At 40.4% G+C, this 144,179-nt stretch overlaps 7 protein-coding genes across 7 annotated transcripts; 5 read left to right on the top strand and 2 right to left on the bottom strand.

The window, feature by feature from the left end:
• Positions 1 to 24,024: 24,024 nt before the first annotated feature.
• LOC139467076 (uncharacterized) lies at positions 24,025 to 35,643 on the bottom strand. The gene is made up of 7 exons (XM_071248795.1): positions 35,594 to 35,643; positions 34,749 to 34,854; positions 34,191 to 34,294; positions 32,564 to 32,639; positions 32,239 to 32,357; positions 29,698 to 29,733; positions 24,025 to 24,104 (listed from the first exon to the last, which is right to left on the bottom strand). Exons 1-7 carry the CDS (start codon positions 35,625 to 35,627, stop codon positions 24,025 to 24,027), a joined length of 555 nt encoding a protein of 184 aa, XP_071104896.1. The 5' UTR covers positions 35,628 to 35,643.
• A 23,194-nt stretch (positions 35,644 to 58,837) lies between these two features.
• Positions 58,838 to 72,642, top strand: LOC139466917 (uncharacterized). Its single transcript, XM_071248641.1, has 12 exons — positions 58,838 to 58,914; positions 59,400 to 59,576; positions 59,761 to 60,081; positions 60,429 to 60,532; positions 61,172 to 61,334; positions 63,705 to 63,828; positions 66,521 to 66,539; positions 67,333 to 67,551; positions 69,536 to 69,713; positions 70,726 to 70,829; positions 71,260 to 71,422; positions 71,939 to 72,642. The coding sequence occupies exons 2-12, from the start codon at positions 59,414 to 59,416 to the stop codon at positions 72,064 to 72,066; spliced, it is 1,686 nt and encodes a 561-aa protein (XP_071104742.1). The 5' UTR covers positions 58,838 to 58,914; positions 59,400 to 59,413; the 3' UTR covers positions 72,067 to 72,642.
• A 7,169-nt stretch (positions 72,643 to 79,811) lies between these two features.
• Positions 79,812 to 83,334, top strand: LOC139466730 (sulfotransferase 1B1-like). The gene is made up of 5 exons (XM_071248386.1): positions 79,812 to 79,974; positions 80,142 to 80,462; positions 80,702 to 80,805; positions 81,776 to 81,938; positions 83,207 to 83,334. The coding sequence occupies exons 1-5, from the start codon at positions 79,812 to 79,814 to the stop codon at positions 83,332 to 83,334; spliced, it is 879 nt and encodes a 292-aa protein (XP_071104487.1).
• A 3,130-nt stretch (positions 83,335 to 86,464) lies between these two features.
• Positions 86,465 to 91,462, top strand: LOC139466729 (sulfotransferase 1C2-like). The gene is made up of 5 exons (XM_071248385.1): positions 86,465 to 86,684; positions 87,572 to 87,892; positions 88,733 to 88,836; positions 90,012 to 90,174; positions 91,280 to 91,462. Exons 1-5 carry the CDS (start codon positions 86,465 to 86,467, stop codon positions 91,393 to 91,395), a joined length of 924 nt encoding a protein of 307 aa, XP_071104486.1. The 3' UTR covers positions 91,396 to 91,462.
• A 1,706-nt stretch (positions 91,463 to 93,168) lies between these two features.
• On the top strand, positions 93,169 to 101,012 carry LOC139467075 (sulfotransferase 1C4-like). The gene is made up of 6 exons (XM_071248794.1): positions 93,169 to 93,238; positions 94,450 to 94,629; positions 95,753 to 96,073; positions 97,065 to 97,168; positions 97,599 to 97,761; positions 100,746 to 101,012. The coding sequence occupies exons 2-6, from the start codon at positions 94,467 to 94,469 to the stop codon at positions 100,871 to 100,873; spliced, it is 879 nt and encodes a 292-aa protein (XP_071104895.1). The 5' UTR covers positions 93,169 to 93,238; positions 94,450 to 94,466; the 3' UTR covers positions 100,874 to 101,012.
• Positions 101,013 to 104,249: 3,237 nt separating this feature from the next.
• On the top strand, positions 104,250 to 112,640 carry LOC139466602 (uncharacterized). The gene is made up of 6 exons (XM_071248192.1): positions 104,250 to 104,320; positions 106,890 to 106,970; positions 107,623 to 107,654; positions 108,108 to 108,296; positions 111,653 to 111,841; positions 112,300 to 112,640. The coding sequence occupies exons 1-6, from the start codon at positions 104,250 to 104,252 to the stop codon at positions 112,638 to 112,640; spliced, it is 903 nt and encodes a 300-aa protein (XP_071104293.1).
• Positions 112,641 to 113,140: 500 nt separating this feature from the next.
• On the bottom strand, positions 113,141 to 120,010 carry LOC139466762 (sulfotransferase 6B1-like). The gene is made up of 5 exons (XM_071248427.1): positions 119,848 to 120,010; positions 118,744 to 119,067; positions 118,155 to 118,255; positions 116,386 to 116,548; positions 113,141 to 113,250 (listed from the first exon to the last, which is right to left on the bottom strand). The coding sequence occupies exons 1-5, from the start codon at positions 120,008 to 120,010 to the stop codon at positions 113,141 to 113,143; spliced, it is 861 nt and encodes a 286-aa protein (XP_071104528.1).
• Positions 120,011 to 144,179: the final 24,169 nt, after the last annotated feature.

Here is a 144,179-nt window from a genome sequence, read left to right as displayed (position 1 = left end):
ATCGATGATCTGATGTCGTTCAATAACCATCCGATAGCCAATTCCCTTCCACTGATGTACCCACTTGAACAAGATATAAAGGAGACCAGTGAGACCACCTCATCTGTTTTATATTTTGATCTATGCATAAAGATTAGGGCATTAAAAAACACTCTCCACAAGACTTATGACAACAGGGATGACTTAAATCTTGCAATAGTATATGTCAATGCCTCAGTAAAGCATGTTGAGGACATTGCCACATGATGTCCGATGCAATTCCCTATTTTGACTTCAGGTGAATAAGTGACTTGCCTTTGCATGTGTTTGTGACACTTGTCATCGATGAGGCAGGATACGCTCACCTTTTCGTAAACACCTTGTACCTTGACTATTTGACAGTGATTCATAAACAACATGTCATTATATAGTCGGAATCGTACAGTCGACTCTGTTCATGACAGAGTTTTCTTATGAGTATGGAAAGGGTTTTGTCGCTTTATTTAGCAGATGCATTCTTTTATTAATTTACATTTTGTACAAATGATGATCATTGTTTCTTGTTCGACTTGTCAAGGTATTAGGTCTATGATCCCAAACACATACAATCTTTGGTTGAGATTTCACTGTTTCAAAGATGAAATAGATCTGGTTAAACCAGAGAAGTTTCAATAGAATTAAATAAGTGTCTTTCGGAAATTTGTATCCCCATTTAGCACGCAAAAAAATGATTTCAACCATCAATCTGGATCAAAAAGCTTTTTTGGAAATGCAGAATCATATTGGATAATAAAGAAAACCTCTCCCGTTTTCATATCAACGACTACATTTGTCGATTACATTTTCTTTGTATTTTGCAAAAAGCTACACTGCACGTGTGCAACCGATACTTACTGCACTTGGATTTCGACCTCCCCTGCGCTTTGGTAAGAAGTTCAGAGGCTGTTTTGCCAGTTGCACATGTTGGTTTAATTCCGGCTATTTTGAGACAGCCGATGTAGGTCTTCAGAGCCCTGAAACAACGTGATGGCTGTAAACACAGTAATGTATAACAGTCTGCATTTCTTTCGTTTATTCTTATCCTGACGTCACAAAATAAGACATACATAAACTATTATACACATATCATTTTCATGTAAATATAGATTGAATAAATAATTTTTACATTGCTTGAACTTAAGTCCAAGAATGAAACCCCTCTTATCATCTGGAGCTTACGCGCATTCCTTGTCGCCAGTTCGATCGCTTCCCCAGAAGTCTTTTTGGCATGCGCAGGGTGGAGCCAAAACTGGCTCTGAAATACAATTGGAATCCACTGTATATCTGTCTGCTACAACATTCTCAGATTACTTATCGATTACAGAAAGAACAAATTCTGAAAATTCTGAGCCTGTGGGGTACACAATTTTATTTTGAAATCTAGGACAGGGATACCTAGTTTCAATGACTACATTTGTCACAGTGCCATATCCGAAACTATTCCCGGGTCATATGAAGGTACCGATTGGCCCCTGTATTGTTTTCGACACAATACGTCCATATGAATTCCTTTAATTCGGTGCATTTTTAGCCAGTCGGACTGTCACATATCTTTTGCGATCTTCACCATGTGAAAACAAATTACAAATTTCGAACAAACAGTGGAAAGGGGGAACTGAATGAATAAAAGGGACAATGTCATCAGCATGTGTTTCTGAAGTGAAATCGTACAATGAACCCTGGTTTGTAGTAGCAGAGATTTCTTGTGAAAAGGTTAGGAAAGGGTTTGTCACTTTTATGTATTTGGACTTCGTTGTGTAAACTCGCCAGGGATAAGGTTGATGTATGACCATAAGTTTCTTTTGAAGTCCGAAATATGGCACATGCTTCAATATGGACGATCGAAAACACCAGATTGAGTGCTTTTGAGGTACCCTTGAAACAGGAACCGTCTTTTGTATGCCAATATTCAATCAGCTGAACTCAGCAATAGTCAAGCTATATGACGGTGGTCTATAAAAAATCAAGACTTTAACAGACAATCCAGTGATTGACATCATTGGGAAACAGGGATACGATGACATACATCAACCAAGTCTACGAGCCTGACCACTCAGTCCCTTTAATCACCATTTACCACGACAATAGATTGCCAAAGACCAATTCTAACCAGGATCTTTTCGGGGCCAATCGGCGTTTTTAGATGCGATCAATGTAGTGAACATCTGGCAAGGCATTATTTGCTCAAATGAAATAAGAAATGTAGCTCACTGCCACTTCATCGCTGCTAGGACAAAGGAACTCCAAAATACCTTGTCAAGGTAGAAGGGCGTAAAACACATTCTATTTTGTATGTTAGTTGTGTCACCTGAAGATTAGACATCACTTCTATTTTATTTGGAACGGAAATGCTTTGAAATTCGTTTCCGTTGTATCAAAATGTTTTACAACTTATTATCAAACTTTGTGGCACTTGGATCGCACTAACGCGTGACAGACCGTTATCTTTACTATGATATATTTCCTGAATAGGAATTTAACTACAATAAAAACTTAAAATTGTCATGAATACATCTCTAAATAGCTTAATTCGTCATGTCAGTATATGTAATCCTCAAATACTAATTCGCAAACTAAACTGAACAAATAAAGGGGCCATTGCAAGTGAATAATTAACGTATTACGAACGATAGGTAACTTTGGCTTACTGCAAGTAGCAGCGGTTTTGACTTTGTTGGCATCTACTGTTGAAAGTGTACACCCATCTGTAGTTCCCCCAGCATCTTCGAGACAATTAAGGTACGTTATCAATTTTCTGCAAAGAACCGGTTATACATGTTTAAGTCATATGCATCTCAAATAAACCCCTGTTGTATCATTTGACGTCTTTTACACAATATCAGCAAATGATTGTAAGCATAAATATTGTGTGTAAACGTTCTGAAACGTGAGAATGATATAAGACGTATTTAGAGGTGCCATAAAAACAGTATTCCCGCCAGATCGCTGCCTATCCCGACCAGACAAACCCGTGTGCACAAGTAACAGCCCGCTCTGTTTGGGCTGTTGGGGCTATAAGCCAAGGCACCGAGTCTGATCATACTCACTATAGCCTTTCAAGCCCTGCATGGGGTACAGAACACACAACTCATTTTTGTTGTTCCATAGTTACTCAAAAACATTATCATTTATGTTGAAGGCAGATATAGACGGGGATAGGCCCAAATCGTTTAGTTTTCTGTTTATATATCTCATTTGCCATATCACTTAATGAGTTTTGAGTATGGAGATGAAATTTACCTACGTACAATTTGCATCTCCAGTTCAAGTCCTGCGTGGTGTACAGAAGACACAACTCATTTTTGTTGTTCCATAGTTACTCAAAAACATTATCATTTATGTTGAAGGCAGATATAGACGGGGGTAGGCCCAAATCGTTTAGTTTTCTGTTTATATATCTCATTTGCCATATCACTTAATGAGTTTTGAGTATGGAGATGAAATTTACCTACGTACAATTTGCATCTCCAGTTCAAGTCCTGCGTGGTGTACAGAAGACACAACTCATTTTTGTTGTTCCATAGTTACTTAAAAACATAATCATTTATGTTGAAGGCAGATATAGACGGGGGTAGGCCCAAATCGTTTAGTTTTCTGTTTATATATCTCATTTGTCATATCACTTAATGAGTTTAGAGTATTGAGATGGAATTTACTTACGCACAGTCCTCATCTGAACCTGAGTCGTAATTGCATAACGCACAGGCAGCAGCATCAGCAGCAACCTGAACCCTGATTTGTGTTGTGAAGATGCCTGAAAGAAAATATGCACGCAAAATATAATCGTGAATACATTTCATGCTGTTTCACATATTACTATCTTTATTCTTGAAAACAAAAGGTACCATAAACTTTTACGATTTACAGCAATATTTAACTTTAAACCTTAGGACTTGCTATTTTAGGCTGAGACTGGACGGGAACTGGAAGTGGTTTCCAGAGATAACGTCTCTAAACAGACTGATGTGACCCCATCCAGAGAACATTCAGAAACAACGTATAAAATGTTATGTATGTCAAGCTAAAGTGCTAAGTATTTAGAGGAACGGGTCCTATAAGTCCTCAAAGTATATGTTGTTTCCATACTTAATGATTGAACAAGGTTAGTGACGTGGCAAGTTTATGGGAGTCCGACAACTTCAACACATTCTCGGGATGGTGGGGTAGCATAGCGGTTAAAGCATCACTCGTCAGGCCGGAGACCTGGGCTCGATTCCCGACATAGGTACAATGTGTGAAGCCCATTTCTGGTGTCCCCCTCCGTGATATTGCTCGAATATTGCTAAAAGCGGCGTAAGACTTCACTCACTCACTTCAACACATTCTCAAATACAAAACGATTTCTGGTTTATAAAAGTATTGCTTCTGACAGATAAGGTGACTTAGTTCCGTTACATTATAATACCAACTTAGAGTATGTGTAATCTTACAAAAATGATATTGCATGTTTGAATGGCAAACGAGCTGTTATAACTTGAATCAATACAATGTGCAATAGCAAATTTAAATCTCAATCTCCAACCAGATGCATAGACGAAGCGTTATTAAGTATGTTTTAAATACTGTGCTTGAGCAAACGCAAAACAGATAAAAACATTATTCACATAGAAAAGCCAGAAAAGGGAACACGTTGCATTGAAAGCATAAAGACGTTGATTCCCATTTATGTTAAGATCAGATAATACACATGTAACTTACACATGAGGAACGATAATGTCATCATTTTCCACATCTTGATGAACCTTGGTTTCTCTACCCGTGTCTTGGCTAGCTCCTCGGACTCCCACACTTCAAAGCTGGGCGTCTTGCTGCTTTTATAGGGTGTGTTCCCATGGTGTCTTCTGTTGACAGCAACGCAAGTATGGGGCGGGACCTACGTGAATACACTTGACAGCATGATCCACGTACATTTACAACCTTTCGAACGAACACAAGACTTTTTATGCTTTCACGAATTTGTTTATCCATGCTATTTTGTAGCACATACTCAACAGCCCATTTTTCAAAGTCATGCAGGACCGAGGATTGCGTGTACTACCATGTCGACAGAACCATATGCTGATTCTCAACTATCCAATGCATAACTTAGATAAAAAATATCCGATTTGAAGATTTTGAATACATTTGAAAATGTATGAATCTTGAGAGTTATTTTATTGCGCCAGAAATATTTATCTGCGTTTGCAGATTATAGCATAAAGAAAATACTTCTAATCTTCGTATGTCTATTTTCTTGTGACCTCGTTGTATGTACATTTTTGTCATGTTGTATACTGATATATATAAATACACAAGGGGCGGTCCGGTAGCCCTGTGGTTAAAGCGTTCGCTCGTCACGCCGAAGACCTGGTTTCGATTCTCGACATGGACACAATGTGTGAAGGCCATTTCTTGTGTCCCCCGCCGTGATATTGCTGGAATATTACTAAAAGCGGCGTAAAACTATAGTCGCTCACTCACTCACTATATATATACAAGTTGTTATTATACAGTTGGTAATAAGTTAGAACAGGTCTTCAGTAACCCATACTTGCCGAAAAAGGCGACTTTTCCTGTTGTGAGAGGCGACTAACGAGATCGGGTGGTCAGGCTCGCTGACTTGGTTGATACATGTCATCGTATCCCAATTGTGTGCTTCGATGCTCATGATGTCAGTCACAGGATTGTCTGGTCCAGACCGCCGTGATATTGCTGGAATATTACTAAAGTCGACGTTAAACTATACTCGCTCACTCACTCACTATAAATATACAAGTTGTTTTTATACAGTTGGTAATAAGTTAGAACAGGTCTTCAGCAACCCATGCCTGCCAAAAAAGGCGACTATTCTTGTTGTAAGAGGCGACTAACGAGATCGGGGGGTCAGGCTCGCTGACTTGGTTGATACATGTCATCGTATCCCAATTGCGTGCTTCGATGCTCACGATGTCAGTCACTGGGTTGTCTGGTCCAGACCGCCCTGATATTGCTGGAATATTGCTGAGTGCGGCGTTAAGCAGCAAACAAACAAAACAGTATGATTTGTTTTTTGAGACAAATGTCTATAATGTACTACCATTTAAAGTAGCACCTGTGATGACTCAAAGTACTGAATTGTAGGACACATTTTATAAGGGACATGATGATATGGGTAAATCTCTTATTTCAAAGTATGATGACTGGCATTCATGTTGCAACTGAGAAACTGATTGCTTGATAGATGCACGGTAGATTTTCATTTGGCATATTTCTAAAAAATGTCTGAATTTCTTCTGTTTTGCTGAAACGCAGCACATTATTGATATGTTAACTTGATCACTATAACTCTTGTGGCTACTTCAGGTACTTTGCTTTATGTAATTATTCAAATATTTAAGAGTCAATCTCTGTTCAATGAGTTCCTTGTTGCGTTTTGTCATCCCCCACCAAACTCAGTTTCACTCGAGATAAACCGGACTCTGATCACTTAAAGCCATCTTCCCGGGGCAAAAGTATTCACTAGCATATATCAAGGATTAGTTTCCACCTTAGCCATTTCAGCCTACTTTTGTTTGGCTCGATCGTGGCGTCACCCCGTGTAGAACACTATGTGATGAAAACGCGATATCCAGTCAGATTGCTCTTGTTAAACATGTTTGCTTCTAAAAATAACTTTGTATTTATGACGCAAATGTATATAATAACTGACGGCCAAAAGATGTAATGAACCCAAAGGTAGCACCAGTTCCAGAGCGTTACAATCGTAGTTCGTTATAAGCATATATACATCATATATACAGAAAAAGGCCGAGACCCAAAACACACTTCGTTATAAGCCTGTTCGTTATAAACGTAGTTTACTGTAGTTTAAAAACCACAAAAGATAGATGCAAGAAGTAGAATGTATTGAAAAGATCAAAATCTCAACGAAATCAATATTTAGAATTACAGTCATACAGCATCCGGTATGGGCATGACAATTGCCCGAATTGAGCTGGGGTTGCAAAAAACAAGCTTTCAACGTTATGTACAAAGGGTACACAAATCTGAAATCTCTCAAGTTTAATGCCAGACGCACGGCGCACGGAAAAAGTCATTCGTCTTATGACGTCACGTGGGATACGTCGCCATTCTTCTTGAAAGGCGTTCTATTGGGGACATGGCTTACTTTGTGTGCTGGAGATTAGATGCCTCACTCTGAGAGTGTGTGTGTGTGTGACTCAACCCTAGAGTGTACCAGAATTTGTACTTCACTAATTAGAAAATGTGAACCCAAATAAAACGTTTGTTAGAAAAACTATAAGCCGTGCCGGGGCAGGTGTGTCCATGTGTTGAGAGGGGTTTACATCCAGTTTCATTTCACTGTTGCTTTAAATATCTCTTCACCATGTCTCTCCTGTGACCAGGCCTTTATACGTGGCAGGCGTTATAATCCCCTGCCACGTAGTGGGGAGGGGGATATTGGAACGAAGTTCGTCCATCCGTCCGTCCGTCTGAATCTTCTGTTTATCTCGCGCCCTGCTACTGTCAAATATGATAAATATATTTTTATGATGTCTTAAACTTTATCTAATTTCAAATCCCGTCAAAAGATATGACCCTTTATCTTGTATGAAATTTAAATCAACAAACAAACACACAGACGTCTACAAATCTCTCTCTCTCTCTCTCTCTCACACACACACACAGTCACTCACACACTAAAAAAATAAACACACACTCACACAGACACACACGCACTCACACATATGCACACAATCACTCACACACACACTCACATACACACTCACTCACACACACTCACACACACACATTCGCACTCACACATACACTAAAAAACCCAACACAAACACACACGTACTTACACACACACACACTCACACACACATACACACACACACTCGCGCACACACACTCGCACACTCTCTCACACACACGCACACACACTCTCACTCATACACACGCAATCACACACTCACACACACACAAACATTCACTCACTCGCACACACACACTCACACACACATTCGCACACACACACACGCACACAGTGACTTGTTCCTGAAGTTATATATAGATATATATTTATATATATATATTTGTATTATGTATACTCACACAAATAAAGAAACGCAAATGGTTTTAAGCAAGTAGGCAACAAACACGGAACCATAAATTGATACGAGTTTTAGCATGTAGAGAAGCCTGATGGTGTTATCAATATTTTTTGTTGCATTTTGGAAGCCCCGAGCAAAAACTCAACGTAAAAAACGAATCGCCAAAACGCACCATTTCAATGAATATGTGGGTATCATGCACCCATTTCTCGCGAAATCGAAAATGCACGAACTGTCACGAACTGTAGTGGGTATAAAACTGTGGCCGACTCTTGGACCTACCACTCCTTGGTCAACAATGCCATGCCTAACTCCAATTCAGAGAAACCAGGCTATCGGACGTTTGGAAGCTGGAGAGTCAGTCCAAGATGATGCCCATCATTTCAACGTTAACATAACCACGATTTACCGTCTCCTGCATCGATACAATGCTAGACAGACCACAGATGACCTTCCTCGGAGCGGTTGTCCTAGGGTCACCACACTTCGACAAGATCGGCAGATTACCCGTCAACACCAGCGACATCCGTTCCTAACTGCAAGTGAAAGTGCTCGACAGACCATAGGAACACATAATCGACACATTAGCCGGGACACTGTGATCCGACGTCTCCGTTCCAACAACTTCAGATGTCGCCGACCAGCACGTCGTCCTGTCCTCCAACCACTGCATCGACAAGCACGACTTCAGTGGGCACAGGGTCATCACAGTTGGCGTCATCGTGAGTGGAGGCGTGTCATCTTCTCTGATGAAAGTCGCTTTTGTGTCTCCGATGCAGACGGAAGAGTCAGAATTTGGCGGCGTCGAGGTGATCGCTTCGCTGACAGAAACGTTGTGGAAAGGGGTCCATGGGGTGGTCCTAGCGTCATGATATGGGCAGGGATTGGATTTAATCCGAGACTTGGACCCATGTGCTTTCTAAATGTTGGTCAAGGTCGGGGACAGGGCGTCACTGCTCAGCGGTATATCGACCAAGTGATCAGACCCCAAGTTGTTCCATTTTTCAACAACACATTTTCCAGCAGGACAACGCTCGTCCCCATGTTGCCAGAGCCACAATGGCCTTTCTGCAACAACACAACATCCGTGTTCTACCGTGGCCAGCCCTCAGACCTGATCTGCACCCCATCGAACACTTGTGGGATGAGGTTCAAAGGCGTCTGCACAATGTGAGCCCAGTCCCTACAACTACCGATGAACTACGCACAGCTGCTCTGGATGTGTGCAGGAGGATCCCTAGGGCCTTGACAAATCGTCTGATCCACTCAATGTACAGGAGATGTGTGGCAGTGATCAATGCTAATGGTGGTCACACCATTAGTATTTCTTGTCTTTACTTTTGAAAATATGGGTACAATGTGTGAAGCCCATTTCTGGTGTCCCCCGCCGTGATATTGCTGGAATATTACTAAAAGCGGCGTAAAACCATACTCACTCACTCACTCACTCACTTTTGAAAATAAACAACATGTATACTACATACTCGACATGCATTTCTTTTGCGTGTGAGTATATATATATATATAATTATGATTAGTAGATCTTATCTCACGCTTCCATACATATATACATATGTCTACAGTGTAACAGTTATGTGTTGATGAACTCCGTGATAGAAAGCGAAATTTTACTGGTACTGTTTATCCACCAAGCAATTATATTCTTAAATTTACAAAAAACAACATAATTTTATGTAGTACCAACACTGCCTGTTGGATGTTATATTTAATCCTGGATTGAATTTATTTATTTTCTATGTACCTTCAGCTATACCTTTAACATATAACAAGTTTCTGTTTCTAAACGAACGTTCAAGTAGATCTTTGATCAAAGCATGAAATGGGTGACGAATGAGCGAGTTTAGTTTAACGCTGCTTTGAATAATATATCAGGTACAAGTCTGGCTATTTGTTCCTCGTGAAATTATGAGCAAAGGCTGGGAACATCCAACATTAATTCAGTCTAGAGGGATCACCCTTATTCCTTTACAGATGGTAGTGTATTCTCTATGTACATTATAGTTAAATAAAGTATTTACTTTGAATGTCACAGGGGTGCAGTATGATATAAAACCTGTATGAACTGCCACATGCTTTTTCGAGCCTACGTGCACTATGTGTAGTCCCTATAAAAAAACTTGTATAAAGAGAACCTGGTAATCTATTGAACATGTATTTGTGTCGCACCTGCTAAGATCCAAGGATTACAATGTGTAATTCCCTAAGACGGTTGTGCATAACACTGTCAGGCTTTTATCGCGAACGTGAAACAAATTCTTATGGTGTCAAGTATTGCTTGTAAGAGAGTCAACCAAGATTATAGATTGTGCCTCCCAACTAACGTTACCTTGTAAGTGTCAGTTATAAATAGAAAGTGCAAATAGTGGTTTTAGAGATTATATATTGAGGTTGCTATCGTTGAGTTCATACCAACAGTTGTCAATAAGCGCTTAAGCATGAACTATCTATGAATAGGTATTGTGACTGGACCTGACCTTTATCCATGATCTGTAAGCCCAAAGTCGAGCTCGTGGATTTCACGGAATTGATAAATCGTTACGACGGGCGTCACTATAGGCTTTCCTTCGAAACGGCGTTAAACCCAAATCACCCCCAGGAAAAACAAAAAAATAATTTAAACTTATTCAAAGTGCAAAATTGTGACAGATGTAATCCCAAGATCCAGACAGTAAAAACTAATGATGTTTTCATATTGAATGTGTCACGTTACGCAAACACAACTTTACACCAGGTGGGGTCAATTGTTTTTGACTCCTTCACATGCATGTAATTAGCAGCCCCGACACGAAACCAGAACAGGGCTCCAGTATTTCAATACTCAAGAATCTATACCTGACCAAGACCGCTATGGAGGGAGCTCAATCATGATTTGGGGTGGGATCAGTAGGGCTTGAAGAACCGATCTCAATGACCTACAGCGGGGCACGGTGACATTTGGGCGCTACATGGATGTCATTCTGGATATGTACGCACCCCACCCTTATGGACCTCATCGTGCCAGAGCCGTTGATGCCTACTGAAAGTAGAAGACCATTTGTCCGCATGGAGTGGCCAGCCCGGCAACCATAAAACCCTATCGAACAAATGTAGAATGAGCTGCAGACTGGCATTTCACGACGCCATGTCCTTCAGGCAACTCTACATGTACAGGAACTCGGCAATGCTCTCATTGACGAGTGGAACAATCTTCCTTGGGCAACAATCCAGACTCTTACTGTGAACATGAGACGACGGTGCCAGGCTGTGATCGTATGACATGGGTCACAAACGCGCTACTGAAAGTTGTTTTCTAAGGACAATGAATATGTTTTTAGGATTTTTTTACGTTTACGTTTTGGTCAGATACTCTCATTTTACTCTCATGTACCTTCTGCAAAATGTTAAATGGCGATAAGTGTTGCAATACAATATGTTAAAACTGAGCTCCAAGATGGGGCCCTGCTTTGAAAGCTAATGGTCAATTTTCTCAAATTTCATTGCTATATCATTGTTAGAGACATGCTTTTACATCTACAGGCAGGGATTTTTATATTTATATGTTTCTTACCATATCAAACGTCAATTGCATTTTTATCAATCTCCAGATTGGTCAAGGCGTTACCAAACTGAAATGTTCATTTCAAAATATCGTGACTGCAATCGGTGACACTGATACAATAAGAGAGAGGTGCAATTTTTGGCATTATTTTGTATGTGGGTATCATAAAAAGAAAACAAAAACATTGTATATTATATGTGCGTATGTGTTAATTTCTAGTATTATTGACATGGATATTTTGTATTTAATATTCAGTCATATGACAGAATCACATTAGTCGTCAGTACTGCATGAATGAAAAATGGAAACATGTCGGACTTTGACAAATTTATGGGCCATTACATGAAACAAGTACAGCCCTGGAAGGATTTAGAACATATCCGTATCCCGTGGAGGCATAGCTTTACTGGGTCGTCAGTTAGGTGCTAATGCTTGGAATTGATATCGCGTGACTTAAAATCGTCTTTAACCAAGGCCTAAAACACATCAATTTAACAGATATACCAAATGTTCTTTGACCATTTGTTTACATGAAAGACTAATCAGAACAGGTTGGATTAAAGCTGAAAACGCTTTCCTTTGAAGTAACTGTTCAGACTTGATGGTGTACCGTCCACGGTCGTACAAAATAAGTAGGGTTTCAAATTCATTTTGATAGAATGTAAAAACAACTGAGTTCCTGTAAGGTGGATTTAGGTTTAAGTCAGAAGATTATAATGCAAAGTTTATTCAATCATAATGGGAACATTTGTTTTGAACAGAAATAGAAAACTGAAGGAATTTGAAGCATACTAGCGACGGGAATAAGTTTGTACTTTCTTTGTTTTATTCCAGGGGCATTAAAAAACGACAAAGCCCTTTCCTTAAGAAAAGAATCTCTGCTTAAAGCAAAGTCCATTGAACGATTCCGACCAAATCATAAGCTTACGAGTGTTTATAAACCAAATGAAGTGCTGATCATACCAGGTGGTCTTATTCCTTTTTAGCCATTAACTGTTAAACCAGTGATTAATATTGTGACAAACTGGAGTACGGTGGCACGCTATCAGTCACCGACTGTGACCACTCGGTCCACAAAGTCCGCCTCGCAAGACAAGTGTAGGTTGCTGGCGACCAATTCTAGACCGGAATTCCCATGGAGTCCAGCCAGTTGGAACTGACATAGTAGTGGCTGTACAACTTAAAATGAGGTTGATTTTATAATTTGATATATCATCAATATATTCTGCTTAGGTTAGAGGCGAACACCAACACAGGGTTATCAGTGGGTCTGTAGCCTCCATCAATCCAAGGTATACAATTAAATAAATACAATGGAGGTATCCAGTAACTGTTGTTGCACTCCACTTACGTCACCTTAACCTAACCTGAACGAATTTAGATAAGGTTTGCCAGTCTACATGTACATCAATTTGATTGTTATGCAATGTACAGAAGCAGATATCCCTTAAACAGTCCGTAAATATATTTCAAATTTAAAAAGCAGTTGAGACGCGTGAGCCTCTTATCAACCGGAAATAAATAATGAATCTTGTAATAATAAGCAAGCCTCGGAGTTATGCCACTTTTATCAGCTCGTGTTGATATACTTGAGATCAAATGACACTGAGTTGAGAGTCTCCAGTGTCTACTGCACGTATTACAAAACGACAGTGGATGGTAAGGAAGACATGACTCGTGAAAAGAACACGATTCTATCATTGAATATACTGTCACATCGCTTTATCACAAACTCATTGTATATGTACATACATTCTATCATTGAATATGCTGTCACATGGCTTTATCACAACCACGGTGTATATGTACAAAATTCTAACATTGAATATACTGTCACAATGCTTTATCACAACCTCGGTGTATATGTAAAAATTATATATGTGAATAACATGTCACATTGTTTTATCAAAACCCCGGTGTATATGTCAACATTCTATCGAGTAATCGACAATGGTTATTCTCTGGCGCATATGTATATAAGGATGCTAGTCAACCAAAGGCTAGGCTTGTCGTAAGAGGCGACTGACGGCATCGGGTGGTCAAGTTCGCTGACTTGTTTAATGCATGTCATCGTATCCCACTTGCATGGATGGATGCTCATGATGTCAGTCAGTGGATTGTCTGGTCCAGACACGATAATTTATACACCGCCGTCATAATGCTTGATTATTGCTGAGTGCGGCGTTAAACAACAAACAAACAAGCAAATCATAGCGAGCAGTGATTCGATCCTCTGGCCGCATCATACGAAAGGCCGCTTGGCGCTTGGCATCTAGGAGCTAAAACAAGAATTGATCAGCTTAACCCAGTATACTGTGTCTGAGCGGGGTATCCATGTTCAACTGCGAAATGTTATCTCATTGTACTATAGCTAGCACCATACCACATAACTAAAGCTTTCTAATGGTTAAAATATAAAATATTTGGCTTCTCATCTAATACGTGTCTGCAATATTTATGCGTGTGTGAGGTCTAATACCAGTAGATGTTGATACATGATTTCATATTGGATCATGCTTTTGACTTTTATATAATTACCGACAAAGGGAGGACTCTCTACGTCATGAATAGTAAAATAAAAAAATAAAAACACAGTCTGTTCAACATATCCTAAGTAGAGGGGAAAAAGAACCTTGCAAATGTGATTTAACGTCCTACCTTGGTGGTGGCGTAACCTAGTAGTTAAATGTTCAAACGTCACTCCGAACAAGCGGGTTCTGATACAATCTTAGGTATTATGTGTGAAGCACACACGTAGAGTCCCCGCGTTGACCTGGACGGAAAATTAGACAAACCTCTTCTAATTCACTAACATTCTACCTTACATAAGCCTAAATTGTTTCCTCCGTGCTACAATTTATGACCAAAGTTGTTTAGATAAACAAAATGAATCCGTAATTCGAGTCTCACCTGGCGTCCTGATCTCTTCTGCTGTTATGAACTCAATAAATAATTCAGCTACTGTAAGGTGTTCCGTTTTTATGGGGTAGTTAATCATTTCCATGTCGTTGCATGGGCACTTTGTTTGATCCAACTCCGTTTGGGAAACCGAATATGTTGAACATTGCTGCGTAACACTTCATAAAATAAGTTACCTTTCCTGCTGGGATTTTCTACCACTTGTTGTGCGCTGAGATTCAATTAATTCATTTCCCTTACTTTGACATGCTTAGGCTGTCGAATTATGTTTCTGTTCCCATGCGTAATTCCTGTATCGACGAGTTCTCCATATACTGGTGACTCTCTAGTCCATCTCGTCTTCACGTTAAACAACATATATTAGGTTTGTTTTATTATGAAAAATTATAGATTTGTAATATAACCATGACTAAGGAATGTCATATAGCGAACGCATCACGACGCATCTGACCAACGATGTTGAAGTGCTTTCAATCGTTAGAAAGATGTCCACACATTTCAATTGTATATTAACACGAAACTAGCTTACCATCATGATCTAAGTATACTAAAGTTGACCTATGTTGACCATTTATTTGAGTATGTCTTGTGATGTACAAACCATGAATGTTCAACAACATCCTGTCATCAACCTAACGACGAGCTATACAATACAAGGCCATTATTAATACACTAGATCGCGTCAGAGTGTAGTGGTAATAGGTCAGGGGTTTCTTGACGTCTTTGATTTTGTCTAAGTGGTATAAGTAGCTGTCAAGTGCAAACAGGTCCGGGGTGTCCAGACGTCTTTGATTTAGCCTAAGATTTACTTGAAATTGAACCATATCGTGTTCATCTTCGTTTGTTACTTGAGTAGTTATAAATAAGATATATACAGACGAGCCTTCACAGTGGTATTTTACCTGACATGGTTAGCATGATACTGTTAAACGAGGGGTAACTTAATATGCAACATTCTATTTCGGATTTGTTTTCGGCCTTTCTGTGGTCGAGTTATCATGCGGGGTGATGGATTTATGGGATTCTGCTCATCATGTCAACCACTCGTTTGTCTGGTGCAGAGTTGTTTATCCGTGATAGTGCTTGAATATTACTGACCGTCGTGTTAAACAACAAACCAACACAATAGACTGCAAGCAATGTGATGACAGCCAACAAAAAGAGAGGAGCTTAATCTAGAGACGCTGTTCCAGCAGGCTATCAACGAATCCAAACCTCACTTGAACGCGACTGTTATTGCAGTGCAAGTGTATATTGAGCTGTTCATATGGTATGTGCATAATATGGTTATAAGGCAGCTTACTGAAGGACATAAGACGTCTTGTGATAGATGTGGTGGTGTGTGGAGTTTTGTTTACAAAAGATTGATATTCGTCTTGCTGCATCATATTACGACGCGTAATAATATCTAATAATACAGACTGAAATCGAATGTGAAAAAATAAAAAAACATATGCTGGACATATTTTTACATATAAGCTTAGCAACCAAATCAAACAGAATGGTTTACCCTCCAAACACATAGGTGAAATCGAAAATAACAGATAATCAGAGAAATACAAAGAAATATCGTGTGATGGGTATGGATGGACAAGAAAAAGAAAGGACTAGGTGTAACATGACAATCAACAGAACATGTTGGTGGTGTCTTGTCAGGGAGAAAACAACCACGAAAGGTGAAAAGCAATGCGTGGTAAAAATAAAAATGTTGGACATGACTCGATTACGAATGGGCCATGTCTCCACGGCTGGTAAAAATATAGTCAGTACGGCCTGGCCCACTTCGGCTGACGTAGCGGGTGGCCTTTGACGTCGGCATACACGTCTTCAGATTATGTCTCACGTGTGCTCTTTGGGGAAAATGTCAGGACCGTCGCTGGCCATCGCATTCTGGGTATGTTTTGCTGCTGGAGGTAGTCTGTTACGACACGTGCAAAGTGGGCAAAAGCGTTATCGTCTTGAAAGATAAGACGTGGATCAGCATGGAGCTCAAACGGCATATTTATTTGCGCGATTGTTGTCGCGCCAATACCATCCAGTGACCTTTCCATGGACAATATGCAGTGGCGTTCTGACAGTCATGATCCAGCCCAATATCATAACAGACCTATTCCTAAATTTGTCATGTTACCTTGTGAATCTAGAATCATCTTTGATTCCTCCAGTTTCTACGCTCTGAACACCACTGGCGTCTGCCTATGTGTCGATTTGTTAACGGCTGCACAACACGTGGTCGCCGAGCATGCAAATTAGCTGCATGAAGATTTCTAATCGTCTGGTCAGCAATTTGAAGACCAGTGGCATGGCGGATCTGAACAGTGATTTGTTTGAGCTCGATTTCCCATAGCCTCGTTCCTGATTCCTGGTCTTGTCTTGTTGACGTTGCATTGGGCACCATGTGTGAGGCTGATCATTAACATTCTGTGTCGGCAGGAACATGTTCCAAAATCTGCCAATCACATTATATACTAGTACATCGGCTGCCTCAGACTGAGTTCTACCCGTTTGAAGCATTCCAATAGTCCATATTAGGCATTAATCACATTGTAGACGACGCCAAATTGATCACAAATACTGCATACTGTTACTGTGGATAATGAAAATCATCACTGATGGCTCAGGTGAGGTGAAATGGGGTTTAGCGTCGCGTCCAAGATTACTGCACTTATATAGCGACGTGCATGTACGTGAGTGTATTTGTGTGACTGCTTGTACTAGTCCGGACTGATGCCGATTTATAGTGCTAGCTCACGGAGATACCATGACGCAGTTTATCATGGATACCCCACTCAGACACAGTATACTGACTCCGAGCCGACCAGTCCTTGTTTCAGCCCCTTAATGCCGAGCGCCAGACAGGGTAACAACAAGTACCATCTTTAAACGTCTTTTGGTATGACGCGGTCGGGGATCGAACCCCGGGCCTTCTGCTCTCCGGCGGACGCTCTACCACTAGACCTAGGAGGCGGTCCTGATGGCTCAGAGTGATTTGACGACCTTTTATTGAAATGTCAAATTCAAGAATGACCCTCGACCCACGTGCACGGATCGGAGGAACTGCATTTCCCACATGCAATATTGATGGTGTGTGAGGTTTTGGTCACTGAACTCGTTCAACTCTGGCAGTCCGTTTTCAAACCTGATATTATTCTTACGACCGATTATAACATTTATATTTCATGATCCCCTGCTTTTTTGGAGAGTGTATTATATGATTTGATATGACATATATTCTCACGGAACGTTCTTGAAGATCTATTTTGTTTAATAGCTGTCTTATAATCATGCATGTTACCATTAAAGCGTCAATATGGTTGCAATTATTATGTTACTCGTCTCATTTTAGAATCAAGTGAATGGAAATACAACAACGACATAGACCAGATACTCATGGCACACAGGCTAGATGATGCTATGGAAGTATATTGTTATAAGGTGAATGGAGTAAAATAGTTGATATAGGTTAAATCCCTCTATAACTCACTTGTACTGATATAATATATTAGGATGCCAGGATTTCCAGCCAATGTCGCGGTTAAAAAAAAGGTTAAAAATGTTCGATCGTCAAGTCAAGGCCCGGAATATTGCTAAACGCGGAATAGAACGATACCAACTCTCTCACTTACAAAATATGAGCAACTTTCGTAAGGACGAGTCCGGGAGACTATCTGCAACCCCTATCCGTGATTATCAAGAATTCCTTCCCGGATCTATGTATGACCCCTGGGCCTGAAGGGACGATGTAAATCCTGCTGTGGTCCATGCAGGTACCCCACGGTCCCTAGTATGGTGATCTACATTCATTTGCTGGTGAACGCTTTAACCACTTGGCTACCCGACCGCCCCAATTGGAGCAGGTGTGGACCATTAGTCTGAGCCAAGGAATTTACTGCGAGTAGGTGTCCTTGCCATTACCGGTATCTCCTTATGGTTTGTTCGAACCTCAAATTCATGATAAGGAACCGTGGTTTGTAAACCAATGTGTGGGTTTCGCCAAGCTGCAACTGTTTAGCTGAAATTCCCAGATACAACTGAAATACTGTTCAGAGCGGCGAGATACCTAGTTCACTCACTTAGTCCCTCATATCGTCCCTAACGAGGCAGTCATACCGGATGAGACTTTGTTTCGGTCTTATGATGTTATAAACAGTTAGTGGATACAATTCCAGTCAATTGGAAATTCCTCTTTGTTATTCTCGTTTAGCTGACATACTGCCATACAACTGAGATGTTGTTCAGAGCAGCGTAAAACGAACTCACTCGGTCAGTCCCTCTTATCACCCTCAACGAAGCAGTCATACAGGGTGACATGCTATTTCAGACTCATTTTATATTCAACTTGATGGAGAATTTCTCTTTGTTACTTCACAAACCTAGCAGCATGTACATGTGATTTCTTGTCATTTTTTACCATAACCTAAGACCGGACGCGTACAAGCGGATACAACTCGTCATTTGTCCAGTTTTCCGGTGTATTATCTGAGGTTCTAAAATTGGACAATCAATTATTCGATTTTTGATCAATTTCTGAGTTAAAGCGACAACCCTTTCCATAGACACAAAAAATCGCACCTAAAAGTAGAGTCGATTGTAGGATTGTGTCATGAGCATGTGTTTATGAATCACGATCAAATAGTGATGATACCAGGTATTTTCGATAAGGTGAGAGAAAAGAAACGCGGTTCGGTGATAATTTATGAACGTTTCATTAGGTAAGTTAGATAAACGGATTTTACGTCTCAACATTGCAATATCAAGATAGCATTATGGAGTCTGGACTGGGCAAAACAATGATAGCATGAGCAAAGATGTACATTAATGAGGTACAATGACACACATGAAGCCGAGTCGACTGTGTTAATGATCCACCTTTCAAAACTGCCCTTGCTCAATTTCGTCCAAGAAGAGCAGGTTCTATTTTATTGGAGGAAAGCCTGAAGGATGCAAACAAAGAGTCGTTATCAGCGCGATCTTGGACTGGAACCCACGTTCTTTGGATTCTGGAAGAGACGCATCAAGGCACAATATGCGGAGGGGAGGTGAAACGGGGTTTAACGTCGGGCTTAAGATAATTGTACTGATATGGCGACGTGCATGCACGCGTCTGTGGTATATTGCCAGCCCACGGAGATACCATGCCATAGCTTAACATGAATAGCCCACTCAGACACAATATACTGACTCCAAACCGACCAGTCACCTCAATGCCGTGTAAATGTAAATTGACACTTATACAATATTACTATGTTCTTTTTCTTAAGTTTGCATTGGGCATGAATGGCCCAGTTATCTAAGGCGCAGCAATTCGCAGAAACCTATGGTTGTGGTTTCGAATACCGGTTCGTTTATGTTTCTTGTCTTGTTAACACGTGCTCCTGTGTTTCAGCAAAGTCGTCGACGTGTGCGACCTGCATCACTTCGGGCTTTACTCCCACATTTCCCTCGTAAGTTTTCTGCTGCTGCCGCCATTTTTTAAACATGCAGAAGAACAAGGGTTGTTACTTTCAATATTTGCTATTATTGACATTGCTGGTGTCCCCCGTTATATTGCTGGAATATTGCTAAAACCATGCTCACTCACTCACTGTTTCACCAGGTCTTGGCCAAATCAGACTGCATTATACCGTGCCACGCGTTTTATGCAATATGATACTGGACAGAGCTACTATAGTTTTCTCTCATATTATCATCGCCAGAATTCCTCACAGTCATAGCACGTACATATGTCTCTGGGGGATTGAAATGATAAATCTGACAGTTCATATCTTCACATGCGCTCTTTTATGTAAATAAGACCACCCTGAGTCAAAGTTGTTCTCGGGAAACGTCATAGTATGGTGAGTGAATAAGCAAATTGTGGATGTTGTTTGCAACAGTAAGCAATGCTCCACCTCTATCCCAGCAGCCACGCTAGCAGGCTGAAAGTATGAGCAACCATTCTCGGTCCCATTATTGGTGATTGTACCTCACATGTGAAGTACTGGGGATCTATACCAACCCGTAACAGAATTGAAAGCATTGCAGTTGACCTAAATCAAAATTTTAATCAACGTATTTAACAATGTGACTTACAACAAACATCAGACGACATCGATCTACAAATAATCAATAATCCATGTGCTTAAATACACACTTGTCAGTTAACCTTAGTTATGATCAGAGTGCTGCCGTGTGCGCACGTAAATGTCCGTAAGTTGAGTGTAACCGAATAAACGACATTGACGCAAGACATTGTGCCATCACTGTATTAATCCGATCTAAAAATTGTCTTGGGTACTGCTTGATTCGTTAAGTGCATCCAGCTAAAGGACTGAACAGCAAATCAGACACAGTAATATGTTGGTCGTCCAGGCTATAGTTAGTTCGCTGTATGTGTAATGTACAAGTGAAACACTAGTGACATGTACCCACTGCCTCGGAGACGAGTGAATGAATGTTGTTTAATGCCTCTGTTAGCAATAGTCCAGCTGAATCACGGCCATCTTCAAATCGAGTTTCAGATACGTCGGATACGGATACCTGGTGGGAAGTGGACTTGTTTAACTCCGGATACCCTTGATGTGTTATTTTGTGCGGGGTGCCCATATGGACAGGTGTATGTCTTCCCCATTGCCGACTTGTATATCTCCTTTCATAGTGTTGATCAGTCTAGTCTCAGCAATCATATCCTGTTACCTAAAGGAGAATTTAGTGCAATGTATTCTCTGTCTGAGACCACGAACTGATTATGTGTGGAAAGTTTATGTCTGTGAATCGAAACCACGACTGGCATATAAAGTCTATTAAGGGGAACAACTCTGCTTACCGTCTTCCAGCGTCTTAGAATTGAGCAGTCCCAGCTGTTGTTTGTTGTTTAACTCCGCACTCAGCAATATTCAAGCTTTATGACGGAGGTCTGAAAAATAATCGAGTCTGGACCAGAGAATCCAGTGATTAACATCATGAGCATCGATCCACGCAATTGGGATACGACGACGTGCATCAAACCAAGTCAGCGAGCCTGACCACCCGATCCCGTTAATCGCCTCTTACGACAAGCATAGTCACATTTTACGGCAAGTATGGGTTGCTGAAGATCTATTCTACCCCGGATGTCCACGGGTCAGTTCTAGCTGTATTGCCATTTAATATCAGATTGTAGTATCTGCCCTGCATATATGTTTTGCTTGTGTTCAATGTTAAAGTTAATGTGTCAATACATAACGAGATCTCCCGAGTGCGAGACTTGATTCAAGATGGCGGCGTCCAGCAAGTGATAACGTTCTATGTCGCCAGGGTAACTTGTTTACTGGTAAGTAATCTTCTGTTTGTTGTATATGTTACATATGTGATGTAGATTGCTTTAGGAAGGACCGTTACACTTTTGTCTTGAAGTGCTACTGTGTGCGCACGTAAATGTCTTCAAATTGAGTGTAACCGAATAAACGACATCGACTAAAGACATTCTGCCATCACTGAATTATTCCGGTCTCACACTTGTTTAGGGTACAACCTTACTCGTTAAATGCATCCAACTAAGGCAGACACACTAATATGTTTGTAGTTCATGCGGTTTGTCGCTGCTTTTGTAATGTGCAAGAGAAGCACTGGTAAAATTATTACCGACCATCCGTAATAATCAGGTTAAGTTAGTCAATGTTGCTTTGTGGTGCAGAAACCAATATTCCGGTTGTATCACAGCGGCATCTTGCAACTGATTCCTGGCCTGGAAAACCAGTGTTTGATAGCACAGGCTAGCATCTATCATCTATGCTATCAGGTACCTCACAGATTGTAACAATCTGAACCCATGTGTATTTGGTCCTTTCGGCGTGGCAAAAATATGTACCCACTGTCTCATTGTTCCTAGGGCGAATAGATTGAGGACAAAGTGATGACAGCTTCCGAGTAAGGATATTACTTGGACAAAGATACAGGAGACTGTTGTATGATTGTTGTTTAACGGCACAGTCAGCTCTTTTGTCATGTGATATGTTTGGTATTGGACACGTTTTACACCATATATCATTTAGATGTTATTGTGAGTGAGCGAGTTTGGTTTTACGCCGCTTTTAGCAATATCGCAGCAATATCACGGCGGGTTTATATTACTGAATGCGGGTGCATATATGAACATGTTTTTGTCAGTCTCTCCATTGCTGTCGTGTATGTCTTCTTTATGTTGTGTCTCAGCAATAATATCACCGCGGTCTTCAGTGATTAATTCCTGTCCAGACAAACCAGTGTTTATGTAACTGTAACCATCCGAACCCGAAATTCACATTTACACACACTGTTATATAGCAGTGCATTTTATTGTTTAACAGTGATTGTAGCTGTGTTACATTGTTTCTGTTGGGGTTCGGTAGACACTCATTGCATTGTGTTTGGACAGTGATCAGTCGTCAGGAAGTTGTTATATTTATATTTATGGTGTTTAAATGTCCGGTCCTGTATACCGCGGGCGGTGATAGGATGTTATGGAAACTACTTTAATGTTCAAGTACCGATGGACTTGTGAGGGCACTGGGTGGAACTTTCCAGTAGCTATAGGTAGGTAGGTTGTACATAAGGAGACAAGAGCGAGTTTAGGCATCTCTCACGCATTTCATCACATCTGAACCAGCTTTTTTGTGATGATCGCTTATCATCCCTGATTCCCTGCCTAGACCATCTCGGAAGCTTAACCACTGTCACCGCAAGGTGAATATATGTTATTATCACCGACTTTTGCTGTTATTGACTATCGTGACTGTCATTGTAATTGCTATGTACTTTGTATTGATTTGGAAACCTAGTTAATTTTGTAATACATTTGTTGATTGTATACCAATTGTTGTTTGTTTGTTGATTTCACAAAACACGCGCGCGCACACACGAACACACTATATAAGTGCAATCATCATTTAACGCACTATCAAAACCACAAAAATAGAAAATAGAACATGGCTATTGCAAAAAACTTTTATTTGAGGGTTATTCTTCAATCACATAGGTAAATTCATAATCCAACAAAACTTATACCATGCACAAATTGACTGATCTGCTGCCAAAGTGTCTAAAGGGTTGATGACATTTTCTATTCGTCAGTGTTCCTCTTGGGGAGGCTCATGTCATCAGCTGGGCCTAAAGGTACGTTGGAGATTTTCCCCCGTTAGTCAGTTTGCAGCAGCTTCATTTCTTAATTCAAAATTTGTACATATCACACCCAATAAGTTAACAGTTATGTACATATACCTGCTCTTTCACTGCACACAATATTAAGAGACTTGAAAATGTCATCACTAAAAATACATCTATATTCTTGCAATGACGATTAGAACAAAACCGCAAACATTTTTAATAATTTTACTTTTTCATATATCTGGAGTCTTAAGCATGATGATCATACAGATTAATTAATTTGACAGTTAATAAGCGACGACACTCGATAGACGTTTGGAAAGCAGGCGTTTTATGCGATTCCTGGGTCGGTCAAAGTCGAAATGCAGTAAGGACGAAGGGAAGAAAGGCAGCTATGGTACTGTACATTCTCAGTGGAGAAGCTCCGGAACCTATACAGAATGGACACAAAACATTATATAGGGAATAACTATTTACACAGGACACATTGTGTTGATGATGGCGCATATGCAGTGTAAAACGCGTTATTTAAAAAAAAGTATTTTAATGTCCTCAGACAACGATGTAATATATACCATAATTGACATATTTTTTGAATAAATACAAAGACATTTATTATATCCAGTGATGTTACATAGATGTATTTTCGTCGATCATTGATGCACGTGTACCCGCAGTCGCTTTTTTGCCTCAGAGAACAGGGTGATCAAAATACCCGTATATTCATTACCTATACTTAGTGTTAACATGGTGATAATCTGTAATTGACAGTTATGGAAATGTCGACATGATGCTGCCTGGAGGAATCTAAATTCAGAACCACAAGGCCAATGAATAACCTGTATCGACAAAATAGAATGATGGAAATTATATAACTGGATCTCTAAAATCAGTAAGCATAAACTGTACCTGTAGTACCCACCACATTGTGTATAGAAAGAGTAAGTGGGTTTACCCTGACGCGACAGACAGCAATATTCTTGACAAACTACGGCGGCCTGTAAAACAATGGAGTCTGGACCAGTGAATCCAGTGATCAGCACCATGATCATTCATCCACGCTGTCAACCAAGTCACCAATCCATTAAATAAGTGCCAGTGAGTCCAATGTGACCACCTTTCCGTTTCCACAACACAAAACAACAAAAGCACCCTCAGCTGAATAGATCAGGAGTGAAAGGAAACACCCTTATCTCAGCAACACGTGTCTGCTTATACGTGTGTCTCATAACATGAATATAAATCTATACGCTGATAACTAGAAGCTCCCAGGTGCGAATTGCTTATCGTAATTACCGACTGCAATAGGATCAGGTGGTTACAAGTTGTGACTTGCTCAGATTCGAGTATTCACACGCCACCGTGATAGTGCTGTAGTAATACGGATTGCGGAAGAAAACAAAATTCACTCACTCACTTCGCATAAGGTGAGTGAGTTAAAATTAAACGTCGCAACGGCATTATTTAGGCCACATAGCGACGAGACCAAGTTAATATATTTACAATTAATTTTTTTATGCAAAGTTTTATTTAAAAAACAAGTTATGAAACATTGGGCATACTAAACTGACGTCCAAAAGAAACTTTACCAGAGTTTGAAATCACTCTTGTTCAATAACAACAAAACATACATGCATGAAGTAAAGTGTATTGAGAAGATCAATGTACCAACATAATCAACACTGAAAATGACAATCATACCGCGACTGAGAATGACATCAGAGCCCCACAAAGTTGGGTGTGGTACAAAACTCGAGCTTTCAGAATCATGGACAATAGGCAGAGTACATAAACAATCGCTCACGTTCAATAACAAGTCACTAGTAGCTTGTGTGACCACCAAATGCCTCAATACACGCAAAAACTCACAGAAAAAGTCAGTCGTCTGATGAGGTCACGTGGGATTTGACGCCATTCTTCTTGGAGGGCAAAGATCAGTTCTTGCCGGTTGGCTAGAGAGTGTGGTCGTTGTCGAACACGACGATCCATCAAGTCTTAGAGGTGTTCTATGGGGGACATGTCGGGTGAGTGTGCAGGCCACGGCAGGACGTTGACGTTGTTGGCTGCGAGGAAGTTAGTGACAATTCTGGCTGTATGGGCTCTAGCGTTGTCATGCTGATAAATGACACCACGTGGCTGCTGTTGGAGAAATAGTATGACAACTGGACGAAGAATGTTAACCATGTAACGCTGAGCTGTCAAGTTTCCGCCAACGATGATCAGCGGTGTCCTCTCCTGCCCACAGATCCCTCCCCACACCATAACACTCCCTCCACCATATGGTACGACCTCCTGCACGTAACATGCCGCCGTTCGTTCACCCCTTCGGCGGTAAACACGTTGTCTTCCATCAGCCCTAAACATACAGAATCGACTTTCGTCAGTGAACACAACCCTCTGCCAACGTCGTACAGTCCGGGCCCATCCCAATCGCAGACGACCTGTCCTCTGGATGGTCTAAAAGCCCTGATTCCATGAGCCCTGAGTCTACCCAAGGCTCGTTCACGTTGTTCGACTGTGAGTCGTGGCATCTTTTTATAACCTTACCCGCACGTGCATTTGCAGTTGTCCGTGGTGCACTTGTTTTTCACTTTTTTAACAGACGATTTACATTTTCTGCATACACTATTGTTGTATTTAGGTTATGTGTTTTAGATAGACTTCATCGATTTTTTTTATAATTTGTCTGAAATTTATATTTTCAGTTGGTAAAGTTTCATTTGGACGTCAGTTGATATTTAGACACAATTTATGAAACATATTTGAGCATAACAATATTATACATACAGTTTTAAAACCAAAGCTAGGCCACCTCGCTGGGGATCATCGAGACCTACAGTACCTCTGCTTCCTACACAATATCCCAGCAGGATTAGCGTCATCACTTTAGCTACTGGTAGTTGTACACAATAGGAGCCAATATTAAAAAATCCTGAGCAATGGGTTGGCTTAAAAACACTGGTTGATGATAGTTACATCGATTATGATAGGATTACGTGTCACACAGGGTATCATTATTATGTATATATATATATATCTTAATATTCAAAAGGATGCTGGTAAACCAAATGGCCCGTGGAGATCCGGAGTTGAATAGGTCTTTAGGAACCCATGCTTGCCGTAAAACGCGACTATGTTTGTCGTAAGAGGCGACTAACGGGATCGGATGGTCAGGTTCTCTGACTTGGTTGAGGCATGTCATCGTATCCCATTGCGTGGATCGATGCTCAATATATCAATCACAGGGTTGTCTGGTTCAGACACGATTATTTACTGACCGCCGCCGAATAGTTGGAATAATGCTGAATGCGGCGTTAAACAACAAACAAACATGGTGAACCAAAACACACGTCTTGGAAGCAAAAGTCACCCCCGTTACCCATCCATATAACCAGTTGGCATGAGAAGGACAAGACAATCTTGGCACAATGTAGGTTTGGAAGTATCTAACATAGATTACTAATCAACAGACCCGTGAAGATCCGGGTTAGAATAGGTCTTCAGGGACCCATGATTGTGGTAAAAGGCGACTTGAGGCTAGCAACGGGATAGGGTGTTAATTACGTGTATCGATGCTCATGATGTCAATCACTGGATTGACGGGTCTAGGCTCGATTATTTTACAGACCGCCGTCATATAGCAGGAATACTGCTGAGTGCGGCGTTAAACAACAAAGAAACAAACAAACTACTCAGTACTTTTGAACTTTTTGAACGAACTTTTTGCTGGTGTTGGTGTCGTGAGTGACACCCCTTGTTGTTTTCTAAACTAGTGTCAAAAGAAACGATACCAACTTATTTTCAAAATTGTTTTTTACTAAGTGGATTGTCTAATATGAAAACATGCCAATTCGTATTGCACATCCCAAACACAGCATAGTCGATAAAAAATACTGGGAACACGTGATCACTTCCGGGAAAAAACGTAAATTTCGTGAAAGTGACATTTCCCTCTCTAGCATGTTCTGCACGTGCATAGAAACTGTATAAAACGGCTGATCAGACACGTTGATATCACAGTAACAAAAAGAACACAAGATATGCCACGTTTGACAGCCATCGAGAGAGAGAGAGCCATTGGAATGGTCCAACAAGGAGCGTCACACGTCGACGTCGCCAGAAGGTTGGGCTGCGCACGCATCACTATCACCAGGTTGATGCAGCGATTACGTCAGACAGGTCAGACGTCAGACAGGCCCAGGAGTGGAAGACCACGAGTAACCACGCCCCGTGAAGATCGTTACATCCGGGTATTACACCTGAGGAACCGCACCGTAACAGCGACGTCCACGGCGGCTACAGCACTGGGACACAGGATCAGTCGACAGACCGTCTACAGGAGACTACGGCAGTATGGTATCCGGCCACGTCATCCCTACCGCGGACCGCTCCTGACGCCTCGACACCGGAACAACAGACTGATCTGGGCCAGGCGAGTACGACGTTGGCAACGGCGGGACTGGGCACGTGTTATGTTCTCTGATGAGAGCAGATTCCTCATCTTCAGAAACGATGGACGGCAGCTTGTATACCGACGTATTGGTGAACGTTTGGCGCCTAACTGTATCCAACAGGTCCGGCCGTTTGGAGGTGGAGGGTTAATGGTTTGGGGTGGCATATGTGGTGACGTCAAAACGATGCTTGTCGTAATTCGTGGAAACCTGAATGCACAGCGTTATCTTGATGACATCCTACGGCCTGTTGTGGTGCCCTTTATTCAGCAACAGCCTTGTGGACTCCTTTTCCAACATGACAATGCAAGGCCACACACAGCAAGATTGACACAGAACTTCCTTGCCAACGCCAACGTACAGGTTTTGCCATGGCCCGCATGTTCACCGGACATGAATCCCATTGAGCACTTATGGGACCACCTCGATCGGCAAATCCGACGTCGCCGTGTGCCTCCAGTCAACGTCCAGGACTTGGAACGATGTCTCCTCGAGGAATGGCAACGCATGTATTGTTGCTCACGGTGGACATACCCGCTACTGACTTGACTTTGAGACGTGTGGTGTGACATTTCCCGTTGTTTCTGTGATCAGTGCTCTAACGAAATGTTCATTTTTCGACCCCACCCATCTTTAAAGGCTTTTCATATTGGTTGTACAGATTTTATTGAAATGAAATTTTTGTACAGATGTTGTGAAAGGATTTCTCAAAAGCATAACACCAATCCTAAACTTCTGCATTGTTTAGTTTTTCTTTTATGTCGTTGCAAACAGGTGGTATCGTTTCTTTTGGACACTAGTTTAGAAGGGTCAGTGATGTTAATGTCTATAAAGTACTAAAGAAAACTGACGTTTCGTATTGTTTTCTGATATAAAAGCAAGTTTTCTAAAATAAAGCCCATACATTATGGTGAGGTTTTGAACTCGATATTTTCACCTTTGTTGCCTGTTGTTGTTGCTGATGATGTTGTCGGAGTGGTACCTGTTGTTGTTTTGTAAGAGTAATTGATGTTAGTAATGTATTTATCAATTACCAAAGTAAACTAACGTTTTGTACAGATACTATGTATATATACAGTACACTACGTTAATAACGAACACTCTAATAACGAACTTACCGATATAACGAACTTTGTTTTAGTCCCGGCCATTTGTTGAATATATGCTCTATATATGCTTATAACGAACTGTGGTTATTACGAACTAAAATTAGTGGTCCCTTTGAGTTCGTTATAACCGTAGTTTACTGTAATGAGTATTCCCTTTTGGCATTTACATGGGTCTCTTTGGGGCTTTGTTACATCCAGCAGTATATACTACACTCGAAATACGTGGATATAATTAATGGATATAATACTTTATCACTATTATACCAAGACAGTTATCCAATCTTACCATCATGTCTTAATGACAAAGTTTGTTTGTTGTTTAACGTCGCACTCGGCAATAGTCCAGTTATATGACAACGGTTTATAATAATCGAGTCTGAAGACATGTTTCTAATAAAATAATTATGGTATATAGGCCCATACATTATGGAGAGCTTTTGAACTGATAATTTTACCTGTGTTACCTTTTGTTGTTGTGGTGGTGCTGGTGGTGGTGGTACCTGTTGTTGTTTTGTAAAAGAGTTATGATTCTATTAATTAACAAAGAAAACTAACTTTTTGTGTAGGTTATATGTATATATATATAATGATTAATCTCTGTTGGCATATCTGTGTGCGGCTCTGTTATATGCACCAATGTGTACTACACCCCAAATACGTGAATATAATAAGTTGATAGAATACGCTCTCTCTCTTATACCCAGACAATTATGTAATCTTACCATCATGTCTAAATTACAAAATATATCATTTAGTTCATAGCATTGCGTGATAACCCCTACGAATCTAGTCCATAGACAGTATATGTATATAAAGCATTGCGATGGCATAAATACCAGTACCAATTAGTATATATAGTAACAATTAAATAAGTGCAATAAGATTGAACACAATTTTAATGGGCTTGCGCTTTCAACTCGTATCACGTATGAGTCTCTAACTAAATTCATAACTGATGAGACCACCTCTAATACCATTTCCGAATACATGCTTCAATGAGGCGAGGCATGCTGCCTGTCATATTTGTGTTTGTTTGTTTGTTGTTAAACGCCGCACTCAGCAATATTCCAGCTATATGACGGCGGTCTGTAAACAATCGAGTCTGGACCAGACAATCCAGTGATTGACATTATAAGCATCGATCCGCGCAATTGGGATACGATGCCATGCATCAACCAAGTCAGCTAGCCTGACCACACGATCCCGTTAGTCGCCTCTTATGACAAGCATAGTCCCTTTTTACGGCAAGTATGGGTTGCTGAAGACCTATTCTACCCCGGATCTTCACTTATTTGAATATATATATACATATATATATATATATATATATATATATATATATATATATATATATATATATATATATATATATATATAATATTCATGACTTTTGTGAAGTGAGGGACTGAATTTTTCAAAAAGAAAGAAGCTTTCAAACAGTTTTATGGTAGACATGTGAAATGACTTGCCTTTGCATGTGTTTTTGACACTTGTCATCGATGACGCAGAATACGCTCACCTTTTCGTAAACACCTTGTACCTTGACTATTTGACAGTGATTCATAAACACATGTCATTATATAGTCGGAATCGTACACTTGACTCTGTTTATGACAGAGTTTTCTTATGAGTATGGGAAGGGTTTTGTCGCTTTTATTTAGCAGATGAATTCTTTTATTAATTCACATTTTGTAAAAATGATGACCATTGTTTCTCGTTCGACTTGTTTTGGTATTTAAGTCTATGATCCCAAAGAAATACAATCTTTGGTTGAGATTTCACTGTTTCAAATATGAAATAGATCTGTTTAAACCAGAGAAGTTTCAATAGAATTAGATAGGTGTCTTTCGGAAGTTTGTATCCCCATTTAGTCACACTAAAAGAGTATTTCAACTATCAGTCCCATATGTCCTGTAGTAAATCTGGGGGAAGTGATCATGAAGAATGCAACCAAAATATTTGATCTATTTTTCTAATGGAAACAAGTAAACCTGGTAGTTTTCCTCTGTCTGAGTAATGCGAGGAATGTGCTTTGGATAACGTCTTTCTATCTTTAGCATGCCATGTAGCTCACAGCTAGATAAAATATTAGGTTTAAGGTCCAAATGTATTTGTACGTTGCAATAAGTAGGCATTCCCATTTATGTTGAGCAACAATCCTGCAGCTCCAGTGCTTGGTGACTACATTTCACAACTTTTGAGGTAAAATGGAGCATGCTCTCTGTTTGAAAGAACGATGTAAGACTCCCGCCAAGAATTGGTGTGATCAAGGTTACAACATTCAAGGCCTCAGTTAAGCTTTCAAAAAGTTTTATGCTAGATATTTCCATATTTGTCGCATCAGTGACAAAAATAATGTCCGCTGCAATTCCCTATTTTGACCAGGCGAATGCGTGATTTGCCTTTGTATGTGTTTGTGACACTTGCCATCGATGAGGCAGAATACGCTCACCTTTTCGTAACACCTTGAGCCTTGACTATTTGACGGTGCTTCATAAACACATGTCACTATATAGTCGGAATAGCACAGTCGACTCTGTTTATGCCAAAGTTTTCTTATGAATATGGAAATGTTTTTATCTTTTATATTTAGCAGATGAATTCTTTTATTAATGTACATTTTGTAAAAATGATGAACATTGTTTCTCGTTCACAGATTTAATATATCCGGTTAAACCAGAATAATTTCAATAGTACTAACAAGTGACTCTGAAAAGTTTGTACCCCCATTCAGTACGAAAAAAAAAATTGATTTCGACCATCAATCTCGATCAAAACGCTTTTTGAAAATGCAGAATCATATTGGATAATAAAGAAAGCCTCTCCCTTTTTCATATCAACGAGTCGATTACAGTTGTAAAATGCCGATACTTTTTGAAAGGCGTGTGTTAATTATTTTTGAGTGTTAGATTATAATATGAGAATACAGTACGAAACGGGGCTCCATATGGACCATTAATTCTGGAGATGTATGAATACACTGAACGTGTGCAACTGATACTTACTGCACTTGGAATCCGACCTCCCCTGCGGTTTGGTAACTAGTGTAGAGGCTAAGGTTTTACCATCACATGTAACTTTAGTTGCGTCTTTGTTGAGACAGGCGATGTAGGTCTTCAGAGCCCTAAAACAACGTGATGGCTGTAAACACAGTAATGTATAATAGTCCGCATTTCTTTTGTTTATTCTTATCCTGGCGTCACAAAATAAGACATACATAAACTATTATACACATACCATTTTCTTGTAAATATAGATTGAATATATTGATTTTTACATTGCTTGAACTTAAGTCCAAGAATGAAATCCCCCTTATCATCTGGAGCTTACGCGCATTCCTTGTCGTCAGTTAGATCGCTTCCCCAGAACTCTTTTTGGCATTGGCAGGGTGGATCCAAACCTGACGCTGAAATGGAATTGGAATCCACTGTATATCTGTGTGCTACAACATTCTCAGACTACTTATCGATTAAAGAAAGAACACATTCTGAAAATTCTTATCCTGTGGGGTACATAATTTTTTATTTTGAAATTTAGGACATCTCTATTAGTACAGGGTTAGCTTGATTCAGTGTCTACATCTGTTTCAGTGCCATATCTCAAACTAATCCCGGGTCATATGAAGGTACCGATTGGACCCTGTATTGTTTGGACACAATGCGTCCATAAGAAATCCTTTACTTTCGTGCTTTTTAGCCAGTCGGACTGTCACATATCTTTTGCGATCTTCACCATGGGAATACGTATTACAATTTTTTAACAAACAGTGGAAAGGGAGAACTGAATGAATAAAAGCGACAATGTCATCAGCATGTGTTTCTGAAGTCAATTCGTACAATGGACATTGGTTTGTAGCAGCAGAGATGTCTTGTGATTATGGAAATAGTTTGTCGCTTTTATGTAGTTGAAGTTTGTTGTGTAAACTCGCCAGGGATAAGGTTGATGCATGCCCATAAGTTTCTTTTGTAGTCCAAAATATGTCCATATGCTCCAATATGGACGATTGAAAACGCCAGATTGAGTGCTTTTGAGGTACCCGTGAAACAGGAACCGTCTTTTGTATGCCAATATTCAATCAGCTGCACTCAGCAATAGTCAAGCTTTATGACGGCGGTCTATAAATAATCAAGACTTTAACAGACAATCTAGTGATTGACATCATGAACATCTATCTACGAAACAGGCACGCGATGACATACGTCTGCGAGCCTGACCATTCAGTCCCTTTAGTCGCCATTTACCACAAGCATAGATTGCCGAAGGCCAGTTCTAACCCGGATATTTGAGGGGCCAATCGGCGCTTTTAGATCGATGCAGTGAACATCTAGTAAGGCATTATCTCCTCAATTGAAATAAGAAATATACTCATAACTAAATGTTGCACACTGCCACTTCATCTAAAAAGAGACTCCCAAATACTTTGTCAAGGGGAAAGGGCGTAAAACACATTGTATTTGGTATGTGAGCTGTGTCACCTGCACATTAGACATCACTTTGAAATATCTATTGATTATATATCTGTTTATAATTTTACGAGTTACTTTGCCTCTAAGTATGTTATATAAGCAGTATTTTACGTAATGTGTATGTTGTTCATATAACCATTGAGTTTGATTAATTGATGTGATATAATTTCACTATAGATTAGGACAAAAGAAAGCAAATGCTTTGAAAAACGTTTCCATTGTATCAAAATGTATTACATCTAATTATACATCATATGTTGTGGAACTTGAATGGCACCAATGCGAATAATGCCGTTGTCTTTACAATAAATATTTCCTAAATAGGAATGTTACTACAATAAAAACTTAAATTGACATGAGTAATCTTTAACCAGCCATTCGTCATGTCAGTACGTATAATCCTCAAGAACTAATTCGCAAAGTAAATTATAAAATAAAGGGGCAAATGCAGGCGAAAAACGTAATACGAACGATAGGGAACTTCAGCTTACTGCATTTAGCGTCTGTGATTATCTGGGCATCTGCTGTTGAAAGTGTGCATCCTTCTGTGGTTCCCGCAGCAGTTTCGAGACATCCAAGGTACGTTTTCAAATTTCTGCAAAGTACATCTAGATAACACCGCAGTATCTGTTGTATCATTGATGTCTTATACACTATATCAGCATACAATTATATAAATATTTTTTTGTAAACGTTCCGAAATATATGAATGATATGATAATTTTTTAGGGCCACCATCAGAACTATTCCTGCCATATCGTGTGCACGAACAACAACGAACGCTGTCGGGGCATGATGATACCCAATGAGCCAAGTCACCCAATCTGATCATAATTACCATAGCCTTTCAAGTCGACTCTTATGATAAGACGTGCATGGTATATATCACACTCATCTTTGGTAATCCATTGTTACTCAAAAACATTTCACATTTATATTTAACGGCAGATACAGACGGGGGTTGTCCACAATCGTTTAGTTTTCTGTTTATATATCTCATTTGTCATATCACTTACTGAGTTTTGATTATTGAGATGGAATTTACTTACGGACATTCCGTATCTCCAGATGATTTATATGCAGCGGTGCAGGCAGCACAGGCAACAGCAGCATCAGCAGCAACCTGAACCCTGATAAGTGTTGCTGTGAAGATGCCTGAAAGAACATATGCCTCTAAAATATCCTCATGATCAAATTTCAAGCCCAATCACATATTATCTTTACTCGTGAAAACTTCGTGACCATAAACATTTACGATTTACAGCAATATTCAACTTTAACATTAGGACTGCTATTTTAGGCAGGGACTGGACCGGAACTGGAAGTGGTTTCTATAGATAACGTCTGTAAACAGTCTGATGTAACCACATGCAGCGGACATTTAGAAACAACATATAACATGTTATGTATGTCAAGCTAAAGTGTTAGAGAAACGGGTCCTTTTATGCATTGAAGTATGTGATTTTCATACTTCATGATTGAGCAAGGTTGGTTACGTGTCAAGTTCAACACATATTCATAAATACAAAAAAACTTCTGGTTTATGAAAGAATTGCTTCTGACACATAAGGTGGCTTAGTTCTGTTACATTATAATACCTACTTCGAGTATGTGTAATGATACAAAACTGATATTGCATGTTTGAATTGCACACGAGCTGTTATTCTGACTTGAATCAATACAATGTACAATAGGAAATTTAAATCTCAATCTACAGCCAGATGCATAGACACAGCGTTATTAAGTATGTTATAAATATTGTGCTTGACCAAACGCAAGACTGACAAAGACATTATTCACATAGAAAAGCCAGAAAAGGGAACACGTTGCATTGAAAGCATAAAGACGTTGAATCCCATTTATGTTAATATCAGATAAAACACATGTAACTTACACATGAGGAACGATAATGTCATCATTTTCCACATCTTGATGAACCTTGGTTTCTCTACCCGTGTCTTGGCTAGCTCCTTGGCCTTTTATAGGGTGTGTTCCCATGGTGTCTTCTGTTGTCAACAACGCAGGTATGGGGCGGGGCCAACGTGAAAACACTTGACAGCATGATCCACGTATATTTACAACCTTTCAAACGAACACAAGACTTTTTATGCTTTCACGAATTTGTATATCCACACAATTTTGTAGCACATACTCAACAGCCCTTTTTCAAAGTCATTTACGACAGAAATGTTTATCTGCTTTTGCAGATTATAGCATAAAGAAAATACTTCTTGTGTCTTGTGTCTTGTGACCTCGTTGTATACACATTTTTTAATTGCTGTATACTAATTTTTATAAATACATCAATGTTCAAATACAGATGCCGCAGAAGGCGTCTAACGAGATCGGATGGTCAGGCTCGCTGACTTGGTTGGTACATGTCATCGTATCCCAATTGCATGGATCGATGCTCACGATGTCAATCACTGGATTGTCTGATCCAGACCGCCGTCATATAGCTGGAATATTGCTGAATGCGTCGTTAAACAGCAAACAAACAGTATGGTTTGTTTTTTGTTGGGACAAATCTCTTTTATGTACTACCATTTAAAGTAGCACCTGTGATGACTCAAGGTACTTAATCGTGGGACGCATTTTATAAGGGGCAGGATAAAATGGGTAAATCTCTTATTTCAAAGTATGATGACTGGCATTCATATTACAACTGAGAAACTTATTGCTTGATAGATGCATGGTAAATTTTCATTTGGCATATTTCTAAAACATAATGTCAGAATTTGGTCGGTTTTACTGAAACGCAGCACATTATTGATATATTAAACTGATCACTATAACTCTTGTGGCTACTTCAGGTACCTGGCTTTATGTAATTATTCAAATATTTAAGAGTCAGAAACCAAACTACATCTCGTACACAATCTCTGTTCAATTTCCATGTTGCGTTTTGTCATTCCCCACCAAACTCGGTTTCACTGGAGATAAACCGGACTCTGATCACTTAAAGCATTCTTCCCGGGGCATATATCAAGGATTAGTTTCCACCTTAGCCATTTCAAGCCTATTTTTGTTTGGCTCGATTGTGGCGCCAACCCGTGTAGAACACGAAATCTGTCCCTTGTGATGAAAACGCGATATCCAATCAGATTGCTGTTGTTAAATATGTTTGCTTCCAAAAATAACTTTGTATTAATGATGCAAATAAAAGAAACGTCACCATAGTTTTAAATCACGGTTGTTACGAACTCAAAGGGAGCACTAATTCCAGAGCGTTATAACCGTAGTTCGTTACAAACATATATACCTCATATCTACAACAAATAGCTGGGACCAAAACGAAGTTCGTTATAAGCGTGTTCGTTATAAACGTAGTTAACAGTAGGATAGATGCAAGAAGTAAAATTGTTGAAAAGATCAAAATCTCAACGAAATCAATATTTAAAATTACAGTCATACAGCATCCGATATTGGCATGACAATTGCCCGAATTGAGCTTTGGTAGCAAAAACATGCTTCCAACGTAATGGACAAAGGGTAAACAAATCTGAAATCGCTCAAGTTTTATGACATGCCACACGCACGGCGCACGGAAAAAGTCATTTGTCTGATGACGTCACGTGGTATACGTCGCCATTCTTTAAATGTGTTCTATTGGGGACATGGCTGACTTTGTGTGCTGGCGATTAGATGCCTCACTCTGAGGGTGTGGGTTCGAATCCCGGATATGACTCAACCCCAAAGAGTACCAGAATTTGTACTTCACTAAATAAAAAATGTGAACCAAAATAAAACGTTTGTCAGAAAAACTATAAGCAGTGCCGGGGCAGGTGTATCCATGTGTTGAGAGGGGTTTGCATCCAGTTTAATTTCACTGTTGTTTTAAATATCTCTTCACTATGTCCCTCCTATGACCAGGCCTTCATACGCGGCAGGCGTTTATTATCCCCTGCCAAGTAGTGGGGAGGGGGATATTGGAACGAAATTCGTCGATCTGTCCGTCCGTCCTTTCCTCCGTACGCTTCTCAATGTGGACAAATTTCCTCAAAAACTATTCAAGTTAGAGAAACGAAATTTTACACACTGATGTTACTGGTCACGATCTCCAGAGATTTTTACATTTACTCAAGTAATCAACTGTAAATCTGACGCCACCCCTTGGTGAAATTACAAAATAAAGGAAAAATAAAAATTGGAACACCGAAGTCGAGCCCAAATATGATGTGTATATTTTGTTATTGTCTTTCCGTCAAATGATAAGACCCTTTATCATGCATGAAATATAATTCACACACACACACACACACACACACACACACACACACACACACACACACACACACACACACACACACACACACACACACACAGTTGTGTAATTATTTTGTGAATTTCTTAACATATGTGCTATTGTACACCAGTGCATCGCACCACTATATATATTTAATTATGATTAGTAGACATTTTCTCATGCTTCCATACATATATACATGAGTCTATAGTGTAACAGTTATGTGTTGATGAACTCCGTGATAGAAAGCGAAATTTTACTGGTACTGTTTATCCACCAAGCAATTATATTCATAAAATTTACGAAAAATCCATATTTTTATGTAGTACCAACACTGCGTTCAAGTAGATCTTTGATCAAGGCGTGTAGTGGGTGACGAATGAGTTAGTTTAGTTTAACGCTGCTAAAAGAAATTTGAATAATATATCAGGTACAAGACTGGCTATTGTTCTCGTGAAATTATGAGCAAAGGCCAGTGTCAAGGCTGGGGACATCCAAAATTAATTCAGTCGAGAGAGATCACCCTTAATTCTTTAGAGATGGTAGTGTATTCTCTATGTACATAATAGTTAACTAATGTATTTACTTGGAATGTCACAGGGGTGCAGTATGCATATTCAACCTCTTTAAACTGCTACGTGCTTTGTCGAGTCCCTTTTAGTTGCTTTGACAAACTTGTGTTTGTGTCGCACATGCTAAGATCCAATGATTGTAATGTGTAATTCCTTAATACGGTTGTGCATAAGGCTGCCACGAACGTGAAACAAATTATTATTGTTGTCAAGTATTGCTTGTTAGAGAGTCAACATAGATTATATATGGTGCCTCCCAACTAACGTTACATTGTAACTGTCAGTTATAAATAAAAGTGAAAATAGTGGTTTTAGAGATAATATATTGAGGTTGTTATCGTTGTGTTCATACCAACAGGTGTCCCTAATTCGTGCGCTTAAGCATGAACTAATTATAGGCTTTTTCTTTCGCATTACAGTAAACTACGGTTATAACGAACTCAAAGGGACTACTTATTTTAGTTCGTTATAACCGTAGTTCGAAATCAGCACATATACAGCATAACTACATCAAGTCGTCGGGACCAAAAAGGTAAGTTTGTTATATCCGTCGGTTCGTTATAAGCGTGTTCGTTATAACCGTAGTTTACTGTACGTCCATCCGGCGTTAAAACCCCAAACACCCCCAGAAAAAAAAAATTGTGACAGATGTAATCCCAAAGTTCCAGACAGTCAAAATTAATGATGTTCGTGTATTGAATGTGTCACGTTACGCAAACACAACCTTACACAATGTGGGATAAATTGACTTTGGGCAGCTTCACATGTTATTGGCAGCCCCGACACGAGACCAGTGCAGGGCTCTTTTCACTGATGAATCGAGGTACTATCTAGACTTCACAGATCGTCGTGCATGATCGTGGCATGGACAAGGAGAAAGCTTTCAGGATTCCATGGTAGCCAAACATGCCCGCTATGGTTGGGGCTCAATCATGATTTGGGGTAGGATCAGTTAAGCTGGAAGAACCGATCTCTATGACCTACAGTGAGGCACGGTGACAGCTGGTCTCTACAGGGATGACATTCTGGATATGTACGTCGGACCGGACTTCATCCTTATGAATCGTAACGCACGACCTCATCGTTCCAGGGCCGTTGATGCTAGTGAAAGTTGAAGACCATTTGTCCACATGGAGTGGCCAGCCCGGTAACCATTTAAGCCTATCGAACAAAGGTGGCATGAGCTGCAGTTTAGCCTGTCATGTCCTTCAGGCAACTTAACTTGTACGGGAACTCGGCAATGCTCATATTGAATAGAGGAACATTCTTCCTTAGGCAACAATCTATACACTTATTGGGAGCATGAGCCGACGGTGCCAGGCTGTGGTCGCATCACATGGAACGTTTTGGTCAGATACACTCATTCTGACTGAACTGACTGGTTATTAGTCAAATGTTGCTCGTTGTTATTGTGTGGCACATGGCAAAGGACTTTTGTTAATTGAAACATGTCTTCATGCAATATTGTCTTTGGCTAGTTCAACACCTGCACGCAGCTTGACGTATTGAATTTTATAATCGGCGATCCTTAACAAACTTTGAGTAGTATACCTTCTCCAAAATGGCAACAAGGGTTGCAATTGTGCCCAATCCCGTTGTTTTTAACTGTACAATGGGTTAAACTAAACTCCAAGATGGTACTTTGCTTTGGAAGCTAATGGCCAATTTCAGTTTTTGAGATACATCTACAGGCATATTTATATGTTTCCTATCACATCAAACGTCAGTTGAATTAATATCGAAGGTGCAGATGATCAAAGCGTTAACAAGCTAAACTGTTCATGACAAAATATCCGAATGCAATCGGTGACTCTGATCCACTAAAAGAGAGGGTGCAATTGTGTTGTATGTGGGTATTATAAACAGAAAACAAAAACATTCTCATCACAAAGTTATATGTGCATATATGCTAACTAGAGTTGTGCTTACCGTGGGGAATAATTATATTATAGAAAATATATATTATTATAGTACACAGCCACAATTGAAAATATCATCTTCAGCAGGTCACAAGATTACTATTGACAAGATTGTACAAATTATATTTATATTATATTTTTTTAGTTATCTTCTTTGTGCTTTAAACCATGGTGTCAATGAGGCAGACTCATCCGATTTTAACAAAAAGTTGTTTCACTTTCAGAAAATCATAGTATTTCATTACTAAATACACATTATTAAGCTAAAACCTTTCAACGCCAATATCGAATGTTGAAGGAAGAGGGAAATCTGTGTGTTCAGATAATGTCTAACGCTGTGTCATTAAATAAATACATCTGTTGTGATAACTTAGGGTAGACTGTTTGAATTTTGTACATCAAATGAAGTGATGTCTTCAAGAATATTCTAAAATAGCATGATAAGTTAGTCTAAACCTTATCTATTTCTGAAATAATATACTGACAAAAAATCTAATTTGCCTGGTAAGAAATACTTTGAGAGAATATGCATAAGCATAATTTAATAAATAATAGAAGTGGAAATACCATTACGATATGTCCGTTCTTCATGGACAAATTCGAAGATGTGTGCTGTGTAAGAAAGTGGAAACATCTCAGGAGTGTTCTGCTGATAGTGACACAATGTGTCCCCTACAACATTACACTGCAAAAGCACTGAATGTGGTTAAAACTCATTCATTCATCCCCTCACTCACCCGACACATGGCTGGTATTTATCAGAATGTAGAATCATCTTTATCAGTCACCTTGACGTTTTACCATTTGTTTACAAGCAAGAAAAAATATTTTCTTCTGAAATTGTATCAGGTGCCCATGACATCTGGCCCAAGGACATGTCATGTTCAGTTATAAAAAGTAGTAATAATTGAAGAGATTGATACTAAAGCTCATAGTATTGAAAATAAAACAAGCGTTCTGTAATGTCAATTATTGTAGATAGCTGTAATGTCATATTTATATAAAATTCAACTTTCATGATTGTAATTAAACTGTAATTATAAATTTATAGTCAAAAAGGTTTAAAACTTAATGAAAAGAATATTTTCGATTTAAGTCATGTGTATTATCAAATGATATGTTTCTGCATTAATGACGTCATTATTTGGATACACCTACCGGTACACTAAAGTCTTATGGTTCTCTCACTCATTACTATTTCATGTTCCACAATATTTGTTTTTTTATACTTAGTAGATTTATGTATGAATAGTTTGGTAGTTGTTGTCTTTAGGACCAGTGCCAAGAAAGAATAAACAGAAGTATGTCAGCCATATATATGCTAATGTCACTCTAGACTGAAGTGTAACAAAACCTTCCTACAGACCAAGATCTGTCTATGGACAGGGGTTTTATCGACAAATAATTTTAAATAAATAATTAATTGATGTTTTGCTACTACTACTACTACTACTACTACTACTACTACTACTACTACTACTACTACTACTACTACCATAAATATTCTATTGACATAATAAATACATGTACATCTTTTATATTGGTTTGCTTACCCACCAAAGTTGATCCTTTTCTTCTATATTTTTTATGTATATCTGATGAAGATATTTTCATACAATTCAAGATAATTTGATCGGTGCCATCCTTTTTGTTATTATATATCATCACATGCTCAGATGAGGGTGTTCAAGAAATTCTTATTTGGTATCAGTTCTAATATTACCTTCTATTTCCTGTGATATATTATATTGAGTTATCACCCGTTCTAGGTCTCTTTTTTTCACACGAGTTATTGTACTATTTTGTATTCATTCATATCGTTATATGCTTTGTTAAAAAGCATATCAGAAAGAAAGACTCATGTCTAGTGCACTCATAACAAAACGACGGTGCGTCGTGAGGAAGACATGACTCGTGAAATGAACATGAAGATCTCCATTTCGCCCAGCAGCAAGCCACTCGATAGGATGAGTACATGGAAGTGTTTCATGATATGCAGGTGCTTTATGGGGCATAATTCTATTATTGAATATACTGTCACATGACTTCATCACAACCTCAGTGTATATGTACATACATTTTATCATTGAATACACTTTCACATTGTTTTATCACAACCTCGGTGTATATGTACATGAATTCTATCAATGAATAAACTGTCACATTGCTTTATCACAACCTTGGTGTATATGTACATAAATTCTGTCACTGAATATACCGTCTCGTTGCTTTACCACAACCTCGGTTTATATGTACATACATTTTATCATTGAATACACTGTCACATTGTTTTATCACAACCTCGGTGTATATGTATATAAATTCTATCATTGAATATACTGTCAAAAGTCTTTATCACAACCTCGGTGTATATGTACATGAATTCTATCAATGAATAAACTGTCACATTGCTTTATCACAACCTTGGTGTATATGTACATAAATTCTGTCACTGAATATACCGTCTCGTTGCTTTACCACAACCTCGGTTTATATGTACATAAATTGCATCATTGAATATACTGTCACATGGCATTATCACAACCTGGGTGTATATGTACATAAACTCTATCAATGAATATACTGTTACACTGCTTTATGACAAGCTCGGTGTATATATACATCAACTCTATCAATGACTTTACTGTCACATGGCTTAAGCACAACCTCGGTGTATATGTACATTAATTGTATCATTGAATATACTGTCACACTGCTTTATCACAACCTGAGTGTATATCTATACATAACTTCTATCAATGAATATACCATCACATGGTGTTGTCACAACCTCGGTGTATATGTACATTACTTGTATCAATGAATGTACTGTTACATTGCTTTATCACAAGCTCGGTGTTTATGTACATAAACTCTATCAATGAATATTTCGTCACATGGTTTTATCACAACCTGGGTGTATATGCACATTAATTGTATCATTGAATATACTGTCACATTGCTTTATCACAACCTTGGTGTATATGTACATAAATTCTATCATTAAATATAGTGTCGCATTGCTTTATCACAACCTAGGTGTATATGTACATCAATTCAATCATTGAATATACTGTTACATTGTTTTTTTCACAACCTCGGTGTATATGTACATTAATTCTATCATTGGATATACTGTTACACTGCTTTATCACAAGCATGGATCGTCACGATAGGCTAAAATACAGCCGATGTGACGTTCAATATTAACTCACTCACTCACTCACAAGCTCGGTGTATATGTACATTAATTCTATGATTCAACAAATTGTCGCGTTGCTTTACCAAAACCTCGGTGTATATGTACATAAACTCTATCATTGAAAATACCTCATGCCTCATGCAGTAGCCACGTATAGGGTGCCTTTTCGAATTTTGACAGTTTCAAGTAAGGTCGATTAATCTCTGGACCATTATGTCTGTCTGTCTTATTGATTCTGGCTATCAGGCAGTTGTGATTTACTTGATTTCATTCAACTAGCGAGGCAGCCTCTGCAACGCGCGCAGTGTCTAAGAGCTATTGGCATGCTTGAAACCGACTGAAGTCAGCCTGCAGTGGCAAATACGTTCAATGTTTCACAGTTTTTGATCAGCAGACCATTGAACAGGTACCAACATACCCAAAATACTGACGATGGGCAGGGGGTCTCGGGTCAACGAAAAGAGTAAGTCTGATCCCAAACCAGGCTCTTCCAAATCGAGCCCAAACAGCGAATCAAATGGCTGCAAACTTTCATCAGGCTTCTGGAGTTTCGAGTCAGACGATTAGAAACGTCTACATGCATCTCATTTCCATGCTCGACGGCCACGTGTTGTGCTGCATCAAAGAAATCGTCATATTGCCAACAGACGTCAATGGTGTACACAGCGTCGAAACTGGGGTTATTGTTGTTGATCACGTGTCATGTTTTCAGATGAGTCCCAATTCACTTTGTACTTCCTTAATAGACGTGGTCGTACCTGGCGAGGTCAAAATGAACGTCCAGCCAATGTCAACCTGACACCTCATGACAGATTTGACGGTTATCGTTTGGGGTTGCATCACAATGACTGACTGAACGCCACTCCATAATGTGCAAGGAAGGTTGGTTGGTTGGTTGGTTTGTTGTTTAACGCTGCACTCAGCAATATTCCAGCTATTACTAATGGGATCGGGTTGTAAGACTCACTGACTTGGTTAATGCATGTCATCGTATCCCAGTTGCGTGGATCGATGTTTATGATATCAATCACTTGTTTGTCTGGTCCAGACTCGATTATTTACAGACCGCCGTCATATAGCTGGAATATTTCTGATTGCGGCGTTAAGCAACAAACAAACAAACAAATTATAGCAAGCGGAGGGTCAGTGATTCGATCCTCTGGCCGCGTCATACGAAAAGACTGCTTGGCGCTCGGCATCAAGGGGCTTAAACAAGGGTTGGTCTGCTTGACTCAGTATACGGTGTATCTGGGCGGGGTATCTGTGTTCAACTGCGGTTAAAAATGATTAAAATGCAAATTGTTGGCTCCACATCTAATACGTGTCTGCATGATCATGTGTCAGGTCTAATGCTAGTATACTAGTACTGGATCGTGATTTTGACTTTTTTATAATAACCGCTAAAGGGAGGACTGTCTACGTCATGAATAGTAAAGGAAAGACATGAAAACACAGTCTGTTTAACATATCCTAAGTAGTCGGGGAAAAGAACATTGCAAATGTGATATAAAATCCTACCTGAGTGGTGGCGTAACCTAGTAGTTAAATGTTCACGCGTTACTCCGAACAAGCGGGTTCTGATACAATCTTAGGTATTATGTGTGAAGCACACACGTACATTCCTCGCCATGACCTTGACATAATATTACACAAACCACTTCTAGTTCACTAACATTCTACCTTACATAAGCCTAAATTGTTTCCTCCGTGCAATAATTTATGACCAAAGTTGTAAAGATAACCGAATTGTGCCCTAATTCCAGTCTCACCTGGCGTCCTGATCTCTTCTGCTGTTATGAACTCAATAAATATTTCAGCTTCTGTAAGGTGATCCGCTTTTATGGGGTAGTTAATCATTTCCATGACGTTGCATGGGCTCTTTGTTTGATCCAACTCCGTTTGGGAAACCGAAAATGTTGAACATTGCTGCACAATACTTCATAAATCAGTTACCTTTCTCGCTGGGCTTCTCTACCACTTGATGTGCACCGTGATTCAGTTAATTTATTTCCCTTACATTGACATGTATCCGCTGTTGAATTATTATGTTTCTGTTCCCGTGCGTTATTTCAATATCGAGGAGTTCTATCTTTCTCGGTGACTCTAGATCTCTAGTCTATCTCGTCTTCACGTTCAACATAGGTTGGTTTTATTATTATTAATGTTAATTTTGTAATATAACCATGACTAAGGAATATCATATAATGATAACGCATGGCTATCGATGTTGAAGTCCTTTAATCGTTGGAAAGATGTACACGCATTTGAATGGTATATTGACGCGACCTATACAATATGAGACCATTGTTTACACACTAGATCGCGTCAGAGTGTAATGGTAATAGGTCCGGGGTTACCAGACGTCTTTGGTTTTGTCTAAGTGGTATAAGTCGCTGTCAAGTGCAAACAAATCCGGGGTTTCCAGATGTCTTTGATTTTGTCAAAGATGTACTTGAAATTGAACCATATGGTGTTCATCTTCGTTTGTTAATTGAGTAGTTATAAATAAAATATATACGGACGCGCCTTAACAGTGGTGTTTCACCTGACATGGCTTGCATGATATTGTTACACGAGAGGTAGCTTAATATGCCATATTCTATTTCGGATTTGTTTTCGGCCTGTCTGTGGTCGAGTTATCATGTGGGATGGATCATGGGATTCTGCTCATTATATCGACCACTCGTTTGTCTGGTCCAGAGTTGCTTATCCACAGGCTTGAATATTACTGACCGTCGTGTTAAACAACAAACCAAACGATGGATGATAAGCAATGTGATGACAGTCAACAAAAAGACGAGCTTAGTCTCGAAACGATGCCCCAGCAGTCTTTCAACGAATCCAAACCTTACTTGAACGCGACTTCAAATAGCTGTTATTGAAGTGCCGGTATATATTTAGAAATTCGTCATAGTATGTGCATAACATAGTTTGTGATAAGGCGTCTTTTTTTTATGTGCAGTTTTTTTACAAAAGATTGATATTCGTCATGCTGCATAACACTACAAAGTGTATCAAGATTATTGTACAGACTGAAAACGAATGTGAAAGAAGAAAAATATATGCTGGACGTATTTTTATATACTAGCTTAGCAACCAAAATCAAACAGAATGTTTTACTCTCCAAACATATAGGTGATAATAGAAAATAACAGATGATCAGAGAAATACAAAGAAGTATCTTGTGATGGATATGGATGGAGAAGGAAAAGAAAGGACTAGGTGTAACATGACAATCAACAGAACATGTTGGCGGTGTTTTGTCAGGGTGAAAACAACCAAGAAAGGCGACAGGGTACGTGTGGTAAAAATATGAATGTTTGCGATCACATGACTACTAGTGGGCCATGCCCACACGACTGGTTAAAATTAGTCTGAACGGCGTGGCATGATCCGAATAAGTCTCCCAAAGACAACCCCAATCTCTTGGCCACTGTTCTCGAAACGCCCAGTTCAGCTGACGTAGGAGGTGGCCTTTGAGGTCGGGACACACGTCTCCTGATCATGTCCCAGGTGTGCTCTGTGGGGAAAATGTCAGGATCCGTCGCTGGACATTGCATGCTGGGATGTTTTGCTGCTGGGGGCAGTGAGTTAGGACACGGGCAAGTTAGGCACAAGCGTTATCATCTTGAATTGCGCTCAAACGGCATATTTATTTGAGCCATTGTTGTCCCGGTAACACCATCCAGTGACCTTTCCATGGACAAAATGCAGTGGCGTTCTGACAGTCATGATCCCGCCCCATATCATAACAGACCCACTCCTAAATGCGTCATGTTGCCTTGTGAATCTAGACTCATCTGTGATTCCTCCAGTTTCTACTTGTTAACGGTTGTACAACACGTGGTCTCAGAGCATGCAAATTAGCTGCATAAAGATTTCTTATATTCTGGTTTACTTGTTCATAGTGCAAAATTGTAACAGATATAATCCAAACGGAAGATCATGTTAACTGATGATGTATGCATATTGAATGTTTCACGTTTCGCAAACACTACCTCACACCAGGAGGGGTAAATTACCTTTGAAGTGTCACATACGTACGTATCTAGGATCTTCTTAAATAAAGAACACGTGAATGGGAATGCGCGCACAGCAAACTGCAGAGTCGAATTTGGAGGTTTTCCCCTTGACGAAAGAAAATGAGCTATTTGAAACAAAATATATTTTTCCTTTAAAACGTCTATACTTGAAAATTCAGCTTTTGACACATATATTGAACCACTTTACTTCTGTAAGCTTGATTACCGTTTGAAATACTATATGTGTCTTGTATTGTCTTTTGGAGATGTTTCAGACAAAGAGAAAACAATTTTATAGGCCCTTAGCAAAAACGTTTCATAAGTTCACGTAGCGCAATATGTGGTCACAAGATCACAAGGCCCACCACTTCAGACCCTACCACTCCGTCTCCGTACATTTGCCTTAGAGTATACACCTTCGATCAAGAAAAATTTACCATGTTACAGAGCAAGTAAACTGAGACCAGTGAAGATACGGGTTAGAATAGGTCTTCAGCAACCCATGCCTGCCGTAAAAGGCGACTATGCTCGTCGTAAGCGGCGATTAGGGGGATCGGGTGGTCTGACTCGCTCACTTGGTTGATGGATGTCATCATATCCCAATGGTGTGGATCAATGCTCATGAAGTCAATCACTGGATGGTCTTGTCCAGACTCGATTATTTACAGACCGCTGGAATATTCATATAGCTGGAGTGCGGCGTTAAACAACAAACAAACTCCCCTCTTCATATCTAGACTCGCTGAATGAAACATATTTTGCCTCCAGCTACTGCACACTGTTTGTACGAAATAAAGAATAGCTTTGGTAATAAACACTGTACATAAACAACAGACAATAAACAGTCTCTATTACCTGCGGAAACCAGTTCCATTACATGTAGTTGTGATAAAAATAATATGAATGGAAGGAGTTCTAAAAAAGATAATTCAATCGTGAGTTCACTGAGATCAGATACATCCTCATGACATCAATTTCCTTGAAGGGCTAAACCACCCTTGACGTGTCGTTCTTATAACCAACAGTCCCCTGAGACCGTTTTAATGGCAACGGCAATGTGATATTCTACTTCATTGTTCAACACTCAAATGAACAGGTTGCCAAGTGAGCCATTCAAATGATCACGTAATTCTACACAACAGGAATATTGATTCTTCTGCTACAATAATATTACCGATATGTCGTTTTGTATTTGAAACAGAATACTATTGTAATACTTCTAATGAAGCATCCATCGATCTACGCCATGATCAATTTTAACATGCTCAATGATAAAGTTAAGCTTTTCCAATGACTGTTACCTCCAGTGGTGTTTATTTGTCTACCAGTCGTTGATGCGTGACGTGTAAACATTTAATTAAGCACAAGGGAATATATTGTATACAAATGAAAATCAATCCTAGTAACACATTCATCGTCCTTTTTCAGAATGTTTCCAAACTTGAGTCGTGTCTGTGTTGATTAAATGAGCGGCGCATGCACATAGGATGTTCAGTGTCAGTTTATGCCCCGCCACAATCGTGATATTTCGCGATTACGAGACTATGCTTGAAGTAAGAGGCGACTCCGGTGATTGGGTGGTCAGACTGGCTGACTTGTTTGATGCATGTCATTGTATCCCAATTGCGTGGATCGATGCTCATGATGTCAATGACTGGATTTTCTGGTCCAGACTCGGTTATTTACAGACCGCCGTCATACAGCTGAATATTGCGGAGTGCGGCGTTAAACATTAAATAGAAACAAAACATAACAAACACTCACCTCAGCGATATATATACTGCTACTAAAGCTGGCCAAGGACCCAATATATAATGTAAACCTTATTCAGTTTGGAAAACCATCCGTAACGTAAAGTCTCTTTTAATTGTCTTTGTTTTTTCTTGAAGCATTTATTGAATTAGATCAATTAATTATTAATACGATATGAACTGATTTAAAGTATATTTATTTTATAATTGTTAATTGTGTAACATGTTGTTGGTTGGTTTCAAACTAATTTTTTTTCCGTACAGATTTCTGGGTTAACTTATCGAACCAAAGTCGACATGCAACACTATATATTCACAGAAAGTATTCGAGACAAAAATAATTAATACGATGTTGATTCTCATAAACGAAAAAGATTGGCTTCATATTTTTCAATTATAATCATGTCTAAACATTTGATATTTTAAAATAATAATCCATCGAATGTCATCTGAAGTTTATTAAGGTACTATGTGAAATGCTTCGTTACTGATAACATCTACGTGAAATTTGGGGACGGGACATTTAGGCAAGAACTAGGTATCTCCATGACCGCCAGTTGTACTGTGCTCCCCTCCTTGCTCCTTTGTCTCTCCAAGTTTAAAACGTTTCATGGTAAACATGTGGTTTTTCAGGTAAACAACTGACGTGCCGTTGCATGTGTTTGTGACGGGCGCCACCGATGGGACGGGATACGATCTCTTTTTCGCGAAAATAATTAAAAAAACACATGCTCATGATATAGTCAGAATTGAACAATAGACTTATGATTATCGAAATGGTTTTCACACTTTTATTTATTAAAGTTTTTAGAACTAAAGTAAATTATCTGGGATTGCTGAGTGTGGCTTAAAACAACAAACACATTTTCCTTTCCTTTTTGGAAAAAACAGAAAGTAATTTCAAATCTATACGATTTACAGTTCAACGCCTGTAGATCAACGCCGAACTCTATTGTAAAAATATTGTAACTATTTGACGGCGATGTAAAAATGGAATCTGTAAGAAGAAAAAGAGTGAATACTATAAGCAACCTCACACAGAGTCAAGGTACGATGATACGCAAACAATCGAGTCATAAAAAAACTTACAACCAGATTAATTTAGTCGACATAATTGAATGAGTAAGGGAGTTAAGGTTCATAGTCACATCGGCAATAATTCAGCCACAGCGTGACTAAACCAAGTTACATATTAATGTTACATAAATTTAGACTATAAAACCTGTCGACAAAGGACAGTAAAAGAACTAGATTATCACAGACGTAGCTTTAAAACAAGCATGTAACCATAAAAATTGGACCATACATGACAATACAAATACAAATGGGCTAGAAATCCCAAGCAGTCACCCCACCATACTTGGGACCATATGGGAACGCACTTTACCTCTTCTTCCAACATGGTACCCCAACAGGATTTACACCATCCTTCTGGCTACTTGCGATTGTTTCTCACGTTGCTGGGAGAAGATGTAACCCGGAATCTCCTGGATTACACCAAGCAGGATTAAATCCTTTAATTTTATGTTGGCTAAAAGCAGAGTAAGAGGATGGTGGTGAGGTGAAATTGGGTTTTAATACAACTACACTGAATGATAAAGAGAATTGATGACTGGGAGAAAAACTTTAATGTGCATTAGCAAAATACACAAATGATAAAGACCAAATTTTAGAATATGCAAAAAGACATAAATTGTAAATAATCTCCAAGCGTTGAATGAAATACAACTAACCGTCACTGGCCAGTAGGCCTTCTGTGAGGGAGGATGTGGTAGCGCGATTCATTGAGCTGGCGAGCTCAACATCAAAGCAAGGGAGATAATTAATGAATGCCGCTAAGGATGTTAACGTTTCCTTAAAATACATTTTTATAAAATACAACGTAACGTCACGTCAAAGATTATTGCACTTATATAGCGACATGCATGCGCGCGCATGTGTGTGTGTGTGTGTGTGTGTGGCTGCTTGTACTAGTCCAGACTGATCCCCATTTATAGTGCTAGCTCACTGAGAAACTATGCCACAGTTGAACATGATTACCCCACCAAGACACATTATACTCCGAGCCGACAGGTCCAGGTTTTATCCTCTAAATGCCGAGCGGGCGGTCGGGTAGCCTAGTGGTTGAAGCGTTGGCTCGTCACGCCGAAGACCCGGGTTCGATTCCCGACATCGTAAAATGTGTGAAGCCCATTTCTGCTGTCCCCCGCCTTGATATTGCTGGAATATTGCTAAAAGCGGCGTAAAACCACACTCACTCACTTAATGCCGAGCGCCAGACAGGGTAACAAGTAGCATCTTCTAACGTCTAACGTCTTCTTACGCGGCCGGGGATCGAGCCCCGGACCTTCCGCTCTCCTGGCGGACTCCCTACCACTAGACTACAGAGGCGATAGTGGTAGTGACAAAATGATGAAAGCATTGGGTTCGTTCGATTTCCATGCAAACAGACATATATGTACTTAAGCATATTAAAACTGAGCTGTATAGCAATCTAGCATAAGGTTTGGTTTGTTGTTGTTTAACGCCGCACTCAGCTATACGACGGCGGTCTGTAAATTATCGAGTCTGGACCAGACAATCGAGTGATTGATATCATGAACAACGATCCACGCAATTGGGATCGATGACATGAATCAACCAAGTCAGCGAGCCTGACCACCCGATCCCGTTAGTCGCTTTTTACGACAAGCATAGTCACCTTTTACAGCAAGCATGGGTTGCTGAAGACCTATTCTACCCCGGAATCTTCACGGGTCTCTAGCATAAGGATAAAATATAGTAGGGATGGTGGAAACGTTATTTGTCTTAAAAACCATTCAGTATAATTTGACAACTGGAGATGTTTGTCCTTTAAAATATGATTAAATAAGTGTTAAAAATTGACATAACTATATGTTCCTGGTAAAAAATCTTTCCACAAAGCTGTTCCTCTTTATCCTCGGGTCACAAATTCTCACATATCTATGATGGATGCTTAACGAGTCAATCCAAAGTAGATGCTTGTCGAAATGATCACAGCAACACTGAACAGTATAAGGAAAAGTCTATCCAAGGCTCTTGCGACCTCTTGCCATGATGCCTGTCTGTCATCTGCTGTGGTACCTGGTGTTGGGTGATGTGTCCCTGCCACAAAGCTGCTTATTGTGGGAATCGATGCACAAGAGTCTGAGGTTTTGCTGTTGCACATTCGTGGATTGACAGATGATACCTTAGAACTTGAAAATTTCCTATTTCTTGTACACTTCATGCAGTTCACAAACAGTTGCATGTGTCTTGGAACAGGAACGTGATCTGGCTTGTGGTGAATGTTGATGACAACGATAGTCCAAAAGAGTGACATGCAGCTGAGAACGATGAGTGCTGATATATAAATTGTTAGGTTGGAAGTTTGTAGAGAGCTGATGGGCAAGTGGTCGGACAACAGGGAAAGAAACACCACGTAGGCCAAAAGAACAGTCATTGACAATCCTGCCTTCTCTCCTGATTCAACAGGTAACAGAAAGACTAAACTGCCAATGACTGACAGCAACACCAAAGGCACTAGGAGATTCACCAAATAGTATGTTGGACGATGTTTAAGTTTAAAGACCATGCGACAGATAGGAAGTTCATTTGCAGTAGTATTTTCAACAAAGGCATATACGCTTGTAATTTCCCACCGTCCATTAGGCACAAAAGAAACGAGCTGCACAGAATCTGAATAAAGGGTAAATAGTAATTCAGTCGATGGTGAGTTCCAAGTAGACACAGTCATTTCGCATTCCTGTGTATCAAAGGGAAAGAGTGTAACATCTGTCGTACATGACAACTTGAATATATCTCCAGGAGACCAAGTTACGATTCCGTCATACATCACGCAGGTCTTCATGTCACTGGTTCCCAGATGCTGCCTTGTGGTCAGAGTATTTGTAAGGAAAATGTCAGGGCGCCAGATCTTCTTCTGCTGAAAGCATAGCTCCTCAATTCCATGATATTTGGTTCGGTTCCACACTAACGTTGCGTCAGTCCACTTGAACTGAAACTGACCATTGAGGATGAAATACTGATCAGATTCACTCATTTCCACCAAGGAATACAGGTGAAATCTAATGTATACGTCAATTCTTTCGTTTGCATTTTCCACAGGTCGAATGTCCGGGTTGTTGTCAGTTATAATATCCGCATATAGCTGATAGAAGTCTTGGAGGAAATTAGCGCATGACAAAGTATATGCGGATAGGAAGATCAAGTACCACAACATGCTGGATAGGTTGTATTGGGGAGATGCTGTCTTCGCAAACCTATTCAGTGTAAGATACCAGAGAACACAGTATGATGTGTGGCTTAAAATCCCCGTATGCTGATTTGTTGTGTTATGTTGGCATAACCATAACACTGTCTGGCCTCCCTGTTTCTATGCACACAACCGCTGCAGGCATCGATGGGTTTTGTCAATCAATCATGAGGCGTGACACTTGGATGTTTTCCATTTTGTATTGATAAAACACATCAAACATCGAGGGCAGAGAAACCCTTTGACATTAATTTCAGTTAAAGGTTCAACCAGCTTTGATGTTTTGACAATACAACCAGTCTTACATTTCGATCGCATTTATCATGCCAATGTTTTATTCTGTTTCATTCAGAAACACTTAAATGAAAATGTATTGCACTGATTACATGAGGAGATAAGATAGTATTAGGTAGCGCTATTACAGAGTTGAAAAGGAAACATTAATTAAATATTCTAAACATTATCATTAGCATATGAGCCCACATTCTGACAGAATAATTTGGCTCTGTGATGTTCTTTCTGCACAGTTGTAGAATAGGTTTTCAGAAACCATGGCTTGCCATAAAAGGCGACTATATTTGTCGTAAGGGGCAACTAACGGGATCGGATGGTGAGGCTCGCCGACTTGGTTGATGCAGGTCATCGTATCCCAATTCCATCGATTGATGCTGACGATGTCAATCACTGGATAGTCTGGTCCAGATGAGATTATTTACAGACCGCTATCATATAGCTAGAATATTGTTTGGTGCGGCGTTAAACAAAAGACAAACAAACTTCAATCGAGACAATTGTAATTGATTTTGAAAGTCACAGCCCTAATTTTATTGATAGGGTTAAAATCGATTGGGTGCCTTTAAGCATTACTGTTGAAGGACAAGTTCCGTGAAAATATTGATTGTGATTTTGTCTGGCCTAATGTCATTGTATAGTTCAACATTTCTGCCGATAATTCTAGTAACAGAACAACAGGTTGCAAAAGTTCGTCAATACACAATCCCCAAATCAGTTCTCCTGTCATGTGTTATACCGCCCCATACCATGACACAACGACCTCCACACCGATTATGGTCAGGGATTGTTTCCTTTGCATGCCGCTCGCCACTACGTCGCCACCAACGTTATCTGCCATCTCAGAATCGGAAGCAAAACCTTTCAAACATGATGTAATGCAATTGGACCATAATTCGTCGCTGTTGGTGCCTCGCCTACCCCAATCTTTGTCGCCTATGGTAAGCTGTTATGATCACACCCATCACTAACTGCACAGAGGTTGTAATTCACCTTCCAGATTTGAATCTATTGCGTAGTGCAATAACTGCAATTAATGTGATGAGACGCAGGTGTCTTTTTGTTGGGTCTGTCTTGCCCGTGTCCCATTGACGATTCTTGTCGAACAGTCGAGAAATTACACTGTTTGATTTGATAAACATTCAGGTAACTTGGGATATTGACTCCCTCCCCGCTCTCTGCCGTACCCCAAATTTGCCATTTGGTCTGTCCATTGAGAGATTGGTTATATTTAAGTAGTGCTTTGCTCAATTATATCAGTGACTGAGCCCTCCCTAATAGGCGCATACACTTTGGCTTCTGTGTGCACGTGAATTACACGCTGTTCATGCATGATGTGAAATGTTATTGTGATTGATATGAAACGTTACAGTAATGTAAAAGTACACTTCACTTATAGCTTCATTCAAATAAATTTGTTGGTAGTGTATGCTACCTCATCTCGATTAAACAAGTTTATGGTGGTCAGTGAGGATTTCCCCATTGTTCTTAATTAATTATTCTCTCCTATTGTTTAATGTGACATCACAACAACTGAGTTAGGACCATATCAACTACTTGGCCTTGTCAAATGTATTCTTATAATCCGTTGGGAATACCTGTTATCATGGTATGATATGTATTCTTTCTTGTTGTTAATTGTGATTCTTTTTTGTTGTTAATTGTGTTTGTACGTGGGGTGGTCGGGTAGCCTAATGGTTAAAGCTTTCGCTCGTCACGCCGAAGACCCGACATGGGTACAATGTGTGAAGCTCATTTCTGGTGTCCCCGCCGTGATATTGCTGGAATATTGCTAAATGCAGCTTAAAACCATACTCACTCACTGATTGTACGTTAATATTATAATATGTTATATGACTTACATTTATTTGAGGGCATCTAATTCATGCAAATATAAATTGTAAACGCAAGAGAATAAGAAGCCTAGATTTTCTGCCGAAAGAGTGTGAGTAAGTTGGGTTTAACGCCGCTTTTAACAGTATTCCTGTTATATCACGGCTTGTCAGCTTAATATTGGAGTGAGTGAGTGAGTTGGGTTTAACGCCGCTTTTAACAGTATTCCTGTTATATCACGGCTTGTCAGCTTAATATTGGAGTGAGTGAGTGAGTTGGGTTTAACGCCGCTTTTAACAGTATTCCAGTTATATCACGGCGTGTCAGCATAATGTGGGAGGAAAGCCCGAAGTGATGCAGGTCTCAGACGTTTACCACTTTGGTGAAGCCCAAGAGCACGGGTTTGGTGCTGACAAACCTAGAAACATAATCGGGGCGAACCGGGATTCGAACCCACGATCATAGGTTTCTGGCTAGCCCAAGGGACGCAACTCTGCACAGCGAATCGCGGCGCCACAGACGGTTGGGCCACCTGTGCCCCCTCTCTGCCACTTGGCGTAAAGGGCAAATAGAAGTGAAAATTATATGAATGGACCTCTCAAATTTGTAAAGACACCAGGTGTTTGCGAAAAGGGTAAGCATGTCCTGCTCAACTTGTAGCAGCTGCTATTCACACAGTTTGCATAAAGGAGAAAGTATTTATTGCCTGAGGTAGCACAGCAGCCTGTGACGTCAGCCTGTGAACAAACCACGCAATCAATAGATAGATGATTGGTTGGTTGGTTTGTTGTTTAACGCCGCACTCAGCAATATTCCAGCTATATGACGGCGGTCTGTAAATAATCGAGTCTGGACAAGACAATCCAGTGATTGATATCATGAGCATCGACCCTCGCAATGTTGGATCAATGACATGCATTAACCAAGTCAGCGAGCCTGACAACCCGATCCCGTTAGTCGCCTTGGGTTGCTGAAGACATATTCTACCCCGGAATCTTCACGGGTCTATAGATAGATGAAACACAAACTCCAGTGAACCAGATTGTTGAAACTAATAAAAACTGTATGTTTTTTTTTAATTAAGTCTGCTGTGTACAACTGCAGAAATGTATACGTTTCACAACACAGTGGGGCACAGTTTTAATGTCTAGGCCCAATCATTTCTTTAGTAGTTGACTCTGCATAGAAGGACATGGGTGCGATGCTCGTAAGGGAATATGATGTGTATCCTTTGAATAGCTGTCAAAGTAGGGGCTATAAAGAAAAGACAATGTCGCAACCATAACACAATAAATGTTTATGCTCTTTAATTCGAAGCCATTCATAAGTTCACCCTTGGAGACACTGAACACCAAGATTGGTCTTCACACAGTGTATCCATGTCGGTCATTGTATGTGAATCCGTAATTTGATATTAAACACTATTATAAAGACAATGCTTTGGGATGTATCTTTCGAACATAATACAAATCGAGAAGCATTACCTACTCGGCTGTTCGGTATGAATGTTCATTTCACAAAGTCGTACTTAAAAGAAGCCTGATATGTATTCTTGTTGAACAAGCTGTTGCAATAGCAGCGCGAAGGCAGTGAAGGATGGAGTTACAAACCTGACCTGGATTCCTCCATGGCCTCTTCCCTCGCTGGTTGCCTGTATCACATACGACGCAATGCAAAGGCAGTGTGGTTTCCGGGTAAGTGTGATAAGCACTCACTCCCCAAACCCGCGGCAGCTTACAGCTTAAAAAAGACACGAAGTATATCAATGTCAAGTATTACGTGATACCTCTACAGCCCTATAGCTTATGGAGATGAATGGACAATGCCAAATACTCTAATCATACAAAATATTGACTTGGTACATTTTGCGACAGTAGATATATATTTCTCCTAAACATTTGAAGTTTTTAAAATATATTACATTACGATACATGTCTGAGGCACATTATGAAACGCGTTTAAGCAACAGAATGTGACAGACGACTGGTTAAAACATATGCAGATGAAATCACACTCACTTCATTTTACACACTCCAAATTTTAGAGAAACCACAATGGCGTTCTCCATGAGTCTAAAATAAATTAAACCAAAGAAGAATAAGTAGTTCAGTAGCACCAACCATCAGCCAAGTAACAACTGCGGTATTAACTAGGTGTGCTGGAAAATTGTTTTATTATTTCTGTCAGAGCACACCTCAACACATGGTTTTACTGAAAGAGTCGTTTGGTGTTTTTCATTTTAGAAGCGAGCTTAAAATCATTACAGGTGGCTGTCCCAGATTATTTTGGTGGGGCATTCACTTCTCACTATTAGAGTGAGTGAGTTGGGTTTAACGCCGCTTTTAACAATATTCCAGTTATATCACGGCGTGTCAGCTTAATGTGGGGGGAAAGCCCGAGGTGATGCAGGTCTCAGACGCCTCCCGCCTGAAAATCAGCGATGACACCATATGTCCGCCAAAAGGGTAAATATGTCCTGCCCTGTTCCTGCCACTCACGGCCCGTGAAGACCCGGGGTAGAATAGGTCTTCCAAAAAAAAGGCGACTATGCTTGTCGCAAAAGGCAACTAACGGGATCGGGTGGTCAGGCTCGCTGGCTTGGTTGATGCATGTCATCGATCCCAATTGCGTGGACCGATGCTCATTCGATTGTTTACAGACCGCCGTCATATAGCTGGAATATTGCTGAGTGCGGCGTTAAACAACAAACCAACCAACCAACCTACCACTCACACAACTGTTTGTTTGCTATCTGACACCACACAGCAGCAGCACTGCAGTAATTGTATAATCTACATGCCCAGGGCAATGTTTCACTTCTTTAGGTGCCCAGATATAGCATAATATTTTTGCAACTACTCGTGAGCCTGTTTATTCACCAGACAAGTCTGCTAACATCAACTGACGACTGATCCTGGGTGTGGGGGGTGATCGTACAATGTTGCCCCCCTGATAAAAGGTAGGGTATCTGATATCAGCTATCACACCACAGAAAATGTCATGATAACCTTGCGCTCGCTGCCTGTGTGCTTGTAAGTAGGACAACATAGCCGTGAACGTCTCCCTGCTGGTACGTACTACAGGTTCGGGGGTTGCTAATAAGGTAATATGATAAATATAGACGACGTAATATTCATACTTATGTAAGAAAAATTTTAATATATCAGTCAATGACAGAAAATAAGTAGGTATGGGTAAAGTTGAAATAGCTGAACATATGGTGTGTTTCTAAATGCTAACATAAGTGCATACGCACATAATTGGGGCACTGTGGCAAATACACCTTACAAAGTTTGTAAAGTAAAGTCCTACGTAACATTGTTCAATATAACTTTTTCAATGCTACCAGTACAACACACACATACGCACATACACCCCAGCCCCCTACCCCACCCCCCCACCCCCATTTTACTTTCCTTAAATATATTGTGCCAACTTGTGCACACTTGACGAAATAACTTAATTCACATTATTGGAATGTACTGCTTATAAAATTGACACTCGAAACAATTTAACAGCTTTATTGTTGCATGTAGGGATTTCGTTAATCAAGATAAACAACAATGTGTTACCCAATTTTCAATTTAGTTCAGCCAACCAGTATGCCTTTGATACAAATTAAAGACAGTGCAGGGCATGGCATGATGATGCGAGAGGTCGGGGAGCACCGGATACCTCCTGATTTCCCCGAGGAAGTGATCCAAGAAGTGCCGAAGCTGGTAATGAGAGAAGATGACATTGTGATTGCGAACTGGATGAGATCAGGTATTGAAATGAATTATCAAAATTACAAAGGTATCTCAATCTATGTTTACATTAAGTAATGTTATTTGATAAACGAAGCTTAACTCTCATAATATACAGTCATAAAATACGCATTACAATTTGTTTAAAACAAGGCGAAATGGCATGTGTTTATGTGTGTAGTACTACTGTTTGTAATATATAGGTACACATTGGATGTTTGAAATGATCAGCATGCTTATCAACAATAATACCGAGACAATTCCTAAGAAGAAAGAGGACCACATGCTGGAATACCAACCAATCAGCATGTTGGATGCTTTACCATCCCCACGAGTATTAAACACTCATCTTCACTTCCGGTACCTGCCGGAAGACATGAAAACGATGAGGTGCAAAGTGGTGTATTTGTTGAGAGACCCACGAGATGTACATGTGTCTTTCTACAAATTGCAAACGAGTCGGCCTGTTGTTGGATATGATGGAACTTGGAAAGACTGGTCTGCCCTCTGTCTGAAAGGGGAACGTAAGTTTTTTCAATATTTTGATATTAATGTCGATGTGAAGAACTGAGATTAAGTATGCGAGATTAACAAATATATGAAGTCAAAACCCTTTCCATAATGATACGGGGGTTCATTGTATGATTCCGACTATAACATAAGCATGTGTTTATCAATCACTATTTAATAGTGATAATACCAGGTAATAAGACAATATACCACAATATACAAGGTAAATAAATCATTAATGTACATAATGTAATTGAGCAGATATGATGATAATTTTAATTAAATGTTCTTAAAGTTCAATCATGAGGATGCTGGTCATGCATATTTCAAGTATTCATTCATTGTTATGCTTCTATTGCAGTGATATGGGGTAGTTGGTTTGAACACGTTCGTGATTGGGAGAGAGTGTTTGAAGAATATCCTAACCTGGATGTGCATTTTTGGCATTATGAAGACATGAAAAAAGTAAGAATTGTATGGGATACTGAGCTAAATTTTGTAGAGTCTATGCATATTTATTTCACAGAAACTCTTAAAACAGTTATATGACATCACCACCCAGAAAGAATTATGAATTTCATCGTGTAAGTGAATGGATGTTGTTTAAAGCCATAGTCAGTAATATAACAGCTGTGTCACTGGGTAATGTATATTTTTATGTAATTGTTGGTGTGTCTGTATGCGTGTACATGGATGTACACGGTTTTAATGTCTATTGGTCTATATGGGTGTGTAAAGTAAGAATGGTATTGTATTGGAGATCTGAAAATAATCGAGTCTTGACAAGGCAAACTTTATAAGTTCTCCACCGTAGACGTAATTTTGATGTGAATGTTGCTAAGTGTTGGCCTGTATATGTATGTACGATGTCTTTTTTTCTTTATCGATTGATCTATAGGGCTGTGTATGTATGTGTGTGCGGTTACGGCTGGAGTGGTGCAGATAGCATTTGAAGTCAGTCACATGTCCGACTTACATTTCTTGGTCATAACTAAATTTGGAGCAGAGGATTCGTGTATTAACATCTACATAATATTATCAAAACTTTCACACATTATGTGTACGTCTCTGGTGAAATACATACTTCCGTTTTGATTTTTGCAGAATCCTCTGGAGGAGTTACGTAAGGTTTCCAGGTTTCTCGGCACCAACACAACAGAAGAGCTGCTTCAGGCAATCACAGACAAATGTCAGTTGGAGAGAATGAGAAGCGACAAATTGCCTTATGAATGGTTGGAAAAAGGCGAATGTAAACACTATGAGAAAGGTATTTGCATGTCACGAACCATTGGAAATTGTGTCGTGTCTGCTATCAGAAAGGCTAAGGAATGAGTGAGTGAGTGAGTGAGTGACTATGGTGTAACGCCGCTTTTAGCAATTTTCCAGCAATATCATGGCGGGGGATACCAGAAATGGGTTTCACACATTGTACCGATGTCGGGAATCGGCGTGACGAACAAACGCTTTAACCACTAAGCTACCTGACCGCCCCTATCTCCATTAGACATTATCAAGCCAAATAGTCTCAATGAAATTTACCTAACATACGACCTAGTTAAAGACATTCTTTTTACGGTTGATATCAACAAAACAACAGGCCCAGATGGAATAAGTAGAATATATTTATTTTGGAGGATGCTCCATGTTATTGTGGGTCGCCCGAGGTTACCACACATTTTGTCCCAATTATGGTAACCTTAGAAGCAATAAGTATTATCTTAATAAAGGGTATAAATTAGACCCTGTTCTGTACGGAAATTCAAACAAGTCGGTAATATGTGCAAATGAAAATCTTGTTGTCCAATCAGTCAATAACTTTATTGTTTCGTCTGGCCGATTTAGTGTAAATGTTTATATATTTGACTGACAATGATTAGACTTCGGATACACATTTCAATGTAACTCCTAAATGTTGATAAGGGTCCATATTCTTTGCTAACACTCCCCAACCTCCATGTCATCATAGATCAATGTTTACTGAACCGCAACAGAAACCTCACCCCAAGTAACATTGCATGAAAAGTTGTCACTTAAATATCTGGGTAATTTTTGTCAAAGTTTCTCAAATTTAACATTACCTTGTCCGGAAAGATGAAATTTGATGATAAAAAACAACAAAGCAGATGACAATAAAACCGATCGCCCAAACGCATCACGGCAACGTCCATGGTAACCCGATGCACGTGAGTTCCGTGTAAATTGAAATGCACATATGTTCCCCCATTTCTTGCCCTATAAAAATTCACCCAGATCGGAAAACATTCATTCGTTATTGAATTGCTACCACATGCCAAGATTGACAAGAAATCAGCGAAACCAAGCCCTTGGACGATTGCAAGCTGGACAAACCGCCCGGCAAGTAGCCAATGCATTTCAAGTCCACGTAAGGACCATATACAGGCTCCAGCAACGGTGCCAGAACACCATCACTACAGGTGATCGACCAAGTAGTGGAAGACCAAGGGTCACCACCCAGCGTCAGGATCGTTGTTAGACAGCATCTTCAACATCGCTTTGTTACTGCTGCGGAAACTGCTCGACAGACCATGGAGACACACCAGTGACACATTAGTGCGGACACCGTACGTCGACGATTGACGAGCAGACACCTTCACTGTCACAGGCCACACCGAGGACCCATTCTGACACCACATCATTGCCGGGACCGTCATTGGGCAACACAGCACCAGCATTGGCGCCACCAGCAGTTGAGAGTCGTTACTGTATCTCAACAGCAGATGAGAGAGAGAGAGAGTCTGGCGACGCCGTGGGAACGTTATTCGGATGCTTGTGTTGTTGAGATAGACTCGGGGGGTGGTCCGAGCATCATGGGGTGGAATTGGTCTTGCACAGATGGTCGGCCCTGTGGTCTTCAAGAACATCGGTCCAGGGAGAGGCAATGGTGTCACAGCAGCTTCGCACGTTGATCAAGTCTTGAGACCACACGCCGTACCTCATTTGGCACGTCGCCGCAACCACGATAACGCCCGTGCCCACACTGCGAGAGCAACAAGAGACTTCCTCCAGCAGAACGGCATGAGAACCAGGCATTGGCCTGCCCTCAGTCCCGATTTAAATCCCATTGAGCATTGAGATTCAAAGACGGCTGAATTACGTCCGGCCAAGGACAACAACTGCAGCTGAACTGCGTCAGGCGTTCCTCAGAGCGTGGGATCAAGTGCCTATGGCCTTCATCAACCGCCTCATCCATTCCATGTGTCAATGTTGCACGGCAGTCATCAATGCACATGGCGGACACACGGGAAACTGACTGCCATTTTCTCAGAGACTAGTGTTGTGTTTCACTTTAAGAACATTTGACACTTGATGATCAGTTTTGCCAAGTTTCATCTAGTGTTTTCTAGAGAGGCATTAAAATATGCCTCTGGCTTGTTTGCCAATCCGGTTTCAAATTTATTTTTGGAATAAATATGTTTAAAAATTATATGCATTTCTCACGATTTCTAAAGTGCAAACGTGTTGCATAGATGACATGATGTTCCAAGTTCAATGACGTCAGACTGCGGCTGTAAATGTTCTGACATGTACGCCTGTTTTGTGAATGAATATAGTGTATGTACATTGAAATCACATAGTGTCGCTATTATATGAAACACATCACTTTGTGATGTTTCAGGTGTAGCTGGATCATGGAAAGAGTTTTTCACAGTTGAACAATATGAACAATTTGAAAAGTTCTACAGACAGAAGATGGCCGGGTCTAAGTTCGAGTCAAGATACAGAGGTTCCGTCGACGTGCTGTAAAGTGCAACTGATGTGCTACAATATAAGAGTACCTATGTGTACATGTATGTCTCCGGTGGCTATAACATCACCTTGAATGTAACCAAACTGTATGCTGACGAAATGAAGTGGAATTGTGACAACGACTCTGTAGTTCCCGTAGATCTGCTGTAAGGTGCAATTGATATGCTACATTGTCTCGGATAGATAGACATCATCTATATATCACATTGAAATGACCAAAATTAATAATAGTATGTCAAGCTGACACTATGAAGTATTATTGTTTAATCGTTTACATAACTGTTTTCCACAAACAGAGTGACAATGACTCTTTAGTTCATATTGCTGTCTAAGATTCACATTGTTAACACCATGATACCATCCTAATTCAACAGGAAGCATGTTTACTTTTTCAATACATTTCTGTTTAACATAAAGCTTGTCAGCTTGAATAATACAAGCTTGAACATTCTGGGTTAGGTTTGGTCGTTGCTTGCTTATCGTTAGATTCCACTTTATGGTTTGGGTGTTCAGGGTTGATGACTATAGCTCTCGTCCGCCTTATAGAGTTCTCATCAAGCAATAGACATTTTAATTAGTATCCATTTTAATTAGTGTTAAATACATTTAATCCTTATCCTTCATGTACATCTGACTTCATTACCTGTGTGTTATTTGTTACTCTTACTGTACATCTGGCTTCATCCAATTACCTGTGTGCTACTTGTTATCTATTACCTGTTGTTAATGGTAATCAGCTGCTTATCACAACATGTCATGGATATATACCTCTCACCACTTGGTTGTAGTCACCCCAGCTTGATAACTGTGTAACAATCTGCAATGCAGCGTCGCTATATGCAATAAACCAGAAGTTTTTATCCATAAAATTGTACGTTTTCTTACCGATAACTTGGTTAAAAGCGTGTCCACGTAGAAATGAAAATGAATTTTTCGGAACATGTCATTACAGCTACAATAAGTAACAGGATCTAGAACTGATGTAAATGCACTCACGAAGGTTCCGAATTTCGTTGAATATATTGAACCAATCCTGTCTCCGTTCCCGAATGTGATGCAAGCTGGCACGGATTCGGTATTTTCAGATAGGTGTTCCTTTTTTTCTTACTTACAGAATAGCCAACATTTGTAAGCAGCCGAGGGTCGAAAGCCTTTATTCCACTTACTACTACACATTGTGCTAGTGCTGTATTAATTTACAATCACTGCGCTTCAAGTGAACTTTAAAATGGGCAATTTCAAGGATAAAGTTTAAACATAAACTACATTCTACCTGTATAATTAGTAAAACTGCATTTGTGTACTTATCCAAACTAAGTCAAGGGAGAGAATCCACAATCACATTGTCTTTGTCCATAATGTGCTTGATCTCAATGTTAAAGTCTTGCAAAAACAAACTCCATCTCACCAATCTCTGATTTTTGTTCTTCATCTCATGAAGAAAAGTCAGTATATTTTGAACTGTGAACACTTGAATGTTTGTTCCCAAATACACCTCAAAATGTTGAAAGAAATAATCAAAGCAAGGGAATATTTCTCAAATGCATAGTAACTTTTCTCGTGCTTGTCATATGTCTTCGAAAAGTAACATGCCGTTCGCATGTTCTTGTAATAATACGCCGGCAGTATAAATATCACTTGCATTAATTATCAGCTTAAATTTTTTCTCAAAATCTGATGCGCTCAAGACTGGCGAATTCGTGAGTTTGTCATTTCTTTACAAAAGCTGCCACGCAGTGGTAATCAACCCCCAGATAAATGTTGCCTTTTATTTTTTTGTGTAGATTGGTGTTACATGATCTTGACCAACTACCTTGACCGAGGTGCCGAAGCAAATTGACATTCTGATCGCGTTTGCATAAACGTTAGCTACATAATATTCAACCTCTAACAGCGACTTAATCTGTTGATGATGCACAACATGTGGAGAATCCATAATCTTCCCAAACACCTGTCGTTTACTACAAGCCACTCGTCTTTGCTTGAAACTAAAAATAAAGTGTTGAACATTGCCCACGTCTTGATGATATAAGACAAACCCAAAACCATGTGAACATAAAAATGTTTTAAAAGATAACGCCCAGGTATGTCTTTCTGCCACGTCTAACTTTTTCATAGGTAAATAACATGGTTTTGGAAATCGATAAATACCTGTATAATTATTGACACAATTACGATAACTCTTTAAATAAATAAGCTTGCATAATACTGCAAAAAACAAGAAGTAAATATGGCATTGACATATGTACACAACAAATAATAATTTCAACATTAATGCCATATGAACCAGCCGTTTTGCCTTGTTTAATGTCTTTTATGGCAGCTTCAATCTTATTCTGATTGATGTCATTGGTCATACTGTTGGGATGTCTGTCAGGTTGAACCCATTCTTAAAGTAGTCACTCCACTGACCACATGTAATGTTTGCAGCCAAAGTTCCAAAATTAGTAAGAGAATCAATTCTTCCCCAAGAACGCTTTACTGTCATGACCATCACAGTTTTGTATCAGACCGTATATTGTTATTACTTCTGCATAGCCTCCTATAACTGTTTCTTAATTTGAAATATTCACATAATGTGTTAATATCTCCATTTAATCTAAAGTCATTTAACCGAATACATTTCTTCTTCTACAGTTGTTCACATGCCTCATCATGCCATACATTGTAATGCTTAACTTGTAGACCACACCTCGAGGCACAGGTTTGTAATTTCTCGGTTAGTTTGTCGACAGCGAGATCGACGTCCACTGTCAACACCTGAAAACACTGATCAAGACTAAAGTTGCATAGTAAATCAAACATCTTATCATTCAGACTAACACTAATGTCGTTTTGCCATCTAAATCTTGTCATGTTCACAAACGTATGTTCTTGGCGATCTTCATGAACAGTTCATCTGTTAACACAGGATAATGTAACACTGATTGGAAAATGGTATGATTCCCAACATGTTTTGGTGTTAAATCATTCACAATCTTATACAAATTAGTTGGGCACAACATATTATCAACCACACCTGCACCAGCTTCCTTAAAACAAGTAAAAGTACCTGTCTTGTCTCTAGGGAGTAAACCATTTAGCAGATGAACATTAAATGTACAGAACAAGTCTATGAGATCCTTGCCGTAGCCATTTCAGACATCGCATCTTGTATTTCGAGGAATACTAAATGTATCAGCATCATAGTTAATAAACTTGGGATAATCTATTGTCACCGATTAAAATATAACCAAATAAGTTGCCATTTCTTGCATTAAAATCGAAGGATAGAATTACGTTATTATCTGCATCACATAACTGCTCATACACACTCAGAAAATCAGAAAACGAGCCGTTGAAATGCCACGTCTTTCAGAAGCACAACGCATCAACGCCATCGGCCGACTGCAAGCGGGTGAAAAACATCAGCATGTGGCGCCATTGATGGGTGTGACAAGATTAACCATCTCTATCCTGTGAAGAAGTTACAACACCACTGGCAACGTTTGTGACAGGCCAAAGTCAGGACGATCTCTCGCGCTTCAACGCCTGGCCAAGATCGCTACAACCGGGTACGACACCTGCGGGACCGTTTCATCAAGGCGACGTTAACAGCCTCACAAGTAACGGGACTGCGTCGAATATCAGATCAGACTGTTCGAAACCGAACAGCCGGTATTCTAGACAGGAGATCCGAGATCCGCATCACCTCCGTGAACACCTGCAGTGGTCTCGTCAGAGAGTCACATGTCCTAAAGCTGGGTGGAGACGGGTTCTGTTCACAGATGAGTCCCGTTTTCATCTGAGACATGCTGAGGAACGTGTCCGTGTGTACCGACGTCGTAACGAACGTTACACTGAGAATTGCATTTCAGCGAGTGGATCGTTTTGGAGGGGGAAGCGTCATGGTGTGGAGAGGCATTCATCACGGAGGCCGGAAAGCACTTGTGAGAGTGGGTGGTGCTCTGAATGATCTACGCTACCGAGACGAGATCCTGCAGCGCCACGTTGTCCCCTTCATCAACGTCAATGGCAGCATCTTTCTGCAGGACAACGCCTGATCCCACGTCGCACAAGTTTGCACAGAGTTTCTGCGTCAGAACCACGTGTCTACGCCTCCCTGGCCTGCCCGCTTGCCTACACTTGATGTGTTACAATGTACTGTTAAAATACAACACAATCAATCACTGATTCATCACATAACAGTAGGCATTGATTGGGCAAACTATCTTCTTTTGCGTTTTCTTTTTTTACTTAGTCATAACGGTAAAGATAATTTTTCTGGGGCCCCTGCAAACTTTGTCCATTCAACCATGGCGCCATCATTGTATAATGACGTCATCCGTTGTATCATGACATCCGTCATTGTATCATGAAGCTATCCGTTGTGTCATGAAATATACCGTTGTATCATGATGCCATGTGTTGTGTCATGACATCATCCGTTGTATCATGATGCCATCTGTTGTTTCATGATATCATCCGTTGTATCATGACATCAATCGTTGTATCATGACATCAATCGTTGTATCAGGACGCCATTCGTTGTATCAGGACGCCATCTGTTGTGTCACTCTACTTTCAATATTGTAGTTAACAGTTAAGCACGTAACAGAAAATAACTTGCAACTGCATATTTGAATGTCGGTACGTAAAAAAACTAGTCTTGAAAATAATTCTGTGATACTGTAATACCAGTTGTGCTTTCCTTTGTATATGGCAGCAACATTTACGTCACAATGTAACATTTTAATTTAGGGCTAATGAAGGAACACATAGTTATTATTTCATTAATCTCACTTTCATCTTCTCACTTTTTTCCAGTTCACGCAGCAGAATTATATTGTTTGTTGTACATGCCATTTGAATGTTTTCGTTATCGGTATTGTCTTTATTCGTTTCATACATTATACTAAAAATGCATTTCAATGGGATATTCTTAAATTATTTACATATATTATATTTTAATGAAATTGAATAAACTTTTTGCAGCAGATTTAGTGCCATGAATTGCAAACTTACAACACATGTAGGTTATTCCATTTTCACATAGTATTACGGGTATGAATGAATTTTAATAAACATTCAAATGATGTAATGTAGTAGAATCACCTAAAAATAACTTGAAATTTATTTCAACAAACATAAACAAATAGAACTTGACTTTACTGATTAAATTACGTTCCTAAGATGAATTACCGATAAGCACATATGCAGCAATCTTCGTTCATTATTATTAGCGTTATTTCGTGATTCTGTTTCAAGACCAACACTTCGAAAGAACTTACTTCATATCCGCCGTCATTGACAGGGAAAGATCGTCAAAGGTTTTGCACTCGCATCCTTGGCTGTACATTTGTAAGTAGAACAAGAAAGCTGTGGACGCCTTTCTGCAGGTACGTACTACAGCTTTGTTAATTTGATAACACGGTAGTATCTATCGATTAGCTGGCGTGAGTGAACATAAGTATAAAGAGAATCTGCTGATGTATGCATGTTTTCAGTCCATGTCTTTCTTTGACTTTGGTATCTTGTAGCAATTTTGCGTACACTTAATAAAAATACAAAAAAATAACTTAATCGGCATTAATGCAATGTTTTGGTTAATTAATGGACGGTCAATACATGGGAACATCTATATTGTTGCATGTACCGGTAAATCAAGAACGAATTCGATGTCCAGACAAAAAACAATGTGTCACCTAATTTTCAATCCAGTTTAGATCCTCCAGTATGCCTTTGATACAAATCAAAGATAGTGAGGGATATGGCCTGATGTTTCGAGAGGTCGGGAAGAACCGGATACCTAAAGATTTTCCCGAGGACGTGATCCGAGAAGTGCCGAAGCTGGCAATGAGAGAAGATGACATTGTGATTGCAAACTGGATGAGATCAGGTATCATAATGAATTGTCGAAATTGCAATAATATGTTAATCTTTTAACATTATTGGTGTTTTTTAAAAGGCGATCACTTAACTCTCATGATATAAAGTCATAATGTATGAATTATAATTTGGTTGAAACAAAGTGAAAAGGCATGTATTTATGTGTATTTACTACTGTTTGTAATATATAGGTACACACTGGATGTTTGAAATGATCAGCATGCTTATCAACAATAATACGGAGACAATTCCTAAGAAGAAAGAGGACAACATGCTGGAATACCAACCAATCAGCATGTTGGATGCTTTACCATCCCCACGAGTATTAAACACTCATCTTCACTTCCGGTACCTGCCAGAAGACATGAAAACGAAGAGGTGCAAAGTGGTGTATTTGTTGAGAGACCCACGAGATGCACATGTGTCTTATTACACATTACTAATTAAAGGATCAATTACTGGATATGAAGGAGGCTGGAAAAACTGGTTTGTTCTCAGTCTGAACGGTGAACGTAAGATATTTTCAATCTTTTAATACGATGTTTGACTGATAAGTATTAAGGTTCTGTAATGTGAAAGCCCTTGTTTGGGACATTACATCCTGTCATAGAGGTATATGCACAAAACTTGTTGTCTCGCTGTGACAAGTCATTAAAGTGAGTAGTGGTCTCCCACCTGTATGAATCACTATGAAATCCTATGGCATCCATCACAAAAGTATGCAAAGGCATGTCAAGTGTCCACCTGAACAAACACGGGAGCACATGGCACAAATACAAATAGGGAATTACATTGGACACCACTTTACGTCAGAGCTGGATATTGCCTCCACTTGACCACCACAAACACTTTGGAAGTTTTGTCCGAGACATCGAATTTGGGAACCTTGATCAAACAACTTTTGAGCCAAACAGAAAAGAAACAGAAAATATCATTTTGATCATATAATACCAAGGTTCAGTCGTGAGGGTGTTGTTCATGCTTATTTCGACTGTCCATTCATTGTTATGCTGTTGTTGCAGTGTCGTGGGGTGCTTGGTTTGATCACGTTCGTGATTGGGAAAAAGTGTTTGAAGAATATCCTAATCTAGATGTGCATTTTTGGCATTATGAAGACATGAAGAAAGTAAGATTTGTATGGGACTCTAAGCTAAATTTTGTAAAGTCTATGCCTCTTTAAACAATTATATGACACCACCATCCAGAAAGCATGATGAATTTCATCGAGTAAGTGAATGGATGTTGTTTAAAGCCATAGTCAGTAATATAACAGCTGTGTCACTGGGTGTCTGAAAATAATTGAGTCTTGACAAGGCAAACTTAAACTTCTGCACTGATCACGTAATTTTGATGTGATTGTTGGTGTGAGCATGCCTGTATGCATGTAGATGGATGTATACGGTTTTAATGTCGATTGGTCTGTATGGTTGTGTGTTGAAGTATTAATGCGTATGTGATGATGGCTTGAGTTGTCGATGAGAACATGAGCCGATAACATTGAAGTCTAACACGTTTTGTATACTAGTATTTCTCTATTTCTGCTTTGGTGACTGTAGAGTCCTCTGGAGGAGTTACGTAAGGTTTCAAAGTTTCTCGGCACCAACTCAACAGGAGAGCTCCTTCAGGCCATCATAGACAAATGTCAGTTAGGGAGAATGAGATGCGACAAATTCCAATATGAATGGTTGGAAAATGGGCAATCCATACACTACGAGAAAGGTATTTGCATGCCATGTACATTAACCATACAATGTTTAATAAACCCGGATGCGTATGATCAACTACTGTGCTTAATGTGTTGGTGTGTTAATAGCAACACAAAAATGCAAATATAGGCATTTCCCAATATTCTAAAGTGCAACGATGTTGCATCAAAACCGACGATGTTCATAGTAGTTATATAACGTCACACATTCGCCCACAACGTAATTACATGAGAACGTTGTAGGGGTATGTCCGGAGTACTCTATTGCTTGTCCTAAAGGTGGGAACTAATTTGATCCAGGTGGTCAGCATCAATAGTCACTAGCCTGTCATTGTACCAAAAAGTAGTTGACGCTTTTTATACAATTTGACACAGGTTTGTCTGACCCAGCTTTGAATATGTAAAGTCATCCATAGTAAACCTGGAATATTGCCTACTACGGCGGTAAATAAACAAAAATATACACCTGTTTTTGAAATGAACATATAACGACGACCTAGTCTGAAACGTATGACTTTGTGATATTTCAGGTGTAGTTGGGACTTGGAAAGAGGTTTTCACAGTTGATCAATATGAACAGTTTGAGAAACTCTACAGACGGAAGATGGCCGGGTCTAAGTTTGAGTCAAGATACAGAGGTCCCGTTGATGTGTTGTAAAGTGCAATGGATGTGCTGCAATATACATAGTACCAATGGTGCATGTGTATGTCATGGTCTGAGACAGACATCACATTTATATCACATTGAATGTTACCAAAATCTATAATAGTGTGTCGTGCTGACACAATTAAGTAGAATTGTTTAATCGTTTGCATAATTGTTGAATACAGAGTGACAATGGCTCTTTAGTTAGTATGTTTACCGCATATGTCAAAATTTATTTGTTAATAACCATGTGCTTTTCGTAAGATGGGACAAAGTGAATTGGGTGGTTAGACTGTCTGACTTGGTTAATCACGTGTCATTGTACGTGTTCACATAGAAATGGTAAGGGGAGATTGTGAACAGTATGATATGTAATTAACAAGAACGAGTGTCGTAGCCTACGTTTGCCACTTACATGTGTTTGTGACCCGTGAAGATTGTGAAGTTTTTAATTTGGTTCAGTATATTTTGCACAGCTGGTGTTTCTTGTCACCTGAGATGGACCTACTGTATGACCTGGTGCTAGCTTCATTTCTGTGCCCCGTCCTTCCTCATGTGGACCCGTGAAGATCCGGGGTAGAATAGATCTTCAGGAACCCATACTTGCTGTTAAAGGCGACTATGCTTGTCGTAAAAGGCGACTAACGAGATCGGGTGGTCAGGCTCGCTGACTTGGTTGATGCATGTCATCGACCCAATTGCGTGGATCGATGTTCATGATTTCAATCACTGGATTGTCTGGTCCAGACTCGATTATTTTGCTGACCGACGCCATATAGCTGTAATATTGCTGAGTGCGGCGTTAAACAACAAACCAACATGTGTTTGTTGAATTTTTATCCTCATATCATGCACATGAGTAATTCATAACATTTGCATGATTGGTTCAGTCACTTTATCGTACAAGAACAAGTCTAGTTACAACACGACATTTGTGTGATTGACCTGAGTGAGGTCAAGATTATCCAATCAAAGTTGATAGAAAAACGTAAAATTCACTGAAAGCAGAGTCAATTTTACGATTCCTACTTAATCCTGACCATGTATTTATGAATCACTGTACAGTACTGATGATACCAGTGGTTCGCGTAAAGGTGGACGTATCCAGACCCATCGGTGGCACCCATCACAAATACATGCAAAGGCCAATTAGTTGTTCACCTAAAAACACAGGAATATATATGGTAAAAGTGGGGACACCCTGTATTTATTATCAGCTTTTTCAGCACACATCGTTCTGTTCTTTATATATGATATAGTTAATTAGATCATTTGAAAATGTCATTACAAATAAAGGAATTAAAATTAATACATGTATGTCGTGGTTTGGGGTACGATGACAACTGACTCCGATCACCGATTCCGTCAGCTCTAACGACAAGTACGATATAACAGGGACTTATTCTTTCAGGGATAACATGACAAATGATGACCATGGTCAATTGATCGAGATTTATAGAATGAATGGGTCTCACACACCTATACAAAAACAACAACAATTTGCCCTATTGATATCGTTTCGTGTCAGTGAAGAAGGCATCGAATTTACGCAAGACATGCGTGTGGTCCACGTAGAGGTATATGTGGTCTGTATAAGTTGTTGAACCATGATCAGACCGCCTTCATCACGTATCGGCAGTGATAGTAAGGGTAAGTTAGATGGGACAACATCGCAACCGTACAGCACTGAAGGGTTATGCCCGTCAATTGGAAACCTTTTATTAGTTCATCATTTGACTGAATGAGTATCGTTTAGGCATCATTATCCAGCAGGGTCTTCACACAGCGTGTCCATGTTCGGCACCTTATGTGACTTCGTAAATGAATATGAAATAATATCATGTGAAATCTAACGGTACAACGATGAAGACGCAGATGATCTCTAACGGTAACATAAATCGAGAAACATCAACTATTCTGCTGTCGGTATAAGATAAGTATAGCAAAATGATGTTGAAGCCACAATAAAAAATAACTCATTCAATTGCATGGTCGGACGCAAGGGAGATTAACATTCACGTACGACAAAAGAAACAGATATGTTATAACCTTTTCATTCGTAATGTTGGAAGTTGGAAAAACATGAATACATGACACTTTTTTTATGAATAACTTTTTTATTCTGGGCATTTCAGGGCTACTTCATACCTTAAATCATATGAATACTGAGAAAATGTCAGTGTTGTTACAGCACACACCACAAATCCAAAACTCCAAATATAACACATTCTGACGCATAAAATTAACACAAAACACAGAAGGTTCAGAGCTCTTCATTGTCCATGCCATATCGTCCGAACTGTTTTGCGATTATCCACACACCTTCACAAATCAGTCATTTTCCCAATTTGCTGGTGCCTTTGGAGGGTTCATGCCTCAGGGTGTTTTCCATAACTGTTCTACAAACTTCATCCCTATGCTCCCGTTCGACTCGAAATGCACCTCTCTACAAACTTATGTGACGTCATATATAAATCCACACTAGAAGTTAACCTCGCCTCGGTGCATCAACTCATGTTTATATTTTTTGTTCACTTTTCTGTTAGATTAATCCCAAATATTATGTTGATGTTGACATGTTTTCAGCTTATGTTGTATATATTCAAATAACTATTATTCTTTGCGTAACTGAGTATGAGTTGGGAAACGTATCTGACCGAGAGCCGGCAAATACCGACAAATTAACATAGTTGCAATGTTCTTCCGCGAAACCAGAGGACTTCAAAGTAGGCAATCATTATTACGATATTATTCGGCAAGACCAGTAAACTACAAATTAGAAAATCGCAAGCTCGGAGGTTCACACAATTTAACCAGAGATTTTGAATCGTTCACACTTCAATGAACTCATCCAAACTGACGTTCATTTCTTGAATGAAAGAAATGAAACACTATGAATGTGATTAAGAAATTCCAAAATGATTAAAAGAGTTATGGTAATCTCATTAAAATCAAATCTTAGTTCTCGCACAAAGATCTGAGGACATCCCATTACGGGTCACGTCAGAGCGACATTTGGCAAACTCTGACCGACCAATGGAATTACTGACACGAAGTCGACATTAGCCAATCAGAAGGAAGCTTTCTCGTGCTTTACGGCACTAATTTCAAATTGGCGACTTCGAAACATATTTTGACAAATTCTCGCTTAATAAGTTGAAATCTGAACAAAAGAACATTCTCGAATGGCTAATATATTTTCTCGATTGTATAGATGCAGTCGTTAAGCCCGAAACTATCGTTCGGAATACCCCGTTTTAAAGTTTTCGAGGCTGCATGATAAGAAATTACATTCCGACTGTCACTTTCATGACCTGGTAAGCGAAGAGACTTAAATGTGGTTAAGTAACTATAACAAACGATATGTACACAGACATATTGGTCTGTTTGTGTTTGCTTGTGTTCGTGTACGGAAGAACGTGATTTTATGACTGTTTCTGTGTGTCTGTATTTCCGGCTGGCGAATCAACTGTTAATATTAAGGGCGCTCCTTTCACTTCAGTGCAACGCACAATTTGTTAAGGTGAGGTGAGGTGAAATGGGGTTTAACGTCGCGTCCAAGATTATTGAACTTATATAGCGACGTGCATGCACGTGTGTCTGTGTGTGTGAGGCTGCTTGTACTGATGCCGATTTATAGTGCTAGCCCACTGAGATACCATGCCGCAGTTGAACATGAATATCCCACTCAGACATAGTATACTGACTCCGAGCCGACCAGTCCTTGTTTCAGCCCCTTAATGCCGAGTGCCAGACAGGGTAACAACAAGTACCATCTTTTAACGTCTTTTGGTATGACGCGACTTGGGATCGAACCCCGGACCTTCCGCTCTCCGGGCACATTTGTCGAGGAATCATCTGCATCACTGTATCATGTCTAACCGCTGTGAAGGGATACACGTATCCTTTGTGTTCTACCTAAGATAACTAGGTTTATATGGCGGTTTAATTTCTTGTCGACACGTAACAATAGAGAAAGTACTTTGTACTAATTTTGCACAAACGTCGTACATCTACTTTAATTTAACACTTAGAAAACAAACCGTAATTGAACACTGCCTTAAACAGTATTATAAAATTGACTTTCACCTTATGTGAGTTCGAGCTTGGACAACGTTCTTACAATGTTTGGCCCTCACTTTTATGAAGGTTCATATTCCAATGACCGCACACAATTGTATGACTACTTTTCATCTTAAAGGATGTTGACCTACACACATTTCGTTTATCACGTGTGACGTCTTGTTAACACTGACGGTCATACAACAACCACCTGTATCGCGGAATGAACTAGTTCCTTAAAAAGGAGATGTGGCATGAGCGTATGCATGCTTACAGTGGCATCTTTTGCAGTGTGCTCACAACAAATGTATTATAAACATGTAATCATCTTTGGATGCGAAAGGTCTGTAAGGAACTACTTCAGTACGTCAGTCAGAATGACACGTACAAGACGCCAAAATGGCCGCCACGATACACGTGACGGGAGACATTTCCGAAGTTGTTAATGGATCTGTGGCGGTAACATGTGTTGATCAACATTGATCAATTGGCCGATCATTGAAAAGTGATTATAAAGATGTCTGAAATAGATTGCTGTAGACTGTAACTGTCAGTGTAGACACGGATCGAGTCGATACTACGATAGTTTTGATATAAATGTGCATTTCTTCATTATGTTTATTCGGATGGGTCGAAGAGATTAAAGGATTAAAGGTTCAGATTAAAGGGTCTAAATGATTAGAAAGAACGCTTCTGTATGTCTTCGTGATAGAGAATTCCCGGGGGTTCACCCAGGAATGTGGAAGTAGTCCGTCAGTGTTTACGTCATTTCACGAATATAGTCACGTCAAATTGTGTTGTCCATATGCTTATGAACGTCAGTTTGGTGTCATGTGACCGGCCTCTTTTCCAATGGAAAAGCCACATATTGTGTACATTTCAAATTAAAAATATATTTTCTGGTAAATTGCAGATGTCAGGTTAGTTTGGGGGAAAGCCCTGATTATTCCAGCTATATGTCGTCGAATCGAATTAATATTCAGGCCACAAAAAATTCATTCATATTATGAGCGAGCCTGATTCTGACACCTGATCCATGTAGTCTCATTTTACGACAAGCATAGAATGGAATCCACAGGCAGATTAACACTTTAGTGAAATCTACTAGCATAGATATCTTGCGGATAGGTATCATAGTTTGGGCGAATCTTGGCTTCGAACCCACGGATCATTGCGGGTAAGGGACACAACACTGCAGAGTGATTTGAGACGACTGACACCACATATCCCTTTCACGATGTTGAATGTACTACCGCATATGTGAAAGGTAACCAAGGTGAGCTTGTGCCATACCGTGGCTTGCACACCCGTGAAGCGATCTCCCATTAGGAAAATAAACCTATATTAAACAGTTTTAACTTGAAGGCGGGACTATTTTGGGTATCAGCTGGTCCATAGAATGGGGGCGTCGGTGACACTGTGCAACTTCACTCTGCAACATCTACATAACTCCCAGACGGATATTTATCTCCCGGTAGACACACGCATTTTGCACAAAACACAAGAGAAGCATAGACACACTACGCATGTATCTCAAAACTGTATCGATGGGTTTTTGCAGTTGTCTATTATCTGTCGTACGTTAAGGTAAGTAGTAGTAGCATCGTGGCATTATGTAGATTCAGAGCATCACTTATGAACAATTATGTCGAAAGATCATCACAACACCCATCGCCGCGTCTACTTACTATCGTGAACTTCATCTTGTAAAATAGAGTACAGCCTTCTCGACGTGGTAGGCAATCTTTAGAAATGTTGTCCACAAAACCGATTCACATCTCGTGTCGTGAATATTTCGTGCTTCGAAATTGAAGAGATGGTGAAGCCTAACGGTTCAAATGACAACCAATTTCATAGCAGATAAACCATTTGCAACTCGTATGCAATCACATGGCCAACATGACATGTCTCTATAAGTGGATCGTCTCGCTGGCTCCTATGCAATGACATTGCCAACATGACATGTCTCTATAAGTGGATCGTCTCGCTGGCTCCGATTCAATCACATGGCCAACATGACATGTCTCTATAAGTGGATCGTCTCGCTGGCTCCGCTGGTTCCTATGCAATCACATTGCCAACATGACATGTCTCTATAAGTGGATCGTCTCGCTGGCTCCTATGCAATCACATGGCCAACATGACATGTCTCGAGAAGAGGATCGTCTCGCTGGCTCCTATGCAGTCACATGGCCAACATGACATGTCTCTATAAGTGAATCGTCTCGCTGGCTCCAATGCAATCACATGGCCAGCATGACATGTCTCTATAAGTGGATCGTCTCGCTGGCTCCGATGCAATCACATAGCCAACATGACATGTCTCGATATCGACACTTATCGAATGCAGGTGTTTCTAACTTGATGGTGCTTGTGTACAGAAATGCTATTATGAACATGATTTTAGATTCAGCATTTTATCATTTCATATACCCGGTCTCGGAGAAAAATGCAAACTTTATAGCCAGGTTGCATTTAGAGATAATAGTATATGGTCGAATCATCAACTACCAATTTTATTTTCATAAGCCTCCCTTATACTTACAATGTCTTTTTTCAACGATGAATTTTTAATAATGTGCAATATTTAAGTTCGTAATAACACCGTTTTTATTGCATATGATCTATAGATACGTTTAATAATACACTCGGCGTCGGTCTTAAATAGTCGTGACTGGGCCGCACAATCAAATGAATGGTATTGTGTGCATCAATCTACGCAATTCTGGATACAGATAAATATTTCATATGATGGACTGTATCATATTTTGCCGACCCCCCAGTAATACCAGCCCGATATACACATAATACATTTTCAGGACTCACAGCTCCTCCCTGATAATGTTCAAAATTCAAACAGTAGAATTGAATTATCCCCCCCCCCCCCACACACACACACACACAAGCCTCCCCTAGTTATGATAACCTATATCTCGAATCTGGACCAGACAATTTGGCATCGAGACGTTGATCAACGCATTTGGAATATGATGGCTAGCATTAACCATCTCGTTTGTAGCCTCTTACAACTATCAGTTGTTTAGACAAATTCTAATCAGGATACATGTGGGGAATCGAAATGCAGCAATTTATAATCGCTATATTTCGGGAATCTGTTTCAAGCAGCGAGGACTACAACACAAGACCGATCCATGATAAGAGACAGGTTACTTCTTATGCGCTGTCACATACGCGCTGTAAAAGGCCTGTGGTCGTGTCCTTGACTGTAAGCGTGTTAGTAGGACATGATAGCAATGGACGCCTCTGTGCAGGTACACACTACAGGCTCGTGTTTTTAAAAAGGTAATTTATCTATCACGTGGCTGACGTAAGTGAACTCTAAGCAGAGGACGTTATCTGTTGATATAATATAAATATTCTTAGTACATGTTAGTAAAGATACAGTGAAATACCATATTGTGTCATTCTACATGCTGAAATACCATATTGTGTCACTCTACATGCTGAAATACCAAATTGTGTCATTCTACATGCTAAAATACCATATTGTGTCATTTTACATGCTGAAATACCATAATGTGTCATTCAACATGCTGAAATACACACTGACGATCCATACATTTTAAAAGCTATATTGACGCATTCACCGGTTGCGTTAAAACCTAGGAAAGAAATCAATGACCAAACAAAAACAATGTTTCACCCAATTTTCAATTTAGTTTCGGCCATCCAGTATGCCTTTGATACAAATAAAAGACAGCGAGGGGCATGGCATGATGATTCGAGAGGTCGGGAAGTTCCGGATACCCCCGGATTTCCCCGAGGAAGTGTTCAGAGAAGTGCCGAAGCTGACAATGAGAGAAGATGACATTGTGATGGCGAACTGGATGAGATCAGGTATCACCATGAATGATAAATGTTAGAAAAATATTTTAAATCCGTGTTAACATTATGTGTTCTGTTTTTTTAAAAGACGACCTCTTTCAGTGATAATGCATGATTTGTTCTAAACAAAGTGAAAAGGCATGTATTTATGTATATTTACTAATGTTTGTAATACACAGGTACACACTGGATGTTTGAAATGATCAGCATGCTTGTCAACAATAATACGGAGACAATTCCTAAAAAGAAAGAAGACCACATGCTGGAATATCAACCAATGAGCATGCTCGATGCGTTACCATCCCCGCGAGTTTTAAACACTCACCTACGCTTCCGGTACCTGCCGGAAGACATGAAAACGAAGAGGTGCAAAGTGGTGTATTTGTTGAGAGACCCACGAGATGCACATGTGTCGTTATACTCATTACAGACGAGACGGAAAAATGTTGGATATGATGGACACTGGAAAAATTGGTTTACCCTCTGTCTGAACGGGGAACGTAAGTTTCTTCAGCATCTAATATAATGCTCATCTTGAAAAAAGTATGGAAGGTAAGGTGCTTTAGAAAGGCACACACTTTACAGATATCAAGAAAGTAACAGTCAGATTTTGGAAAACAGTAACTGAAAAGTATGAAAAAGAAGAAACTGAAGGAAGTGTTTAAACGAATCAGGCGTAGAAGAGATTTTTGTATCTGCATATTTCACGTATTCATTCATTTTTATGCTACTTTTACAGTGTCATGGGGTACATGGTTTCATCACGTTCGAGACTGGGAGAGAGTGTTCGAGGAATATCGAAACTTGGATGTACATTTTGTACATTATGAAGATATGAAGAAAGTATGTATGATATCCAACTGAAAGTAAGCTTCTTTTCTATATATTTTATGCATTTCATAGAAACCCTTTAAAAATAATATGAGACCGCCGTCCAGTAAACATGATCAATGAATGTTGCTAACGCCGCAATAATTAATATTAAATATCACGGCAGTCTGAAAATAATTGAGTATTGACAAGGCAAACTTTAAACTCTGCACGGTTTGATTACTTTTACTGAGGTTGTTGTTATTTGTATGTTCGTATGCATGTATCTACAATGTCTATTTGTTTGCTGTATCGATTGGTCTGTGGGGTATATGTTTATATGTATTCATTTTACGTGTGTGTGTAATTATATCTCGAGATGTCGGTGAGAACATAAGATAATATTTGATATCCGCAACACGTCAGAATTAAATTTCGTGGACATGTGCTGTTTTGGTTATGAAATAAGTAAGCTGGGTGCAGAAGAAGCGTGCATTTACCTGAATATATCAAATCTCTCCCAGAATCGCAGCGAGAGGTGAATAAGGTCGTTGTTCAATGCAGTTCATCAGTATATCAAAATTATAAATATTGGTTAAGGTTATTGTATCAGGAAGAGAATATTATTATCAATAAGGACAATCATTATCAATAGAAGATGGTTTTGAAAATTTGGACATGTATACAGTTGATCTTTTTAGGTTTAAGGCAAGGTGAATGATTATTGACATTCATATGTGGTTTGACCAAATCTTACATTTTTCTAATCTTAAAACACATAGATTTGGTGACAGAAAAAAGTTGAAAATTAGGATTAGTACAAACAAACATTTTGTATAAAAAATACATATGTAATTACTATTTTAGAAAAATATGTTTTCTTACGAATGAAAATTCTTCTCATGCTGTAATGTATAATGGGGCCGGTGTCTCCATATCATCACATTCCCACATTATGTGCACTTCTCTGGTGAGGTACTGAATTCCTTTTTGATGACTTTAGAATCCTCTGGAGGAGTTACGTAAGGTTTCCAGGTTTCTCGGCACCGACTCAACAGAAGAGCTGCTTCAGGCCATCATAGACAAATGCCAGTTGGCGAGAATGAGATTCGACAAACTCCCCTATGAGGCGTTGGAAAATGGCCAATCCATACACTACGAGAAAGGTATTTACTTCATGCCATTTGCCTAAATTAATTATACTGTTTGATAAAACGCGGTGTGTGTATACTTTATGGCGAAAATTACCTTGCCAAATACACACATTTAGTTAAGTGTTGTTGTTGTTTGTTGTCGAACGCCAAATAACAAAACTCAACTGAATTTGGCAAGATAATGTTCACCATAAAGTGCGTGAGTTGGGATTTGTTTATGCAGCTTTGAACAGTATTCCACTTATATATATCGGCTTGCAATCTTTGTGTGGGACAAAAGACCGAATTGACGCAGGTCTCAGACGTTTACCATTGTGGTGACACCCACGAGCACGGGCATAATGCTGACTAGCCTAGAAACGTAACCGGGCAGACCGAGATTCGAACCCACAATAGAATTCTGGCATGCCTAAGGGACGCTACTCTGCACAGCTAATTGCGGCGCCTTATTGTTAGACGACGTCTGGGCCACCCGTGCCCCACATTGTTGTGGAAGCACACAGAGAAATCGCTGCAATATATGGTCATCAGTCTGCTTAATAGACACGCGTAGCAAAAATAAACCCAAACCTTGCAAATACAGATTTCCCCCTTTATTGATGACGTCAACAATGTAGTCACGTGAGGATTAAGAACGTTGTGTGGATCCCGGTTGGAATATGTCCCTGAGAGGCTCAAATTTGTTCCGGGTGGCCAGGCCTAGAATTTGTTGCCTGTCATCGTACCCATAAGCGTTGGAAGTTATTCACATTGTTTACCAGAGGTGTGTCCGACCCATGTTCGATTATTTACAGGCATCCGTAACATAGCTGAAATATTGCTAACTGCGTGTGTAAAAACGCAACAGGCACAAAGCGACAAAACCCTTTCCGTATCCAATAGAAGTCTCTGCATTAAACAGAGTCGATTGTACGATTCATGAGCATGTGTTTATGAATCACTATCAAATAGTGATGATATCAGGCGTTCGGGGAAAAGGTGAGCGTATCCTGATCCACCGGTGACACAGGTCACAAACACATGCAAAGGCAAGTCAGTTGTTCTCCAGAAAAAAAACACGGGAACATATGGTACAAGTGAAAATGGGGAATTGCGTCGGACATCATTTTTGCCATTGATTGTCAAATTTGGACATGTCCTCCACACGTCTACCATAAACCTTTCTTAAAGCTTAACTAAGGCCTTGAATGTTGTAACGTAATGCTTGTACGTTGAAATCTCATATACTATGGCTCACGTGATGTCGGTCTTGTGTGAAACATATCATTGGGATATTTCAGGTGTAGCTGGAACGTGGAAAGAGTTTTTCACAGTTGAACAATATGAACAGTTTGAAAAGCTCTATAGACAGAATATGACCGGGTCTAAATTTGAGTCAAGATACAGAGGTCCTGTTGATGTGTTGTAGTATGTAATTTTATGCTACAATAAAGACAGTAAATATAGTATATGTTTGTTTTGTTTTGTTTGTTTGCTGTTGTTGATTATCGCCTCACTGAGCAATAATCATGCCAGCTAATGACGGCGGCGTGTAAATGATCGAATTTGGACCAGACAATCCAGTGATCGATATTGCGAGCAATCATCCTCGCAGACGGGTTTCAGTGAGTGAGTGAGTTGGGTTTAACGCCGCTTTTAACAGTATTCCAGTTATTTCACAACAGTCAGCTTAATGTGAGAGGAAAGCCCGAAGTGATGCAGACGTTTACAACTTCGGTGAAACCCACGAGCACGGGTATGGTGCTGACAAACCTAGAAACATAATCGGGGCGAACCGGGATTCGAACCAACAATCATAGTTTTCTGGCGTGCCCAAGGGAGAGCAAATCTCCACAGCGAATCGCGGCGCCTTAGACGACTGAGCCACCCGTGCCCCCTAGACGGGTTTCAATAACGCAAGCAACCAAATCACTCAGCCTGACCACCCGATCAATTTGGTCGCCCTTTACAACCCGCATAGGTTACTGGGCATTTATTCTTACCTAACATCCCCACTAGGATTATGAGAGCATCTCCTGATCCATTTGGTCGCCTTTTACAACCAGGTTACTTGGTATTTATTCTAACCCTGAATCCCCAGGGGTCCCTGCGTATGTAATGGCCTCAGGCGGCCATCCCCTTTAAATGACATTAAGTGTAACCAGAATGTATACTAGAACCAGAACATGACATGAAGTAGCATTGTTTCATCTTTGGCATAATTATCTTTAACAAACACAGAGTGACAATGACTATTTGGTTCCTACTGTAATCAAAGATGTCAAGATTCACACAATGACACCATTTATATTATACATCAGGCATAATGTCTACTTTTGCAATACACCATTACAAATAAAGCTTGTCAGCTTGAATAATACATGTCCCCGTTTGAGGATTCCGGGCAAGATTTGGTCGTTAGAATCCCATGTAAAGGGGGACCAAATGTAGTTTGTGGTCAGGCTCAGTGTAATTATAATATTGCTATGTGGCGTTAAGAAATATTAAAAAAACATTATGCTTGTTAATATCTGCTACATATATGTCGCATGATTTAAAAATGTGAGTTTTTACATTCTAATTTGGAACTATCAATCACATACGATAATGTATTGATTCTAAGGGCTGAATACTATTGTTTCATTCATAAGATAAGTGGTAAATGGTGGTATCAAACAGCACAGATGCTGTTGTTAAGTATGTCAAAAGTGAGTGAGTGAGTTGAGTTTAACGCCGCTTGTAACATTATTCCAGTTATATCACGATGTGTCAGCTTAATGTTAGAGGTAAACCTGAAGTGATGCAGGTCTCAGATGTTCACCACTTCGGTGAAACTCACGTGCTGGCAAACCTAGAAACATAATCGGGGCGAACCCACAATCATAGGTTTCTGGCGTGCCCAAGGGACGCAACTCTGCACAGCGAATCGCGGCGCCTTAGACGACTGGGCCACCAGTACCATCCTGTCAAAAGAGAATATCTTACATTGTGCATCTGTTGTGTGCATATTTGCACACCTGTTTGTACATGCTTGTGTCAATACAGTGAAAGGCCTGCAATAACGTGTTGACACTAAAGTGAATTATTTCAAATTTTGTCGGAAAACGTATTACCAGTGGGCTTACACAGACATACTATAATTTGAGAAAGTATTTCAGTTCTCTCGTTTGCCGATCAGTTACAAATTGACGATGCAATGACAGCATTACTGCATCATGCCACTGTTACTCAAATTACTGGAAAATACCCCAGGACATGGCTTGGTGACTGCCTATTGCAAGAGACGTATCTACCACGTCTACATTTCAGAGACCGCCTCCGTGATCTAGTGGATAGAGCGTCTGCCCTTCGTGTTGAGCGTCAGCGGTTCGATTCCCGGCTTCGTCATACCAAAACACGTTTCATGGTGGTACTTGTTGTTACCCTGCCTCGGCATTAAGAGGCTAAAACAAGGACTGGTCCGCTCGAAGTCGCTATACTTTGTTTTAGTGGAGTATTCATGTTAAATTGCGGCATGGTATCTCAGTGGACTAGCTTTATAAAACTTGCTTTAGTCCGGGCCAGTACAAGCAGTCACACACGCACACACACACGCGCGCGCGTGCGCGCATGCATGTCGCTATGTAAGTGCAATATTATCGAAAGCGACGTTAAACCTCATTTCACCTCACCTCATATTTCAGAAGACACACACTACATGGGACAGATTGAGTCTGAGATGTTTGGTGCCTCTTTTGGAAACAATCCAGCAATACCACCGCTCCGTATATCAAATAGCATCCTAAAATTGAACCGTTTTGGAATCGAACGACGGTCTTCGGCGTGACAAGCTAATGCTTATACCACTGGCCTATCCGACTGAGCCTCCATGTACACACGACCTTGTAAAGCATGCAGCACAACTGGGCTTGAGGCGAATAGCGTTAATACAAGTACAGCTTGTTAGCTATATACATGTTTGTTTGTTTGTTGTTTAACGCCGCACTCTGCAATATTCCAGCTATATGACGGCGGTCTGTAAATAATCGAGAGTGGACCGGAAAATCAAGTGGTTGACATCTTGAGCATCCATCTACGCAATTGGGAGCCTGACAAACCGATCCCGTTTGTCGCCTCTTACGACAAACATAGTCGCTTACACCAGAACCATTTTTAAGAGCATGTCCGACCTTATAACGTGAAGATAAGTAGAATCAAGTTTTTGTTTTTAAAAATTCGCAAAAAAGCAAATAACATCACTTGCGCTCTTCAAATACACTTTCCAAATGTTTGTTTGTTCGTTACATCGGGTGGTCAGGTTCGCTGACTTGGTTGATGCATGTCATCGATCCCAATTGCGTGGATCGATGCTCATGATATCAATCACTGGATTATCTGGTCCAGACTCGATTATTTACAGACCGCCGTCATAAAGCTGGAATATTGCTGAGTGCGGCGTTAAACAACAAACCAACAAACCAACCTGTGTGGTAATTTAACTTCCGTTGATTTGTAGCTAACATTCAAACCGCCGGAGATGACCTACTTGTAATTCAGGGTTTGAGCTATAAATAACTCCTATGCCGCCATACTACTCGACCTGGCGTCTGCCTTTGCTGCGATACTGGGGTCAAAACATGGCGGAGAGCATAGTAACAGACAAGAGTGGCAACACCCTGACAATGCTGGATGTGGACGGGGTGTGGTATCCCGACCCACTCTGTGCGGAGACGGTGAGAAGTATCCCAAATGTCACCCTCCGTGATGACGACATAATTCTGTACGGATATCCCAGGTCAGGTGGGTTGATAAGCGTTGTGAAAGGCACAGGTCGTAACCCGCCCCTGGGACATTGCTCCCGGTGTTGTGAGACTGAGATATGAGACTCTTTAGTGTGAAGGTACATAATGATGTTTCAGTGTGTTCAGTGCAATGTAACGAGTTTTATTATTCCCCGCCCATCAAAGGAAATAGAAACAGGCTCCGTCCGTCCGTCCCCCACGTTTCGTTTCCGGAGCATAACTCGGAAACCGTTCAATATTTTTTCATCAAACTTTGCAGGTCTGTCAGGTACATGCTGAACTGCTGCCTTTTGCTATTAAGAAATTTTAGAAATTTTATTTTTTTACGTTTCCATGGCAACAAGATGGACTTAGGTTCTGTGAGGGTAGGGTTCTTTTAGGGAGCATAACTCATAAACCGTTCAATATTTTTTAATCAAACTTTGCAGGTCTGTCAGGTACATGCTGAACTGGTGCCTTTTGCTATTAAGAAATTTTAGAAAAAAATTATTTTTACGTTTCCATGGCATTTATATGACGGCGGTCTGTAAATAATCGAGTCTGGACCAGACAATCCAGTAATTAATGTCATGAGCATCAACCCACGCAATTGGGATTGATGACCGTGCATCAACCAAGTCAGCGAGCCTGACCACCCGATCCCGTTAGTCGCCTTTTACGACAAGCATAGTCGCCTTTTACGGCAAGCATGGGTTGCTAAAGTCTACCTAGTCTACCCTTGAATCTTCACGGGTCCCATATGAGAGTATAAGGTCGCAACATGATAGAATAAAGAAGTTGTCACCAATAAAGTATGTTGTCTTAACTGTTACTTATCAACTTCTAAAAATGCTACCAAAAATTAAAACAAAAAAAACCCGGAGACATAATGCCGTTCTCCTGCAGGTCATCACTGGCTGTTTGAGATCGTCAACATGCTGGTGTCTGGCAGTGCCGACAACGTGCCCTTCACCCTGGAGAGCGGTGTTCTGGAAGTCGTACCCGACGCAGTCCTCCAATGTCTTCCCTCCCCGAGAATACTCACAAGCCACGTCCAGCGTCAGTTCATGCCCAAAGACCTGAAACATCGGAACGTGAAGACGCTGTACATCATTCGTGACCCCAAGGACGTGGCAGTGTCTTGGTTCTACTACTACAGAGCCTTTCCAAACAATACCTATAAAGGTTCTTGGGATGATTGGCTGCATCTGTTCATGAGTGAGAAATGTGCGTAGTTTGAAAACAATTTCTTAATGACATGTGAGTTGGACAAAAAGACATTACTTTAAACTTTACTTTCAACTATTATATTTTCTTTCTCTTGAGGACACGGAAGGCCCATGCGTCAAAGGCACCGCAACTCTCTGTGCAGAGTTCCGCCCCTTTGGTAGGCTAGATTGGTTGGTTGGTTTGTTTAACGCCGCACTCAGCAATATTCCAGCTATATGACGGCGGTCTGTAAATAATCGAGTCTGGACCAGACAATCCAATGATTGACAACATGGACATCGATCCACGCAATTGGGATTGATGACATGCATCAACCAAGTCAGCGAGCCTGACCACCCGATCCCGTTAGTCGCCTTTTACGACAAGCATAGTCGCCTGTTACGGCAAGCATGGGTTGCTGAAGACATATTCTACCCCGGATCTTCACTGGCAGGCTAGATCATGATCATGTTTCGAATTCTAGGCTTGTCGGCAGCATGCCAGTGTTCGAGTGTTTCACCAAAATGGTAAACATCTAATTAAATCTGCTTTAGTTCGGACTTTGCTCTACGACCCTGTCCTGCTATAAATGAATACAGACCAATGCAATACTCTGGCAGATTGGGTCAGTGTGGGAATGTTTTATTAATTTACAAAAATAATACACTGCAGTAGTCCACCACCAGGCATGTTCATGGGTGTATGTCAAGTTACACATGCCATCTGGTTATTCTTATTTATCAGGATCGACAAGTCATACTTCCATTGGAGAGAAGTAGCTGTATCAGTGCGTATCTGTCTCTGTATATATAATCACTTCAAAAATTATACATTTAACCCGTATGCTTTCCATTGCAGTTATGTGGAGTACGTGGTTTGATCACATTCGGTCATTTGAAAAAGAAAGCGAAACCATAGATCCACGCTTTCTGCACATTGTATTTTACGAAGATCTTAAAAAGGTATTTTTACAATAATTCATACGCTGATCCATTGGTTGGACTGCAGGGGAGAATGTGTAGACGTATAAAAAACCTGAATCATTTGGGTGACATGCATCAACAAAATTACACTTCACTGACTACTTTTTGGCTACAAAACGCCAATTTCACTAATTATGCGTTGACACTCAATGCACACATCGACCCGTGAAGATCCGGGATAGAATAGGTCTTCAGCAACCCATGCTTGCCGTAAAAGGCGACTATGCTTGTCGTAAAAGGCGACAAACGGGATCGGGTGGTCAGGCTCGCTGACTTGGTTAATGCATGTCATCGGTCCCAAATGCATGGATCGAAACTGATGATATTAATCACTGGATTGTCTGGTCCAGACTCGATTATTTACAGACCGCCGCCATATAGCTGGAATATTGCTGAGTGCGGCGTTAAACATTCAACAAACCAACCAACCAACCAGCCAACCAACCAACCAACCAATGCACACATCCCTTTCCCCAAAAATGTGCACCTTTCTTTTTTCAAAAAGGTGTTTCTGTTTCTCACGAATAAAACCCGTATCTGTGTCAGATAATAATTAACGGTCTGACACCGTGGTAGAAAGCACGTATTGTCACTGTCGCCACCTGGTGTGACTGTATAAATGTTTGATCATATAAGAAGTAAGAATAGGGGGCGTCCTTTTCATGACTGGAAATAAATTTAGGTTAAATACTGCCGATTGTGTAAATGACGCTAGCTTGGGTTGCTGGAGACATATTCTAAGCCTTAATCCCAATGGAGTAAATGCATAAGTGTTTGTGACACATTTTCTCATTGTAATAACTCTGTAGTTAGTTTAGGGGATCACGGGTGGCGCAGTCGTCAAGGGTGCCTCACTTTGCTGTGCAGAGTTCGTCCCCTGTGCATACCAGTAACCTATGACCGTGGGTTCGAATCCTGGTTCGCCCCGATTATGTTTCTGTGTTTGTCAGCACCACACCCGTGCTCGTGGGTTTCACCAAAGTGATAAACGTCTGACACCTGCATCACTTCGGACTTTCCTATCACATTAAGCTGACAGGCCGTGATATAACTGGAATACTGTTCAAAGTGGCTTTAAAGCCATCTCACTATTGTTGGTTTAATATATGATGAAGTAGGTACTGTTCAGAGTAATACATGTGATGTCGTTTCAGGATCCACATGAAGAAGTACGAAAACTGGCAACATTCCTTGATAAACGCGTTACGAAAGATTTCATTGATCAAGTTGTTCATAAGTCTACATTCAGTAGAATGAAAAGTGAAAAGGATAAGATAACAGACAAATGGAATGGAAATCTGGCCCAATATAGAAAAGGTTTGTATTACTGTTAATTGGTGCATTGTGTTGTAAGAGGCGACTAACGGGATCGGGTGGTCAGGCTCGCTGACTTGGTTGTTGCATGTCATCGTATCCCAAATGCGTGGAGACCCGTGACGATTCCGGGGTACAATAGGTCTTCAGCAACCCATGCTTGCCGTAAAAGGAGACTATGCTTGTCGTAAAAGGCGACTAACGGGATTGGGTGGTCAGGCTCGCTGACTTGGTTGATACATGTCATCGATCCCAATTGCGTGGATCGATGCTCATGATGTCAATCACTGGATTGTCTGGTCCAGATTCGATTATTTGCAGACCGCCGTCGTACAGCTGAAATATTGCTGAATGCGGCGTTAAACAACAAACAAACAAGATGATCATTTGTGGCTGCATACACAACAGCGCCCGACTCCTCCCAGTTCAAACCAAAGTTGTCGAAATCAATTTATAATAAAATCCTAACTTGCATATGATGTTATTGGAATAACACATTATACTAAGCACAATAAATATATTCATAACAGACACTATTCAGCACCCTATATCATGCTTAAAGGATTCACAAACATTGTAATTATTATTTTCTAAATCCTTTTGGACAATCGTCTCATAGTGTACACAACTAACTCACTCACTTGCTTATTGCATGACAAGACTACAGCGACAAGTGATCGGACCAGGAAAACTCAAGCCAACACGAGGGCACCGCGATTCGCTGTGCAGAGTTGCATCCCTTGAGGACGCCGGAAACCTATGATTGTGGGTTCGAATCCCGGTTCGCCCCGCTTATGCTTCTAGGTTTGTCAGCACCATACCCGTGCTCGTGGGTTTCACCGAAGTGGTAAACGTCTGAGACCTGCATCACTTCGGGTTTTCCTCCCACCTTAAGCTGACACGCTGGATATAACTGGAATACTGTTAAAAGCGGCGTTAAATCCAACTCACTCACTCGTGTTTTATCTGAAGTAGCGTACACAACTAACTCACTCCCTTGCTCATTGCATGACAAGACTACAGCGACAGGTGATCGGACCATGAAAACCCAAACCAACGCAGAACAGAGATCACACCCACTGTCTCACGATATGCTTTCTCCATGCAGGTGCTGTGGGAGACTGGAAGAATATGTTCACGCCCGTACAGAAGGCAAAGTTTGACGATATCTACCGGAAGAGAATGAAAGGTTCTAGTTTCCAACAGCGTTATGAAAGTTCCTGACTTGGTTCCTGAGTGGCGGGAATCCAGGGCGATCCCGTACAGTATTGACATGTACACACTTGTTACACCGACAAAAATAAAATGAACAAAACCAATATTTGAAGAAGATCGAAGATATGTATCATTGCACCTTTCTGTAACCATCCATAAAATATATTCGAAAGTTGATTGGTTGGTTGGTTGGTTTGTTGTGTTACGCCGCACTCAGCAATATTCCAGCTATATGACGGCGGTCTGTAAATAATCGAGTCCGGACCAGACAATCCAGTGATTGACATCATGAGCATCGACCCCCGCAATTGGGATTGATGACGTGCATCAACCAAGTCAACGAGCCTGACCACCCGATCCCGTTAGTCGCCTCTTACGACAAGCACAGTCGCCTGTTACGGCAAGCATGGGGTTGCTGAAGACCTATACTACCCCGGATCTTCACAAGTCAAAGTGTCGACCAGACAACCAAATGGGTGACATCATGAAAGAGGATGCTGTCGGGGCACGATGGTGCCTATACAACCTATACTGAGGTTATTGGTTATAGGTTTCTATTTACCCAACTAATGGAGTGTTCACCATGCGGTCCCTGGTTTACCAAAGAATGCTAGTTAAGAATAAGCTGTATCTGAAAGATCACATCCAGGCTTTTGTATAAGAACAATGATGGGTTTATACCACTAAGACGAGAAATATCAAGAGTTTGTAGACATGTGATTTCAAATGACTACGGTAAAGATTTTCTCACCCTCATATAGCTTGAACTTGTTCAACACCGCTGACGATTTTCACAACCAGTGCACGTGTCACGATTAGATAATGCCATATGTGACAACTTGGCTAATACAGATGTACTTAAGTTATCAGCGCCCTCCAGTGACACTTGCAATTCCACATTCATGCGAGCTGTAAGTACTAAACGTATGCTACATAGTCGTTCAGTTGTAAGTTAACGCTGCTTTTAACAATATTTCAGGTATATTACGGCATGTCAGCTTTAAGTAGGAGAAAACCCCGGAGTGATGCAGTCCTTGGACACTTACCAATCGGGTAAAACCTACCAGCATGGGTATGGTCTGAGAAACCTAGAAACAGAAAAACACTTGTGGTTAGTGTATTATACTTGTCTTTCCGGAGAGCGGAAGATTGTTGGTTCGACCCACTTGTGCTCAGCATTAAGGGGATAAAACAAGGACTGGCCTGCTGGGAGTCAGTATACTGTGTCTGAGTGGGGTATCTATGTTGAACTGCGGCATGGTATCTCAGTGGGTTAACAATATAAAATCGGCACTACTCCTGACTATCGCGCACGCACACGCACACGCACACGCACACGCATGCACACACACGCACGCACGCACGCGCTGTATTAATGCACTAATCTTGAACGCGACGCAAACCCCATCTCACCTCACCGCACTTGCCTTTGAATACCTTCTATAGAAACATGTTGACATGTCTGAGGCTTTTAGCAACGGTATAACTACTTTTGTTAGACACACAGGAAAATCACCATCTCCCGTTGGGTGCATTGTCCAACTTAAGAGAGAATTTACATTAATGCATGTTTGACAAATAGTGCAGCCAAGGTAAAGTAAGTTCTAACCTGTTCAAATTGCTAACTGATGTGACAATCTGATAGGGTGGGATAACGGGAGCGCAAAGTTGAGGTCATATGCTAGAACGGATAGGGTAAAGAACTGAACGTTCTTTTCTCCTTGACCTGAATGCGTTATCTTTTCATTGAGCTGTACACTATAAACCACTCACTGCAAACATGTTGACCTGACATCACGCTGTTAGCAGCCGCGCGAATCTGCCACTGTCTGTGATATTTCTCTGTGCAAAGGTCATTGTCATTTGAGAACATATTTCATTGGAGTTTTTCCAATTGTCAAAGTTCAAGGTGGTGACACGTGGTTTTGAATGCTTTCGGCAGTTTCAGACCTGTCTAAACGGAAGCATATGCAGCTAAACTCTCCTAGGGTAAGTGGCGTTGGTCTCAATATGCCTGTGACCGCCTCCGTGGTCAAGTGTGGAGGGCCCGCCCGGAGAGCGAAAGGTCCGGGGCTCGATCCCCGACCGCGTCATACCAAAAAACGTTAAAAGATGGTACTTGTTGTTACCCTGTCTGGCGCTCGGCATTAAGGGACCAAAACGAGGACTGGTCGGCTCGGAGTCAGTATACTGTGTCTGAGTGGGGTATTCATGTTAAACTGCGGCATGGTATCTAAGTGAGCTAGCGCTATAAATCGGCATCAGTCCGGATTAGTACAAGCAGCCACACACATACACGCACGTGCATGCACAGTGCAATAATCTTGGACGCGACGTTAAACCCCATTTCACCTCATCTCACTTCATTCCTATAACTGGAGCTATGGCGTAAGGAGCTGTGGACCTGTCCTTACCAGGAAGACTGGGGGTGCATGAAAAAAACTGGGTGTTTGCAAGTAACAACGAAAGTGGTCCATTCAACCGCCACATATACAATGACCATGTTTGTTCGGACTGGAAGGTGGTATGCTATGAATATGTAAATGGGCTGCTGCTGTTTTTGCTTGTAAACACCTAGATTTCTCTCATCTGTTTGAGTTCGCAACAATATGCATATGGATCATACAATCCTTACCATGATGTTTTGCACTTACTGAATATTGATAAGCATAGCGGTCAGCTGTATTCCATGTTGTTGCGGAGGAATCCTCACACAGCTAGAGCCGTGAAGATCCGGGTTAGAATACACTGTAGGTCTTCAGCAACCCATGCTTGCCGTAAAAGGCGGCTATGCTTGTCGTAAGAGGTGACTAACTGGATCGGGTGGTTAGGCTCGCTGACTTGGTTGAAGCATGTCATCGATACAAATTGCGTGGATCGATGCTCATGATATTAATCATTGGATTGTCTGGTCCAGACTCGATTATTTACAGACCGCCGTCATATAGCTGGTATGTTGCTGTAGGGGGCGTAAAACAACAAACCAACCAAATCACAAAGCTTGAGTACATTTAATATTTTTTATAAAACCATGACAACTATAAATGATGTTTACATCTCCAGACGCCAGGCAGTTGAACATGTCTATAATTAAAGTAAAGGACAGAGCTGGGAAAAGTTTGTTACTGCGACAAGTTGGAGATGTGCGAATACCTCCGGCATATTCGGAGGAGGTGCTTCGAGAGGTTCCGAAATTGGCCCTGAGAGAAGATGACATTATTCTTCTAGGCTGGATGAGATCAGGTATTTTTGCATTTCCATGATTCATGATTATGATGGGGCGAGTTAGATTTAACGCCTGGTAGCTCGACTCAGGTTTATGATGACGTGTTTGTTTTATTTTGGCAATACTAGGTCCTGGGGCAGATAAGAAATGCTGTTCCACATAACAATTTGTGGCCACTACGCAACTATGATGGTTGGTCGGTTGGTAGGTTGGTTGGTTTGTTGTCTATACGTGCGTTTTAATCAATCCTGCATCAAACATTCCAATAATGCCGACAGACTGATTAAAATGCACGTATGACTATTTGCAATTTGTTCAAATTCTTTATGTAATTCCCAGCGTTCACAACATCGCCACCGTCATATAGCTGGAATATTGCTGAGTGCGGCGTTAAACAACAAACAAACAAGCATATAACATTGATCGATAGATGTCGGGTGAGTCCTTTTGGAAGGTAACACAACCTTGCTGGTGTGATGAATGAAAGACTTCAAAAGCAGCATAAAAAAGTCACTTCTCATCGCTATCATATGCAAGCTGTATTCCAACGTTGTGGCATGTGACGCTGTATCGTGAACTCCCATTTATGTAATCATAACGTTGTGGCATGTAACGCTGTATCGTGGACTCCCATTTATGTAATCATAACGTTGTGGCATGTGACGCTGTGTCGTGGACTCCCATTTATGTAATCATAACGTTGTGGCATGTAACGCTGTGTCGTGGACTCCCATTTATGTAATCATAACGTTGTGGCATGTAACGCTGTATCGTGGACTCCCATTTATGTAATCATAACGTTGTGGCATGTAACGCTGTATCGTGGACTCCCATTTATGTAATCATAACGTTGTGGCATGTAACGCTGTGTCGTGGACTCCCATTTATGTAATTATAATCATAACGTTGTGGCATGTAAGGCTGTATCGTGGACTCCCATTTATGTAACCGTAACGTTGTGAGCTGATGTTGTGATACGTCACTTTCACGTCGTCACAACGGTGATAGGAACGTTGTACTTTCGTGGAGGTAACGTTGTAATTTAGATTGTGATAATTTAATTTTGTATAATAAGTTGTGGGAATGTTGGACGTTAGAATGTTACATCACCATTAACATTCCGACTTTTCTTTTCATTAGGCACACACTGGACATATGAAATGATCTGCATGCTTATCAACAATAACACTGAAACCATACGAAAGAAAAAAGAAGAGGACATGATTGAATTTGTACCTCACAGCACACTGGATAACACACCTTCTCCGCGAGTTTTAAACACCCACTTACTCTTCCACCAAATGCCCGAAGACCTGAAAACTGAGAAAATTAAAGTAGTGTTTTTACTAAGAGATCCTCGAGATGCCATTGTATCATGGCACAGAATGCAGTCCCTGCTTCCACACTATGAGTACAAGGGTGTGTGGAAAGACTGGTTTCCCCTGTGTATTTATGGCGAATGTAAGTGAACACAATTATTTATTCATGTTCATGTCTTCTTCGCCTATCAAGCAAACAATGAAATAAAATTGACAAAACCATTTCAATGAACATAAGAAAATCGCAGGTGTCTATCAGTGAGCATATCCTGACCCACCGGTAACACCCGTCACAAATACATGCAAAGGCAAATCAATTGATCGCTTGAAAAGAAAACGGGAACAAATGGTACAAGGCAAAATAGGGCATGGCATTGGATATGTCCTCGACATGTCTATCACAAACATTCTTAAATACTTATACAGGTCTTGAATGTTGTACTCCTGATCAAACAACTTCTGTGCAAGAGTCGTATTACACTCTTTGAAATCCTGGTGGAAAGTGCAAGGTCGATTGTACCTCATAAGTTGTGAAAAGTCATCTCTCTTGTCATGCAGTCGTATGGAGACAATAATGTCACTCTGAATCTTCATGCAAAGATCTAAATATAAAACTGTCGCTGGACTCGATAACCTAGTTCAGGAGGGTAAATCTGTGAAAGGGAATTGGCAGTTTAGATGCTACTCTATCACGAACCCGTATCAACAGCATACCTTGAAAACCTTTTCCACATGACTCCTTTAAGGATCCCACGATCGCAAGAAACAGGTGCCAAATAAAATATAAACTTGTCTGAGCAAACACGTTTTTATCCTTCTTGTGATCAGAACACTATTGCAACTGGGAATGTGTTAATGAATTTTCTACCAGGGGAAAAGGACAGCTCACCTCTTTTCGCTAACACATGTTATCAATGATTTTCAGTGATCAATCCAACCAATTTGCCCCAATATCTTGTCTTTTACGCTAAAGTGATCTGTTTCGGTAGATATTCGAGAATGAGTACAAGTCAAACAACGTCGATATGAGAATCTACAAATATAAACCTACTGACATGTTTGAAAGATATGTATTAATTGCCACGTTTGAAATATATGTTATAACTGAAGTTGACCTCATTGTATGTTTGCAGTGGACTGGGGAAGTTGGTTTGACTTTGTGAGAGACTGGGAGCGTGAACTGCCCAAACACCCCAACCTGGATGTCTATTTCTGGTATTACGAAGACATGAAAAAAGTAAGATATCACAATTTTAAGCACTAATTCCGGAGGATCGGAAACTTAGTTTATGGATAATGTACTCGTAAAATACTATTACATCTTATGGTATTTCAGAATATAAATCTTAATATGGTTGATGTTCTCTCCAAACAAACAACACGTCCATTTCTTGAGTTGGAACAGTGTACATAGACTACAATATATCACAAAAGTGAGATTTCCTAACATTGAATGGTTTGGCTGTCTGAAGTGTTTGCTGTGGTTCCGTCCCGGGAGAGTCACATCTTATCAGGAGGAATGTAAGCATGGCGGCGCTCCCGGGACCAGTGAGGGATTTGACACCATATGATAAAGCCAACAAACAAACTATTGAGTCAGGATTTTATTGTATTTTGATAATATTCAGTTAAACTGTTTTTATCACTGGCATTTGTGGAATTTTCAGAATCCAGTGGACGAGTTGCGCAAGCTAGCTGAGTTTCTCTGCATCCGGGTAAATGAAGACCTTCTACGTGCGGTAGTCGACAAATGCCACCTGGACAGAATGCGGAAGGACAAACTTCCATATGAGTGGCTCATAGATGGCAAAAACAGTCACTATCACAAGGGTAGGTGTGTAGGAAAGGTACATCAAGGGTTAAGGGGGAGGAGGGGGGTTGGAAGAGCGGCTGATGTCTAAATGGTGGAATACGTTTCTTCATTCAGGTCGATTTTTGATTACTGCTTCTGTGAATGCCACTTGCACAATGAATCCGGGACAACTGCTGTATATGACTACATTAATGCTACCAATAGAATATTTGCATCATTACACATTCATACTATGAGGATATATTGACAATACAGACAATACATACGCATAATTTCCATAGATACAGAGCAACAGAACGCTTTACATTTGGTATCGCTGTGAATTAGCTCCAAGATAGCTGATATGGCGTTAAGGAATTAATTAAACGAGACTTACCTGTAAGTTGAGGTTTGATTGAAATTCTACCTGCCAGTCAGGAGTGACGAAGGGGTAACATGAGATTTCAACTGTGCAAGCGTCAAACAGACGTCAAAGGGAAGTTTTGACATATTGGCAATAGACATAAGGACCAAGGGAGGGGAACCTTGAGTGGGCACGTTACTCTTTCATCACTCCAGGCTGGCTGGAAGAATTCCAATCAAAGTTCAATTTACAGGATCCTTTAATTTACTAATTCTTCCATCCAGTCATGGATTCTGGGGTTCCAAGAGACTTCAAAGCTGCCAGTCTGTTGAAACTTTAAACAACACGACTCTTACCCAATAAAGGGGACTAAGAACAGAAACAGACAGGTTCTTTGAAGTATTTTGCAACCTTTCGCTCTGAACTCCACCAAGCATTGACGAGGATTTATCCAGCGGTAAAACGCAACTTGTGGTTGAAGCTGCTCTGGTGCAGTGGGCAGTGTATGTAGTGGCATCAATCCCTCCATTGTTAAGAAATGAAAGAGTCTGGCCCCACTGGACTGTAACCAATGACAACAATATTACTTACTTCACCGTAAGTCTTTTCAGCGTGAAAGCTTCCTGAGAAAATTAAAACAGGTCTAACATTCCAAAGTTCTGATTATCTGGGTGTAACTGGTCTGTATAAGAACACATCTTTCAGAAATCTAACAATCACAGGGTGTTCACCAATGTCCTTAAACAGAAAATCTTGCCTGCCTCTGACTACCATCTGTCCCAATATGATTTGTATTGCTCTCTGGTACTTGGTTTCCACGAGCTCCACAGAACTTCGATAACGTCTGTTGAGATGCCACTGTTCTCCCTAACACGCCTGACGCCATGACAGCTGCAAGGTGCAGATTCTTGATCTGAGGGTGTGCTTTTCGATTCCAATAGAAATAGCTTGCTCCTGGCATCAGTTATTTCCATTGACCTGTCAACAAGAATGAGTTAGTGAGTTGTGTTTAACGCCGCTGTTAACAGTATTCCAGTTATATCAAGGCGTGTCAGCTTAATGTGGGAGGAAAGCCTGAATTGATGACGGTCTCAGACGTTTACCACTTCGGTTAAACCCACGAGCACGGGTATGGTGCTGACAAACCTAGAAACATAATCGGGGCAAACCGGGTTTCGAACCCACAATCATAAGTTTCTGGCGTGCCCAAGGGACGCAACTCTGCACAGCGAATCGCGGTGCCATAGACGACCGGGCCACCCGTGCCGCCTCCTGTCAACGGGAAGTGAAGGCAGATGGGTGGACCACGTCTGAGTTGGCCAGATAAGGGCTACAATTATTCCTGTTGCGTTCTCATGTTCAGATATCCTGACAAATGTGATCTTACTCACTGATCTTGTGGACTGTGATTATTTCCCTTTGCCTCTCCCGGGCTGTTTTTCCTCTGGAATCTGGGAGGAAGGTTTCCTGAAAAAACCTGCTGTCTATGGTAGGTCTACCTCTGCCTTTGTGACTATTCCCATAGTATTGCCTGGCTTTGCCTGGCACCATACGATCGCCTGTAATAGGCTGTGGACAATCTCTTGCCGATTCTGGTGATGGTCCTAAAATGCCGAAGATGTAAACAAATCTCACAATTCGGCCTTAATTTGACCTGTTCGTCGTTTCCAGGTGTTGCGCTAAAAAGTTTGTTTATACAGTTCAGACCAAAATAGGATGTCCAAAACAGGGGATACTGCCGTCGCTCTTTTAACCAACCCAGTGCCAATTGTTTAAGGCCTCTTTCAATATTCTGTGAGTATCCAGAGAGGTTATCCCACACAATCGTGTTTAATTCCGGAACGTTAAGCCCATCACAGTTCTCGGGTTTGCGGTGAGATTTTATACGCTCTTTATTGGGTTTGTCGCCATCGGGAGAAGTTTTCAAACAGTTTTCAAAGTTTTTATGATGTCTGCTTACTCGGGGTCAATAGGCTCAGACTATCCCAAAGTGAGTCCGAGCATTTGTCTAAACTAAGAGAATTCATCCTCCCCATATGGAATACAAGAATCCTGCGAGGTTGGACACATTTTCTCAGCACATCTTTCTTGGGCACTGTAATAATGTCTCTTGGAATCGTCTCCACATCTGCATAACTCATAATCCGGAAAGTAATCATTCTTTCTACAGGGGTTAACTTGTTGATTGTCAATTTTCTGTTCCACTAATTTGAAAGATGTCCCCAACCAAAGTCCCCGCATTAGCTAAGTGTCCTGCGAGCTTGAGGACCGTATTACGAATGCCGTCCCCAATACAGGCTGCCGACACAGTCAACCACGATATACAGCCAATATGACAACTCCACTGTCTGCCAAACGGTTAAACTGCTACAAATACGATCAACTCGGGAACTAAAATAAATTGAGTAATTGTCAACCAAATAACCTCACTAAAAAACAAAATGGGAGAAAGAAATGCATCCCAAGTGAGATAATTTAGAGTTGTCCCATCTACGCCACGAGGTTGCACTGGTCTGCGCATGCGCAGTTGCAATCTCATGGAACCATTGAATCACTAACTCACTTTATTCTGACTGATTCAATCAGATGTGGTTTTGACATATTTATTTCTGTATATGTTGTATTTACACATTCTCGCTTTTTCTTTTGTATTAATAGGTTCAGTCGGTGGTTGGAAGGAAGTGTTCACGGTCAAACAGTATGAAGAATTTGAGAATGTATATAGACAGAAGATGGCTGGGTCGATATTTGAGGACAGATACAAAGGCTCAGTCGACGTGCTTTGAGTCACCAAACGTAGTGTTGAGTGTTCATAACATTATTAGCAATCTGTGAGACAACGGAAAGTGTATTTTACAAAATGCCATTGTATGTTCAGCATCATTCAGATGAGACAGACCCTTATCTTTGACCGGAACGTGGGAAGCGGATGGTAATATATTTTCTTGATAAAATGAAAATAAACTTTAAAAAAAATATTTTTGTATTCTCAAACCTGATTTGTGTCCTTAGTTTACAGATTCTCGCTTTATGGCTGGAATTTTGCCAATGCGTAGTTCAATTCTTACTCACTCCTCCTAGAAAGGCACCCACTCCTTCTCCTAGAAAGTCCAAAATGCCTTGCCCTAGAGGTGGGGTGAGGATTGGGGTGTTACGATGTCAAACCTGGCTGATTGTATGTTATCGTACCCTAACAGCGTGGGTCGTTACTCATGACGTCATTCAATGGTTAGCATGGCGCATACTCGGATTATTTTCTGGATGCCACTCTATTTCTTGAATATTACTGACAGTTAGTTAAAAGATGAATTCACATGATGGAAAATAGAAGGAAAGACTTTGCTTTCGGATAAAATTAAATGAATTTGTCAAATGATAGTAGGTATTCTTTTAACATCTTGCACTTTATCAGGTCTTCGCATTCACGGTAAACTCCACGGGGATTCTGGGGGTAAATAAGGTCTCTCAGTAGTATCTTCTGTTATGAGAGTCGACTTCTGACTCGTGAAGATTCAAGGGTAAAATAGGTCTTCAGCAACCCATGCTTGCCGTAAAAGGGGACCAAGGGGATCGGGTGGTCAGACTCGCTGACTTGGTTGATGCATGTCATCGTTCCCGACTGCGTGGATCGATGCTCATGATAATGATCACTGGATTGTCTGGTACAGACTCGTTTATTTACAGAGCGCAGTCATATAGCTGGAATAGTGCTGAGTGCGGCGTTAAACAACAAACCACTGACCGGAATATTGCTGATTGCGACCAAAATCTGCATTCACTCCAAAACCGTTTTCCATATAGGAATAGAACTTCAAGGATTGGATAGTCACTGTTGGGATAGTTCTCCCCGTCACCGTGCAATTCGATCCCAGATGCCATTAACTGCTTACACCGACGCGGAATGTTTCCGCTCATGACAATGGGTGATTGCATTGCCAAATTACTGTGACTCAGCCGTGTGAATGAATACAGTGCGTAAGGCAGAGGGAGTATGTCATGAACTGTAATTACCTTTGATGTTGAAATGTCACAAACACCATAGTGTTCAGGTAAGAATGGGTTCAAGCTTGTGGTAAAAGACGACTTAATGAATCCGGTGCACGAACGTCGGTGACGAAGTTAATTACATGTCATCGATACCCGTGAAGATCCGGGGTAGAATAAGTCTTCAGCAATCCATGCTTGCCGTAAAAAGGCGACTAACGGAATCGGGTGGTCAGGCTCGCTGACTTGGTTGATGCATGTCATCGATCCCAATTGTGTGGATCGATGCTCATGGTGTCAATCACTGGATTGTCTTGTCCAGACTAGTCTATTTAAAGACCGCCGTCATATAGCTGGAATATTGCTGAGTGCGGCGTTAAACAACAAAAAAAAAAACAAGGATACGATGACATGCATCAACCAATTCAGGAAGCTTGACCGCTCTATCCTGTTAGTCGCTTGTTACGACAAGCATAGTCGCCTTTTACGGTAAGCCTGGGTTGCTGAAGACATATTCTACCCCGGATCTTCAGGGGTCTCATCAGTGAAGTAGCACCCTGGCAGGTTGTGTGTAGTTGTGACTGCTATTACACTACTTAGGTCACTTCAACATTATTCGTCTTGTTTCATCGAAGTAGTGAGTGAATGAGTATGGTTTTACGCCGCTTTTTAGCAATAATCCAGCAATATCACGGCGTAGGACACCAGAAATGGGCTTCACACATTGTACACATGTCGGGAATCGAACCCTGGTCTTCGGCGTGACGAGCGAACGCTTTAACCACTAGGCTACCCGACCGCCCTTCATCGAAGTAAGATATGTATAGAACTATATATCACATAAAGAATAAAAGGTCTTTATGTTCACTGTGACAAAATTATGTCATTTAAATAGCATGAATCTTCCCACAAAGTGAGCAGTTTCTATATATTTATGATGCGGCCGTATGTTTACATTTTCAAATGTTGTATTCGTATGCAAATCGACCTCATTATAAAGACACTTACTTTGACGATACAATTACAAAATTAATCATATCGTACAGTAAAATAAAGAAGTTATCTGTAAATTGTGTCTACTTTGTTATAAGGACACGTATAAACATGACGTTGCTAATTGATAAAAATCCTTGTTGGTCATAAACAAGATTTTCTGTTAAAAAATGTTCGTGACGTTCGTTCAATTTCCCATAAATTTAGAAAAAAAATATAGGTATATCATAAATGGTTCAAGGATTATGATATGATAAACTTTAAGTGGGGATTGTAAATTATAATTTTATCGATCACGTGAATTTTGTGCTGTCCCATGCTTTTATCATTGAGTCAGAAGTTCGTTCAATTTCCCATAAATAAATAAAACAATATAGGTATATCATAACTGGTTCAAGGATCATGATATGATAAACTATATAAGTGGGGATAGTAAATTTGAATTTTATAGTTAACATGAATATAGTTCTGCCCCATGTTTTTATCATTGTGATATATAAGAGAAATTGAACACAAGAAGGTTTTTAAGGCCATATATCTACTCTCTTCTCAGAACATGTGAAAAGGTTTGTGGTTGTCTCTTCATGTTTGTTTCTCCCATTATATTTCACAATCAATGTCAGTCGTACATGATGACTTCAGTTAAAATGAGCCATCATCATATGAGGTTTTACCCAAAGCCAATTAAACATGACTATGTAAGGACATATGTACACATACTATCACTAAAATGTGTGACCTATAGCTATGAAAAATATCATTATATGATTGTTTAACAGAGGTGATTTCTATAATGTTCAATGCAGCTCATTTTCTCAGTATCAACTTACTGGGGTCGTCTTTGTACAAAGTCAGTAGAACAAAAATTAATGAAGCGAGGAACATGACTGGCTCTTAGTCATATTCTCATACGTTAACATAACTCCATTATACCAACGCGTTGGCATGAAATGAGAACCTCAAGGTGGGCCAGATGGCCGATAATCAAGATCCTTCAAAATAAATCTTAGCATCAAATGCAAGCAATAATACTCATCTCTCATACAAAATAAGGACATTTGTCAGAAGCACGTGAACTTGAAGATATGTCAGCAGAATTTAATACTTTGGGTTTGTAATTACCTCTTCTATAAAAAGGACAGTTTGCAGAGCAAGGGATAGGTACATGTGTGGGTGACTGTCACAATGAACATCGCCTTGGTGTCTGTCCTGCTGTTGGTGGTTGTTGCAGCTACCCACGTCTCTGCTGCGGACAGGTAGGTTACACTTTGACATACTACTGTTTAAATTCATCGTTTTTAGGTAGAGAATGCATGTAGTTTACGCCGCAGACAGTATTATCCAAGCTACGTCACAGCCGCCTGTATGTAATCAAGTCGATCGTGTCACTGGTTGAGCTCATGAGTATCGAGTCACACCGTCGGGGCACGATGAAGCACAGTCAGATCTCTTAAGAGTCAGATCCGGAATAGGGGCGGTCGGGTAGCCTAGTGGTTAAAGCGTTCGATCGTCACGCCGAAGACCCGGGTTCGATTCCCGATATGGGTACAATGTGTGAAGCCCATTTCTGGTGTCCCCCGCCGTGATATTGCTGGAATATTGCTAAAAGCGGCGTAAAACCATACTCATTCACTCACTCAGATCCGGAATAATGCATAGCGTAAGGCGCGAATCGGCTACCATCAAAATTAGCACAAATCAACTCCACCGTATTGTACAATGTCGAGCTAAGGAATCTGAAAAGGTATGATCCTATGAACGAAATATACATACTACCACCGTGTAACCATGCATTCCACATGTTGTATTCACTGAGAACAAATTAAAAAATATATTAAACAGGTTTATCTCTGTTTGGATCTCATGTAATAAACTGAAACAGGTTTTGAAGAATAAAATGTGTTCCAGAAAATACTGCGACATGATTTCTCTTGAGGTGCTAGGTGTTCTGAAATTAATACAAAGAAAATAATTGTATGTCTCGAAGCAGTCAATGAAAGAAATTGATAAAAATCCCAAGCCCAGTGCCAGAATATTAATATTATTAGTCTCTTATTATCCAAAGACATTGTTTTAAACATATTTTATTGACATTCAAAGGCAAAATCATTTTGGCAAACGCTGTCCAACTTAAAACACCCTTTCCATAAACATACACAGACAGCGGACTGTGGTGTAAATAATAAGATTGAGTGAGTGAGTGAGTTGGATTTAACGCCGCTTTTAACAGTATACCAGTTACATCATGGCGTGTCAGCTTAATGTGGGAGGAAAGCCCGAAGTGATGCAGGTCTCAGTCGTTAACCACGTCGGTGAATCCAACGAGCACGGGTATGGTGCTGACAAACCTAGAAACATAATCGGGGCGACCCGGTATTCGAACCCACAATCATAGGTTTCTGGCGTGCCCAAAGGTCGCAACTCTTCAAAGCGAATCGCGGCGCCTTAGCGACTGGGCCACCAGTGCCCCGTAATAAGATTGAAATCAACAAAATACATAAAATGTTGTTGTGATGAATACTGTACACGAGTCATCTGGAGTGAGGTTGTTAAACATCAATGGTGAAATAGGAGATGTTTATGGGGATAAATCGAATCCATTCTTTTTGCTGACAAAATATATTTTTGCACACCTTTGATATTATGTATAAATTAGAATGAAATGTCACCAAAAAAATCCTCTTTGTCAAATGGCAAATTAACAAGTATATAGAGGTTATCACGCGAGTGTGTTTGGGGATGGTAAATATTAGGAATAAACATTGTATTTAGCGAGCCTTCTCGAGCTAAATACATAGTGTTTATTCCTAATACATGATATTTACCATCCCTAAACACACAAGCGTGATAACCTCTTTATCATATAATGTCATTCTTCAATTCTGTGATTGAAAATCGCTTCCCCTCACTCACTCACAAACATTACCGAAACATTGCGAGTTTTCCTGGAATGCGCGCATTAATATTTATTACGTCACAGGTTAGGTGATGTGTCAGTCGGACAGTGACAGTAGCCAGTGTAGTTCAAACTGAAATCTGTTTCTTATACACTGGCGAAGCAACATATACGAAAAACAACAATTGTTTTTACTTGCCTTTCGCGACAATCCATCGGTCTGTCCGCTAGAGTAACTGCCCTTTGTCAAAGGGAAGCTACTCTAACCCTAGTCTATGAGACATCACGGCCACTGATTGTTCACAGTCGGCCTGTTCTGTCATAACGTTAAGAAGTGCAGTCAGATGTACACACAGCGCCAAAACGAAACAAGGTAACAATTCATACATATTTCGCCTAAACCCAACTATTTGTGGAAAAGGTTTCAAGCCGCAGAGGTCTACAAGCACAGATATGGCTTCTGATCCTGCTTGGCTAGGCCTAGTGCCCTCGCAAAATTGTTTCGAAATTTATATATATAATTGTATCAATTATCCCTGTAGTTTATCCAGATTTACGATGGTTAATTCTGACTCGATCGCCGAATGACAAGTGCAACGCCATGTTTGTTTATAAACACTGAAAGTAGTCCCTACTTGACCTTTGATATTTGCATCTCTATCCGCATATGACCCCAACGGATATCGTTTTTATCCGTTGGCTTTATCCTGCCGAGAAACCTACCCATTATATGATAAAGAGTATATATCCGTCATGTCTACACAGTTCGTTGTAGTGGTTTCTTTCAGAATTCATTCACGGATGGTCCAGTAATGCTAGGCGCGGCATTTCGTCTACCTCGCTTACGGCAGGACATCCCGATAGGCCATGATATTACTGAAATCTTGTCTGATGAAGCGGCGTTAACTCTATCTCACTGTTTTATACAGGTGTTCCTACCTGCAGTACTACCTGGAGGCGTACACGACTCGATGTGGCTGGCGCGGTTGGGGCAGGTGTTTGAGATACAGGTAACTCGTTAATGTCATAACCTAACGTCAACGATATGGTTGTGATAATATTGTGTATGCAGGGTTTCACCTAACCAGTCCTTGTTTTAGCAACATTAATGCCGAGCGCCAGGCAGTGTAACAAAACGTACCATCTTATAAGATATTTTGGTATGACGCGGCCAGGGATCGAGCCCCCGACCTACCTCTGTCCAGGCAGACGCTCTACCACTTAGACCACGGGGGTAGTCACAAGAAAGTGATAACAAAATAAACATGAACATTCGGATTATTGTTGTTTAACGCCGCACTCAGCAATATTCCAGCTACATGACGGCGGTCTGTAAATAATCGAGTTTGGACCAGACAATCCAGTGATTGATATCATGAGCATCGATCCACGCAATTGGGATCGATGACATGCATCAACCAAGTCAGCGAGTCTGACCACCCGATCCCGTTAGTCGCCTATTACGACAAGCACAGTCACCTTTTTTATGGCAAGCATGGGTTGCTGAAGACCTATTCTACCCCGGAATCTTCATGGGTTTACATGATATTGATGTGGTATTGATGTGGTAATATGTATTTTATCAAATGTCACAATGTCATCATCGTCTCTGTGAACAAATTTAAACATGTCTATATTGAGAAATTATGTGTGCTTTTCTAGATACAAGACGGAGATACGCTACAAAGACTGCAGTAAGTTTCACTTAAGAGTCTATATATACCTAGTTATTTATCTCTCACTGAAACATTAATATTTCATCTTTTAATTTTTTTTATTTATTATGATATGATTTCTCATAAAAGTAATCTATAAAGTTTGTAATTATGTCAAATTAACGAATTGACCAACATGGAATATAAGCTTTAATAGCCACGGTAAATAAAACGCCATATTTGAATATATTAAAATTCAAATAATAACCAATATTTATAACAGTAGAATAAGCGTCATTAGAACAGTTGCTCCAATGAGATCGATCTATTCATTATTTGTATAAACGATCTGAAGTTCATTGTATAACATTGAACTTGTTGGCTGTAAGTATTATGCTAGTGACGATACAAGGGATTGACAAGTCGTTCGACAGCTTGGTGTTTATTGAAGTAAATGTTCGCAAGTCGAAAGGAGTAACATTGATCTTGCAGCACATGGACAGTGGTCATCCTGGTCTGCCACCAGTGAGACGCAGTGCTCGGAGACGTGTGGAGGGGGTGAGAAGGAGATCACCATGGACCGCACCTGCACCGCACCTGCCCCAAGCAATGGGGGACACAAGTGTGCCGGGGGCTGCCGTAAAGTAGACGTCGTCGCATGTAACGAGCAGCCTTGCCCTAGTGAGTTCACGATAGCTACACCTGGACTGAGTTTAATATTTTGGTTTACGATGTAGTTGATTAATTTTCCAAAGGGGCAGAAAACGAAACATAATACAGCGTCATATTTTTTGGGGGGTATTGGCTTTTGACTTTATGAAGCATATTTTCAATCACTGGATTTTAACAAAAGAATACTTACTGTTGTATGCAAACTGTATAAGTGGGTGGTGTTCCTTTTCGCGCCCCCCGAAGATCCGGGGGTAGAATAGGCCTTCAGCAACCCATGCTTGCCGTAGGAGGCGACAAACGGGATCGGGTGGTCAGGCACGCTGACTTGGTTGATAAATGTCATCTATCTAAATTGCGTGGATCGATGACCATGATGGTAATCACTGGATTGTCCGGTCCAGATACGATTATTTTACAGACCCCCCCGTCATATTGCTGAGTGTGGCGTTAAACAGTAATCAAACAAACAAATCATTTTCGCGAACACATGGCGTTATCACTGATTTTCAGTGATCCGCTTATGTCATTTTCACCGCTAATTTGCCCTTTACGCCCCATATCATCCGTTTCGGCAAATAATCGAGACTGATCATTTTCTGGCGTTGATTTTTATATTTCAATATTATTGACCACATTTTGGGAGGGGTCAACCGCCGTCATATAGCTGGAATATTGCTGAGTGCGGCGTTAAACAGCAAAGCAACCAACCAATTTCTTGAGTTGGGGTAGAATAGGTCTTCAGCAACCCATGCTTGCCGTACAAGGTGACTATGCTTGTCATAAGAGGCGACTAACGTGATCGGGTGGTCAGACTCGCTGACTTGGGTGAATCATGTCATTTTTTACCAATTGCGTGGATCGATGCTCATGATGTCAATCACTTTATTGTCTTGTCCAGACTCGATTATATACATATCGCTGGAATATTGCTGAGTGCGGCGTTAAACAACAAACAAACAAAACTTCTCGAGTTACAATTTTTATCTAAGCTGACAAATGTCTGTGTTGGAAATGGATTTACTCTCTCAATGACAATTCTTTCTATCCATCAAACATAAGCCGGGTAATTATGATGAAAAGAAATTCATCTGAACGCCTACTTATTCAGTCTATGTTATCGTTATGTCGGCAGTAATTACTATGCTGTGGTGGTAAAAGAGATTGAGAGGTCGTTCGACGGCTTGGTGTTTGTTGAGTAAATGTTCGAAAGGAGTAAATTGATATTTTGAATGCAAATTGATATACCTACTCTACAATCACTTTACAATTTTAGACGTTAATTATACGTATCGTCGTTTAAATGTTCATTTTAGGTGAGATATATAGTCAAGTAGAAATGATACACAAACCCATATTACCTATATGGCATTTTGGATGGAGACGATGTACTTTCAACTACATCTGCAAAACCGACCCGTGAAGATTCCGGGGTAGAATAGGTCTTCAGCAACCCATGCTTGCCGTAAAAGGTGACTGTGCTTGTCGTAAAAGGCGACTAACGGGATCGGGTGGTCAGGCTCGCTGACTTGGTTGAAGCATGTCATCGATACAAATTGCGTGGATCGATGGTCATGATATCAATCACTGGAATGTCTGGTCCAGACTCGATTACTTACAGACCGCCGTCATATAGCTGGAATATTGCTGAGTGCGGCGTTAAACAACAAACCAAACCAAAAAACATCTGCAAAACCAAATATTTTTTTCATTACTTCTATGAGCCTAAATATGTTTTGGTAAGAAAAAACCATCATCGCAACAATGTCATGTTTAAGGCAGAGCATTTCCTTTTATCAGCAGTCTAACGCATTATTATTTATTTCAAGCATTCTCTTTGACAAACTTTTTTTTCTCATAAATTCCCTGGCGTGTCTATTATGCCCTTCTCCTAGGGCTATTACCTGGTCTGGTACCCGTCTGAAAGTACTTATGGCTTTTGTTGATGAAATTATTTTTTGCATCAAATTTACTTTATTTCTACATCTACGTAGATTAATAGTAATCTGTATAAAGTTTTGCCTTTGATTTTTTCCAATAAACATTAAGTGGGGCACAAGAAATCTGTGATCGTGGGTTCGAATCAGAGTTATGTCTTATCATATTTTAAAGTTTGTCAGAACCATACATTCAGTCGTGGTGTGAAAGCGTGAAAGACCTGTATCACATTTGCTGTCACACCCAGCTGCCACCACGTTATATAGCATAAATACAGTTCAAAATGGCGTTAAACCAAAACATTCACTCAGTCTCACTTACAACATTGAGGGTGAAGATCCGGGATAGAATGGGTCTTCAGCAAACCATGCTTGCCGTAATAGGCGATTATGCTTGTCGTAAAAGGCGACTAACAGGATCGGGTGGTCAGGCTCGCTGACTTGGGTGATGCATGTCATTGATCCCTATTGCGTGGATCGATGCTCATGAAATCAATCACTGGATTGTCTGGCCCAGACTAGATTATTATCCCCAGCCGCGTCATACCAAAACAAGGACTGGTAGGCTCGGAGTCAGTATACTGTGTCTGAGTGGGGTATTCGTGTTAAACTGCGGCGTGGTATCTCAGTGAGCTAGCATTATAAATCGGCATCAGTCCGGACTAGTACAAGCAGCCACACACATACACGTGCATGCACGTCGCTATATAAGTGCAATAATCTTGGACTCGACGTTAAACCCCATTTCACCTCACCGTCATTAACGTCATGTCGACCAAATGTTACGTCCAGTCAACCCATTTGCCCAGCACGTAGTTCAGAACTATGAGTTCCAGGTTCACAAAGCACGTCCTCACAGAGCTCGTGTTCTGGACATTGTTCTGGAGAGTCACATCACCAGACATGTCACTGATCGATCACCTTTGGAATGGACCCATGAAGATTCGGGGTGGAATAGGTTTTCAGCAACCCATGCTTGCCGTGAAAGGTGGCTATGCTTGTCGTTAAAGGCGACTAACGGGATCGGGTGGTCAGGCTCGCTGACGTGGTTGATGCATGTCATCGGTCCCAATTGCGCGGATCGATGCTCATGAAGTCAATCACTGGATTGCCTGGTCCAAACTCGATTATTTACAGACCGCTGTAATATAGCTGCAATATTGCTGAGTGCGGCGTTTAACAACAAACAAACTACAACATTTAGGTGCGATTGGGTAGCCTGGTGGTATAAGATTTCGCACGTTGTCGACCCAGGTCGAGTCCCCTAAGGGGTAGAATTTATTGTGATGCATGCCACCTTGAGGCATCCTAGTGTTACCATCGAACACATATTTATCGGTAGCCTATTCCACCCGACAAATGAAATCAATACAATTGTAAATCATAATTCCGGCTTTGCGCTCATTTTGCTGTCATCATGCCGCATTACAGTTGACGGTGGGTGGTCCGAGTGGGGAGCCTGGAAGGGTGGGGACTGTTCGGCCTTGTGTGGAGGGGGAACCATCAACCAGCACCGGAAGAGGTCCTGCAACAACCCCGTGCCTCAGTTTGGTGGCGCCGACTGCTCTGGTGTCGACAAGGAGAACGGAACGAATACTTGTAACACAGACGCATGCGGCGGTAAGCGACATCAACGGATATATTTTAATGAAATTATTGCCGGCTTATGAAGTAAAGAGGTCTATATAACTTAAAGCTTGAGTGTAAAGACTGATCTAGGTTTGTAGGTGTGACTGTCCTTATTTCTTTACCTCACGTGATAACAAACGCATAGCTGTTCAAAGTGTTGGTTTGGATTAGTCTGGTTGTTAAAGCATTAACTAGTTACGGCGAGGACTCGTATTCGACCCCCTCAAACACTTCAATGCAATGTCGACCCGCTGTGATACAGTTTGAATATTGATATATATGGCGTAAACACTTACTCGGACTGCCAGTTATGATTTCTGGTTCAACTATCTCTACGTCAACATATTCTCAGTAATACCTCCGGGTTCAAGTATTCTCCGCTTCAACGTATTCCCAGTGAAATTTTCGCTTGTAATTATTATTTCTATAAAGTAACACATGATTTTCAGATCGATGTCCCGCTGGTGAAATAAAGTACCACCCTCACGCTACCGACGGTACACGCTTCTACCAATGCGCTCACGGAGTTGCCGTTCGTAGGTCATGCGGGCCTGGCACCATTTTCGACGCCAGCATCAACGTCTGCAGCTTCACCGCGACTCCGGCGCCCGTCCCTCCCGTCACCAGCTGTGACCCCTCCCTGGGGATGTTTCAGCGCCACCCCCGGGACTGCTCCCGATTCCTGATTTGTGTGGAGGGCGGCCGCGTGTATGAGCAGAATTGTCCATCTGACATGAAGTGGAACAACGACATCCAAACCTGCGACTACGCTCACAACGTCGACTGCTAGGATGATCGTCACACGACCCCATGCACCCACGACTCAACCGTCAAACCGATTTCGTTCGACAATCTTTCATGAAAAAACTAATCGCTATTATTCAATATAGTCATAAATAAATATTCAAAATAATATAAATTGTTGTTCGGGAGTGTGGTTCTTCTATATCTAATATCAATAAAGCACTAACAAAATCTCGTTGTGAGTGTTTTATTTTCAAGAGATCCAATACAGTATCTTAATCTAAGCATATTTATTTGATATATGTTTCAAGGACTCTTCCTTGAATAACACAAATCATCTCTACACTCTTAACACCCGTGCATAACTTAGTGGTGAAAGTGCTCGCTTGTCACGCTGATGGCCCGGGTTCGATTTCCAGATGAGCTACACACTGTGAAAAATTCATTCTTGTAAACCTTCAAGTCTTACTTACTCCTCCGCTTAATGAAGCATAGAATGTCAGGACATTCGACATTCTCTTTTGTAAAAAACACCACAAACACGCGCTACAAGTACAAATCATAAAATTTGGAATGCTTCATTTTCTGCGTGTAAATGTCATTGAAGTCCTTTGTCTGGACAGCAGTAAACCAGTTCTTCCAGTCGCCAGTGATGCCTAAAATGATGAAGGAATAATTTTAATAAAAGCGACAAAACTCTTTACATATTCATAATAACAGTAAATGAAAGATACAAAACTCTTTACATACTTAAGAGAAATCTCTGCCGAAGCAGGGTCGATTGTATTACGACTATATCGTGAGCATGTGTTCATGAATCACTTTCCAATAGTGATGATACCAGAAATGATATCCTGGTGACACCGTCACAAACACATGCAAAGGCAAGTGCATTATTCACCTAAGATACCAAAGGAATATGTGGTACCAGTCAAAGTAGGGAATTGCATCGGCCAATATCGTTGTTACTAATGCGTCAAGTTTGTAAATGTCCTCCACATGTTTACCACAAAACTTTAGGAAAGTTTCTCTGAGGCCTTGCATGTTGTGGACAGCCTTGATCAAACAACGTCTGAGGAAGAGTCGCATGACGCTCTTTGAAATCTTGTGGAAAGAGCATGCTCGATTGTAGCTCAGCGACTCTGCTTGTCGTAAAAGGCGACTAACGGGATCAGGTGGTCAGGCTCGCTGACTTAGTTGATGCATGTCATCGGTCCCAATTGCGTGGATCGATGCTAATGATGTCAATCACTGGATTGTCTGGTCCAGACTCGATTATTTACAGACCGCCGTCATATAGCTGGAATATTGCTGAGTGCGGCGTAAAACAACCAACCAACCAACCAAAATTTGTGAAATGTAACCATCAAGGACTGAAGCTGCAGACTATGCTATCACAAGCAGAGTCAAAAGTACGATTCCGACTATATCATGAGAATTTCTTTAAGAATGACTATCAAATAATGATGATACCGGGTGTTCGGGAAACGTTTAGCGTATCCTGTCCCACCGGTGGCAACCGTAACAAACAGATGCAGAGGCATATTAAACATCGGTGTTGGTATCTACGAGAACAATATTGCCAACGTTATTACATATCAAAGTATATTTATTATTAATCTAAAATGAGAGATATTATTTATTGTCATACTGACTATAGGTTCATCAGAGGTATGGGATGTTGTGATTTGAAACCCCAGACACATATGAGAATCGTATCTCGCGAACAACTGGTGTCATTACAGATTTTCAGTGATCAATTCCTCTAATGTTAACCGCTATGTTGCCCTTTACGCCGACTCGAATCTGTTTCAAGACTGGTTGTCCTCTGGCGTTGACGTTTTGTATATTACTGTGAACGATATGTAAAGGAACCCCTGCCATTTCAGCTATTAGAAATGACCATATTTGTTGCACGAGACACAGTCACTGAATAGCGGATAGAAAACTCGCTCAAACTTAGCACATTGCACACGCAAAACATGCCGTTCACGTTGACAGATCCTGGTTAATGACACGTGCAAATAAACGCCACAACCACATGGTTAATTGGTCGGGTACAAAGGAAAATTACTAAAATGTGTACATGGCGTATTAGACATGATTGCTCGGAATAGACATGATTGAAGCAGGCCAATCACAGAATGCAGTTGTCAGATACTTGAGTTAATCTAAAAGTGTGATATCCCGACTGATGGAACGATATGGGCAAGATGGGGTTAAATTAGGGGGTAGCGGAAGGCCTACAAAGACAACTCCCAGGCGTGATCGAGATGTACGCAGCATTCCCTATCAGGCAACTGTCTAGGAGCACCAAAGGTCCGGTGGTGGCAGCATCATGGTCTTAGCTGGCATCACACACGACAGTAGGACGGATCTGATGGCCGTGCGAGGGTGCTTTGTTTGTTGCTTAGATGGCCGTGCGAGGCTGCTTTGTTTGTTGCTTAGATGGCCGTGCGAGGTTGCTTTGTTTGTTGCTTAAATGGCCGTGCGAGGTTGCTTTGTTTGTTGCTTAACGCCATACTCAGCTATATGACGGTGGTCTATAAAAAAAGAATCGAGATGGGACCAGACATTCCGGTGATTGATATCATGAGCATCCATCCTAGCAATTGGGATACAAATACATGCATCAACCAAGTCAGCGGGCCTGGCCACACGATCCCATTCGTCGCCTCTTACGACAAGCATAGTCGCCTGCTTACGGCAAGCATAAGATGCTGGAGACCTATTCTACCCCTGATCTTCATGGAAGGATCAACGTCATGTCGACCAAATGTTACGTCCAGTGTTCAACCCATTTGCCCAGCACGTAGTTCAGAACATTGAGTTTCGGGTTGACAAAGCACGTCCTCACAGAGCTCGTGTTGCAGTCGACTGTCCGAGACTGCTAGGCGCCAACAGCATTATTCTGGACAGCCACATCACCAGACATGTCACTGATCGAACACTTTTGGAATGTTCTGGGCTGATTGGTTCTCAAGCGACCCCAACTTTCCCAGAATATTCAACACCTTTGGCAGACCTTACGAGGAAAATGGAGAAGGATTCCAGCGTTTGATTTTAATTATACCCATTCGATGTCGTGCCTGCATCAATGCTCACATTGGACATAGACCAGATATTGATTTTACTCAATCTCATTAAAATCAGAATCTAAGTTCTCGCTTCCGCAAAATAAATCTGAGGACATCCCATTACGGGTCACGTCAGAACGACCTTTCGCGAATTTTGACCGACCCCTGAAACGAATAACCAGAAGTCTATATCAGCCAATGAGATTGCAGCTTTCTCGAGCTTTAAGGCACTCGTTTCAACCTGGCGACTTCCATTTCAGACTACACTTGAAACATATGTTGACACAGTTTTCGATTCAAACATTCCGGAATTTCTAATATATTGTTGCGATTGTATTGCAGAACTTCCCACTACTGTGCAACGCCTCCTGCGTTCAAATTTTATCCCGCGGAAGCGAGAGATAGACGGAATCAGTCCGTAACAGTCGTTCGGAAAACCACGTGTTAACGTTTTCGAGGTTCAATGATTAGAAAACACATTCCGACTGTCACTTTCATGATCTGGTAAGCGGCGCTTTGATTGGTCGGATGAAAGGTCGTTCTGACGTGACCCGTAATGGGATGTCCTCAGATCTTTTTTAGCGACAGCGAGAACTAAGATCAGATTTTAATGACATAGGATTTTACAATACCATTTCTGAATAAATCTGAGGGTTCCTTTTAATATTGTTCCTATAGACTGTCATGACTGATACTTCACAGAATTATACTTACCTTTTCTGTAGTGGATGGCCTCACCATCTCGTTTTTCAGCAATGTCTCCCTTTGCTGTCTTCATGTGTTTAAAATCAGATTGAATAGCTATGTCGCGGACTAGCTGATCTGGACACTTGATGTTGAGAAATTCTGAAATACTCTTTATCACACGGAACGGATTCTGAAATATATCAAACACCAACAGATGATTGACTATAGGCCATACCAGAGAAAGTAGCATTAATTTGGTGACTGATTATGTGGAACAGACTTTCAAATTTTACCTATTGTTTAAATTTTCAAAAGGCACAGACTGAGGATGGGATTCTTTGGAAAAACAAAATTGTACCAGAATTTACTGGGAAAAGATTAGCCTTAGCTCCTACTCAGACATAAGATTGGAAAAAAGTGTCTGACAAAATATCCTGTCTTTAACTACGTTATTAAGAGGCCGGATCCTTGGATACTTGGCGACAGGGATTAGACTGGGTGTCCAGGTCTCTGCTGCTCATCGTAAGTGGTTATAACTAAATCAGATCGAGTGATTAATCCTGTGTAATCATATACCGATTACAGACTGAATGATATATACTACTTAACATTTGACAGTGACACCTGTGTGAATCAAGAACTAGCGGAAAACTTATAAGTTGAGCAGTAGTTGGAATACTGCATCTTCCCGAGGCAAGAGAGTTAACTGACTTTAAAAGTCCAGTTTCCACCCTTGCCGAACTAGGCTGGGATTCCTGGGCTTGATCGTAACGCCACCAGTGGTTATTACGAGTTAGGTCCCTTCTTAGCCTCTCCTACTGACCAATCAGATTCAGTCACTTTCATTTGTTTCAAACAAAATGGCGGCGCCGAGTCAAGACGATCTGATCGATAATCAAGATCTATATTGTGCTAAAACGAGTCTTACATCGCGAAGTGCATCAAATCACGTGAGCACCTTGATTAAAAAAATGAAAAGGTTTGGAAAATGTCTGCTGACAACGAGTTAGCGGTGCACATGCTTTGAAAATCCTGCAATCGATCGAAATCTACACGACAGTTTACGAACCTGATTTCGATTTCGTTGCGCGATTTTGATTGGACTATGCACAGACTCGTTAGTCCAGCCAAAATGTAACTCCATAATACCAGCCTAGTTCGGAAAGGGTGGAAACTGGACTTTTATAGTCAGTTAACTCTCATGCCTTGGGAAGATTGAATACTGTAGTGTAACATAACAAATATACCAATAGTCGCATACAATAAAATTTTCGTTGTGTTCGCTGAAATTCCTGCATCCTGATTGGTCACGTATTATTGCATTCACTTCCCCAACTTTTGTAAGAATCCGCTATACGGATTCATACAGTTTGCAAATCGGTTTTTCAATGAACCGAAAAAAATGCACAGTCAATCCTTAAATAAAACTGATTAGAAAACGTAACTGAAATTCACCAACTCCTCACTAAATCATCCATCCTCATGAATTCAATAATAACGGCATGATCTTAATACCCTACACCTGAACTTGCAACATCCCCACCTTCATATACGAAAGACACATCCCTCAATTAAACGTCCAAGACCCATAACTAAAAGTCCAAGGTCCCAATTCCAAAATGTCCCCATGACTCTAGTGTTATTACTTTACTTCCCTCGCTCACCCTTAACCCCTTAATGGGGAATAATATGATGGACATGCACTTGTAAATTATTCATACGTTCATATGCGAAATCGCGTCCTCTTTAAATCTCGACCATCATCATCTTCATCATCATCATCATCATCATCCTACCTGTTTGGTCTCTTCGTATCTGACAATCAACACTGGATGGTCGGACTCACTCATAACTTTCTCCCAAGATATAACATCATCGAACCAGGAGCCCCAGGCAACTACAACATAATTTCAAAAGTGTATTCATATATCCATACTTCAGATCTGCAACGTAACTGATCAATCCTAATACCAGTCAATTGCAATCATGGCGATGTCTTATTGATCTGTATGAGCTAAATGATAGATTCGACTATTACTTTATACGAGGAACAATTACGAAAAATAAGATTTCGATTATATGATTCATACTGGCTTCACCTACAGAAATATCTCCCCTGCATAACAAGAATAAAACAAAAACGGATGTCCCACATTTAACAAAATGTGACAACACTGGATATTGTCATATTTGTTTCCTTTAAAATATATTCCATTAATACATCCACTTTCTCTGTACTTAGAGAAATAATCACATTGAACTACATCCAAATCAGAAGTCATTCTAGTTTTGCTGCTTAATGATTTTAAAAAACAACAACCAACTAGTCTCAGTATATGCTAATGTCTCGCCAGAGTTCAAACCAATAGCAGTCTATTAGGATACCTTTTCCCTCAACCGAAGCTACCAGGTATTCATCAAATTCAACCATTGTGCGTTCATTTGCCCTATATTGATTCGTCACAACAAATCGAGACACGATCACATCCCTTGGGTCTCGCATCAAGTAGATAATCTTTGTTTTCTTCTTTTGCACTTGTGTTGGCAATAAGTGATACTGGACATGCGTATTCAGAATCCTTGGTGATGGGAGACAACTCAGAACCTCTTCAGGTTGCAATTCTAGCGTCTGAGTCTCCTTTTCATGAGGACTTAGTTCCGCTTTTCTTCTTATCAGCATATGGATCAGTTCAAATGTTAGATGTGTTCCTGAAATTTGAAACACAAGTCGTAATATCCAAGATACCTCGCAATGCGAACACGATGTGAAAGAGTTTGAATGTAACCGCAACTTTGATGTCTTCATCCTGGAGTGTTAACATCTATCACGTATTAGATGATGTATTTGGGCCTTTTCTGTCGTAATAACAAAACCTTTTCCATATTCAAAAGGAATCTCTGCAGAGTCGACCGTACGGTTATGGATATATCATAAGCTATTGTTTATGCATCACTATTTAAATAGTGATGATAACAGGTGTTCCCGAAAAGGTGAGCGTATCCTTCCCCACGGGTGGCACCCGTCACAAACACATGAATTGCTCACCTGGAATAAACATGTCTTTCTTTTTTAAAGCTTTACTGGGGCCTTGAATGCTGTGGCATTGAACAAACAACTTTTGAGCAAGAGTAGTGGTGTGACGCTCTTTGAAATCTTGTTGGAAAGAGCATGCTCCATTGTATCTCAAAAATTGTGTTAACACCAAAAGCTGGAGCTGATGGAATATTGCTTGATATGAAGGGAAAGGTGACTATTGGAAAGTTGAAGTCATAACTATAAATCAGCAGTAATCATTCGGATTCTTTGCACGTCCACATGGATTAATGTCAAACACATTTACACCAGCAAGTGGGTCATGTTGCTCTATATGACACGAGATGATAGCAATGAACACAAAGGCGAGGACAATTTTTTGAAGATTATTCATGCATCGAGGTTTTAGATTTAGAATTAGTTCAAACTGTGGGTCCAAGTGTATATCTCCATACCTGATCTTGCGTGGCCACACACCAGCACATCATCGTCACGGATGTTGACGTTGGTAATGTTCTTCACGGTTTCCCCATTGAAACTGTCAGGAAAGTATGTTCCATCTACGTCCAGTAGTGTGTAGGGGTTCCCTTTGCAGTCAAGTAACGTTCTCAAAGACATCTCCACGACGATATCTAGCACTTGAACATATTAAATAAATGAAAATGTAGCACTCAGTAATTAATATTTATAAGGGACGTGCCATACGGGAGGTTGTATGTAACATGGTGTATTTTACGTATACAAACAGGAACGGATAATGGAATCAGTATATATTGTTGAAGTTCATTGGTTCAGTACATAATACTATACTGAAAATCTTGAAATATTGATGCATCTTGAAAAGGAAATTCTACGAACAGGGTTGGTTGGTTGGTTATTTGTTTAACGCCGCACTCAGCAATATTCCAGCTATATGAGGGCGGTCTGTAAGTAATCGAGTCTGGACCAGACAATCCAGTAATTTATATCATGAACATCGATCCACGCAATTGGGATACGATGACATGCATCAACCAAGTCAGCGAGCCTGACCACCCGATCCCGTTCGTCGCCTCTTACAAGCATAGTCGCCTTTTACAGCAAGCATGGGTTGCTGAAGACCTATTCTAACCCGGATCTTCACGGGTCCGATGAACACGGAACTGATATGAAAAGAATGTCTTAAGATACGAGTGGTACACTATTTAAATCCAGTTTCCGACTGTCATGCGTAGATAATTGACACAAATGTTGGCCATAACTGTACATATTAATTTGTCTGCAACTAATCGAGTCTGGACCTGACAAACCAGTGATTGGCATCATGAGCATCAATCTACGCAATTGGTGTGCGTGACATCCATCAACCAAATCAGAGTGCCTGACCACCCAGTCCATCTTCCATAATGAAATGCATCTTAATGACAAGTTTAGCAACCCGTTAAATTAAACACATTTTCCAGGTACTCCAGTAGCGACTTGGAACCGTCAACCAACTGACGCTTGTACATGTCAAGAGCGTTCAAGTTGTCTGTTTAAGTTCTTTGGTCTCATTTTGCCACCGTCTGTAGCACCCCATGTACAACAACTACTGAGTACGTTAGGAATAAACTTCATGTAAATTTGAGCGTTTGCTATAGTGAAAAGGTTGTCCACTAAACATTGTAACACATTTACGGTCATCTACTGAAAACATCTCCATAAAATTGTATTTATCATTACTTCATTTAAAACATTATTTAGTGTCAGTAATGAAACTGAACAGCTGACTTGACATAATAAGTGTAGCATCATATTCCATGTTCACCCAGGCCCTACAAATACAGTAGACTACGGTAAAAACGAACACTCTTATAACGAACTGACGGATATAACGAACTTACTTTTTGGTCCCGGCTATTTGCTGAAGTTATGCTGTATATATGCTTATAACGAACTACATTTATAACGAACTAAAATTAGTAGTCCTTTTGAGTTCGTTATAACCGTAGTTTACTGTAATCTCTTTTATTCCGTGCTGAGGGCCGGGAAAGTGAGGTAAACCAAGGTACCGTACCACAACACAATCAGAGTTAAGTCAGTTTATTACCCCAATCATTATACACATTATTCCCTCATGTATATATACTTTTGAACATGGTTAGATCGCATTTCACCAGGCGGATACGGACTATACTACTATCACCCAACCAGTCGGCAATTTTCTTACAATTCTATTCACACCATGCAGATACAACAATATGTAGAGACTTTTAGTGCCTTTATATCCTACCTTACGCCTCGCAATAGCCACCATTCACAGGTACACATATGCCACCTGGGACATTTTAGCGAGTGTGAATAAAATGACAAGAAAGTTGCCTATTTCCATGCAACCTGTGACAGTTCAACATTACACTGTTATGATATGAAGTTTTAACTGCCAAAGTTAAAGCGTTCCCTTTTGAAGTTTATCTTGGAATTTCTTTGTTTGTTAGTTGTTTAACGCTGCACTCATGACCAGACAATCCAGTGATGATTTACAGACCACCGTCATATAACTGGAATATTGCTGAGTGCAGCGTTAAGCAACCAACCAACCAACTTTTTTTCATCTGTAATTATCTGAAACAGCGTGTGATTGGTGTGCCAGTAAAATGTCGAGGGTTGACGGTGACAGCGAGTAACATTTAGAGACGTCCGCTCCTGGTTTGCTTTCAAATAAGGCAGACCGGATCGTTCGAAAAGTTGCGGGACGACAGTTTCTGGTAGACTGGCTGTGTCTATATAAGAACGTCACGATCCAATGGCCTTATTCGACCTGATTTACCTGATCGAGCTTCCAACACTATTTTCACTCATCAAGAACGGCGACATTCAACAAACTTTGCCAAAATTCTTTACATTCGTGAATGCACTTAATCTACGGCATTTTTGTTACTCATTGGTGCTCATAACTTTCTTTTATCATACACCCCCCCCCCCCCCCCCCCCCTGTATATGGAAGGGCCTGCCCCTTACTCTAAATTTCAAGTATTACTTACCTCTCCAGAAGAGATCTAGTTGTGACAAGAGAACATAGTCAGCGCCGCACGCCTTGTGAGTATGAATATTTATGTTAATGTAATGGTCCCACGACGAAGCAATGTTTAGTACTAGTCACACGCGTATCGTAAAGTAAATAAATGCTACCCTTTGGCGTAAAACACTAACTCATAGGGATTGCTATATTAGTTAGTTTTTCCATGATATGACCAGCTGGTCAGTCATATTGTATGTTAAATACAAAGTTTGAAGTGGGTTTTCGACATTCGTCTTCATAGACAGTTAAAAGTCACTGAAAATTTAGTTTTTTCATATCTTCAAATGGCTATACAAATATTTTCTTTCAGATAAAGTTGGTTTGTTTGTTGTTTAACGCCGCACTCAGCAATAATCCAACAATATGACGGCGGTCTGTAAATAATCGAATCTGGACCAGACAATCCAGTGATTGATATCATGAGCATCGATCCATGCAATTGGGATCAATGACATGCATCACCCAAGTCAGCGAGCCTGACCACCCGATCCCGTTAGTCGCCTTTTACGACAAGCATAGTCGCCTTTTACGGCAAGCATGGGATGCTGAAGACCTATTCTACCCCGGAATATTCACGGGTCGATAAAGTTTAGTGACCCTGTCGCATTCACAATTCCAAGAGCTTTCCATATAACTATTATACACGTTATGGATTCCAAAAGAGTTTACGTGACCAGCCCCAAATGCATTATGGTCGGAAAAAAAACACATTTGCACCCGGTTTGGATGTGCAGAGGATATGACGACTGTCTGTAAATAATCGAGTCTGGACCAGAAGATTCAGTGACTGATATCATGCCCATGCATCTGCACAATTGGATTTCGATGACATGCATCACATTTCGCCTCTTACGACAAGTTTGGGTTGCTGAAGACCAATTCTATTATACACGGATCTTCACAAGTTCTCAAACTGGGTAGCATTTACAAAACATAGATTGATAAAGAGGTATACCATGATTGTAGCATACGTTTTATTAGTAAATAAGGTAAAATTCGACATAGTATGACATGATTATCTTTATCACAGAATAAATATGTGAACGGTCTTCTAAAATAATAGTTGTTTTAACTTCTTGTATGTCTTTTTTACTTTGTAGCGGATTATTCCTAATTGTTAATCAATAAAAAAATAAATTGTACAAGTTGACTAACCGTTTAACGATGTTATTTATTCTTAAATGAACACTTACAAAACAAAACTGATAAAATTAAGTATTCTTAAAGACATTCTTTCTGAAATATTTTATTCATTTAAAGCCTCCTTGAATTACACAATTGGAATGTGGATCGCTTCGTGTAGTCAGGTCTACGGAACCGCAATGCGCTGTGCAGAGTTGCGCCCCTTTGGCTCGCCAGAAAACCTATGATCGTGAGTTCGAATCCCGGGTTCACCTCTATTTTATTTCTAGTTTCGTCAGCACCATGCCCGTGCTCGTTGGTTTTACCAAAGTGGTTAAGGTCTTAGACCAGCATCACTTCGGGCTTTTCTCCCACATTCATCTGACACGCCATGATATAACAGGAATACTGATAACAGCGCCGTCAAACGACCTCGCCCGCTCGTATAGTCAGATATAATAGGCGACATTTTGGCTTTAAGGTTTTTAAAACACAATATAGAGAATGAACATACACATACAATATCAAACAATTGTTTACCAGGCCAAGTGTGTGACATCATACAAGCGGTACACTATCTTAGTTAAGATATATCATCCAGATCCGACTACACATGCTACGTGATATATCAATTTTAGAAATATGAACATTGCCTCCCGAAGCCGCAAATACAAAAGTGGGATCCGAAAATATCAGCAAATCACTCCCACAGCTGCATTCACCGACTCCGTTTGAGATTAATCTTTGGGAATCCGAAACTCACATACGATCCGATCCGAAAGTATGCACGCTGTATGGCAGTATTCAAATTGACGCGACAAGTATGGGTATGGTGGGTACAAATAGTAGTAGACTCAGCAGCGATCCATACAATGCTTCCAATGAACAAATAAAAACTATAGAGCTAGTATTATTATAAAAATAACGTTCTGAAGGTTTTAATTCTTATTTCAGTTAAGCAATACAACAGTTGATTTATGATGTGCTGATGAACGCACGGATAATACTGGGGATTAAAATGTGCATACGTGGGGTGATTAAAAAAACAGCAGATTGTTTTTTCCCCATGGTGTGTTAAATTCGATTTGGGATTTTCATGTGTGTGTGTGTGTGTGTGTGTGTTCTAATTAATTTTATGGTTTCTTTTTGTGTGAGCTTGCTTCTTTGGTTTGTGTTTGGAGTTTTCGTGGGTGTGTGAGTCATGTTTTTCATGTAATCATGTAAACATTAGTTATCGCTACAGCAAATTAAAATAAAAACAGATCCCCGCTTAACCAAGTTCTCGATCCTAGAGATAATCGAGTCTGGACCGGACAATCCGTGATTGGCATCATGAGCATCGGTCCACGCAATTGGGACCCGATTATATGCATCAACCAAGTCAGCGAGCCTGACGTTAGTCGCCTCTTACAAGCACTTGAAAGGCAAGTGGTATGTAGTGTGGTGAGTTGTCGAGCGCCAAATGAGAAGCGTGAGTTCCTGTTGAACATAATGGTGTAAACAATTGACTCGGCGGTGGATTGGTAATTTAGTGTATATGATAAATATATATCATGTGAAACTGACATGAAAACTAGCCGGATCGTTAACCATACTCTTCAATCACACAAGCTGTCGCTCCAAACGTTAAATTCGGATCCCTCCACCAGAAGGATCATTGTTGGATCGATCTGTGAACAATTCTGTCCATCACATACATATGAGGGAGGCACTTTTGTTCTTAATGTTACTCAAATTCATGAAGAACATTTGTCTATTTTGTGTTGAACGTCTAAAGCAATAGAAGCACTCTTTGCAGGGTGTGAAACTTTGCTTATTGTCCATCAGCAATCTGCGTAGAAGACCTATTATGTATACTTTCAATATGGCTGTCCTGGTCGCCATGTTTGAAATCAGATCGGAATTCTAGAAGCAAATATTACACACAGTTGTGTTTCGCCTACCCCTGCAAATATTTCCAAGCGTCAAAGGCGGATAGGAGATATTGCATATGCACACTGGAAATATAAAATCCTTCCTAATTATTCTCACCACACAAAACCTGGCGAAAAACCCAAAGTTCCGTACCCATAACTGCTGGTTGGGAATTTGTTATTTGTGTGTATAATGACATATACAAATCTTCACCGTCAGCATAGAGCGGAAAATCCCCACTGAATCGTACATTTGTCTCAGTATCCTCTCTTAAGTAAACATATGTTTATGGACAATCGAAGGGGATTTTGGTCAACTCGTCTATTCAAACGACACTCATGCTTCAATGAACAACTAAATTTGACAAGACAGTGGTTGGTATTCATCTCTCTCTAACAAAACTGTTAAACTGGTGGTTTGAGCCACTATTTGTGGCCGTACACGTCCGCGTTCTCCTCCAATCCAATCCACACATCTGATCCGATCCGATACTCGCCATAGGCAAGTTATTCGCCTCACGACAGACAAATGCTGCCACTAAATGGTCCAACTCCATAACGTGTTAATTTGCCTCTTCCGATCCGCCATGTCATTAGGGATCCGATATTATAGATTAATCCCGGGGCCTGGTGGAGGGATCCGAATTTAACGTTTGTCATGGCAGTTTGTGATTGAAGGGTATGGATAACCGAGCAAGGCAAGTTTACCGGACGCTTTGTGCTCTCTGTATGGCGCTTATGAATACAACTTTGCCAATCCCCCGTCTAGTCAATTGTTTACACCGTTATGTTCAACAGGAACGCACGCACCTCCTCCCTTTGCTAGCAACTAACACACTGGTCCTACAGAGCGGACTTGTTCTCCCTGCAAATGACGAATCTACAGCTGGTTTGTGGTATTCACTCACTAAGCATACTTTCGGATCGGGCCCGTTTGAAAGCGTTTCGGATATGTGACGATAAATCTGTCAATGGTTTGTCACAGTGATTGTGTTGACGTGGCTGCATATATTTTCGGATCACAGCCATCTGCCTACAAATGTAGTCAAGTTGCTTTACTTGGGTTGGATGTGAGTAGAATACATGCATGCTGTTTGTTTTCTTGACACAGGTCGACCTTGAATTTTAAAACATTAGAGTCACAAAATAAAAGGACAATTACGTTTAATAGATATGTAACTGTTACTGTTCAATGAAACCTGCACTACTCGTCATAATTTCAATTCCTTCTGGAAATTACTGAAAATGCATGTACGTGAAAAGGTGTTGTTCAACGCTCCTAGCACTGTTAGTTGGTTTGTTGTTTAAAGCCGCACTGAGCAACATTCCATTCATTAATATCATGTGCATCGATCCACGCAATTGGAAACGATGACACCCGATCCCGTTAGTCGCCTCTTACGACAAGCATAGTCGTATTTCACGGCAAACTTAACAGTGATAACCGTATCTTTATCTCTTTCTTTGAATCATATCCACCCGTGAAGATCCGTCATCGTATCCCAATTGCGTGGATCGATGCTCATGATGTCAACCACTGAATTGTCTGGTCCAGACTCGACTATATACTGACCTCTGTCACATAGCTAGAATATTTATCCCCCGCCGCGCGAAAGCGCGAAGCGGGGGATATAATATTCACGACCGTCCGTACGTCCGTCCGTCCGTCCGTCCGTACGTCCCACCTGTTTGTTGCCGCGATATCTCAAGAACTAAACACTGGATTGTCTTCATATTTGGAACTATGGTGTATATACAGACTCCGCAGACACCAGTCGGTTTTGGTGACCTTGACCCCATTTTCAAGGTCACAGCAGGCATATCTGCTTTTGGAGTTGGAAAACGGTGTTGCCGCAATATCTCAAGAACTAATCTCTGGAATGTCTTCATATTTGGAACTATGGTGTATATACAGACTCCGCAGACACCAGTCGGTTTTGGTGACCTTGACCCCATTTTCAAGGTCACAGCAGGCATATCTGCTTTTGGAGTTGGAAAACGGTGTTGCCGCAATATCTCAAGAACTAATCTCTGGATTGTCTTCATATTTGGAACTATGGTGTATATACAGACTCCGCAGACACCAGTTGGTTTTAGTGACCTTGACCCCATTTTCAAGGTCACAGCAGGCATATCTGCTTTTGGAGTTGGAAAACAGTGTTGCCGCAATATCTCAAGAACTAATCTCTGGAATGTCTTCATATTTGGAACTATGGTGTATATACAGACTCCGCAGACACCAGTCGGTTTTGGTGACCTTGACCCCATTTTCAAGGTCACAGCAGGCATATCTGCTTTTGGAGTTGGAAAACGGTGTTGCCGCAATATCTCAAGAACTAATCTCTGGATTGTCTTCATATTTGTAACTATGGTGTATATACAGACCCCGCAGCCACCAGTCAGTTTTGTTAACCTTGACCCCATTTTCAAGGTCACAGCAGGCAAATCTGCTTTTGGAGTTGGAAAACAGTGTTGCCGCGATATCTCAAGAACTAATCTCTGGATTGTCTTCATATTTGGTACTATGGTGTATATACAGACTCTGCAGACACCAGTCGGTTTTCGTGACCTTAAATTAATTTTCAAGGTAACATTAACTTAATTTTCAAGGTAACAGACTCCGCAGACACCAGCTGGTTTTGGTGACCTTGACCCCATTTTCAAGGTCACAGCAGGCATATCTGCTTTTGGAGTTGGAAAACGGTGTTGCCGCAATAATGGTGACCTTGACCCCATTTTCAAGGTCACAGCAGGCAAATCTGTTTTTGGAGTTGGAAAACGGTGTTGCCACAATATCTCAAGAACTAATCGCTGGATTGTCTTCATATTTGGTACTATGGTGTACAGGCGGGGGATATTTCGTCACTCTGTGACAAATACTTGTTTTGAGTGCAATAACAGAATCCATATATTTGCTTTCTTTTGTTTGTTGTTTAACGCCTAACTCAACATTATTCCAGCTACATGCCGGCGGTCTGTAAAAGACAATACAGTGATTTATAAGCGAGTCTGACCACACGATTTCGTTAATCGCCTCTTACGACAAGCGTAGTCGCCTTTCATCGTGAGAATGGGTTGCTGAAGACCTATTCTAACCCGGATCTTCACGGGCCCCATACATTTGCATGTTTACAGCTAAGTACTAACTCAGAAGGCCTTGTGGTGATCAGGTCCAGCTGATGTCTCAGGACCGGGGATCATGAAAGTGCTAAGAACGAATTTTGTCTTAAGTCTTTCAGATTTTGCTTAGCTAAGATTCGGGATATTGAAACGGTCTAAGTAAAATATTGTCGAAGTCTATGAAAGTCGTCATAGGGACACGCGCACGTTATACCGAACTACGGTAATCATTGGAACTCTTCAATGAAGGGAGATGCGAAATTCGGGTTGTGTGTAAACAAAGCTGTCGTCTGCGGTAGCTCCCAAACATGGATGACAAAAATCGAAAGGTTAATTGGACGAAGGAAGGAGAGGTGCTTTTGGTGGAGGACGTGTCAAAACAGGAGGGTATTCTGTTTGGAAAGCTGGACGGATGTCAGCGGACCGGACAGCGGAAGATCAAGCTATGGGAAAAGATTTCCAGCATCATAAACTCGTGAGTGAAACACTGAGTAACTGCGAATATACAGATCGAAAGTTTGAGTTTGTATCCACATCCTACCTTTGTAAGACCCGTGAGGATTCGGGGTAGAATAGATCTTCAGCAATCCATGTTCGTCGTAAGAGGCGATAATCGGGATCGGGTGGTCAGGTTCGCTGACTTGGGTTGATGCACGTCATCGACCCCAATTGCGTGGATCGATGCTCATGACATTAATCACTGGATTGTCGGGTCCAGACTCGATTTAGTCATATAGCTGGAATACTGCGGAGTGCGGCGTTAAACAACAAACCAACCAACCAACCTACCTTTGTGAAGATATATACTGTTCTGGTCGACGAAAGGATATTCTGCTGTCTTTGCAAAGCTCTGTCGTCTGTTCCATCACAGGAGTCAGACCTAGTTACGTTACCCAGTTGCAACTTCATTCGTTTATAACTGAATATTTCTAACAAGCACATATTTTGTAGTGATTATTAGTTTAGAATATCAACATTTGTTGAGTCTTCAGCTAAATGACGAATTGTCACGATAGAAGATAGCTGGGAAATCGCAATGAAAAACGGTATATTGCCACGGTATTTTCAACTTCAGAAAACGACGAGGCATTCTGTCAGTCTGGGCAAACATATCGCATCGATGAAATAATGCAAGCTCATTTATTTATCATCAGTCTTTGTGTAAGTTCCCACAATTCCAGGCATTCAAGCATTGTTATCTTAAATAATTATCATACTTCCATGGACTTCAATGTAATAAAATTGGAGATACGCCCACATTTGCAGCACACAGACATATTTGACAGGCCTTTATCACTGATCTGTAATTTGTATGCATCTGTGTCTTTGCAAATAATGGAAGAAGAAATAACATTTAGAATAAAACAACTGATTTTTAAATGTTACTTTTATGTCAAAATTAAAATAACATGTCTATCAAGCAAACCGCTTGCTCAGTTGCTATTGATATACATACCGGTCGTTATATACTTTGAAATAAAAGATTTACCCATATTATTCTGCCCCTAACAAAATGTGTCGATCCATTAAGTGGTTAACACTGGTGTTAATTCATTGATCCATCACATTTTACATTGGATATAACAAATTATACTTTTATATGTTTCTGTCAGTGTCTATAATCAGGCATATGTATATTGACTGAATCACTCAAGCAATGTATATTGTCTTACATTTTCAGTCAGTATACATATCACTGAAATGACTCCATAATTTAATCTCATTTTAGTTTGAATCTATTTTATTCTTATAAATACATCTAAGTAATTTATATAAGTAATTAAATATGTTCCCCAGGTGAATTGATTGGTTCTTCAAACATGAATGTATACTAGTCCTTTTTATGTCACTTATCTTTATTGACATAACATGCAGTTCATTAACAGATAGTGACTGCTAACAAGTCATGCATGTGTAATCTTATACTAGTATACATAAACAAGTATACCAAGAAAGCAAATAAGATAATAACAGTCATTGTGCAATGCAGATATCTGTTGGTGTAAAGAGAAAATAGACCAACATTAATAATTTGTTTTGTTGAGGACGAGCTCTTTCTGTATTACAATCATCTGATGATTTCAGATGATTGTCAAAGCAAACTGGATGTACACACTGCAATGTTAATAGAATCAAGCGATTGAAAATTACTATGAATTAATTGTTCCAGTTAATAAGATACAAAATTGTAGTTAGTAAACGAACATTTGAATATGTTTGTTTGTTTGTTGTTTAACGCCGCACTCAGGAATATTCCAGCTATTTGACGGCGGTCTGTAAATAATCGAGTCTGGACCAGACAATCCAGTGATTAATATCATTATCATCGATCCACACGCAATTGGGATCGATGACATGCATCAACCAAGTCAGCGAGTCTGACCACCCGATCCCGTTAGTCGCCTTTTGTATTTAAACATATATATGCTGTTTTCTGTCTGAAAAACTATTATTTTCTAATTTTAAGAATCAAAAAGGCCATATTAACATATATCATATTGAAATATCATCATGGTAGTATTTGGCAAAATCCTGGCACCATTCATCCATTAATCATCCTTTTTATGACACCATGGACCAACTGACCCTTAAATATCTAAATAGATTTCAGGGATTTCCATTTCCTTAAGATTGAACATTATATAATGCTATCTAGTTGACATAATTTCACAGTGCAGGTTTCTTTTACAATATCTTGAAAACCTGATAAATACTTACATGTGTTGCTGTCAAAATTCACAACATTAGGCTACTGGCAACTTTTATGCTGCATAAGACCTTCACAATACGCGTACCGCATCACCTAATCGCTGTACTAAAATGTATGCATATGAAGTTGCCTTCTCGGCGATATTACAACATAGAAATGGGAACGTGTACAATGAAAATCTATTTCGTTTTTAAAAGTGTGATATTCAAACATCAAGGGCAACTCTTTCAGTGCCGATTGAAAAACGTCAACGAAGCCACCTGAAATGAACGATCAGTTGATCTCACCACCTCGCTTCGAACGGCTATCTAGTGGTTAACTATACAATATAATCAGTCGTGGTCATCCCTGATTTATCATTGAATCACGGAACATTTATTTCCGGACACGACAATAGGTAAATCATTGTTAAGGCGAAAAGATATACTGTCTACACACCAGCGCGACCTTTGCCTATAGAGATGAAGGTTATACTGGTTAACTGTCTATAGGCGTCATAGCAACATATAGTGATCGTACCGCGCACACCACATGCGCCGTCAGTTTAAGATTGGACCGTCCCGATCAGCGCACCTAGCGCGTTAGTGGAAAGATAAACTGAAAAAGAACGCCCATTTGGAAACGATGACATGCAAAGAAAAACAAGTCAGCGAGCCTGACCACCCTATCTCGTTAGTCGCCTTTCACGACAAGCATAGTCACCTTTTACGGTAAGAATGGGTTGCTGAAGACCTATTCTACCCTGGATCTTCACGGGTCCGATAAACAGTGATACAGGTCCAACCTACAAACGTACCCGTGAAGATTAACGGGATCGGGGGGTCAGGCTCGCTGACTTGGTTGATGCATGTCATCGGTCCCAATTGCGTGGATCGATGCTCATGATATTAATCACTGGATTGTCTGGTCCAGACTCGATTATTTACAGACCGCCGTCATATAGCTGAAATATTCCTGAGTGCGGCGTTAAACAACAAACCAACGAACCAACGTACAATCCTATAACTTTAAAAAGCTTATATATGAGTTCAAAAGATGTAATGGCCACATATCTACATTAATCAAATTTACATTCTTTCATTTCAGACTGGTCCTTCCAAACATGTAAAATCCAAACAGATTGGGTTAACATATCTCCAGAGGAGCTTGCCGCAATTCTGCTATCATTTTATGCTGAGACTAGACCCAGAGCAAAGTCTCAGTCTGATGATGTTTATCACAAAAACACAATGCGGAACCATCGGTCTGCACTCAAAAGGCATCTCAGGGTTATCGGAGGAGATACTGACATTGTGAAAGATAAGGCATTTGTGTCACAGGGCTTATGATTTGTCGAATGGTCAACTGATCATGAAACAAAATGTCAGAGCTGGCTTGTCCGAACCAACGATGTACAAGCCGATCATTGACAAGGGAGATATCGTTAATTTCAGAGAATATCTTAATCACGATACCCCAACATGTGTTTTGCAGAAAGTTTGGGTTGACGTAGCCATTCATTACGTCACAAGAGGCCTTGAGTTTCACTCTCAGTTGTCCAGAAGTTAATGCACGTTTACAGTTGACGATGAAGGCAGAGAATTTGCAACTCTTACCCATGACTAACCAGGGGGTATTGATGATGGTGAAAGCCATGCGGCTGACAAACGCGTGTATGCGACAGGCACATATAATTGTCCCGTAAAGTCTCTAAAATTGCTCATTGAGAAATCCCATCCTGATGCAGTCAGTCTGTTCTGTATTCCAAAATCAAATGCGTGGTTCTCCTCTAAACCGCTCTCCCAACGCCAATACGGGAACATAATCCGTACAGTTTCCCAAGAAGCTTGGCTGAGCCACATCTATACACCCCACAGTGACAGGGCGACTGCTACTCAAGCGTTCAGTGACGCCACTGTTGAAATACGCCACATCATGTTTATATCAGGGCACTTCTGGCCAACAGTACATGGTCAGTTCTGTACTTCGAAACATCGGATTTGAGTAAGCCGCCTGTCGGCAGCCATCTGCGACGGGTTCAAGGCAGCCGTCAGAAGGCGATGATGCACAGCATTCAGCTCAGCATTTGCCAATGTTTCAACACCTGTCGTCCCAGGTGGCCTCTTCATCCGGCAACTTTAATTCCAGAAGTACTTTTCACAACTGCCAATTCAACTTTAACTTCGCTGGTAAACAATAAACTGGCGTCACAAATTCCGTCTCGACGGCTCTCACGATTTGCAAAGTACTTGCTACACTGTATTAAGGCGCGATTTCACCGCCAAACTGCTTGACAGTTTCACCAATATATGTTAAAAATTGTTCTTAAAGTTTTGCTAACAGTTTATGAATTGTTGCAAAGAATTAAACTTTATTAATGACAAAAATAGTGTTCTGTTTATTTATTGAATCTATTTTGATTGAACTACTTTTGTAAGGTGCATGGATATGTACACAGGAGGTCGCTAGAGGTCGGCCGTGTACTCATATGAACGTATAACAATGTTGATAGATTTTTGCAATAAAAGGTATGTGTACCTTACCACTTGAAAAGAAAAATTATTAAAATAAAACTTCACTTTGTGTGAGTTCATTGGCCATGGAAGCTCCGACGTTCATACAGTTTGGCCCTCACTCTATGAAGGTTCATACACCAATGTACTCACAAAAAGTGAAGGTCAATTCTTAATCAGTCTTTGTCTTTTTTATGTTTCGGACTTGAAGCAACACTAAATACAGCTAATATTCATAGAAATCTGTTTAGTATGGTTGACATATCAGGGAAGCCTTCACTGATTTTCTAAGGATATAGATAAAGAATTCATCTTGGGGTCACAGAATATCTTGTAATGATGAATATATCTATGTAGAGGTTTACCATATGGGTAATATCATTGACTGTCCGTGAAGATTCCAGGGTAGAATAGGTCTTCAGCAACCCATGCTAAAAGGCGAATAACGGGATCGGGTGGTCAGGATCGCCGATTTGGTTGAGACATGTCATCGATTGCGTGGATCGATGCACATGATATCAATCACTGGATTGTCTGGTCTAGACTCGATTATTTACAGACCGCCGTCATATAGCTGGAATTTTGCTGAGTGCGGCGTTAAGCAACAAACCAACCATCCTATATCATTGACCACGTGTGTTTTAAAACAGGATACCTGGCATTGAGACATATCATTATTTGAAATCAACATGCAATAACATCATATCATGATTAATGAAATTTATGTAAAATATATTAGTGCCAATTTGCCGATGCCGAGATATTGCCGGCGGTGGCCGATGCAGAGCCAACGTCGGCCCGATGCAGGTGTGCTAGCTGGGAATAATAGCTGGAATATTGCTGAGTACGGCGTTAAACAACAAACAAACTATTTTGGATTTAGAAATCCACATCAATCTTGCTCAAAAGCATTTCATTCAAGAGTGCACATCGTTGATGTATTCAATTACAGTTGTATTTTATGTGAGCTTCTTTCACTCCAAATCACCAGATTTTGCTTCTGAAAAACTATATAGTTTCACTGACACTATTGAACCTGGTATATTATTTGATTTTGTTAAGTAAAAATAAAATGTCGATTACAATGTGAGGTTTGATTTGGCTTGTTTTTTGTTTAACGCCGCCAGCTATAAATGTATTAGGGCTGGGACGAGTCCAAATTTACTACCCGGTCCTACCCGCGTACCCGTTGTATGTCTCAAAGAGTTATTCCCCTTCACTAAGGTCAAAACATGGCCGAAACTAAAAGCGGCGTTTGGAAATATTTTGAATTAGTTTCAACCGGAAACAAGACCAAATGTATTTTGTGTTCGGCACAGCTTAGCCATAAAGGGGGCGGCACGTCGTTCATGTGGAAGCATCTACACAACATACACCCGTTTGCAACATCAAAACAATTGGCAACGACTACTGTTCCCGCCAACTGCAGACAGATTTCTATCGAAGGTTATAAATTATTATTTATTATATGTATTATTCATTATATTGCATTTAAATTTAACTTACAATTTCGATTTGTTGGCCATACTAGTGACTCGTCTATCATCACTTATCCGGTTTCGCTTTGAATGTACGAATGCATGCATGTCAGCTAAGGGAACTAACTCTTCAAATACTAAATATTTCGCTTGTTCATGGATGACTGTAAGTTACAGCAAAGTTCGATCCCAAGTATTGCTTGATTGCTTTCTTATAAACATTTAGAATTAGGTATTTTATTTTGATTGTTACGATAATGAAAAAAATATGACATTAAAAATCTAAAATTTAAAAAAAACTGAAATTGGCAAATTTGTTTCTTTCCCTGAATATGTGGAATCTCAAAAAAAATTAAAAAAGATTTTGCACGAATTTTTTTAGTTTGTTTTACGCGCTTTTCAGGTCATGTCAGGAGACCTATTTCGCAAGGAACATGCCAAGCCTACACAGAGAAAGCAGCTATGGTCTGTGTAGAGATTTGCGTCCACTTAGTCTTTTAGAAGGGGAAGGTCTGAAGAATCTTTACTTAGCCTTAAACCCACGCTATACTCCACCATCACACAAGACAATTCGAAAGTACATTATGAACATGTACACCGATTGTAAATCCGAACTATTGTTAAAGTTTAACAAGAAAAGCGTTGCTCTAACGACTGACATGTGGACAAGCCTAGGTTGCACAGGATACATCACTGTTACCGGACAATACATCACAGATGATTGGCAAATTTCAAATATCATGTTGGCCACCAGAGATTAAGAGGATCGACATACTGGCGTTAACATTGCCAATGCTTTGGTCAATTTAACCACAGAATTCAAGATCAATGAAGTTATTGGCATTACGACAGATAATGCCGCCAACATGGACTTGGCTTGTCGAACCGCGGGAATGCAACGTGTAAAGTCCTTTGCTCACACTTTACAACTAGCTGTGAATGCCATGCTATCGCTTCCTGTCCTCGACAATCTCATTATTCACTGGATCAAGCTGGTTGCATTTTTCTCCAAATCAATCCCCGCAACAAACAACCCTAAAGGAACACCAGCAAAAACCTTGGCAAGAACCCCAAAGGTGTAGCATCGGATGTTGAAACCAGGTGGAATTCCATCTTTTTCATGGTTGAACGCCTTCACCTGATCAAATCAGATATTTAAGCTGTGATGAATGATGCTCTTTTCATCAAGCATAAGCATCTTAATCTGAATGACAACCATTTGGTGTTGATCGAACAGATGCTTCCTGTTCTCAAGCCATTGGTCTCTGCCACAGACATTTTGTGTACCGAAGAGTATCCAAGTTGGTCTATCCCATTGGTCTATGGTCTTGTTGGCAATGACCTCAAGTCTTCAGAACTAGAGAGCGGGATTGTCAGGGCATTCAAGGCAACCGTCTCTGAAGGTCTCCAAAAACGCCTATTAAATGACACAGACATGTTGCACCGGTCTCCAAACATGGTCTGCAGTGTACTGGACCCACAATACAAGAAGCTTAACTTCCTCACCGAGACTCAGCGCACTGAGACATATGATCACGTAAAAGGTCTCTTGTCAGGGAAAACAGTATTAGAAAGTTCTACAGCTCTGGATACTGCAAATGGTAAGGATGGTGAAGTGCAGGTGCGAGTGAAAGTGGAGCCAGAAGATCCCAGAGAGTGCGGAGAGCCCTCAATCAAGTGCCCCAAAATTGAACAAGACGTTTTAAAATATCTCATGTGGGACATCATTGAAATAGATGATACAGCCGATGAAACAGTTGAGATTGAATTTTCAAATTACCTGTCACATCCTTCAAAAGCCAAGCAGAAGTCGCTAGAATGGTGGCGCGAAAACTGCTTCAGATTTCCAAATGTCGCGAGGTTGGCACAAAGATATTTGTGCATCCCTGCTACCAGTGTGCCATGAGAGCGAGCCTTCAGCACAGCAGGGTTGACCATCACCAAGCAGAGATCTAGTCTAGAATCTGACATCGCTGATGCGATCATTTTCCTTAACAAAAACCTGAAAAGCAAGCGGCGAACTACAGATCTCAAACTCCTATACTCTCCCCCACGCGTAACAATTCAGCCACATTCCCTCTTACCTGAAAGACCGGAACAGAAGTTGCCGGAGCTGCCGACAATGCAGCCAAAACATGTTTTATCATTGACTCTGACAAGTCCTGTTTTTTAAATGTTACTGGTTTGATGCTTATTTGAAAGTTTTGTTTATCAACCAAAATTTGCATTAAAATCAAGCAATATTGCTTGATTTCCATGACATGAAAATGCGTATGTTGTATTTGAAAACTACTATTAATTAAAACATAGTTTATTTCATTCCGGCTGAGATACGACGATGCAAAACATCACACCTGCTTTCACAATTACAACCGCAGACAAGTCAAATAGTATTGGTAACTTCAAGTTCATTACTTAGCATGCTAGCCGGGTCGAGACATTACTTAGTAATACTTACCTCATTAAAATGTTTATTCAAAAAAGTGTTGTGAATGAAATGAGTTGATATTTATTTTATAACAACGTCAATCTAACACATGAGAAGGAACCAACACACAAACAATTCTGTTTGCTGCTTAAAGAATTTGGACATCATGCTGTCGCGTAGATGCAAGGCCTCTGTCTTCGAAGTACATTTTCACATTCCGATCATAAGTATATAGACATGACAATGTAATGTTAGATATTAATGAGAAAGTTGAGGCAATTCACCAAAATGTGATGACACAAGAAACTTGAAGAAAATCATACATATTTGCCATCATCCAATCAAAAGTGTTTAAGGAAGGTACTTTGTTGAAAGGAAGGCTGTAATTGGTCACTATGACTGATCATTTCAGCTCCTGTCGAGTAGACGAGTACATATCGCTGTAACATCCAGGTAGGCACCAAGCAGCCACAAGTTCCAATGTTTTATGTATATATTAGTGCATTTAGTGAAGTATAATTTCAGGGGAATACATTCAATAAATCTGTAAGCGTATATTTATGTTTTCCATATAGTATGAGTTCATATCGGAAACACATTGTGTTGGTACAAAATGTCTGACTGAATTGTTCTACCTGACAGGACTTTTTAGATACACGAATGAAACGATCTGATAGTGTATACTCTAAACTTGACTGAAACATATGAAAGGAATGCGTGCATAGTCAGAAAGAAATGCGAACATTAGCGACTTGGTAGGGTAACCAACTTTTACCATGGCCATGGAGCAGTCTGTTTTATTGTTATTGCTACGTATTTGTCACGTGACTTACCACGGGTCCGGGTAGTCCTGTGGGTACCCGGGTCCTACTCAGGACCCACCCGACCTGGGTACCCGAGTTACCCGTCCCACCCCTTATTTATATATAGTTGGTTGTTTGGTTTGTTGTTTAACGCCGCACTCAGCAATATTCCAGCTATATGACGGCGGTCTGTAAAATAATGGAGTCTGGACCAGACAGTCCAGTGATTAATATCATGAGCACCGATCCACGCGATTGGTTTGTTGTTTGGTTTGTTTTTTAACGCCGCACTCAGCAATATTCCAGCTGTATGACGGCGGTCTGTAAATAATCGAGCCTGGACCAAACAGTCACGCAATTGGGATCGATGTTTGTTTGTGTGTTGTCTAACGCCGCACTCAGTAATATCCCAGCTATATGACGGCGGTCTGTAAAAAAAGCGAGTCTGGACCAGACAATCCAGTGATTGATATCATGAGCATCGATCCACGCAATATGGGTTCGATGACATGCATCAACCAAGTCAGCGAGCCTGACTACCCGATCCCGTTACTCGCCTTTTACGACAAGCATAGTCACCTTTTACGTCAAGCATGGGTTGCTGAAGACCTATTCTACCCCGGAATCTTCACGGGTCATGGACATACAAGATCAACTGCACACCCTAAACTGTTCTTCAGCAGGATAGGGGAGGGGGGTCATCATGTGGTTATTGAGGATGTTTATTGGGCTAAATATATAGGGTAATATGTCAAATATAGTTTTGGTATGGTTTGTTGCTTAACGCAGCACTCAGCAGTATTCCAGCTATATATGACGGCGGTCTGTAAATAATCGAGTCTGGACCAGACAATCTAGTGAGTGAGTGAGTTGGGTTTAACGCCGTTTTTAACAGTATTCCAGTCATATCACGGCGTGTCAGCTTAATGTGGGAGAAAAGCCCGAAGTGATGCAGGTCTCAGACGTTTACCACTTCGGTGAAACCCACGAGCACAGGTATGGTGCTGACAAACCTAGAAACATAATCGGAGCGAACCGTGATTCGAACCCACAATCATAGGTTTCTGGCGAGCCCAAGGGACGCAATTCTGCACAGCGAATCGCGGCGCCTTTGACGACTGGGCCACCCGTGCCCCCCGACAATCTAGTGACCCCATGAGCATCGATCCACGCAAATGGGATCGATGACATGCATTAACCAAGTCAGCGAGCCTGACCACCCGATCCCGTTAGACAGACAAACAAAGGACAAACTGAAGTTTCCGAAATTGTGCAATGATAATTTTATTTTATTTCAATTTAAATGTATTATGTAGGATGAGTAACAGTGAACACCAAACCAAACCAAAACAATGAACATATATATATATATTGTTTACTGCCACGCATACGTGACCCGTGAGGATCCGGGGTAGAATAGGGCGTGTCGTAAGAGGCGACCAACGGGATCGGGTGGTAAGACTTGATTGATGCATGTCATCGTATCCAATTTGCGCGGATCGATGCTCATGCTATTAATCACTTGATTGTCTGGACCAGACTCGATTATTTACAGATCGCCATCATATAGCTGGAATATTGCTGAGTGTGGCGATAAACATCAAACATTGAGCGTGTTACACTTCGACGTTTTATCATAGCATCGTCTGCAAACCAGTATGATATTGTGCCTGACGTCGTTTGTGACATTGCACTAGTATGTGGCGAATTAATGCCTCATGTTTATGGCAGGAGCCGTTATTAACGTAACAGAAACATCATTGTTGACGTTAAGTATAATGATGTCACAATAATAATGGCGTCAGGACATATCAATGCGGTTGTCATAAAAGACACCATCATCTTAAATATCGCTTATAAGTTTTCAATAGTGGAAGACATGATTACTGAATCCACGTAACTCTTCAGAAATTATGACAATGTGTTGGACAGTCTCATTACATTCATTGCATAATCTACATTCAATATTCACATTTAGGTGCAAAAACACACATTGACGGTTTCGAGTTGGAAGTGACTGGTCCAGAACAGCATAAAGAAACCCTTCTGTTTCACTTTTCAGGCCAGCCGACCTCAACCAAGCGAAGGACTCTGCAGGGCTGCTCATGAACTCGATGCAGTGGTCGCTCAGATAGCTCTCTTTGAAAAACAGTCTGGGCCGATTTGATATGGCACTTCGCTTGGTTGACACTCATTGCTGGACAGTACAGAACCGTCGACAAAATCAGCACTGACACTACGATTATGTCCCACACCCTTGGCTCGTTTGAGTATACTTTGGAATGCCTTGTTTTCATCATGAGTCTTGACATGCTTCACAAGAGGATAATATTTCTCCTTTCAGGCTATTGTCTTCTCCTCCATGGCAAATTATCAGACCGGAACAAGACTGTACTTTTACACATTTTAAAAAAATCAGACACAAATAAATTAATATATCAACAAGAATATTTACAAGTTAGAAATAAATATGAATCCCATCGTTCCATTTTTTACAGACGTATCGAAGAATAGAAGCACAGTCTCCAGTGCTGCTGTCATTGGATCCAAAACCGTATCATTCCGATTACCAGACCATAGCTCAATTTTCACCGCTGAAGCCAAAGCAATATTAGCTGCTTTTGAATATATCCAAAAACAGTCCAGCTGAAAACGGTTCATCTTCTTTTCAGATCCATTATCGTGTCAACAGGCAATAAAATCTAGCTGTTCAAGTCATCCATTCACTTTAGATATTTTAGAACTATACAATGACCTTGCTACTGGCCAATACGACATCGTCCTTTACTGGTTGCCCAGTCATGTTGGAATCACGGGTAACACTATGGCTGATGCTGCAGAAAAGGCAGCTTTCTGTGACACCACTTCTGGTACCATACAGTGACTACAAGCCTATCATTAGATGCTATATCAAAGATCCAATGCAAAAGAAGTGTGACACCCACGTTGGTACTAATAAATTACATGCAATCAAACCAACTATCGGTTTCACCTACTAAGGTTGTCAGTCCAGATTTGAAGAGGTCATCATGCGACGATGTCGTATTGGCCATTCGCGTTATACACAAGAATATTTATCAAAAGGTGAAGTTCCTCCATTCTGTGTCCCTTGTCCCTTTCTATCACAAGGGATAATTATTTTCATTTTTCATCCATCAAGGATCTTTTTTATCAGGTAAGTTCTCATTTAATTATTGTTTTTTAAAAAGAAATTGAATTAAAAGATACATTTGATAATATACACATGCACAAAAGATAAGCGCCACCATATTCATAGACACTTGATTTCAAGTGTGGGAATCAGAAATACGAAATATGATGATGTATGACTGAATTAGGCTTCCATAGTTTCATGAACCCAAAATTGTCCAGATACCACAAGGAAACCGTACTTTACGTGAAGTGAAGTTTCAGACACGTGGTTGCATTTTGCACCTGTGTGAGATTCCCCTACCAATAGAGGTTGAAATGAGGAGAAAGTTAACGAACGCTGAAAGATGGCAAGTGATAGGCATTAAAAATGCTGGCATGTCATACAGGGCCATTGCAAGACAAATGGGTCGTCATCACTCGTTTGATTGTCAAACATGGTCAAACCAATGATGTCAATGACAGGCATAGGTTTGGTAGGCCAAGAAAGACATCTAACAGAGAGGTTAGACGTCTTTTCAGGATAGTCAGACGAAATCCATTTGCCACTTCAACAGATTTAAGACTGCAGTGGATTACCCATCAGAGACTCTCGACGATGAGGGGGCACGGGTGGCCCAGTCGTCAAAGGCGCCGTGATTCGTTGTGCAGAGGTGCGTCCCTTGGGCATGCCAGAAACCTATGATCGTGGGTTCGAATCCCGGTTCACCCCGGTTATGTTTCAAGGTTTGTCAGCACCATACCCGTGCTGGTGGGTTTCACCGAAGTGGTAAACGTCTTAGACCTGCATCACTTCGGTCTTTTCTCCCACATTAAGCTGACACGACGTGATATAACTAGAATACTGTTAAAAGCGGCGTTAAACCCAAATCACTCACTCACTCACTCACTCACTCGACGATGAACATAATGGTTATAACGCCAGAAGACCAGTGAAACGTCTTCAACTGACTGGAGGTACATTCGGAATCGTCTGATATGGTGTCGTGCCCGTCGATTATGTCCCTTTGAGCGTCTTCAAGTCTGAATAAAAGAAAATGACGAACCATGTACAGGATCCTGAGGGTACGAAAATGATAAGTCAGGATATCTTACATCAAAAGACAAAAGATTGGATGTAACATCACGTACAACCTGATCACTCTATTAAGCTCACTGTAAATCTGACCTCGACGAAGATCACACATGTTCTGTCTTTTTACGCTCAACATGCACTTCAACAGAACGATCACAAGGCTACTAAGATCACGGCGTCTGCCTATGTTTCCTATTTTTTTCATCGAAGTTGAATGTCACAAGTACTTCAGAACCATCGTTTACACATGGACATCAAGAATCCTTTCAAATATGGGTTGTGTCTTTCTGAAATACAGATGTAATGTCAAAAATGCAGAAGGAACCAATATACTACTGCTCACCAGGTAAATTCAAAGTGAGCCAAATGTTATAACTAGCCAGCAGCCATTTAAGCGGGCATGGTGTTAAAATCAGGGGATGATGCCCTGTCACAAGGTTGGCAGTGGAATTCAAGAGGGGTCGGGAGATCATCGAGGACCTTCAACTGACACTATGCAAGAAAGTGTTGATAAAACACATGATATGATTATGGATGATAGAGCACCCACCACATGCCACACAGCCAATACTGTAGGCGCCCCTTGAAGATCCGGGGAAGAATAGGTCTAAGCATCCTATGCTTGCCGCAAAAGGTGACCATATTCGTCGTGAGAGGCAACCAACGGGATCGGTGGTCAGGCTCGCTGTCTTTGTTGATGCATGTCATCGTATCCTAATGGTGTGGATCGATGCTCATGGCATCTGTCACTGGATTTCCAGGTCCAAACTCGATTACTTACAGACCGCCGTCATATAGCTTGAATATTGCTGATTCGGCGTTGAACAACAAACAAACAAATAATACTGTAGGCATAAGTCATTAGAGAGATGAGAACATTTTAAGTAATGAGCTGGGCATGAAGAAGCTCTCAGCATGATGGGTGCCAGAAAGTATACAACAGTCAAACCAATGGAAACATTTAACGTCTCATCAGACGACGAATGCAGAGTCCTGCTGGTAGACTTCCACCTGTAAGGTTAGACCATCAATGGCCAATAATGACTGTGGCTTTGAAATCATTGAACTTCTCCGTATTCACCAGATTAAACACTGTTAGTTCCACCTCTGCCCAAACTTGAAGGAAGAACTGTCTGGCTAACATTACGCAAATCTGCTGTAGAGGGCTTTTTACACCATTAGGAGGAAGCCTTCTACACCAGTGGGATCCAGCCACTCCAGCATAGTTGGCAAAGTATGTGGACTTCGGAGGGATTGTAATGTTGCAACCAACTCCATCAACGCAGTCCATTATAGTCAGGCCTCGATCGTTTCAGTCATACTTCCTACAAGGTTCTCAGAAAGTCATGCTTAACGATTTCAAAAAAAATATTTTTTTTAAATTGAGCAACATGCTTGTTTAAGTGCCATGAACAAATTATTATTATTATTATTATTATTATTATTATTGTTTCCA

The sequence above is a fragment of the Haliotis cracherodii genome, unplaced genomic scaffold, assembly GCF_022045235.1.
Source record: "Haliotis cracherodii isolate W230 unplaced genomic scaffold, xgHalCrac1.p SCAF_19, whole genome shotgun sequence".
Classification (NCBI taxonomy): domain Eukaryota; kingdom Metazoa; phylum Mollusca; class Gastropoda; order Lepetellida; family Haliotidae; genus Haliotis; species Haliotis cracherodii.
The sequence above is the reverse complement of the archived record's forward strand: the minus strand, read 5'-3'. Positions and strand labels throughout refer to the sequence as shown.

Coding starts and splice junctions, on each gene's coding strand:
- LOC139467076 (XM_071248795.1), bottom strand. CDS start 35,627: ATGTGGAAAATGATGACATTATCGTTCCTCATGT. Junction 32,358..32,563: donor ACTGACGACAAGGAATGCGC/GTAAGCTCCAGA, acceptor ACGTTGTTTTAG/GGCTCTGAAGACCTACATCG. Junction 24,105..29,697: donor CACCACCACAACAACAAAAG/GTAACACAGGTA, acceptor CATTCTGTATAG/GTTCCGGAGCTTCTCCACTG.
- LOC139466917 (XM_071248641.1), top strand. CDS start 59,414: ATGCCTTTGATACAAATTAAAGACAGTGCAGGGCATGGCATGATGATG. Junction 60,082..60,428: donor CCTCTGTCTGAAAGGGGAAC/GTAAGTTTTTTC, acceptor CTTCTATTGCAG/TGATATGGGGTAGTTGGTTT. Junction 69,714..70,725: donor TGCAAACTGGATGAGATCAG/GTATCATAATGA, acceptor CTGTTGTTGCAG/TGTCGTGGGGTGCTTGGTTT.
- LOC139466730 (XM_071248386.1), top strand. CDS start 79,812: ATGCCTTTGATACAAATAAAAGACAGCGAGGGGCATGGCATGATGATT. Junction 79,975..80,141: donor GGCGAACTGGATGAGATCAG/GTATCACCATGA, acceptor TGTAATACACAG/GTACACACTGGATGTTTGAA. Junction 81,939..83,206: donor ATCCATACACTACGAGAAAG/GTATTTACTTCA, acceptor GGGATATTTCAG/GTGTAGCTGGAACGTGGAAA.
- LOC139466729 (XM_071248385.1), top strand. CDS start 86,465: ATGCCGCCATACTACTCGACCTGGCGTCTGCCTTTGCTGCGATACTGG. Junction 86,685..87,571: donor GTACGGATATCCCAGGTCAG/GTGGGTTGATAA, acceptor GTTCTCCTGCAG/GTCATCACTGGCTGTTTGAG. Junction 90,175..91,279: donor TCTGGCCCAATATAGAAAAG/GTTTGTATTACT, acceptor TTCTCCATGCAG/GTGCTGTGGGAGACTGGAAG.
- LOC139467075 (XM_071248794.1), top strand. CDS start 94,467: ATGTCTATAATTAAAGTAAAGGACAGAGCTGGGAAAAGTTTGTTACTG. Junction 96,074..97,064: donor CCTGTGTATTTATGGCGAAT/GTAAGTGAACAC, acceptor GTATGTTTGCAG/TGGACTGGGGAAGTTGGTTT. Junction 97,169..97,598: donor ATTACGAAGACATGAAAAAA/GTAAGATATCAC, acceptor TGGAATTTTCAG/AATCCAGTGGACGAGTTGCG.
- LOC139466602 (XM_071248192.1), top strand. CDS start 104,250: ATGAACATCGCCTTGGTGTCTGTCCTGCTGTTGGTGGTTGTTGCAGCT. Junction 104,321..106,889: donor CACGTCTCTGCTGCGGACAG/GTAGGTTACACT, acceptor TGTTTTATACAG/GTGTTCCTACCTGCAGTACT. Junction 107,655..108,107: donor GATACGCTACAAAGACTGCA/GTAAGTTTCACT, acceptor TTGATCTTGCAG/CACATGGACAGTGGTCATCC.
- LOC139466762 (XM_071248427.1), bottom strand. CDS start 120,010: ATGTCTTTGAGAACGTTACTTGACTGCAAAGGGAACCCCTACACACTA. Junction 118,256..118,743: donor AGCTTCGGTTGAGGGAAAAG/GTATCCTAATAG, acceptor ATTATGTTGTAG/TTGCCTGGGGCTCCTGGTTC. Junction 116,549..118,154: donor GATACGAAGAGACCAAACAG/GTAGGATGATGA, acceptor GATATATTTCAG/AATCCGTTCCGTGTGATAAA.